The sequence below is a fragment of the Kogia breviceps genome, chromosome 2 (genome assembly GCF_026419965.1).
Source record: "Kogia breviceps isolate mKogBre1 chromosome 2, mKogBre1 haplotype 1, whole genome shotgun sequence".
NCBI lineage: Eukaryota > Metazoa > Chordata > Mammalia > Artiodactyla > Physeteridae > Kogia > Kogia breviceps.
This window is the reverse complement of record NC_081311.1, coordinates 35,308,197-35,452,375: the sequence shown is the minus strand read 5'-3', so window position 1 is coordinate 35,452,375 and position 144,179 is coordinate 35,308,197. Positions and strand designations below refer to the sequence as shown.

At 38.8% G+C, this 144,179-nt stretch overlaps 1 protein-coding gene across 3 annotated transcripts; it reads left to right on the top strand.

The window, feature by feature from the left end:
- The first annotated feature begins 79,993 nt into the window (after positions 1–79,993).
- Positions 79,994–143,907, top strand: TNKS2 (tankyrase 2). Of its 3 annotated transcripts, XM_059055433.2 has the most exons (27): positions 79,994–80,451; positions 93,033–93,257; positions 95,433–95,528; positions 97,431–97,467; positions 97,656–97,731; positions 98,107–98,201; positions 100,258–100,324; positions 102,871–103,057; positions 104,129–104,250; positions 106,588–106,679; positions 106,767–106,845; positions 110,460–110,631; positions 112,670–112,749; positions 116,610–116,755; positions 117,761–117,926; positions 118,697–118,916; positions 121,680–121,789; positions 122,495–122,683; positions 124,563–124,815; positions 126,004–126,086; positions 127,173–127,293; positions 130,222–130,319; positions 131,177–131,251; positions 134,088–134,193; positions 136,381–136,567; positions 139,752–139,908; positions 140,734–143,907. In XM_059055433.2, exons 1-27 carry the CDS (start codon positions 80,253–80,255, stop codon positions 140,794–140,796), a joined length of 3,501 nt encoding a protein of 1,166 aa, XP_058911416.1. In that variant the 5' UTR covers positions 79,994–80,252; the 3' UTR covers positions 140,797–143,907. The 3 variants fall into 3 exon arrangements, with proteins under 3 accessions (XP_058911416.1, XP_058911418.1, XP_058911415.1); XM_059055435.2 differs by lacking the exon at positions 122,495–122,683 and having other exon boundaries at positions 80,101–80,451; XM_059055432.2 differs by lacking the exon at positions 140,734–143,907 and having other exon boundaries at positions 80,101–80,451; positions 139,752–139,980.
- The last annotated feature ends 272 nt before the right edge of the window (positions 143,908–144,179 follow it).

Genomic DNA, 144,179 nt, shown 5'->3' with positions numbered 1-144,179 from the left:
CTAGAGGAAAAAAAATATTTTTTTTCACTGAATTCTTTCTCAATATTCAGAATAAATATTTTAAATGTTGTACTTCAGCGGTAGGAATTTTAAAATTTCAAGGCCAGGCACCCCGCTTGCAGGCCGAGAGAGTTGAATACATTCACCCCTCCATCCACCCTTTGCTCCTCCGCACGTGGTGGGTAATGCACATTGCCCGCTCCAGGCAAAGCACATTAGAAATACGGGGCCTGCAAACGTGCTACTGATGTGGGTAATTTTTCCTGCGGGAAGAGAAACCAGGAAAATAATTGCCCTAGAAATAACTCAGTCAATGGGCATCCCTCACCCATACCCCACCAGATGCCCACTCCTCCTAGGCGCAGGGTAATGGCATGATGGCTAGCAGCTAATGGTGCAAGCCAGCATCCCAGAAGGCTTTGGTAAAAAGTCCGCTCACAGCCATCTGAATGATTTGGAATGTTTAGCTGAAAATAAACCCCTTCCTCTCATTTGCACTTCATGCCTTCAGGCTCCCGAGGTGCCACTTCCCCTGCTGCTGCGGGGAGAGTGGCAAGGATTTTGTAGCCACTCTCCCTGGGAGCGCCGAGCAGCCTCCCCTCACCTCTGCGTGGTGACTGCCACCTCACTGCTGCTAGGCAAGAGATCATTGGGGGTGCTGAAACCTGGCCAAGATTCAGAAAGATGCAGAGCAGGCATCTAAACACAGGGCTTTGGTGTCAGTATTTGAGCCCTGACAGGGGTGGGTTAGGGGCCAAGGTCACCACATAGCTCAGTGTGACCTCAGAGGTCAGAGCACCCTGCCTGTGCCCAGGCCCCCACTCACTCAGCTTCCATGCTACGTGGATGCCACTGTTCCTACATACCAGCCTCTTGCTAGGGTAGCAACAAGAAGGTGTTAGGTGACATTAAAGCCCCTGTGGCACGCAGGTAGTGACTGCACATCAACCTCAAGTTGGATCGTGACAGTCACAGCTATAATTAGGGAAAGGGATCCGCACAGACTTCCGTAGGTACTGCCAGTACTGGCACCGGGGCTCTTTGCGTTGTGCCAGCCAGCTTATTAGTAGTGTAGAACTTATTCTGTGCCAACTGGGAAAACGATCGCTTTAACTTGAGCCAGGGAGAGAACAGCATCTGCTGTTTGAAGAGCCACACCCTTGTGGTCCGACAAACAATTGGCTAATTGAATCCGAAGACCTACGATCTGCGTCTTTTTTTGGAAGTTGCTCCACCGCCCCACCCTCTGTCACTGTGTTGTCATTGCGGAAGCCCAGCCGCAGCCCGAGTCCTGAGACTGGATGTGTGCCACTGGGGACGGGGAGGGAAGGTTTTAAGTGGGGTACCACTCTCAGAAGTAGGGGCAGGCATCCCATTTCACAAGGGGCATCCAGAGACCAGCTAGCCCAGGCCTCTGTTCACAAAGGTCCTTGAACTTAGAATTTTGAAATGACCTGCAAGAGAAATTATATATACAGTCAGTGAGATCCCCTGACAAGAGTGAAAGAAAATAATATTCAAGATGAAGCTTTAAATTAGCTTCCTCTTACTAGATGACACTGCATGGAGTGCAATAAGGTAATAATAATAATAATAATGACTGATATGTATGCAAAGCATACTGTTCTAAGAGTCTAGGTATTTGTATAAGACTTACATTTAATCCTCACAAAAACCCAAAAAGGAGTTAATACAATGTCCCTTTTATAGACTAGAAACTGAGGTATAGAAAGACCAAATAACATGCCCAAGGTCACACAGCTGATGAGATAACAGCTAATAAGTGCAAGGGTTTTTGAACTCAGGCTATCTGAGCTCCAGGGTCCCTATGCTTCACTACTATACTATGATGTAATTGTTTTTATTTTTATTTTTTTTTAATTTTAATTTTATTTTATTTATGGCTGCATTGGGTCTTCGCTGCTGCACGCGGGCTCTCTCTAGTTGCGGCAAGCGGGGGCCACTCCTGGTTATGGTGCGCGGGCTTCTCATTGTGGTGGCTTCTCTTGTTGTGGAGCACGGGCTCTAGGCGCATGGGCTTCAATAGCTGTGGTACACGGGCTCAGTAGTTGTGGCGCACAGGCTTAGCTGCTCCGCGGCATGTGGGATCCTCCCGGACCAGGGCTCGAACTCGTGTCCCCGGCATTGGCAGGCAGATTCCTAACCACTAGGGAAGCCCAATGTAATTGTTTTTAAAAATAAATCCTTGGTAATTACACAATCACATTGCCATTCTGTGGGTTAAAAGCACCCACCTCTTAGCATGGAAACACTTGGCATTTCACCATTTTTTAGTATCCCAAGAGTCTCTAAAAATGGAAGCACCCCAGACTCTTTAAAAGGCCTCAGGTCAGGCCAGCAACAGCCTGTCTTCTTCATGAGGATTGCTCCTACTTGAGAGAAAAGTGACACAAGTTCTGGACAAGGATGTGGAAGTCCCCGTGAGTGGGCCTTTCTCTATGCTACAGAATCGCATTTATGTGGTCATGTCAATTCTTCAACTCAATGCTCTCAAATTAGGGATCAAGAGAAATGCTCTGTACCTAATAACTGGTGATGCCAAGGCCCCTGAGAGCTCCAATTCTGTTCCAGTCTCCCCGATGGAGTGGCAGCATCAGGGGGCCGTGCCAGGCACCCAGCCAAGGGGCTGGGAGGCATTGCCCAATGTGAGCTCTAACTGACCTACCAAATGAAAAGGTAGCAGTTGAATTGGGAAATCCCTCAGCAACAGAGTCCCGAGTCTGCTGGAGGGGACCACTGTGTACAATTAGTATTTGATGAATGGACGTTAGGATTTATTCACTCAAACCCATTACTAGCCCTCCCCGGGAGGGCCCTGTGCTGGGCACTGTAGGAATGGAGATAAATGAGACATGAGAGCCTGGAACAGGGGCCATGAACACACAAACAAATCACTATTACAGTGTGGTTCATGAAGCAGACCACGGCGTGTACGCATGCTGGGCAAACCCAGAAGAGGGCAGTTTTCATTCTACAGAGGGAGTCTGTGGAAGGCTCCATTACAGGAGCTGACATTCTCAGGCAACCTCTAAGGATGACCAGGTGTTGACTTAGCCAAGCAGAGAAAGCTAAGTGAAGGACAAAGGGAGGCAGCGGGGACACAGGAGTAAAGGCAGGGCCCCTAAGTGCCATCCAACCTGTTATCATCTTCCTGCCTTTGAGCAAACTTCCTGTTAATTAGTCGATTTAATGAATATTTACTGAGCTCCTGCAGTGGGACTCATAATGCTTGAAAATTTGGGGGCACTACCTGGAGTTCTTAATCAATGTTTGAAAAAGAACTAGGTGTTTCTGAACTAACTCTGATGCATGTTTATCTTCAGAAACTAAAGTCAGCAAGAGCCATAGGACAAGTGCAGAATTGCACAAGTGCATGTGCACAGACACACGCACACGCACACACACACCCCACACACACCTTCTTGTGAAGATGGAGACTGTGGAGGGGTTTAGAGCATTTTCACCTTCACGCTTGGTTCCCTTCTTACTCTGACTTCTTAGATTATATCTGATGGGTTGACATCCCTTTTTGGGGACTGTTAGCAACAGATCATACTCCCAGCAGGGCCTTGAGACATGCCTGTCCCCCATCAGGGTGGCTATAATCAGAGGCAGAGGCCTGCATGAACAAGCACAGTGAGGCTGTCATGCCTTCTTTAGGGATTTCTGGGGCCAAGCTGACTCTTAGTTCTCTATCCCCTTATTGCCCTCAAATACTGTAGAAAAAAATCTGCTTCCAAGAAGAAGCCAACCGTGCCCTACCCCACACTAAGCTTCCAGGCCTGGCACAGGCTAGAGCTGCCAGAAAGAACTTTGAATGAAATTTTGAGTTTTAACTAACACCTTTGGCTGGATACTTTTATTCTTTTTTTATATTTATTTTATTGAAGTATAGTTGATTTATAATATTGTGTTAATTTCAGCTGTACAGCAAAGTGATTCAGTTATGTGTATATATACATTCTTTTTCATATTCTTTTCCATTATGGTTTATCACAGGATATTGAATATGGTTCCCTGTGCTATACAGTAGGACCTTGTTGTTTATCCATTCTATATATAATAGTTTGCAGCTGCTCATCCCAAACTCCCAATCCCTCCCTCCCCCTTGGCAACCACAAGTCTGTTTTCTATGTCTGTGAGTCTGTTTCTGTTTCATAGGTAAGTTCACTTGTGTCATATTTTAGATTCCACATATAAGTGATATCATATGGTATTTGTCTTTCTGACTCCCTTCACTTAATATGATAATCTCTAGGTCCATCCATGTTGCTGCAAATGGCATTATTTCATTCTTTTTTATGGCTGAGTAGTATTCCATTGTGTATATGTACCACAGCTTCTTTACCCATTCATCTGTCGATGGACATTTAAGTTTCCATGTCTTGGCTGCTGCGAATAGTGCTGCTATGAACATAGGGGTACATGTATCTTTTTGAATTATAATTTTGTCTGGACATAATCCCAAGAGTGGGATTGCTGGATCATATGGCAACTCTATTTTTATGGATACTTTTATTCTTGAAATGTTATCACATTTGTGACAACAAGTAACTGGAAAACATTTCATTATCTACAGATGACCAGAAAAGTCAGGGGACCTGCCATACACATACCCAAGAGCATAAGGGAACTAGCTCCACAGAACAGGTTCAAGCAGGTGGTGGGAAAGAATAAAGTCAGTTTCTCTCTGTACTCTCCAAAATTCTGTTCTTAAAATGTGATGTTTACCTATTTTCACCAAGAATTCTCAATATTCTGCTAGCCCAGCAGGTTGAAAGATGTCATCAACACAGTGGCTGGCTGGGTTCAAATCCCATTTCTACACTTACAGGTTTGCATAAAATTAAGCAGGATTGGTCTTCCCTGGTGGCGCAGTGGTTAAGACTCTGCCTGCCAGTGCAGGGGACACTGGTTCAAGCCCTGGTTCGAGAAGATCCTACATGCAGTGGAGCAACTAAGCCTGGATGCCACAGCTACTGAGCCTGCACTCTAGAGCCCATGTGCCATAACTACTGAAGCCTGCACGCCTAGAGCCCGTGCACCGCAACAAGGAGTAGCCCCCGCTCTCCGCAACTAGAGAAAGCCCGTGCACAGCAAAATGAGGATGCAACACAACCAAAAATAAATTAATTAAGAAAAAAAATTAGGCAGGATGTTTATTCTCTTAATAGCCGCATAGAGCTTAGAACAGGGTCTGGTACATAGCAAATGTTCAGCCAATGAGGGCCAATGTCATCAACTTACTCATCAGAGACCTTGAAATTAATCAAAGTTTTGCTCATTAACCTCTAAAGAGAAAGAGGTTAGTAAACGTTTAGAATCTTGCTCTAGCCGGAACAAGGCTGATGCCACTAGGGGTGTGTCCCTTACAGGACAACAACACCCTTGTTTCCAGATTTCTGCCTCTAGGACCCACCCAGTTCAGTCCCTGTTCATAGTCATTGCCAAGGCTTGTTGAGCAAATGAGTGAAGGAATGCATGCATGCATGCCTACCTACTCTGCCTGTGCTCTGGCCACCGTGATCTGGTTGCTCTGGGGCCAGTTGAGTGGTTAAGATCTCTCATCTTTCCTTACCTTGAATCTACTGGGGCTCTTCAGAAACTCTTCCCAGCATGAGTCCCTCACTCCAACCTCTGATGACTGAAAGGCGATTGTCCTAAGCAGTTGCATATCAAGTTGTAGCAAGTATCAGAATCACTTGGAGTGCTTTTTAAAATACAGATTGCTGGACCCACCCCAGAATTTCTACTTCAGTAGGTCTGGTTAGAAATTTGCATTTCTAATAGTTTAGTGGTTTCTAGGTTGAAATGTGCATTTCTAACAACTTCTAAGTGACAAAGCCGCTGCTCCTGGGACCACACCTTAAGAAACATTATTCTAAACCATGGATTTGATTGCGTCACCCACTGCTTTAAAAAATCTCAGAGAGTTCCCTTTAAAAGTCCACCATCTAAAGCTACTAAATAAGGTCCATACTCCTCAGTCTTGGGCCCTTCCAGTTTAGCCCCAGTCCAACTTTCTGGCCTTGTTTCCTGCCACTCCCCTCATGCTCTAGCCTCACTGAGCTACTGTCTATTTTGTGACCATTCCATGGCGCTGCCTTTGCGCGGTTCTCTCTGCCTGGTATGCCTTTCTCAGTTTTGCTAACAAACTCCTGCTCATCCTTGAAGACCTGATTCAATTGTCAGCCTCTGTGTTACCTTCTGTGATCTCCTGTGGATATACGGTGTGGCTTCAGCACACTGTACATGGCCCTACTCTCGCCCTTGCACATTGTCTTTTAGGTGCCTGTTATGTTACTTGACTGTCTGCCCCTCCAGCCATGACCACGTATTATTCCTATTTGATGCTCAAAGCCCAGCACAATGCTTGCCAAAAGGAGCAGTTTAGTGCCTATGTGATAAAGAAGTGAGTTCCAGGCTACAATTGCCCTAGCTGATATCTAGCCTTCTCCACAGATATTTACTGTATTAATCAGCTATTTGTGTAATAATGCTGCATAACAGACACATATACATACACACAGTCTCCAACGACAACTGTTTTTCTCACTCAGCTAGGGCAGCTCTGCTTCAGGCAGAGATTTGGCTGAGCTGGGCCACAGGCTGCAAGTTGGGTTTAGGCTTGCTGTACACATTTTCTCATTCTGGGACCCAGAGCTCTGCAAGACATGTTCTTCTCATGGTAGATCACATAAGCGCAAGAGGTCTAGCCAAAACATGCAAGCATGTTTCCAGACTCTGCTCACATCACATCTGCTAATATTCTGTTGGCCAAAACAAGTCATAGGGCCAAAACCAACATTAACAGAGTGCCATGGTGCCACTCTGTCTGCCATGGTACCAAAAAAACCACATGGCAAAGTGTATGGAGGTATAATTCTACAAGAAGCCAATTGGGAATTGGGAAGGAAGTATTGGAAGAATAACAATCCAACCTATCAAATATATTTTCCCATCTTAGGGGCCTCAATCATCTTTGTTTTTTCTGTTCAGATGACACAATAGAAACCCAGACACCCAGTGAATCTCCACTGCTAACCCTGGACATTAGCTGGGCTATCTCTGGACTTCAACTACTGCATCCATAAAATGGACAGAGCCAAGCAAAGGCCCAGAAAACCTTGGTGGTATTCAGCCTTTTGATAAGAAATAGAAAAGTTGCCCCTCAGATATTTCCATATTTCTATTCCCTCTCTTCAGAAAAGCATTGCCACCAGTTACACTAGTGTTTCTTTTTCTTCTTTTTTTTTTTATTTGTGTCTATACTACATCATACTTAAGATGTAGCTCGTTACTTCAAAATCTCACTTGAACTTCGGCCGTGCTTGCAGTTGTTCAAGTATTGATACTTAGAAAGTCATCTAAAATAATAGATTATCCTCAAAAATGTGCCATGTTGTGGTTTAAGGACTATGCTCTGGGTGGTCTGGTGGTTTACAGACTGTTGTGTAGGCAAGCCCAGCTGGAAGGGTCCTTTAAGATGGAAGAGAACTAAGAGATCAAAAACTTCAGACAAACGGGTGTTCTTCCCAGAGCCAGGTGGGAAGAAACTCTCCTGTTACTGTACTATATATAGTGCTTGTGCTCTGAAAATAAGAATATTTTTTTATAGAGCTCTGGAGATTTAACTTGGGACAGGTCATTGTGACCCGCTCTCTGCTGTTAAGTCAGGACAGACCTACTGACTTCCCAGGCTGGTAACTGGAGCCAGTCAACTTACTCTTGCCTCACTGCTTCAGCCTTGAACTTCTGTCAACCATAGGCCTGGTCCAGAAACCCCAGAAGGGCTGGACTGAGCCACTGCATTTTTTTTTAGTTACCATATGCAAAGTCATTATAGTCATTAGTGGAAACCGCCATTGTTGGAGAAATACCGCACTAGCCTGCTTGTGTTGAAAGCACAATTTCCATTCTTCTTTTGCAAAATGTTATGGGTTTGAAATTTCTTCGATCTAATTCTTCTTTTCATAATGGTACTTTCCTTGAGCTGAGGCCTCATCCACTATGATTTTACCTAATACTTAATCCAAAGGCTGACAAGCAGCCCTGCCTAAACCAGCGGAAGGAAACCAGTGGAAGGAGACCATAAGGCAGCTCCCAGGGAGATGGGAGAAAAGGCAGCAAGCCCCTACCCCACCCTCTACACACCCACACTCGTGTTCCATTGCTAAGAATTACATCACACTATAGGTCTTCTCCAGGACAGGGCAATGACCTCTAAAAAGGTTTGCTGTGTCCCCTCTGTGAGCTTTTTGGAAACGTGTAGCAGCACGTAGCACACCTCTAGTTCATGACCCCCTCCTCTCCTCACTACTCAGCCTCCCACCTACTTTTAGCAACTAGCCAAGAAATCATCCGATATCCACACAGACGCTAAAGAACAGAAGGCGGATTCTGTGTCAAAGCAGGCAGCACGCGTAGCATAGTCCAAAGATCCAGGAGTTAGGAAATGGGGGCTCTGACCTTGCCACTGACTATATGGTGACCCTGGACAGGTCCCTTTATCTTGCTGTCCCTCAGTTCCCTTTCTGATCTCCTTCTCCATGTAAGTTTACCTCATTCTTCTCCAATTCAACCCACTGTTGGACTCTTTCATAACTAACATAACTTATAGTTATTCTATCTTTTTACTTGCCCTTAGTCTGAAGAAATATTCATTTAATGAATGAATGATATCAAATGATCTAATTTTAATATTCTATGACTTTTCAGCTAGTCAAAGCAAAAACAAAAACAAATAATTATATAAAGAAGCATTAGCTCCCTCTGTAGTTCCCAGGGAAGACATGGGGAGATGGATGATTAAGTGAAAATCCCCTGTTCATCTGCCGCTTCTTCTTAACAACATTTCATTTAGCATCATAGAGGACAATTTATCATTTTATATATTTGTGTTTTTAAAGCACCCTGAGTAATTGTTGTGAGCACAGAAATTGGAAAGTCTTTCTTCTCTTTCTGGCACTTTCTTATCTTTCTAGCATCTCTCGCCTGATCTGATAAATCATTTTAATTAACATTTAGGTATGCAGTCTAGCTTACTAAGCAAGTCTAGGCTAGTCTCCACTTTCATCACACATTTTTATTGAGTTTTTGCATTGTTTCTGCCCAGTCTATCAACCCCAGAGAACTTAAAATCAAATTGAAACCTAAAAGTGTAAAAATAATTAAAGTTGCCCTACAGACTGGTGTTGTTTGTGTTAGCAGAAACCATCTGGGCAAAGCCACTGTAACTGACTGTCGTTAGCCACTGTTTTTCAATATAACATTTAATTAAGATGGTGCTGATGGTTGGCCAGTGGTCCTGGTCTCCATCCTCACCCCACTCCATAGCCCTTCAACTTGCATCAAATTGGGCCAGCCCAAGGCTAATGGGCAAATTACAGAAAACTGCAGCTTAAATCCCTGCCCCCCAGCACACACACTTATCTCTTATTTGGTGACGTGGACTGGAGTTTTTAATCTGCTTTTTACTTATTTGCTTTCCAATAGCTAAAATGATATATCTCATCCTTGCTATTTATGGTTGCTTCTGACACAGGATGGAGAGCCCAGTCTCTCTGAGACATCTCCTCTGGAAAGATAGAGATTTGATCCTCTGTGCTGGCCTCCAGAGAACTTCTGGCCAGAGCACATACAACCATGCAATATCAGATATTCATGGCAAAAATTAAGCTGAATCCTGAGGTTTTTGTTTAGATCTTTGCCCTATGTGGTCAACCTGCCATCTTTCCAGGCTTATTTCCCATTTTCCTTCACGCTAATGAGATCCAAGTTTGCCTTGTTCCTCCAACAAGCTTTGTGTTTTCCGGAATCCTTGCCTCCTGAATACTTATCCTGTAAGGCTCAACTCACCTGCAGCCTCCCTCATGAAACTGTCCTAGATCACCCCAACTGGAAGTAATCTAAACCCCCATGGGACTCATTTCTCTTAAAGGACTTTTCTCTTTCTGTCTTATGGTTATTTATGAAATTTCTTGTCTTCTGTATCAACAGTAAATTATTTGTATGCAGGGACAATCTCTTCATCGTCTTTGTATCTCACAAAGTAGTCACTATCCTTGCCTTGCCTGCGACATGAGACACCTGTTATACATTTGGAGCTTGATACATGTTACTAAAAATAGATAACACTCTGTCATTCCTTTTGGACTCTGAAGTCAATAGGGAGCTGGAAAGCTAATTAATGAACTAGAGCATGACATAGGGAGAGTTTTCTGACTCAGTGTACATTCGGGTGCCTAGTACTTAATCCATATACATCACAGGCCCATGGCAGGAGTTTTAATTTGACACTGAGCTAAGTGATCAACTGTGGCTACATCAGCACCTCCTACTTGGAGATGCGAGGACATATAGGTATTGATAGAGAAGTCTACTCCAACAGGTAAGGGCATAACTCCCTTTTTGTCCCCTTTGGATGACCCTGTTCTTGTATTACCCATAGGTTCAGGACATAATGATGGACATCCATGGCAAAGCATATAAATGGGATGGGTCCAGGGGCCTGGTTAAGTCTAGAAGAGCATGACCCAAGTTAATTCATGAATGTGCAGCCAGATCTGAGAACTGAAAACAAAGTCAAGAGAGTATTCTGCATTGGGATTAGAAAAGATGGGAACTTTCAGAGAACTAGGGGTCTGAGATGATGTCACACTGCTAGTAGGAGGCACGGCTGGAATTTGAACAGAGTCAGCCCATGCTCTTCACTATTGGGCTACACATCCTAGCCGGGGCCCCACCCAGACCCCACTCTCCCAGGCTTCATACTATCTCCTCTTTGCTGGCAGGAATTGTCCTGGGCCACGATACCTGTGCCGCATTTTTCTCAGCTGTAAAATGGAGGATAATAGCGCCTACCTTACTCAAAGTATTAAATCCAGGAAACCCTGCTACAGCACAGAGGAAATGCTTGATACATGTTCACCTGCTTATTAACATTGTTCTCTTTCTGGTTCTGGAGGTTGGGAAGACCCTTCCTCATCAGGCAATGAAATGTGTGGCCATCATGCAGAGGCAGAGAGCACTGCTGGGCTGCCACCAACCTTGTTTTCAAGGTGATTTCCTTGCCTCCAAGCCTCTCAGAGACGCAGATTCTTGAGGCCCAGGGCCTGTATAGAATCAAGCAGGCCCAGGCCGTGGGCCCCAAGCTTCGCCTGAGAGCTTATTAGGGAGTGAATGTTTGTATCCCCCCTCCCAACATTCCTGTGTTGAAATCCTGACCCACCCTCAATGTGGTAGCATTAGGAGGTGGAGCCTTTGGGAGGTAATTAGGTCATGAAGGTGGAGTCCTCTGCAAATGGGATTAGTGCCCCGAGAAGGAGAGACAGGAGAGTCTGCTTCTCCCTGTGCTCTTTACCATGTGAGGACACACCAAGAAGGTGGCCATCTGCAAACCAGGAAGAGGACCCTCACCTTGCCAGCACCTTGATCTTGGACCTCCCAGCCTCCAGAGCTGTGAGAAATAAATGTCTGTTGTTTAAGCCACCCAGTCAGTGGTATAGCAGCCCAAGCTGACTAAGACAGGGCTGCTCAGGGCTCTAGTGGGAGCAGCATTGGTGTGAGAACCTATGAGTAAGTACAGACAGTGGCCAACCTCCTTTGCCAACCAAAGCCCCGGGGTCCAGGCCAGCCCATCCCAGAGAGGCCCTGCCAGGCCTTTATGGAACCAAGCAAGGAGCAGCCTTGCTCCAGGCCAAGTCATCATAGGCCATGGGCCAGGCCCAGCTTCCGTGAAGCAGTCGGATCAGGGAGAGGCCCTGCCCGAGTCTGTACCTCCTCCTGCGCTCTTTGCCAAGGGCAGGCTTTCAGGGGAGCATGTGGGCCAGGAGCCCATCACAGCTTTCACATGTGTGGCTCCCTGTAGGACGGAACAATTGCCAGCCTCTTGGCTCTGTTGACGAGAGCACTAAGGAGGTTTGCTTCCAGTCTCCCCAGGACAATGGTGTCCCAAAGGCCTTCAACATTTCTAGCTCTTGCTGGGATCTAGACACACTGGACTGGGGACTGTATGGGTGGTGAATGCTGTGCTCTTGGCTGTGGCTGTGCTGTGGGAAGGGCAGCGCATGATACAGGACAAGGGTCAGTTCTCCACGAAGCCCCCCTCTGCCCTATCAAGTATCATCTGTCCTCAAGACAACACCTTCTTCAGGCAAAGAGGCGGGACTGACTTGGGTTCTGCTCATTGTCCTCTCCTAGATACTTTGGAACCCCTGGGACCAATCACCTCAAGGCCAGAGAGAAGACAGCACCTCAAAACCTGGGCACAGGGCTGAAACCAGTAGGGCTGCCCAAGGAGAAAATTTGCAAATGGCCAGGCCTGAGAAATAAGATGGCTAAGAAAGGAATCCAAGGAGGCAGGCCATCAACTTAGAGATTTACCTGTGCTCACAAGCAGAAAGCAGAGGCTCCATAACCACAAACAGGGTAGAAGGAAGCAGAAACCTGACAATTTGAGTCAGACATGGAGCAGACAGAGGCAGGCTAGCCCAAGTGGGTAGTGCGGATGGTTCAAGGCAAACCTTACAGAGCCCAGATTCCAGCCCTGAGAGCTCTGTGTGAAATTCTAGAACACTTCCATTGGCTCAGACCAAGGTCCTAAAAGAGCAGCTCCTCTGGAGAAGGACCCCATCAGTCACTCTTGGGAAAACGGCATTCAATTTACAACACTGATGAAGAACCAGTGCATGCTGGGACCTGCGCCAGGCACTGGGGTACAGCAGGAATGAGATGACCTATTCCTGTCCTCACAGAGGAGATAGCAGGAATTGGAGACAGTGCACTAGTGGTTACAGATGCACTGAGCATTGCACAGAAGTCCACTTAGCAAGAAAAAACGTTTTTCATCGCTTCTCTACTCAGTTCTTTAATGAAGAGAATTGAAAATAGATATCAGATAGAAAACAAACTTATGGTTACCAAAGGGGATAGCACAGGGGGTGGAGACAAATTAGGAGCTTGGAATTAACATATACACACTATTATATATAAAATAGATAAACAACAAGGACCTACTGTATAGCACAGGGAACTATATTCAATATCTTGTAATAACGTATAGTGGAAAAGAATCTGATAAAAGCAACTGAATCGCTTTGCTGTATACCTGAAACTAACACAACATTGTAAATTAACTATACTTCAATTTTTTTAATGGTTAAAAAATTTTAAAAACAATTTTTAATTTAAAAAAATAGATGTTAGATATAGAAGCTATCCAACCCTAGTCTCATGAGAATTTTTTTTTTTTTTTTTTTTTTTTTTTTTTCCTGGTACACGGGCCTCTCGCTGCTGTGGCCTCTCCCATTGCGGAGCACAGGCTCCGGACGCGCAGGCTCAGCGGCCATGGCTCACCAGCCCAGCCGCTCCGTGACATGTGGGATCCTCCCGGACCGGGGCACGAACCCGCGTCCCCCGCATCGGCAAGCGGAATCCCAACCACGGCGCCACCAGGGAAGCCCAGAAATTTTTTTTTTTAAGATAATTTAAAGGGGAGCCTTCACGATAGTGACTTCATGGTGGTGATTTACCCTAAACATCCCCAAAGTTGCTCAATAATTGAGGTCAATTTTATCATCCATGAATACCTAAATCCTTCTTGAACTTTACCAATTTACTGCTTGATCCTATTATACCCTTGCGGAGTTAAGTAGTGCTTCTAGGGCTTCCCTGGTGGCGCAGTAGTTGAGAGTCTGCCTGCCAGTGCAGGGGGCACAGGTTCGTGTCCCGGTCCAGAAAGATCCCACATGCTGTGGAGCAGCTGGGCCCGTGAGCCATGGCCGCTGAGCCTGCGCGTCCGGAGCCTGTGCTCCGCAACGGGAGAGGCCACAACAGTGAGAGGCCCGCGTACCGCAAAAAAAAAAAAAAAAAAAAAATAGTGCTTCTTGCCTCTCAGGCTTCATCTCTCTCTGTGGGAGAATCCTTATCTCCTCAGTGTATCTTCCCCCAAAAGTTGCTCCCTTCTTTTCACCACTTAGTTCTCCTCCCCTGAATTTTTTCTAGCCCCATTAGGTCATTCTTGAGAAGGGTGGTCAGAAATGATAGAAAACTCAGTTTTGTTGCCAGTACCCTTTGCCAGAATCTGCCCACGTACTCCTCCGGCCAGGAGCAGTCCCTTCCCTGCTTGCCTCTGCAGGCCCAAGAAAGCCATGGCCAGTGCCTGCCCTGCAGGAAGGAACCCTCATCTATAATGCCTCTCTCATGCTCAGGTGTCTTCGTCTGCAAAGCTCTTTCACAGATGTTTTCTCATTTGATATAACAATCTTGAGAGGTAGGCAAGGTAGATACTAGCATCTGCGTGTTATAGAAAAGAAAACAAAGGTTCAAGAAGTTTAAATTAATCGCCCAACATCATCAAACTATCAGTGGCAGAGGCAGAAATTGAACTTGAGTCTCCAGAGCTGTCCTGCCCCATCCATTCCCATTGTTTAACCCCAAGGCCACTTGCTCCAACTTCTAATATCTGCCTCAGATCTCCTCCTTATTTTGGTGCAAACCTTGCATTCGGAGCCCATGAAGCTCCAGGTGAGAATCTCTTCCTCCAGCAGCCTCGGAGGAAGTGATTATCACAGCTGAGAGACTGACCCTCCCCATGCCTCTTCTGGTCTCCAGCTTCCCAAGAGAAGAGGGAGAAGAGGTCAAGACCATTTCTAATGCTGCTGATGCTCTGAATAGTGACATCTCAGCGCAAGTCCCCATTTCTGCGTGACACCAAGCCGTGCCCACAACAATGCTCAAAAAAAGTTTGGCAAATGGATAGGAATTCTGCTGTTTGCTTGTTTCCTAGCTCACTCCCTTATTTTGCCTTCTGGCTCATATGGTCTTTAAACTTGATTTTAGAAATTTCCAACAAATAATTCCACCCCTTTAAATTTAGAGACCCTGATATGACCTATTTCTTATGACCGTCAGCATTGTTTCCAAAGAGTACTTAGTGTGTGCACAAAATACTAGAGGCTCCTTTTTAAAATTTTTTTATATTTTTTTTTGCGGTACGCGGGCCTCTCACTGTTGTGACCTTTCCCATTGCGGAGCGCAGGCTCAGCGGCCATGGCTCACGGGCCCAGCCGCTCCGCGGCATGTGGGATCTTCCCGGACCAGGGCACGAACCCGTGTCCCCTGCATCGGCAGGCGGACTCTCAACCACTACGCCACCAGGGAAGCCCTAGAGTCCCCTTTTATTCAAGCATATGATCAAGGCTTTTTTTTAATATAAGTTTATTTTTGGCTGCGTTGGGTATTCGTCGCTGTGCACGTGCTTTCTCTAGTTGCGGTGAGCTGGGGCTACTCTTCGTTGTGCATGGGCTTCTTATTGTGGTGACCTCTCCTGCTGCAGAGCGCAGACTCAGCAGTTGTGGCGCATGGGCTCAGCTGCTCCGCGGCACGTGGGATCTTCCCCAACCAGGGAGCGAACCCGTGTTCCCTGCATTGTCAGGCAGATTTCTTATCCACTGCGCCACCAGGGAAGTCCCATGATCAAGACTTTGACAGAACAAAGGGGACCCACAGGTGCTTAACCCAAAAGGGAGAGAGGGTGGAGGAGAAGTGAGATGGGTCAGGGAAGGCTTCTAAGAAAGAAACAGTGGCTGGGCCAGTCTTTAAAAATGAGTAGCCAATATCAGAAATATGTTTTATTTTAGTGTGAGTTACCATTACTGTGTTTATTGTAAAGGTGGACATTTAGCGTTCAGAGCAGTTTTTAATATAAAGTAATAAAAAAATGAGCAGCCAAGAAGGCAGAGAGGAGATGTTCTAGGCAGAGGGCGTGGCATATGCAAAGGCACAGAGTGTGAGAGTTTATGGCACTTTGGGGAACTTTATGAAGTCTGGTGTGACTAGAGGGCAGGCTGGGATGGGACGGTGCTAGAAGATGATGGGTCTGGGCCAGGTAAGGCAGAGCCTTGTGTGCTGTGCTGAGGTGATGAGACTTCATACTGAAGGGGATGGGTAACCACTGAGAAGTTAACATAATATGATCGGATTTGTGGAAACACTCTGGCTGCATAAGGAGGATGGATCAGAGAGGAGCTAAATCTATTGAGAGGCTGCTGCTTTCATCTGGGTGAGAAATAACCAACAGAATTATTGAATGATGCACTGTGTCTTAGAAGATCAACACTGAAAGGGATCTTGCCAATGGATCATCTTGTCCAAATGCTGTTTTATATATATATTTTTTGTTTGTTTGTTTGTTTTGTTTTGTTTTGTTTTGCGGTATGCGGGCCTCTCACTGTTGTGGTCTCTCCCGTTGCTGAGCACAGGCTCCAGACGTGCAGGCCCAGCGGCCATGGCTCACGGGCCCAGCCGCTCCGCGGCATGTGGGATCTTCCCGGACCGGGGCACGAACCCGCGTCCCCTGCATCGGCAGGCAGACTCTCAACCACTGCGCCACCAGGGAAGCCCCCAAATGCTGTTTTAGAGATGAAGTAGGGGTGGCACTGCCTCACCTGACCCATTTATTAGTCCTCTCTTCCATGAGTGTGTTCGTCTGCTAGGCATGCCATAACAAAACACCACACACGGGGTGGCTTAAACAACAGAAATTTATTTTCTCACAATTCTGGAGGATAGAAGTCCAGGATCAAGGGGTCGACAGATTTGCTTCTCCTAATGCCTCTCTTTCTGGCTTGCAGATGGCTACCTTCTCTCTGTGTCCTCATGGCCCTCCCTCTGTCTGTGTGGTCTGCATTCTAATCTCTCCTTCTTATAAAGACATCAGTCATACTGAATTAGGACCCATCCTAACGACCCCATTTTAACTTAATTACTGCTTTAAAAGCCCCATCTCCAAACACAGTCACGTTCTGAGGCTCTGGGGGTTAGGGCTTCAATGTACAAAGTGAGGGGAAGGGACTCAGATCAGCCCTAACAATGAGTAACAAGAAATTGTATTCCTAGATGCACAGGGGATGGATGTTATGACAGGCATCTAGGTGTTAAAGGATGAATTCATGGCAGAAATTGGGAGAAAGGGAAATCCAAGCAGAGTGAATAAATGAGCAGTATCCATCCTGGAATGTCCATCATGACAAAGTCCCTTGAGTCATAGAGCCCACGTCATGAGCAGTGTCGCATCCATGCTGATGATCATCCATCCTGCTCCCACCCAAGTACACAGCACCAGTCGGCCAGACATCTCTTCAGTGGGTCACCTCTAGTTTATTATTTGTACGGCCTACACATTGGTGGAGACCAGAAGTGAGGACCTCTTCCAGATCACTGAGGAGTGTGTTAAGTTGTCTCATCATCTTCGCACTGATCCATAAAGAATCCCAACACCAAATTAATACTCTGCAACTGTCCCCATGGTGGAATACTATGCAGTCATTATATTGTGCTAATCCCAATGACAACGGGGTCAGGCTCACAATATAGTATTAAGTGAAGAGACATGATACGAAGTTGCATTAGAACTTTCATACTGTTAAAAAAAAAAAAAGACTGGAAGACATTTCAAGAAGTTACCAATAACAGTGGTCTCTGAGAATAATGAGACTGACATATCTAGTTTTACAAATTTTCTATAAATTTACATGAAAAATACATTTAACAAAGTTTTAAACTTCTATCCGCAATAGTCACTTTTGCATATGCCCTTTGTTTCCTAGTACAGTGTTACAGAATACTCTGGGTGCTTTAAGTTTCTAATGAAGTTCACTACCAAGATAAAACATGTCCTCTCTTCCATAACAGTTTCCAAAAACTCAATTTCTCAGTTTTTAAAATGAAATTCAAGGCAAGTGTTGTAATATTTCTTTGTGTTCACCTATTCACAAAGTAAACTTATTCTAGAAAATTTGAAAAATAGAGACAAGCACATAGAAAAAAGAAAATCACCTAATCTGACTCCACAAACATTTTGGTGACTTACTTTTCTATGTAAAACTGTTTAATGGGAGCAAACTACTTTATAACTTGCTTTTTTACTTATCAATAAATTATAGACATTGCTTCATACATCCATTATTCCTACACATCATTTTTATGACTGCCTACTATACCATTGCATAGCTATATCTTACTTTAGTTAACCAAGTCACCTCTGATGGAAATGTAGGTGGGTTTTTTTTCTTTCAGTCACAAATTAGACTGTAATGATAAAGCATATGTCCATGATTATTCCCATAGAATAAATTCCTAGCAGTAAAAATGCTGAATCAAACTCATTTGAGACTTAGGATATATATTGCCTAATTACCCTCCAGAAATGGACTCATTTACCCTCTCAGGGTGCCTATTTTTCTCACCAGTATTGCATATCATAATTTTTTAAAATCTTTTTCAATTTGAATAGGGGCAAAATGACATGTTATTACTTTATGTAAAATACTTTTTGAATGTCTAGATAAATTTTGTTCATTGGTTTGCCTATGTACATTCATTTATTTATCCCCTCAAAAAGCAAATTTCTCCAATGTTCTATACTTGTCTGTTTAGTGTCTATTACATGCAAAGCTCTTTACTAAGTACCTTTTCACAGTGGGTTATATTTATTTTATGCTACTAACCCTGTACTTTATCTGTGATTCTACCATATTGCCGAGAATTAGAGTGAGAATGACTTACTAGCCCATAATTCCTATGGTAACCTCTGGAACTTCCTAATAGATGTGTTATGTCGCTAATCCACCAGCTAGCTGGTAACCTTTAGTAATGTTAAGGTTTATATTTTAGCCAATGGTCCCACAGTTTTACCTCCAGAAACACCTGGGTGGATGCCATATGCTCAAGTGAATTATTTACATCTGAATTATCATTTTGTTCTAGAACATTTTGTGCGTGCATCATCATTTGACATGCACCATCTGGCTTGGCAGCTACTGAAATTCATTTAAGTGTCCAGCATCTTGTCTGAGATGCCATTGCTGGAGTGCCTCAGAGACACTAGACAAAATCATGTGTGGAAAAAAATTCCACCAAAGGGAATGGAAGTCAAATTTAAGGTTAAAAAAATTAGTAATCATAATACGGAATCTTCCTAAAATCCAATACTGTCTTCATTTACTAATCTGGAATCAATGGATTTAATTCAGTAATAGGAAAGTCTCTTCAATGCTTAGAGCATATATTAATCAGACTTCTCTCAGTCTTCATAGCAATGAAGACCCAAATGGAGAATGGAGCTCCTGCCAGATGGTTCAATGGAGATAAGTTAATACAGGGAACCAGTTATAAAGGTATTGGGAAAATTGAGCAGCTAAACAAAGGACAATGAGATAACCCAGCAATTCACAACAGCAGGGAGTTGTTATACCATATTATCAAAACCCAGAAGCCAGAGCTACAAAACAGAAACTGGAAACTCAAGACACCCCCTGATGAAATACCCTGGCTTCTCCTTTTCTTTTTTTCTACAGTCTCCCTCCTGGACTCTCCATCTTGTGAAATGCATACAGAAACCAACTGGCAAGGAAGCTTGGGGAAATGAAATCTACAAGGGCAGCCCTGCTGGGATTTAGAGCAGAGCAGAGGAAATAGATATGAGATCTCAGATCAAATAAGCAGTGAGTAGCACAGGGCACCAGCAATGAGCTAGTATTTTGCCATGAAGAGGCTACTTCTCTTCTGCTCATGAAAGATTGCCCAGTGCCTCAGTCTCTCCAGATATTCACATTTATTGCTCTTCAACTCTAGCTTCCCCATGAATAAGTCCCCCACACCAGCCCCAGACCCACTTGTACTTCCCACTCTTAATCTCTGTTTGTACCTTGACCGATGTCACATTTCATCATCTTTGTCCATGGAGGTTGATCTAGACTCTGACCAGCTTTGAGCTCCGTGTGCCTCTGCAAAGGCTCTGGACTTTGAGCCAATATCCAGACTTGTGACCTTTGTCCAATCCCATGGATCTGTCTGTACTTCCCAATTCCAGTTGTTCTTTCCCAAAATCAATGGAGCCATAAATAGAGGTTCAAGTATATTAAAATCATAATGGTAACTAATGTCATGAGTAAAAAATCATCTGTATCTATCAAATATTGGAGGAGCAAGGAGGGAATATGGGACAGGGTGAGCTAAATCTTCATCTGATGCAGGAGGTTAATATGTAATATTTAAAGTTGATAAATGGAGATGGAATTATATGAGCATATAAATTAGACAGCTGGAAGTAACCAACATAATTTAAAACACAGACAACTAAAAAAGAAATAGGATGGTTGCCTTTGGGCAGTGGGGCTGTAGAGGAAGGTGTAAAACAAGGGTTTTGCTTTTCATTATAAATGCTTCTGTATTCTTTGATTTTTTTTTTAACCATCATAGTTTCTGTACTCAGATTTTGCACTTGCTGGAATACTCTTCCCCCAGATATCCACATGGTTGGCTCCCTCAGTTCCTTCGGGCTTTCCCTGAGTACACTATTGAAAATAGTGACGTCCATCTCCCCATTCTGTGTTTTCTTTCCATACCACTTATCACCATTGAACATTCTATATAATTTTCTTATTCATTTTTCTTCTTTTCTGTCTGCCCCAATTACAATGCAGTCTTCATAAGAGTAGGGGCCTTGTTTTGTTCACTGATAAATACCATCACCTAGAACAGTGGCTGGTACTGTTGACTGACTATATGAACAAATTGTGTGTGTGTGTCTGTGTCTGTGTCTGCATGTGTGTGACTACATGAAAAAAAAGTTAACGACCAATAAGTCTTTTAGAAAAATCCTCATTTTTTTTTTGCCTGTTTGTTTTTACTCTGTTATGTTTCACATTGAGATAGTTCTTGGAGGATTAACTATGCCTGAAGTTTTCCAAGTGGGTTACTCTTTTGTACACTTGTCCTTCAAAAGTTCCTCTGAGTTCAACCTAATGAAGCAACAGGGTGGTCCAAGAACAGGGAACTGACATCATTGGGAAATATAAAGGAGATTCGCTGGCAGAACACTTCCTTACCCACGAGGATGAAAGTTTCCCAGGGTGCTACCCAAGACAAGAAACTTTAAAATGAGGGCAAACTCCATTGAGAAAGAATATAACCAAAAGAACAAGCTGTCTTAATGGGTGGTGGGTTTCGTTTGTTTTCTCAAATTTTTCAGTTATTTAAATCTAGGTCTTCCCTGGTGGCGCAGGGGTTAAGAATCCACCTGCCAATGCAGGGAATGTGGCTTTGAACCCTGGTCCGGGAAGATCTCACATGCCACAGAGCAACTAAGCCCACGCGCCACAACTACTGAAGCCTGCGCGCCTAGAGCCTATGCTCCGCAGCAAGAGAAGCCAACGCAATGAGAAGCCCACGCATAGCAATGAAGACCCAAAGCAGCCAAAAATAAATGAAGAAAAATAAATAAATTTTTTTAATAAGTAAATAAATCTAAAAAGCTAAAGAATGAAATGTTAGACAATCTTGTTAAAGTACAGGTCTTTTAGAGAGTCTAAAAACTACACATTTTGAGGACGTTAAATTCACTGTAACCAGTGTACTCTTATCCAATTTCTTCTGAAAAGACAAGTAGTTCCTCACAAAGGAATCCACAGGTATTAACAGCAAAAACACCCACTCTCTTCAGTCCCTCGAAGGAATTCACCTGCAAGTTTGCTGCTGAGTCCTCTCACTGACTCGACTGAATCACTGGCACAGTAGAGTAGATAAGATTCAGAACGCAGAGTAAGAGACCCCAGTCTGGGTTCAAGACCAAGCTCACCACTTACTGTGGTGTAACAGTGGAAACATCTCCCTGCTCTGAGGACTGGCCCCAAGCTCCTCATCTCTGTGGCAGGTGTAATGGAACCTACTTCACAGGGTTGTAAGGGTTAGATGGGGTAAGGGGCGTAAAATGCTTGCCACAGTGCGTACAGAGTAGTAAGTGTCAATAAGAATTGGGTATTTTTATGATTGTTATCATTTTGGGGGTAGCTACAGTCATTTGTGAAGTTAGGACATGTCTCTCAAAAAACAAATAAATGTTGGATTCTAAATTTGATTTCATACCCATCATCTTACCAATACACTCCTCACAAATCGCCAGTCCTTATAACCCTTTAAATACACGTGTTTAGGGCTTCCCTGGTGGCGCAGTGGTTGAGAGTCCTCCTGCCAATGCAGGGAACACGGGTTTGTGCCCCGGACCGGGAGGATCCCACGTGCCGCGGAGCGGCTGGGCCCGTGAGCCATGGCCGCGGAGCTTGCACGTCCGGAGCCTGTGCTCCGCAATGGGAGAGGCCACAGCAGTGAGAGGCCCGCGTACCGCAAAAAAAAAAAAAAAAAAAAAATACACATGTTTAAGCTTTAATTACATGACTCTTCCAGAATAGAAGACATACCCTTACCTTTGACACACACACACAAATTTTGCCCCGTAGTGGTAGACTTGTGTTTTGTTGGAAAAACATGTGTCATAGTCCCATATGCTTTGCTGCTAGTTTTCATGCTGTGCTCCCTAAAATTTTATACTTTAGGATGATTAACAGAACTCTATCTATTGACTAGTATTCTCTGGGTAGTGGTCAGATTTTAAGATGACCAACATCTAGTTTTGGATTTCATCAGGCTGGCCAAACATTACTCAGAAGTTTGACTTGACCAGAAATTTCTAAAAGGAAAAGACTACTACCTCTTGCTTTCTCTTTCCAGGGGAAATGTGAACAGTTCAGTTTACCAACCAAGTCACTGACTAGACAAAGGCCCAGGTGCCCTAGAATTAGAGTTTCCAGATAAAATAAGAATGCCCAATTAAATCTGAATTTCAGATAAACAATAGATAATTTTCAGTATAAGTATGTCCCAAATATTACATCACTATCTGAAACTCAAATTTAATAAGCATCCTATATTTTTATTTGCCAAATCTGGCAACCTACCCAGAGCACAGAGATAACCACTGACCTCACACTTCTCCATCATGGAGTTAACTTCCTTACTAGATTTTGAGTTGCTTGAAGTGGGCCCTGCGTGTTTTGGTCCTTGTGCCTAGCACAGCACAGTTGTTTAATGAATGTGTCAGGAAGGAAGGAAGGAAGGGAGGAAGGAAGGGAGGGACGATGGATCTAGGCTTTGAGGACTCAGCGAGGGTCAGACTGTCAGATAGCAACACCAGTGCTGCTGCCCTGAGTCCAGCAGCAGCTTGACCCCAACTTCGAATCATGTAACTTGTCCTGATTCCCAGCATCCCTATAGACAAGACAAATAAAGGCAGGTGATCTGAACTGTACAACCCATACACTTCAAGGGTGACAACAAACAGCACTGATACTGGGCCGCAATGTTAAACACTCAATAGGGAATAGAAGGGTCCAGATAAAACTGGAGAAGGGGCCAATGCTGCTTAGTTCCAGGTCATTGTTGCCAACCAAAAGTACCCATTCTCAGCATGGCCAGATCATCCAGCTTTTCAAATGAAGCCAGAGATCCATGCGTTTATGTGAAATCTCCCAGTTTTTAATTAAAGACAACTAATTCAAAAATTGTTTTATTAATATTTTATGGCCAAATAAAACACACTTGCAGGCTGAATTTGGCCCCCAGCCCTTGGTTCACATCTCTGGACTTTGTAACTCAAATTTTCTGTCTCTGCAGAGTTGCCGATAAGTTCATAAACTATTTTGATTGAAGTTGCTGCTGTACTAAATAAGTAACTTGAAGGCATCACACCACTTTTGTGGCTATTTATTTCAATTGGTTTTAAAATAGTGTTGAAGAGATTAAGGACAAAAGAGCAACCATCCTATTTTTATAATAACACATTTCACTCTCAGTCTTGACCAGTCCTCCCACCTACTCATGGCATTGGTTACATCAAGCCAAGAAAGGGGAAAAAAAAAAAAAAAAAAAAAAAAAAAATATATATATATATATATATATATATATATATATATATTTCCAGGAATTAGGATGTGTGTGTGTGTGTGTGTGTATATATATATATATATATATATATATATACACATAGCTGGTGCAACATAAATCCATCCTAATTCCTGGAAAGCCAACCCAGAGTATGATCTTTGATCATCCTGAAGTCATCTAAGTTGTTACCCTAAAGACCATAAAGTTTTAAAATATTTAAACTGCTCCAATGAACCATTTTCAGATCTAAAAAAATTTTTTCATATTGTCCTATGCTTTCATCATGGTTTTAATTCCTCTATTGCCTATTTTATAATTTTAAACATACTTTTTATAGTATCTTTCAGCTTGTTGATCTCAAATATAACACCAATTCTCTTGTTTGGTCTGTCGACTCTCCCTCATGGAGTATTTCTTCCTCATGTTTTGTGTTTTCTCCTGTGAGCACATTTTCAGCAGGGATTTTGTGGGGGGATAGAGATGCCTATGGAAATTCCATGTATCCTGTTACAGAAGTGTTGCTACAGGGAAATTTGGTATTTTCTTCTACAGATTTCACTGAGTTACCTTTTTCTTTTTTTCTTTTTTTTTTTTTTTTTTTTTTTGCTGTACGCGGGCCTCTCACTGTTGTGGCCTCTCCCGCTGCGGAGCGCAGGCTCCGGACGCGCAGGCTCAGCCGCTCCGCGGCACATGGGATCTTCCCAGACCTGGGCACGAACCCACGTCCCCTGCATCGGCAGGCGGACTCTCAACCACTGCGCCACCAAGGAAGCCCTGAGTTACCTTTTTAATGTTCTCTCTTGGATCGAAGATTCTGGGACTACTTGGGTAAATGTAAATTTGAACGCCACCTACACAACTCACATGCCTGGGTCTCTGATTTCTCAAAGGCAGAGAAATGTTTTAGATCACTTCCCTAAGTGAGCACATTGTTTCTAGTCCTATTTTACTAAAGGTGCAGACCTGGAAGCGTTCTGTCTCTAAGGAGAGCTCTCAGATTGAGTTTCATCTCTTACAAAAGCCCAAGGCCACACCTCTGTCCTCAAATGAACATAAATATTAAGTCCCCAGTGACTAGTCCCTTTGGTCTATTTCGAGACTAATATCTTTCTGAGCCATTGTAGCACCAGATCTCAAACTCACACATCTGGCTTCACATTTCCTCATTGGTTTTGGCTTCCAGGGAATTCTCTTTATTTTGAGCTCGGGTATTGCATTTAAATTTTTTGTTTCAATATTTTGTCCTGCATTTACTGTGCTTGGAATGAGGAAAGAATATAATATGGGCTATCTCAGTAAACCATATCCCCAGAACCCAGAAAATATATTTTTATAAAGTTTTCTATTAAATGGAAAGCATACATTATCTTGGCAAAATTCTTATCAGAAAATGCTGTTTCCATTTCCCAAATAACTTTGGTTCATTTCCCCAGCTGAAATTTCTTTTTTGAAAGTAAGTAGTGGATCCAGAATTGGCCATACGTTGTATATAAAATTTTATAAACTGCCTTCTTGGTGTATTGTTTTTATCTTAAAACATTAGATAATTACCATTTCCTGTACCGTTAAAAATTCTCAAAAAGCCCTGATTTTTAGGACCTGTGTATTATTTCACTGCATATCATAATTTGTTTAACAATTACTCTGTATTGAATGTGGACATATTTTCCAATGTTTTATATAAATGATACTATGATGATTATCATCATAGTATTTAAATATTTAAATATTTGTTCACATTTTTTATTATTTCCTTAAGATATATTCATAGAAATGTCTTTACTGGGGAGTTGCATTAACTCATTCAAGGCTGTGTACTACATGGGAAATGATTGTTTAAGTTGTATCACTGCCAAGAACCGAACTGGCTAATGTGCTAGCAGGAAGAGAATGATTAGCAACTACCCTCCAGTAAACCACAATTTCATAAGATTATTGTTTGTTTTACGAAAAGTTGTCTATTGATTGCAAGTTGTTAGGAACCAATAAGAAAGAAAACCCTAGATGGATTTCACAAGTGTGTTTAAATTTCACAAGCCTTGCCTATACCACCAGAAAGCCAAATGCAGTTTGCTGCTTTCATGCAATCTCCCGACTTGCTTTTCAAAGACAGCCCTTCATTTCCTGCTCCACGTTTCCAAATGTCATCAGTCCATAAGGATCCAAATCGAATACCATTTCCTTCAGGATCCCACCTTATCAGGAGAAAAAGATGCCTAATATCACCCTCCTCTGCTCTCCCACAGCACTTACTATATTCTCACAACATCAAACATTGTCTACTCTGTCTTACAGTTGCTGTGCTCATCTCCCATACTCAGCTATATGCCTTAAGAACAGGATCTGTTTTTCCCCGTTTTATTGAAAAATAATTGACATATATCAGTGTATAAGTTTAAGGTGTACAGCATGATAATATGATTTACGTGTATTGTGAAATGATTGCCACAAAAGGTTTAGTTAATATCCATCATCCCATAGAGATACAATAAAAAGAAAGGAAAAAAAATTCTCCTTGTAATGAGAACCCTTAGGATCTACTCTTTTAACAACTTTCCTACATATCATACAGCAGTGTAAACTATAGTCGTCATGTTGTACATGACATCACAAGGACTTATTTATCTTGTAACTGTAAGTTTGTACTTTTTGACCACCCTCCTCCAATTCCCCCTCTCCCCCACCCCACCTCTGATAATCACAAATCTGACCTCGTTTTCTATGAGTCTGGTAACTTTTGTTTTGTTTTGTTTTGTTTAGATTTCACATGTAAGTGAGATCATACAGTGTTTGTCTTTCTCTGTCTGACTTATTTCACTTAGTATCATGCCTTCAAGGTCCATCCATGTTGCAAATGGTAGGATTTCCTCGTTTTTTATGGATAAATAATATTCCACTATTCCACTCACAACTTCTTTATCTACTCTACCATCAATGGACACGAAATGTTTCCATGTCTTGGCTATTTTAAATAATGCTGCTATGAGCATGGGGGTGCAGTTGTCTTTTTGAGTTAGTGTTTTCGTTGAGGACAGAATCTTTTTTTATAATTTATTTTATTGAAGTATAGTTGATTTACAATATTATGTTAATTTCTACCGTACAGCAAAGTGATTTAGTTCTACATATATATATTGGGTGGGCCAAAATTTTCGTTCGGTTTTTTCTGTAAGATGGCTCTAGTAGCACTTAGTTGTGTCTGACTTCATTCAAAACAATTTTGTTAGATTGTATGTGACAGCTGTCATATCAGCGTGCATTTTAAAACAAACATCAAAATTGGTGAATTTTTGTGTAGCCATTTTAATATTGACGATGGAAGGAAATAGCAACATTTTTGACATATTATGTTTTATTATTTCAAGAAAGGTAAAAACACAACTGAAACACACAAAATGATTTGTACAGTGTATGGAGAAGGTTGCTGTGACTGATCAAACATGTCAAAAAGTAGTTTGCCAAGTTTCGTGCTGGAGATTTCTCACAGGACACGATGCTCTACTGTTGGGTAGACCAGTTGAGGTTGATAGAGATCAAATTGAAACAATAATTGAGAACAATCAACGTTATACCGCTTGGGAGATAGCTGACATACTCAAAATATCCAAATCAAGCACTGACAGTCATCTGCACCAGCTTGGTTATGTGAATCGCTTTGATGTTTGGGTTCCACATAAGTTAAGTGAAAACAACCTTCTTGACCATATTTCTGTTTGTGATTCTCAACTTAAATGTAATAAAAACATTCCATTTTTAAAAAAAAAATTTGACAGGCAATGAAAAGGGGATACTGTACAACAATGTTGAACAGAAGAGATCATGGGGCAAGTGAAATGAACCACCACCAACCACACCAAAGGCTGGTCTTCACCAAAGAAGTTGATGTTGTGTATATGGTGGGATTGGAAGGGAGTCCTCTATTATGAGCTCCTTCCGGAAAACCAAACGATTAATTCCAGCAAGTACTGCTCCCAATTAGACCAACTGAAAGCAGCACTCGACGAAAAGCATCCAGAATTAGTCAACAGAAATGCATAATCTTCCATCAGGATAACACAAGACCGCATGTTTCTTTGATGACCAGGCAAAACTGTTACAGCTTGGCTGGGAAGTTCTGATTCACCTGCCATATTCACCAGACATTGCACCTTCAGATTTCCGTTTATTTCAGTCTTTACAAAATTCTCCCAATAGCAAAAATTTCAATTCTCTGGAAGACTGTAAAAGGCACCTAGAATGGTTCTTTGCTCAAGAAGATAAAAAGTTTTGGGAAGATGGAATTATGAAATTGACTGAAAAATGGCAGAAGGTAGTGGAACAAAAGGGTGAATACGTTTTTCAATAAAGTTCTTGGTGAAAATGAAAAATGTGTCTTTTCTGTTTACTTAAAAAACTGAAGGCACTTTTTGGCCCACCCAATACATTCTTTTGCATATTCTTTTCCATTATGTTTATCAGGATATTGAGTATAGTTCTCTGTGCTATACAGTAGGACCTGTTGTTTATCCATCCTATATATAATAGTTTGCATTTGCTAATCCCAAACTCCCAATCCACCCCCCACCCTCCTCCCCCTTGGCAACCACAAGTCTGTTCTCTACGTCTGTGAGTCTGTTTCTGTTTCATAGATATGTTCATTTGTGTCATATTTTACATTCCACATATAAGTGATATCATATGGTATTTGGAGGACAGAATCTTCAATTCATCTTCACATCCCCCAAAGTACCTAGAACTCTAACTCTGTCTAAGGCATAGGAAAGAGTCAATAAATAGTGCTTGTAGATTTTAATGCACAAATGGTAATAATCCTAACTATATACAATTTCATTAACAACTTAGCAACAATATATAGTTCTGATATTAAAGAGTGAAAAATTAGTTTTTACTCAACTATTTTGAGGACGTTTTCCTCTCAGAATATAAATACTGCCTTGATAAAAACTACCTAGTAATAGATTTGGAGACATCAAAACTTAAATAAATCAGGGCTTCCCTGGTGGCTCAGTGGTTGAGAATCCGCCTGCCGATGCAGGGGACACGGGTTTGTGCCCCGGTCCGGGAGGATCCCACACACGGCTGGGCCCGTGAGCCATGGCCGCTGAGCCTGCGCATCCGGAGCCTGTAAAAAACAAAAAAACTTAAATAAATCAGTATGATTCAAGCAAAAATAACGTGACATTCAAAAGTTCAGTTAATATGATTTTTTGCATCTAATATTGTAACTAGGTTTATCTACATGATGGCTGAGCGTAAGCCTAATTATAATACAAATAGCAAAGTTAAGTGATTTTTTTCCTTTTTGAATACTTTTTTCTTTTGAAATTTTAGTAATAATGCTTATCTATTTGAAAAATGAATCTGACCACCAAATGACCATTTCATACTTTTTTTTCCTGTTAACAATAAGCTTATAGTGGATGGATGGATAGATGGATGGATACATACATACATACATACATACATACATACATAGATGATAAGCAAATACAGCAACATGTTAACAACTATATTATTTAAATCAGAGCTTGGTAAACTTTTTCTGTAAAGGGTCATATAGTAAGTACTTAGGCTTTGCAATCCCCATTGCACCGACTCAGCTCTGCTGTTATGATACAAAAGCAGCCAGACACAATACAGGAACTAACAGGCATAGCTGTGTTCTGATAAACCTTTATTTACAAAAACAAGCAAGCAACTGGATTTGACCCATGGACTGTAGTTTGCCAACCCCTGATCAAAATGGTGCATATATGGATATTCACTATATAATTCTTTCAACTTTTCTGTATCTTTTAAAGATTTTATAATAAAATATTGTGGGGAAAAATATGTCTATGAATTATCCAAAGGTTTTAACTACTATGCAAATGTTTAAATATTAAAAGCTTATATATTGTCCCCATGTTTTTGTTTTTATATATGTTCTTTGATACAGCCTTCAGATGGTAAACAGTTTAATATCAAATTTTCTGAAATATCCTTAGATTTGGGTATTAAAATCATCCTGAACAGGAATGATTGATCCAAAATGATTGGTCCTTGGTAATAAGAAGAAGAAAAATTGCCTCCCTGCTTTTCTTCCTCCAGTGGCTTTCTGTGTAGCAATGACTTTCCACTTAATTGTGACCTTTCCTTTCCTGTCAGGGAAGGGGAGGTGGATGTTTTTGTGGCACTATTATTTTATATATGGTGTATATGCCTTTTTCCAACCTTTTAAAGACATTCTATTATTTAAAGTTGGCATTATCTAAAGTTGACAGCAGTGACTTTTCACATTATATTATTTCCCTTTGAATATTTCCATCTACATGGTACTTAGTATAATCTGACATATTTTCATTTTCTTCACAATGTGGATTTTTTAAACTACTTTTTCTGGCTGTTGTGACACTGCTTACTTTAATTTTTTTTATTTTTTTTTTATTTTTTTGCGGTACGCGGGCCTCTCACCGCTGTGGCCTCTCCCGTTGCGGAGCACAGGCTCCGGACGCGCAGGCTCAGCGGCCATGGCTCATGGGCCCAGCCGCTCCGCGGCATGTGGGATCTTCCCGGACCGGGGCACGAACCTGCGTCCCCTGCATCTGCAGGCGGACTCTCAACCACTGCGCCACCAGGGAAGCCCCCACTGCTTACTTTAAAACATTAAAAGGAGTCTAAATTTGAGGTGTTTATAGTATTAGCTCTGCTAGACAGAACAAGATGACAATCAGGCCAAGACACCCTTTAGGATCTGTGTAGCCGTTTTTTAAAATTTTATTTATTTATTTATTTTTGGCTGCGTTGGGTCTTTGTTGCCGCGCGCGGGTTTTTCTCTAGTTGCAGTGAGCGGGGGCTACTCTTCGTTGCGGTGCGCGGGCTTCTCATTGCGGTGGCTTCTCTTGTTGTGGAGCATGGGCTCTAGGTGCGCGGGCTTCAGTAGTTGTGGCTCGTGGGCTGTAGAGCGCAGGCTCAGTTGTTGCTGTGTGTGGGCCCAGTAGTCGTGGCGCACAGGCTTAGTTGTTCTGCAGCATGTGGGATCTTCCCGGACCAGGGCTCGAACCCGTGTCCCCTGCATTGGCAGGCGGATTCTTAACCACTGTGCCACCAGGGAAGTCCCCTGTGTAGCCTTCTTGAATTGAAGCAGAAAAAAATTCTGCGTCATAGTCACTGGCTTAATTCATAATCCAAACCAGCGTTAGGAGGCAATCATAGCATCTTTTTCCCTCACAGAATTTTTCTTTAGGCCTATAAAGCAATTCTGGCCTTAGAGACAACCATGCTCCATAGAAGACAAAAAATGGGAGCAGGGAGGAAAACAGTCTCTGTCGCAGGATCATTTCAGCCACCACAATCCCAAGAGCTTTGGAGAAGACCAGACCTCCTGCGTGCACACGCTGCCTGCCTCCCAAAACTGGGGATCCCACCCAGCCTTCTTGCCACTTGGCTCTTTTATGGAGACCCCTGGTGTAAGACCCAGGGGATCCCCCCAGAGGACCTGGCCCTCTCCTGTGTTGCAGTCACCTGCACTAAGCGCCTACAGTCACCCACCTTGTTCTAGAGAGTCACCATTTTAAATGAAGAAACTGACTCTGAGAGAAGTTAGATGCCTACCTACACCCTTCCCTCATACTGGGGTGAATCCCCAGTTCCGAACTCTTCTGTTTCTGTCCCATCACCACCATTTCCTGACAAGGCAGCTATCTTGCAAATGCCTCCTTTTTGAAATAGTGCAGAGTATAAACTCTGAAGTCAAGTATATCAGAGTTCAGCTCTCATAACTGCCACTTACTAAGTATGGATTTTGATCAGGTTACTTAACCCTGCTGTGCTGGGCTGAAAATGGCTCCTAAGATATGTCCGCATTCTGGTACCTGGAACCTGTGAATGTTACCTTATATGTCAAGTTTTTGCAGGTGTGATTAATTAAGGATCTTGAGATGAGGAGATTACCCTGACTCTCCAAGTAGGCCCCGAATGCCATCACAAGTGTCCTTAAAGAGAAAGATAGAGGGAGAGTAGATGCCACACACAGACAAAAAAGTGATGTGAAGGTGGCGGTGGAGATTGGAGTGATGTGGCCACAAACCAAAGGATGCCACGGCAGTTAGAAGCTGGAAGAGACAAGGAACAGATGCTCCCCTGGAGCTTCCAAAAGGAACCAGCCCTGCTAACATCTTGCCTGCAGGCCTCTAGCCTCCAGAACTGTGAGAGAATAAACCTCTGTTGTTTCAAGCAACCTACTTTGTGGTAATTTGTTACAGCAGCCGTGAAAAACTAATATACCCACTAAGCCTCAGTTTCTTCATCTATTAAACAGAAATAATATATACCTTGCGAGGCTGTTTTGATAACAAAAATTAACAAATGCAAAATACTACCTCAATCTCTGGCATATAGTAGGTATACAGTACATAGCAGCTATTGTTTCTATTATAATTATCTTCATTATTTTTTAATATGAGTAAAAGAGTATAGGCAGCTTATCCTAAACCTGACACTGCTGTTTTAAAACTTAGTCAAACCAAATACTCAGTATATCATCTTTGTATGGGAAGAACCGTATATTTATTTATAGTTTTTATCAAAATACTGCCTTTCATCCAAAAGCTGTCTTCTATACTGCTGCTATATTATTATGAAGTGCCAGATCTATTCATGCCAATAATTAAATAAGCCATGTTGCATTTTTCCAAGCATTTAATTGTGAATTTTACCATAAATTACATGTTTAAAATGGAAAATAAACAGTTCCAGCTGTTTTGAGGACAGCACATCTAAATTCAAACTGCTGAATTCTGGAAGAACTACAGATCTTTTAAGTAAGCTATAATTTTAAAAAACCGATGTCAACTCTTGCTTATTCAAAACTTTAACATTCACTGATATGTAAGTAGGGGAAAGTGGGAGTTTTACATTATTAAAGACTGCTTCCCCAAACACAGAAGTGTAGTATGTAGGGAAGTAATCATTCATTTAACTAATGATTGTTAAGGAACTGTGCTAAGCATTGGAGGATACAAAGGTGAAAAAGACAGAGCCTGTACCTTGGAGGGACTCACAGGACAGTGAAGGACATAGAAATTTAAGCCGATAGATTAAAGTTCAGAGTAATAGTGAAGCTAACATTTACCAGGTGTCTCCTATGTGCCAAACACTGTATAACTCTTTACATGAGTTATTTATTCTCACAACAACTCTATGAAGTGAGGTTTTAGCAAGATTAACTCCCTAAAGGTCATACGGCTAGTTTAAGAAGAGTCTAATTCCTGAGACCTCTGTCCTAACCACTACTACAGAGGCATAAACTACATACTATGAGAACACAGAAAAGAAGAAACTTACTGTGTCTGAAGGAAGTGAGGCTTCATCCCAGAAATACATTTAAGCTGGATCAAAACTGAATGAGAGTTAGGAGGACTTTTTTAAGGTGAAGAAAAGATCAAAAGGCACTCCAGAGGGAGAGAAGAACCTGTGCAAAAGTGAAGCATCAAAAAAGAGCTATTTTTTTAGGATGGCTGGAGTGCCAATGAGGTTTGGTGGTCACGAGTAGTATATTGTACACAAATAAGGACATCAAATGATTAAAGTCTTTGGGGAGAGCCAGGATCAGATTTGCATTTTAGAAAGATGCCTGAGGTTCCACGTGGAGGATGGAGTGTACAAAAAGAAGTCAAACCTGGAGGCAGGGCCTTCAAGTTCAAGGTGGTAATCAGAACACCACTCACTTACCAATTCCCATTGGAATAATAAAGCAAGTACCAAAGAAAATACTTTGTATTACTGTTGGAAATCAGAGAAGGATGCCATCCACGTATCAGAAGGCATCGTGGCAGAAGAGGTGCTTGATCTCACTGATTGGTAGACTCATCTAAAAATGTCTGAAAACAGGGGCTTCCCTGGTGGCACAGTGGTTAAGAATCCACCTGACGGGCTTCCCTGGTGGCGCAGTGGTTGAGAGTCCACCTGCGGATGCAGAAGACACAGGTTCGTGCCCCGGTCCAGGAAGATCCCACATGCTGCAGAGCGGCTAGGCCCATGAGGCATGGCCGCTGAGCCTGCGCGTCTGGAGCCTGTGCTTCACAGCGAGAGAGGCCACAACAGTGAGAGGCCCGCGTTCCGCAAAAAAAAAAAAGAATCCACCTGCCAGTGCAGGAGACATGGGTTCGAACCCCAGTCTGGGAAGATCCCACATGCCACAGAGCAGCTAAGCCTTTGCGCCACAGCTAATGAGCCTGTGCTCTAGAGCCCACAGGCCACAACCACTGAGCTGGCGTGCTGCATCTACTGAAGCCCATGCACCTAGATCCCATGCTCCACAATAAGAGAAGCCACCGCAATGAGAATCCCGCGCACCACAACGAAGATTAGCCCCCCACTCACCGCAGCTAGAGAAAGCCGGTGCACAGCAGTTAAGACCCAACACAGCCAAAAATAAATAAATGAATAAATTTATTTTTTTAATGTCTGTAACAAATTTGAAGCTCAATGTGCGTGCACACACACACACACACACACACACACACACACACACACTAAATTTAGACAAAATAGAATTCAATGGAAAATATTTTTTTAAAAAAAGAAAAGGGGTAATGTTAGATGTATAAAAGGAAAAATTCAACCAGGAATACAGTCATGAATGATTATGCACCAAATAAGATAGCATCAAAATAGATAAAACCAAAGCTTCTAGAAGCACAGGGAAAAGTCCAAAGTTATAACCTTAATAGGAGACTTTAACATACTCTCTCTTCTTAATAGATCTAATTAAAAGCAAACACAGTTAAGGTGTAAAAATATAACAGAAAGCTTGAGTTAATAATATATATCATACTTTGTATCCCATAAGTTTTCAATTGTTTCACATCCTAGCCAACAAGAAAGTCTCCATACATTCCAAAAACTAAAAAATTGTACAGGCTACATTTCCTAACCACAATGCAATTAATAAAAGGGAAAACAAACAAAAAAGTAGACCATTGGGAATTATTAAACACTATATTAAATAGTTTGGGCCAAAAAAGAATATTAAATTGCAATTACGGACTTTTTAGAAAAGTCTAAAAGACTAAAGTCTAGTGTTTTCAGAAAGCAGTACATATCTAAACTTGTGGAGAAAAGTACTCAGAGGAAAACATGAAGCCTCAAGCATTTATATTAAACAAACAAACAAAAAATCAAAATAACTTAAATATAGCTCAGTCAAGAAGTTGTAAAAAGCACCAAAAAATAAATTTAAGGAAAATATGAAGAAAGACAGAATGCAGCAGCTCACAGCATAATCAGTTCAAAGTATCAATTATTTTTAAGAAATGGTTCACTTTTACAGACTAAGAAAACTTAGCTCTGGCAATCATAATCAAGGTTAAGAAGAAAAAACACCAATGTACAACATAAGGAATGAGAAAGGAGGCACAAACACAAATAAATTTATTTAATCTCTATTTTCTGAATACATATTATGTATATATATGACAAAATATTTGATGAAAAGGTGATAAACCTAGTAGAATAATAACCAAAGGGGGAAACTTTTCAACATGTCTAAAAATATCCCCCCAAAAGATACCAGGTTGTAGTCCCATGTGGTTTCACAGATTAATTCTTACAAATCACGAAGAGGAATCCATAATTTATATGCTAAAGAATATAGAAAAAAAAGGAATGTTTCCCATTTCATTTTACCAGATGATATAACCTTGATATTTAAACCTGAAAAATATGCAAAAAAATACAGTTATCTAACATATAGAGATTTAAAATCCTAAATAAAATACTGAAAATTATAATCCAGAAGTATATTTTTAGACTATCTTAACTTATAATTCAGTTAATGTAGTTCACCTGTTAACAAACTAAAAATGTAAAAGCTGTTTGATCATCTCAACACACACAGAAAAAGCATTTGACATCTAAATCCCAGCAAACTAGGAATAGAAGGAAATTTTCTCAACACAATAAAAAATATCTATGAAAAATCTACAACTAATATCAAACTCAGTGGTGAAAGTCTAAATGTTTGCCACCTAAGATCAGGAACAAAATGAGAATATCCACTCTCACCACTTCTAGTCACCGTTGTTCTGGAGATTCTAGCCAGTGCAATAGCCAAGAAAAAGAAATAAAAAGCATCCAGATTGGAAAGGAAGAAGTAAAACTGTATTATTCACAGATGGCATGTTTGTCTATGTAAAAATATGATGAAATCTGCAAAAAAAAAATGCTGTTAGAAATAATAAATAAGCCTAGCAATATTGCAGACTTAAGATTAATACATAAAAAGCAATTGTATTTTTATACATACTAGCAATAAACAATTAAAATTGAAAGTTCAAAAATAATGAGAAAAAAATTAACGAAGAACTAAATACATGGAGAGATATACCATGTTCCTGGGTTGGAAAACTCAACACTGTTTAAGATGAAGATTTTTCCCAAACTGGTCTATAGATTCAATGCAATCCCAATCAAAATCTCAGCAGTTTTTTAACTTTACAAGCTAATTCTAAAATTCACATGGAAATGCAAAGGACCTAGAAAGGCAAAACAACTCTGAAAAAGAAAAAAGTTGAAGGACTAACACTAACTGACTTTACGATTTATTAAAGCACTACTTTATTACTGTGGTACAGTGTGGACAGCATGGTATTAGCTTAAAAAGAGATAAATTGATCTATGGAACAGAATAGAGAATCCAGGGAAAAATAAATACATGGACAACCTGTTTTTGCCAAAGGTACAGAGGGGTGAAAAAAAATTCTTCAAAAAATAGTCTTTTCAACGAATGATGCTGGAAAACTTGAATACCTATATGCAAAAAACAGCAAAAACAACTGATCCATACCTTGCACCGTATACAAAGATTAATTCAAAATGGATCATAGACCTAAATGTGAAACATAAAAGTATAAAACTTTTAGAAGAAAACATAGGAGAATATCTTTGTGACCTTAGTTTGGGCAAAGATTTCTTAAATATGCCATAAAAGCACAATCCACAAAAGAAAAAAATTAATAAATTGGACTTCATCAAAATTAAAAACTTTTATTCTTCAAAATACACTGTTAAGAAATGAAAAAGACAAGCCACAGACAGGGAGAAAATATGTGGTTTTTTTGTTTGTTTGTTTGTTTTTTTCGGTATGTGGGCCTCACACTGTTGTGGCCTCTCCCGTTGCGGAGCGCAGGCTCCGGAAGCACAGGCTCAGTGGCCATGGCTCACGGGCCCAGCCACTCCGCGGCATGTGGGATCTTCCCGGACCAGGGCACGAACCCATGTCCCCTGCATTGGCAGGCGAATTCTCAACCACTGCGCCACCAGGGAAGCCCGAGAAAATATTTGTAAAGCATAAACCTGATAAAAGATTTATATCCAGAATATAAAAAGAACTCTCAAAATTCAAGAGTACAAAAACAAAGTACCCAATTTTTTTTTAATGGGCAAAAATATTTAAACAGATACTTCATCAAAAAAGATACATGGATGGCAAATAAACACATAAAAAGATGCTCAATATCACTAGTCATTATGGAAATGTAAATTAAAACCACTATATACCTATTAGAATAACTAAAATTTTAAAGTCTGACTGTACCAAGTGTTGGCAAGGATGTGAAGGAACTGGAACTCTCATATAATTCTGAAGGAAATGTTAAGTGGTACCACCATTTTGGAAAATTGTTTGGCTGTTTCTTGAAAAAATTCAGTTCTCAGTTTTTCCACCATAGATTGTTTTGTCTGTCCTTGAACTTCATCTAAATGGAATCACACGATATTTACCATTTTGTGTAAATCTTCTTTCACTCATCACAATGCCTTTGAAATTTATCTGTATTGTTGTATATATGAGTAGTTTTTTCCTTTTTATAGCTGAGCAGTATTCAGTTGAATGAGTAAACCATACTTTGTTTATCCAGTCTCTTACGGATGAACGCCTGAGCTGTTTCCAGCTTGGGGCTATTATGAGTAAAGCTATGAATGCTCTCATACAAGTCTTTCTGTGAACCACGCTTTCATTTCTCTTGGGCAAATACCTAAGAATTAAATATCTGGCTCATAAAGTAAGCGTATGTTTCCTTTCATAAGGTATGGCCAGAAATTTTCCCAAAGTGGTTGTACTATTTTAGATTCTCACCAGCATTGTATAGACATTCTAGTTTTGGGTGAAGCAGAGCTGGAGATTGACTACGCACAGTCATGAGCAACTTTCTGGGATGCTAGAAACGTTCTATATCTTTATATGGGTTTGGGTTCCACACATGCATTTATTTGTCAAAAACTCAACAAAGGAACAATTTTGTGTACATTTCATTGTATGTAAACTTCATATCATAAGAAAAAGCTGTAAACAAGTATTGAATACTAATGATTTGAATAGCTAATGAACGCTTACTGAAATATTTAGGGTGAATTGTTCTGATGTCTGCAATTTACTTTGTGATACATCAAAAAAAGGTAGATTGATGGGTGGACAGAGAATTGATTGCATTGATAGATATCTGATAAAAAAAGAGCATAAAATGTTAATGATACAATTTTATAGTGTGTAAAGGTGGTCACTTAAAAGTCTTTTCAACTTCACTGTGTGTTTAAAATATTTCAAACCAAAATGCTAAAACTGAGCAAAAGATAAAACATAAATCTACCATAGGAGCCAACTATCCTACTCCACTCCTAGGTATCAACCCAAGAGAAATGAAAGTATATGTCCACACAAAGACCCACACACAAATATTCAAAGCAACTTTATTTGTAATGACAAAAAACTGGAAACAAACCAAATGTCCACTAAGAGGTAAATGGATAAACAAAAGGTAGTATATCCACACAATACACTACTATTCAGCAGTAAAAAGGAATACACTATCAATATGTGCAACTCAAAATAATTTTGCTATGTGAAAGAAGTCAACCCCTGCCGAAAAAATTCCTACTGTATGATTTCATTTATATAAAATTCTAGAGGATGGAAATAATCTATGGTGACAGAAAGCAGAACAGAATTTCCTGGGGATAGGGTGTGGCGGGAGAGTGTGGAAAGGGGTGGGGATGTGGAGAGAGGGGAGGATTACACATGGGAATGAGGAAACTTCGGGGCTTGATTGTGATGATAGTTTCACAGTCATATGCATATGTCAAAACCTATCAGATTTTTTTTTACACAGTTGTATGGCATATGTTATTTTAAAACTCCACCATCAATTAATAAGTTTCCATTTACATTCTTTTTTTTAACATCTTTATTGGAGTATAATTGCTTTACAATGGTGTGTTAGTTTCTGCTTTATAACAAAGTGAATCAGTTATACATATACATATGTTCCCATATCTCTTCCCTCTTGTGTCTCCCTCCCTCCCACCCTCCCTATCCCACCCCTCTAGGTGGTCACAAACCACTGAGCTGATCTCCCTGTGCTATGCGGCTGCTTCCCACTAGCTATCTAGACGTTGAATAGCCAAAGAAATCTTGAGAACAAAAAATGGAGCTGGAGGAATCAGGCTCCCTGGCTTCAGACTATACTACAAAGCTACAGTAATCAAGACAGTATGGTACTGGCACAAAAACAGAAATATAGATCAATGGAACAGGATAGAAAGCCCAGAGATAAACCCACGCACATATGGTCACCTTATCTTTGATAAAGGAGGCAAGAATATACAGTGGAGAAAAGACAGCCTCTTCAATAAGTGGCACTGGGAAAACTGGACAGGTACATGTAAAAGTATGAAATTAGAACACTCCCTAACACCATACACAAAAATAAACTCAAAATGGGTTAAAGACCTAAATGTAAGGCCAGACACTATCAAACTCTTAGAGGAAAACATAGGCAGAACACTCTATGACATAAATCACAGCAAGATACTTTTTGACCCACCTCCTAGAGAAATGGAAATAAAAGCAAAAATAAACAAATGGGATCTAATGAAAATTAAAAGCTTTTGCACAGCAAAGGAAACCATAAACAAGATGAAAAGACAGCCCTCAGAATGGGAGAAAATATTTGCAAATGAAGCAACTGACAAAGGATTAATCTCCAAGATTTACAAGCAGCTCATGCAGCTCAATAACAAAAAAACAAACAACCCAATCCTATCAGATTTTAAACTTTAAATAGGTGCAGTTTAGTATATTTCAATTGTACCTTTAAAAAGCTGTTTTTAAAATCCTAAAGAAAATATTGAAAATTTTAACCCAGCAGTATATTTTAGAATATTTTAATCATGTAAGTTTAATGCAATGAATGCAAAGATTACATAATATTGAAAAAGTATTAATATGATAAATTATATTAATTAGTTAAAATTTAAATTTTTAGCTAACATTTTTAAAGCCTGATATTTTTCATTCTAAGAGAATTTCATAAATATTTCATAAAATGATTTTTAAAGTCTCTCAAGATGATATCCAAAATGTTAGTAGTGATAAAATACTAGAGGGTTTCCTATAAAGCCAAGAATGTCCACTATTACTACCTTCATTGTTTCTTTAATTAATCTGACATTTCTAGGTAGTAGAATTAAATAAGTAAAATGAATAAGAGATATAAATATTGAAAAGGTGATAGAAATGTCATTATTTGTAGATGAACTAGTTTTCCAACAGAATTTACAAAAATAAATCAAATGAAAGACTAGTGGAAGAAATTCCAATAAGTTGGTAGTTGGTTGTAAAACATATCAAAATAATGGTTTTTATATATTGTAGTAACAACAATACAAAGTATTTCAAAATACATTTAAAATAAATATGCAGATCTAATGTAAAGAAAACTACAAGTCTTTACTGAGGGGCATAAAGTAGTCTTGGAAAACTGTAAGAGGTCATGTTTCTGGACTGGGAAGGCTCAGTGGTAAGATGTCAATTCTGTAGAAATTAATCCAAGGCAACACAATGAAAATAAAAATGCCAACAGGATTTTCCTCCAATTTGATATGATTCAAAATTTCATCTGCAAGAATAAGCATACAAGAAAAATAAACAGAACAATAGAAATTTGGGCAATCATAGATCAGTGGAACAGAATATAAAATCAAAAAAAAGACCCAAATATAGCAGTAACGTCTCAAATCAAACCAAATGGTATTCTAAGCACAAATCAAAAGAAGTCAAAATATAAAATATAAAAACTGGCAAAAACCCCACAAAACCTTAAATTTCTTTCTAACAAGAAAAAACAACACAAACAAAAAAGAAAAGGCAAATTGTGGGGAGAAAAATGTAATATATTATGACAGAGAAAGAGTTGCTCAAATATAAAAGAATCTCTAACAAACTAATGTTTCGTTAGAAATACATGCAAAATCATAAACAGTGCATTTTTTATTGAAGGATAGTTGATTTACAATGTTGTGTTAGTTTTAGGTGTACAGCAAAGTGATTCCATTATACATACATATATATTCTTTTTTAAATTTTTACTTTATATTGGAGTATAGTTGATTTATAATGTTATGTTAGTTTCAGGTGTACAGCTAAGTGATTCAGTTATGCATATACATATATCCATTCTTTATCAGATTCTTTTCCCATATAGGTTATTACAGAATATTGAGTAGAGTTCCCTGTGCTATATAGCAAGCAGGTCCTTACTGATTAGCTATTTTATATATAGTAGCTTGTATCTATTAATCCCAAACTCCTAATTTATTGCTTCCCCTCTTTCCCCTTTGATAACCATAAGTTTGTTTTCTGTCTGTGAGCCCATTTCAAACAGTGCATTTTTAAGAAATACAAATGTTGTGTAGACAAAGAACAAACATAACATTACTATTAATCTGAGAAATGCATATTAAAATAATGAGATAAAGATATTTCCACCTGTCAAATGATTAAAGATAGTATCAAAGCATAACAATAGTAAATATTTGCAAAAGTGACTTTTTGTTGCATTTGACCAATGGGAGTCAGCAGCAAGAGACAGGAAGCAGGAGAGAGATTGGAATTTTTATTTCCTGCATTGGGGCTGTGATGTGCCATGCTGTGTTTCTATACCTGAGGCCACAGTACCTGTTCAATGGTCCTTCCCTCAGCTACAGCCCCCACCAGGTTCCAATAACAGCTCCCTCTCCAGACTCTTTCAAACCCCAGAGGCCTAGGGTAGAAAAGGTTTCCTGAGATATCTAGTTTCTAGATGCGCTCTACCTGATGGTTCCTCTAACCCTGGCCTCACACCTCTGTAAATGTTCCCTCTGTTAAACTCTTCAAACCCTTTAATAACCAACTTGAGTGTGGTTTCCTAGCAAGACCCTGACTGATACACAACCCTACAGTATGAATGTATTCTTTAAGTCTCCGTGTGTGTGTGTGTGTGTATGTGTGTGTGTGTGCAGATACAAATGTAGACTTAGACATAGGTAGAGACACTCAGAAAAATATCAGAATGTATATATACCAAAATGTGTCACTTAGAAACACACACATGTATATACACATACATACATTTCTACGTATATAAAATCAATAAATAATAAAGAATGTAGGAAAGATTTAGTAAAAAAAAAATGCCTTTGCTTAGCTTTTTATACAAAAACTTCATTTAGACCTTCACTATACAGACTATATAAAAACTGCATGTAAAAAAATTAAAACTTTGGGCTTCCCTGGTGGCGCAGTGGTTGAGAGTCCGCCTGCTGATGCAGGGGACACGGGCTCGTGCCCCGGTCTGGGAAGATCCCACATGCCAAGGAGCAGCTAGGCCCGTGAGCCATGGCCGCTGAGCCTGTGCATCCGGAGCCTGTGCTCCGCAACGGGAGAGGCCACAACAGTGAGAGGCCCGCGTACCGCTAAAAAAAACACAAACAAAAAAAAGCAAAACAAAAAAAACTTTAAAGAAAAAAAATATAAATTAAAATTTATACAATCTCTGAGGGAAAGGAATTTATAAATTCCATAGGAAGTTTGGGAGGGGAAAGTCTGAAAAAGAGGAACCAATTTAACATTTAAAAATGTAATTTCTACTGACCACAAACAAAACTAAATGAAAATGTATATGAAAAACAAAAATATGTACATAATTACAAGACAAGCAAAAGGTTCATATTATTAATGTATAAAAGACAATAACCCATGAGAAAAGGGCATGAATGGAAAGTCCACGAAAGAGAAGGTGACTTTTTATACCTCCATTTAAAACTTCCAAGCCTCATCTCTTGCAGCACCTCCTTGACCCTATGCCTGTTCCTTTGGCTTAGAATTCTCATCCCTTCCTACCCCAAAATTATCCCAGACCCCCACGTCTTCACCAACTCTCACCCTATCCACTCACCTGCACAGGCAAACATCTCATCTGGAAAACCCCAGCCAGAACCTCACACCTTTGAGCCTGCACCCAAGTAACTGGTACAGCTTGGAATATCACAGAACTGTGCAGACTAATCTCCCTTTAAATTAGTGACCAGCAATCTCACACTGCCCAGAAATCCCAATAACTTCCCTGATAATCTTGCTTTCCTACTTTTAAAGGCAATAATCACATTTGACAGCATTGTCTACCAACAGGATCCACTTCCGTGTCTCTCATTCACTTTTCAACCTTCTCCCATCTTCTGTCGCCACTGACCCACTCTAATAAATTTTTCCTTACTCGGGTTGCCAAATCCCATAGACACTTTTCAATCCTAATCTTACTAAACTTCTCAATTGACCACATCCTCCACACTGAAACACCCTGCTGTTCAAATTCCATGAAACTTCACCTCCTTAGTTTCTTCCTTACCTCTCTGCTTGCTCTGTCTAGGTTTCCTCTTCCAGCCTTCCCTTTTCTTCCCCATCTCAAAAGAGTGCGGAGTTATTCTAGGCCTCTATTCAGGAGTCTTCTCACTCTATACTGGATGATCTCACCCATTTCATTTATTCCAGTATCAATTCTATGCTATCAAATCCCAGATTTTTATCTCCAATCCAGGTTTCTCTCCTGACCTCGACTCATATCACCACCTGGATATCTCATAAGCTGCTCACATCTAATATGTCCAAAACAGAACTCATTCTTTCTACACCCTCCGTCATCCAAGCCTGTTGCTCTAGCTCTCAGTAAAAGACACCTCCGTTAAAACAGCTGCTCCAACCAGTAACCTGGAAGTCATCATTGTTATTTCCCTCTTCCTTACTTCCCAAATCTAATTCACCACAAATTCTTGCTGATTCTACCTCCAAAATATATCTCAAACCCATCCTCTTCTGCTGAGGATTTGGCCCCAACCAAGCCACCTCTGTTTTCCTTCCTGACTACTGTCATAACCTTTTGACTGATCTCACGTCTACTCTTGCCCCTCCCAACTATTCATCACACAAGGGCCAGAAAAACAAAAAAAAATTCTAGAAATATAAACCTGATCCAAACCCTTCAGTGGCTTCCTATTAAAATTCGTGTCAAAATCAAGAACCCTCACCATGACACTACATGACCTGGCTCCTTGTAACTTTTAGGCTTCATCTAATATCCTTTTTGACTTCTCTCTCTCCTCCAGCCACATTGCTCTTCTCTCAGGTCCTCAAATGTATCAAGCTCTTCCCACTTCAGGGAGCTCACCTATGTTTTTCTCTCTGCTGAACCACTTTCCATGGCTCTTTGCCGATCTAACTCTTACTTATCCTCTGGTCTCCGCTGAAATGTCATTCCCTCAGAGGTTTTCCCTGACCACTACCATCCTCAATCTAAATTAGGTCTCTCTAGTATACTATCTTGTACTTTGCCTTTGTATAATTTACCTTGGTTTGTGTTATATACCTATTTGATTATTTCTAGTGTGTTTTCCCACTAAAACTAGATCATACACTGCATGAGAAAGGGTGCCAGGGGATATTTGTTTGGCTCATCACTTTTATACCCAGCACTCTGCCAGCACCTGGCACATGATCTTGGGTTTTTTTTCCAACAATCAGATTAATGAATACATGAAGCTTTGGCTCAAGCCTCACTTCTTCTATAACTCCTTTCTCAACCACCCTCCCTGCTCCCCAACACTGGTAGATTTCAGCATGTGATTCCTTGTTCCCCACTGAGTACCTGTAATCATACATGACAAACAGTCTCACTGAACTTCTTTTTGGTTCTTAAATGAGCCAACACTCCATATAGCTTCTGGGCCTTCACACATGCTAATCACTCCAACTGGAACACTGCTTTCCTCACTTAGCCAAATGATCCAGCTCACATGATTAGGGTCAATTAATGTTAGAGAGTGAATTAAGAACTTGCTCCAACCATTCTCTCCCTCCCTAGGAAGGTGAGAGGAGACCTGCTTCTACCTTCTTAAACCAACACCTTTCAATGTGAAAAACACATTAGGAAGAGGAAATTCTAAAATGACCTACTACTGGCCCCAGAATCACACTTTGCCACTGAAAATACTACAGATTTAACTCCATCTCCCACCAATGGAGTAGAAATAAGTAAACCAGTTTCTCTAAAATGGTTTCAAGGACGGTGTCAATGCCATCTGTGTTAACAAAATTTCAGGCCAAAAAAAAAAAAAAAATCAATGGTTACATAAGGCAAGAATGCCTAATTTTCCACATAGTCGATTGGCTTTTTCAGAAGAACAGCCTTGAAAGTATCCAGAAATCAATTGCTTTGCTAATGTACACTCAGCAACCTCAAAGTTGACATATGGCTTAAATCACCAAGTAGAAACCAGGAGGCCTTAATACACACTGACCAAGTAAAGATATACCCTGAGAACAGAGAGTACCTGAGAAGGGGGTGACTGGCATGCGCTGAAACAAACTCAATCATCAATGGTATCGCATGTGCCATTTTTAAAAAATATTTATTTATTTATTTGGTTACACCAAGTCTTAGTTGCAGCTCGTAGGCTCCTTAGTTGAGGCTCGCAGGTTCCTTAGTTGCAGCAGATGGGCTCCTTAGTTGCGGCTCATCAGCTTCTTAGTTGCAGCACATGAACTCTTAGTTGTGGCATGCATGTGGGCTCTAGTTCCCTGACCAAGGATCAAACCTTGGCACCCTGCTTTGGAGCATGGAGTCTTAACCACTGCACCTCCAGGGAAGTCCCAACATGTGCCATTTTTTATAATAACTAAGTTGCGGGCATCACAGGTTGGCTCACTTGGCATTCATCCCTACTTTTCTTTCTTTGTTTCCTCTAGTATAGAAGTTAGGAAAATGAAACTATTACTTTCTCGGCCTCTTTTGAAACTAGGGATGACTAAATGAACAGTTTTGGCTGAAGAAGCCTTCTCCATTCCCTCAATTGCCTAAGTCAAAAACTTGGAGTCTCTGGGCAGTTGGACTGGCAGTAATGAGTAATAGTCTAATACATTCACAAGGTTTGATTATAATGGGACTGGGAGCTTATCTCAGAAGCCATTAAATGTATGTTTGTTTGCAGACAAAGACAGATCCAAGAAATATTTGAGAGTTGAACACAGCAGCATTTCTTAGGCCTTACCTAACAGTGCCTCTAGCCTTAAGGCTTATCACCATCATCTACAGGATTAACATCTCCCAATCCAGCTGTCCAGCCAGGTAGATCCATTGATTATTTAGGAGTGCATTGTTTAACTTTTGTATGTTTGTGAATTTCTCAAACTTCCTTCTGTTATTGTGATTTTCTAACTTTGTTTCATTGGAGTAGGAGAGCACACTTTGTATGAGTTCAATTCTTTTAAATCTGAGACCTAACATATGATCTCTCCTGGAAAACGTCCCATGTACATTTGAGAAGAATATATATTCTGATGTTGAGGGAGTGTTTTATAGATGTTCTGTGTCTGTTACTATGTTTATAATTTGATCAAGTTTCTATTTCCATGTTGATTTGTCTAGTTGTTATGTCCATCATTGAAAATGGGATATTGAAATGTCCAACAATTGTTGTTGAATTGTCTATTTCTCCCTTCAGTTCTGTCAGTTTTTCTTCATGTGTTTTGAAGCTCTGTTGTTGGGCGCATACATATTATTGTTGTTTTATCTTCTTAATGAATTGACCCTTTTATCATTAAAAAAAAAAAAACTTGGAATCATCCTTGACTCCTCTCTTTCTCCCACACCCCACATCTGATCTGTTAGCAAATTCTGCTTGCTCCACCTCCACAATGTATTCCAAATCTAAATATTTCTCACCACCTCCACCACTACCATCTTCATCTAAGTCAGCATGATCTATTGCCTGGGCCATTGCCATAGTCTCTCTGCCACCATTCTTACCCCCTACAGTCTATTTCCCAAAGAACAGCTCTGAAGTTATCTTTTTAAAAATGCAAACCTCATCATATTACTTCTTTGCTCAAAGCCTTCCAACATCTTTAAACAGAATAAAATAGAACTCCTTATCATAAGCTACAAGGCCTTGTATGATCTGATTTCCAGCCACCTCATCAACATCCACGTCCACCACTCTCCTGCTTGCTCACTCTGCGTCCGCATTGCTGGCCTCCTTACTGTTACTCAAACATGCCAAGTATGTTCCTCATCAGGGTCTTTCTATTTGTTGTTCTCTCTTCCTGGAACACTCTTCCGCCAGATACGTCTCCCCTTCATTTATTCGGGTCTTTACTAAATCATCACCCTATCAGAGACACCTTCTCCAAATATTGTATCTAAAATAGCATTATGGGGCTTCCCTGGTGGCGCAGTGGTTGAGAGTCCGCCTGCCGATGCAGGAGACACGGGTTCGTGCCCTGGACCGGGAAGATCCCACATGCCGCGGAGCGACTAAGCCCGTGAGCCATGGCCGCCAGGCCTGCGCGTCCGGAGCCTGTGCTCCGCAATGGGGGAGGCCACAACAGTGAGAGGCCCGCATACCGCAAAAAAAAAAAAAATAATAAAATAAAATAAAATAAAATAAAATAGCATTATGCACATACTTCTTACTTCATTGTACATATTACAACTTGACTTTATCATTAATATGTATTGGTTTATTTCTATATTGTCCCTCCAACACTTACACATGCACAGGCACACAGACGCTATGTTATCTACAACTGTATCCTCAGCATCTAAAAAAGTGCCTGACATGTAGTAGGAGCTCAATTATTGTATTTGTAGCATTAATAAGCTTCCCATATACCTCTGCCTAAATTTGAGTTATCCTATATTACCATTCTTTACCATTTCTTCTACTTTTTCTAAACTAATAATTTTGACACACATGGTTCATTTTCCACCCATCACTTAAGCTTCATACCCCACTTCTATGACAATAAAACCCTGATTTTTTTCAAGTAACCATAGAGCCACTGATCTATCCCAGTCCCCAACAATGAATCATGATTCACCTAAACCAGTCATGGTAATCCTATTCTACTTTGGCATAGACTGTTATACAGTAAACATGTCATCTGATTTTTTTCAAGGGAAGGGAAAATTACCTAAAATATTTCCCATCTCAAATAAAAAGACCAAGTCTTAGAAGTAACTAATGTTTTGTACCTGTCTCTTCCTTCCTTCTTGGAACATGGCTTTGAAGATATAATGCTCAGAGCTGTGGCAGCTATCTTGCAACAATGAGGTGACATTCATGAAAACTAAAAGTCAACTCAATGAGAATAATACAATGGAAAGACAGGAAGATGTAAATCCTGATGACATCATTGAGCCAGTGAATAAGCCTGGAACTGCCCACTTCCGATGCTCTTATTAAGTAAACAATAGATCTTCTTATGGTTTAGGCTATTGTTAGTTAGGTTTTCCTTTATTAACAACCAAATGAAATCATAGTTCTTTCAATTATTTATTTATGAATGTGTTTGTGAGGACAAATATGTTTTTCTTTTATGTAGAAGAACATTCTGGATAAGAAAATAAAAGGAAAGAGGGAGAGAAGGAAGGGAGAAACAAACTCAGCTAACTTATGGATGAAATAATCCTGGAAGTGGAGTAAATTACAGGAAGGATAAAGAAGCAAATATATACATATTTTTTTCCAATATCTTACCCAGTCTCAACTTCCTCCAATCTATCTTTATCTGAACCTTCCACTAGATCTTCCATAAAGATCATAAAGTAAGCCACTTCTTTGATAAATCTGTTACAGTGATTTCATACCATCACACTGTAAAACCTTTAAAGACTTCTCATAATCTCCCAGATAATGTTCATCTAGTTAGCATTCAAAGATTCTAAAATCCAGTCACACCAATCCATTGAATTTATCTCCTACTCTTTCCTAATCTAAATCTTCCCACTCAAATAAATAAGAACAAACTGTCCTTACTGTTCTCTTATTCTTTATTATATCTAAGCCTTGATCTCCCCATTCCAAGTTGCTGGATTATCTAATAGAGAAAGTAAGTAGGTATTTAAAACACTAGCAAAGCAGAGGGCAGAAAGAGAAAGAGAGAGAGATTCAACTATAATGCATTTATCCAGAATTTTGCAACCAGAAAACTAAAATAAACTGTTTAATTTCATCATGCATGCATGTTTTGTGCTTATAGTTTTAGAATTGTTTTATTTTGAACTGCATATGGTATACACACATCATAAATTTTCTTCCAAAAGTTAAATCAGGCCCTGACCATTTAGAACACATCTTCTCTCCTCCCATCTAAATCTGGCTCCATCCCTTGAAATCAAGTCAAAATCTAACCTTCTCCAAGTAACCTTTCCAAACCACAGTTGGCTCCTTTTTTTTTGATGAATTTTTACAGTTTTTAGATCCAAGTTTTCTCTTAAATACATATAATATATTTCTTTACACTGCAAACTGATCTATGTAAGTTATAGCTTACCTCTCTTATTAGAATCAGAGTTTCCTACTCACAAGTAAATCCTTAGAATACACTGTAATTTTTTTCAGTCTCCTACATCACAGCTAGAACAGCAAGAATGCAATGAACACTTGTTGAATGGGAAGAGTACAGACCCTTGACCTACCAGTTTATGTGACCGAGGTGCATATGACTGAATATAAATTCTTTATGTTTCAAGGGTTATCGGCAATTTATTGGGTCAAAGATAAATCCTGGATTAAGCTAGAAAGTAGTATACTATAATCAGCATCAATAAATGAAGACCCAAATCCTCTTTCGAGAAGTTCTGCAGGACTCTATCAGTTTTAACCATATGCTTCTTGCAAAGTCTTTCCTAACAGGCAAGGGAGGATAACACAAGAACTTGCTGGGTCAGACATTAACCATCGCCACCCTGTCTCACTCCTCCCCTTTCACCCAGCATCACTGCTCTCCCCATCGCCAAATCAAAAATGCATATGCTGGGCTTCCCTGGTGGCGCAGTGGTTGAGAGTCCGCCTGCCAATGAAGGGGACACGGGTTCGTGCCCCGGTCTGGGAAGATCCCACATACCGTGGAGCGGCTGGGCCCGTGAGCCATGGCTGCTGAGCCTGCGCGTCCGGAGCCTGTGCTCCGCAACGGTAGAGGCCACAGCAGTGAGAGGCCCGCGTAACGCAAAAAAAAAAAAAAAAAAAAAAAGCATATGCTTTAAATCAGAATATAGAACGGCAACGAATAGCACTTATGCCATACCAAGATTGATGGCCATCACATGCCTACCTCCTCGCTGCCTATGACAGTCTGCTACCTGCCTCAGTGACAAAAATTGGCAGCCAGCATGCTTCTTCCTCCACTTCAGTGTTAGTGAGCTCTCCTGCTCCCTCCCTGTTTGGAAATCATGGCCAGCCGCCTCCAAAGTTTCAAAGGGAAGGGAGTAGGAACTTTGGCACCCTACTTTTAAAAGGGTGCCAGTCCACGTTACCCCAAATCAATTAAACCAGAATTATTTTAGGGTGGTGGGATCACACACACAAACACACACAAACACACACACACACAGATACTCACAGACACACACACACATGCACACTCTCACTTACTTACTTTCTTAAAGCTTCCCATATAATTTAAGTGAGCAGTCAGTGTTGCAACCAACTGACTCAGGACTTCCGGCTCTGCCTTAGATCACCTGACCAGTGAGATCCAACTCCCTGTCACTTCATTGGTAGATCTTATTTTCTAGCCTCTGCTCTTTAAATAATGAAAATAAAAGGTCCTTTGAAGAGTCATACTTCCCCAAATTTCATCATTCATCAGTAGCTGATCTAAGTACAGAGTAAAGAGGCTCTCAGACCAGGCTCCTAACTTGTTAACTATGAGTCTTGCATGTTTTATACAAGAATACGTCTCTCGGAGTGGGGAGGGGAAGGAGAAAAAAAAAAAAAAAAAAAAGAAAAGAATACGTCTCTCCCTTCAAAGAACTAACACAAAAGATTTGCTTTTTAAGTTCATGCCAGAGAATGTACTTCTCTGATATCTAAATGCACCTTCTCTTATATCAGAAGCCTGGCTAAAAGTGACGCCATAAAGATGGCAACATAAATCATTCCCAACTTCAGTCCTTCTCACAAAACACCATCGGCAACCATCCAAAGACATGGCACCACTGTGAAAATCCCAGAAACTGGGGTTGAGGCTAAAGCATACTCCTGGACCACAGAGACTGAGAAGGACCGCTTTTGAAGTGTCAAGGGGCACTCTGACCATGTCACCCCTCCCCTAGGCCAGCATAGCACTGCACCAAGAGGACTCCCCTAGGACTACAGTTTTTCCAGTGGGAAAAGAGAGCCCAAGGTGGATATCCAGCTCCCCCGGCATTTCAGGATTCTTCCCAGGAGGCTCACTCAGTTCTCATCTTGCAGGGACCACAGGGGGGATCTTCAGGGCTCAACCACTGGGGATGAGATAGAGACGGAGAAGGGGAGCAGGGCTTCCAGCAACCAGTCTCCAATCTTGGCAGACCATGTTCCTGCTTGCAGCAGTGCCAGAGCAGAGATCTCAGCCAGCAGTTCTGACCATCCATCTGCAGAGCCGAGCCAGTGGCTGATCCCAATCTAAAATAATTCTGATTTAATGGATGTGGGTCATCCATTAACATAATACAAGCCATATAGGACAAGCCCACAGCTAACATCATACTCAGTGGTGACAGATTGAAAGCTTCTCCTCTAAGATCAGGAACAAGACAAGGGTGCCCACTTACCAGTCTCACCACTCATGTTCAACAGAGTACTGGAAGTCCTACTCAGAGTAATCAGGCAAGAAAAAGAAATAAAAGGAATCCAAATTAGAAAGGAAGAAGTGGGAATTCCCTGGCAGTCCAGTGGTTAGGACTCCACGCTTCCGCTACAGGTGGCAGGGATTCAATCCCTGGTGGGAGAACTAAGATCCCACATGCGGCTCAGCAGGGCCAAAAAATTAAATAAATACATAAATAAATAAATAAATAAAAGGGTGCCAGTCCATGATGTAAAAGGAAGACTATATTCTCTTCCAAATGTGGACACTCCCTATTTCCTTTATTGTAGTCATTAGCTGATGTTGTTGGCAGTGAACATACCAAGTAAGCTTTTCCAGGATGAGCCTGTAGACTTGGAAATAAATCTTCCAAAACAAAAACTCAAACTTCTAATTGTTTCTGTTTGTACCCACACATCCACCAGCACACTTCATTTTTTTAAATATTTTTTTAACCAAGCAAGTCAAATTCATACTCCTTTCTGTCCCGTTACAAATAGCAAGTCATTTAGATTTCTACTTCTCCTTTTGGCCTATTTTCTTTCTCTTCTCAATTTACAAAAACAAAACAAAACAAAAACAACGTTTTTTGTCACCAGTCATTACTACATTTCCCATTTTCCCTTTTTTGTTCTCTGGCTCGTTTTTCCTGTCCTCTTCCTGAACAACAGAAATTTTTAAAAGTGAACTGTGGGTAATCTATAATTGAAGTTTTAAGGTCAGTATATTAAAACTGGATATGAATAGATCCAATAGATCATTTATTTCTTTATAAATCTGAATACAGATGTATTTAATATTCATTACAAAGTGTTTTAAGGAGAAATGTAAAATTTTTTCTCAGGAAACACTTTGGAAGGCTGCATACTCATTTTATGCCAATATCACATTATGATATGACAATAAATATGAACTACTATAAACTCTTTTCTACTGGATTCATTGACATGAGTTTAACGGGAAATCCAGAGCTCTAACTTCAGTCAATTCCAGTATCAAATGTCTGATTATCATATGCTCTACTTAATGAGTAACTAGCTAGAGAGTAAGATGTCAGCCTGATTGCAGCATGATATGTACAAACCAGACCACTGCATTTTCTACTTTTAACACAGTTAAAGAGTAACAAATATGTTTTAAAAGTCCACAAAAAAATACCACATAGCTAGGAGAATTGAAAAACTAAACGCTTCTAATTACAGGTTAGGTTACTCTCAAGGGTCTGGGCTTGATTTTTCCTTAGGATCTCTCTACCAGTATCTATATTATTTAAGCCACGATTGTCTAGTGTGAGGACAAAGCCAAACAGATTCAAGCATATGCATGATTTTTATTATGCTCTTCCTCAGAATTAATCAAGATTTGAGTCCAAGTTCTAGCACTCAAGAGCTACATGATATTTAGAATGCTTTTCAGTCTCAGTTTTCCTATTTCCTATAAAATAGAGATAATAACCTACTTCACAGGGCTGTTGTAGGAATTAAATGAGAGAATCTATATGAAATATCTATTTCAGAGCCTAGAATCTAGTGAATTTCCTTCGAACCTCTCCCCATCTCTAAACATTCTTACTATTGCAAGCCAGTAGGGAAATATATGGGAGCATCCCTTCCATTCCTTTACAGCAAAGAATTGAATGAGTATCTTTCTAAGTGTTCTTGCAAAATATATTGTTTTGTGTGAAGGTAATTTTCATTTCTATGAATAGTATTATATATCTCATTCTAGTTTTATTCTATTTCCGTTTTGGCTTCGGCTTGGAGGAGCTCTTTAATTCTTGTTATTGTGGTTTGGGAAAAGCATAAAATCTGTTCAATATTAGTCCTTCACAGCTCCTTTTCAAAGGCAAATTCAAAAGCAAGATTTTCTAAGTCAGGTATGCCCAAACTTGATTGGAACAACTTTATCTGAAGAGATGAGATATACATGCAAGGCAAAGACATGATTGTAAGGGTGCAGACGTTTTTTAATCATAGGTCTTTTGGGGTTTTTTTGTGGAGGTGGGAGGGTGGGGTGGATCCCCAGGTACACAGGGTTGAGTTAATCATATTCTCCACTTCATGGCCCATTATCATCATTGGTCTGTGCAAGGCCTCGCCTTATTTTATTTATTTCCTTTAACCCCTATTCCTCATGCGTTTCTCTTTCATCCCTCATAGGCAACCATGCCAATGAGTTGAATAGGTATCTTTTTGGTTGTTAAGTGTGCTTACAAAATATATTATTTTGCGTAAGGATAATTATAATTTACTTAAATAGTATTTGGCTATATATTTCTACTTCTTTTTTTCACTCTACACTATGCTTTTAAGTTCATCTATACTGCCATGTGTAAATCTGCTTAGCTATTTCTGATTATTGCCTTGTTCTATGGTGTGGAACCGCCACACCTAGCCCCTGTCCCAGTAATGGACACTCAAGGAAGCATCCAACCACCTACCACTACAAATAATGCTGAAATTAAAATTCTTAAATGAGTTCCCACATTTACCTATGTGAAATTTCCTCGGCATACATACCTGGGAGCAGAAATATATATTAATGTATATAATATATAATTTTATATATTATACTTGATAAAATTTTAACTTTATCAAGTACTGCTGGATTACACCTGTCTACTGGTACCAGCTGTCCCTGAGAGTTCCTGTAACTCCAAATTTGGCATGATATAGCTTTCTAAGAAATAGAAACTGATATCTCATCGTTTTAATTTGAATTTCTCTGATTATTGATGCATTTAAGCATTTCTTAATTTGCTTATTGGAGTTCCCTGCACTGTAAGTTAGGCAAATTCATGTTCATATCCTTTGCACATTTTCTTATTAGAATTGTTGTCTTAGTCTCCAGAGCATTATCTGTTACGGAAACTTGTCAAATGGTTCATGCCATGGAAACATAAGGGTCTTTTTTTTTTTTTTTTTTTTTGCGGTACGTGGGCCTCTCACTGTTGTAGCCTCTCCCGTTGCAGAGCACAGGCTCCAGACGCGCAGGCTCAGTGGCCATGGCTCACGGGCCCAGCCACTCCGCGGCATGTGGGATCCTCCCGGACCGGGGCACGAACCCGTGTCCCCTGCATCGGCAGACGGACTCTCAACCACTGTGCCACCAGGGAAGCCCCATAAGGGTCATTTTTAATTAAAATACCATGATCCCTCTAGTAAGCCAAATATGCACGAAATAATGCTTCCCGGCTTTAAATTGAGGAATTTGGGTTGCTAAAGGCAAAAAAGAGGACAGAATTAAAGAAACATCATTCAAAATTTCATTCCTCATAGTAAAAACAGCTATAAGTTATGGTATTAGTACGATGTTTGTACTAAGAGCCATATCAATAAAACTGATACTTTCCTCTTAGAAAGAAAGCTTTTAGCAAAATTTATTTATCAGATAACACTATTGAATTCTGAATATCTGGAATATAGCTGTGGAAGGCAATTACTATCACATACCCAGTTTAAAAGATACTTCACTCTACAGTTGCTTAAAAGCACTGAAATTATGAGTCACCTCGTAACTCTATATATCTTATACAGGCAGTAGATACGCACATGATACCTTTATGTATTTAACACTGAAACCTCATGCTAAAGGGGGAGAGTTTATGATTGACAATTATTTTGTGAACCTGTGATGTGAAATGGAAAAGGTGTGGTGGATTTAGTAATGATGGAGTACCAGCTATATTAGAGCAAGGGATGTGCTGCTATGCAAATAAAAGAAACGGTGTCTAAACACAGATCCAGAGCTCAGCGGGTAATCTACATATACCTCTGGGTCTTCACTCAGCATTGAAGAAAATAGTGAATTGTGCCAATGATTAAGGGCAGCTAATAAATACTTTCAGTTTGCAATGAGAAGAAATATTTCATTTATTTATTTATTTTTAACATCTTTATTGGAGTATAATTGCTTTACAATTGTGTGTTAATTTCTACTTTATAACGAAGTGAATCATCTATACATATACATATATCCCCATATCTCTTCCGTCTTGCGTCTCCCTCCCTCCCACCGTCCCTATCCCAGCCCTCTAGGTGGTCATAAAGCACCGAGCTGATTTCCCTGTGCTATGTGGCTGCTTCCCACTAGCTATCGATTTCACCTTTGGTAGTGTATATATGTCCATGCCACTCTCTCACTTTGTCCCAGCTTACCCTTTCCCCTTCCTGTGTCCTCAAGTCCGTTCTCTAGTAGGTCTGCGTCTTTATTCCCGTCCTGCCCCTAGGTTTTCCATGACCTTTTTTTTTTTTTTTTTTTTTTTTTGGCTGCGTTGGGTCTTCGTTGCTGCGCGCAGGCTTTCTCTAGTTTCGGCGAGCAGAGGCTACTCTTCGTTGTGGTGTGCGGGCTTCTCATTGAGGTGGCTTCTCTTGTTGCGGAGCACAGGCTCTAGGCGCGCAGGCTTCAGTAGCTGTGGCACGAAGACTCAGTAGCTGTGGCTCATGGGCTCTAGAGCACAGGCTCAGTAGTCAGTTCAAGTTATCCATGATCAAACCGGTCAGAGATTGTTATTAATAATTTTAATATGCTTTATTTTTTTAATTAATTTATTTATTTTTGGTTGCGCTGGGTCTTCATTGCTGCATGCAGGCTTTCTCTAGTTGGCGGCGAGCGGGGGCTACTCTTGCGGTGCGCGGGCTTCTCATTGCTGTGGGTTCTCTTGCTGCGGAGCACGGGCTCTAGGCACGTGGGCTTCAGTAGTTGTGGCTAGCGGGTTCTAGAGCACAGGCTCAGTAGTTGTGGTACACGGGCTTAGTTGCTCCATGGCATGTGCGATCTTCCCGGACCGGGGAGCAAACCTGTGTCTCCTGCATTGGCAGGCAGATTCTTAACCACTGCACCACCAGGGAAGTCCCTATGCTTTATTTTTTAATGCTAATAGATTTTAAGGCTAAATCTGGTGATTTGCATATGCTCTAAAAATCCATTAAATGGTCTGTGGACATCAAAAGTTAGAGAAACACAGTTTGATGGTAAGCTATGATGAGAGAGTGTTTTACTCTGTGCCTCTGGGTAGCACTGATTTACAACTAGCATCCAAGGTTTCAGACAGGAATCAAAAGGAGAGGCTCTTTCTCTTCCTAGGTATGAGTCACGGAAACTGGTGTTATTACTATACTGTATGGTCTATTTTTTTAAACAAGAAAACTGTAATTTGGGTAAGTAAAATGAGCAGTCATATAGATTGTACACATGAGAAGCAGACCTAACTCAGGTTTTCTCACCCCGACTCTGCCTTACACCATTCCTTCTCAGAATTGGAGCCTTTAGGGTGCATTTGGTATAGCGCAATGCTTTCGTTATTTAAACCATCAACTTAAAGGAATACTCACCTGGAACTCTAACTGGGTTGATGACTACTAACTAACTGAACTTCTGACACCACAACTAGGTGCTAGTTGTTCAGCTTTCATTGCAAAACTTCCTGCTATCCTGCAAAATTTTCTTCTTCCTGCTTCCTTGAAAGAGCATTCGATGCAGCTCAAAGCAGTGCATGTTTGAGTCCAGATCCCTCTCTATTCTAATGGCACCCTATTCCCCAGACTATGTGCAAAGCACCAATTTCTCTCCCTACCCCACAACTTGCCTCCCCTCCCACTTCACTTTCAGACCTGGACATAAGGAAGCAACTGAACGCTTTTTTTATATTTCTTTTTAAGCCTTAAACCAACACTGCACTTTGTAGTTGGGTTGAAGGTTCATATTCATGCTCTTTGCCAGTCTCTAAAAACGAGTAAAGCCATTTCCACTAGGTGGCTGTCTTTACCAAGAACTGTAAGAGCCATGCCAGCTTGTAGCAATTTGCAAACTTTAAAGCCTACATTTTACAGAGAAGTATATATATATGCAGCCATTTAGTAGACTTACTAATGCAAAGTTTTTATCTATGATTCCACTTTTTTTAGACACCACTTTGGAAAAAGTCAATAAATGTTAAAAACGTAATGTACTTTTAAAAAATAGAGAAATTATTTTTGTTTCTGGTTGAATTTTTTCTCCTTTTAATTGAACCTATAGTATTGTGTAAATTTAAGGTGTACAACATATTAATTTGTTATATTTATATATTGTAATATGAGTGGCATTGTAGAAATAATTAGCACCTCTATCACATTACATAAGTATCATTTCTTTTTAGTGGTTGGATCAATTAAGTTCTAGTCTCTTATCAAGTTTGTTGATTATAATACAATATTGTTGTCTATATTCACTAGACTATGCTAATGCACAAATTTCTAGGACTTATTTACTACTCATTGCAAGTTTGTAGCCTTAAACAACATCTGAAAATTTTCTTAAAGAAATAAGGAGTTTTACCCAAAAGAAAGACTGAAAGACATATATAAAAATTATCTCTTCGTAATTGTTCATATTCTCAGATCAAAAAGTACTTGTTGATTATAAAAATTAAGTGTTTGATATTTGGGAGAAAAGATTGGCTACTGCTATTTATAGTTGACATTAGTGTTGTATTTTTTCCCATAAAGATACTTTTCAGTTAAAATATAATCCATTGGGGCTTCCCTGGTGGTGCAGTGGTTGAGAATCCGCCTGCCGATGCAGGGGACACGGGTTCGTGCCCCGGTCCGGGAAGATCCCACATGCCGCGGAGCAGCTGGGCCCGTGAGCCATGGCCGCTGAGCCTGAGCGTCCAGAGCCTGTGCTCCGCAACGGGAGAGGCCACAACAGTGAGAGGCCCGCGTACTGAAAAAAAAAAAAAAAAATATATATATATATATATATATATATATATATAAAATCCATTGAGTAGAATTTATCATATGCTACAATTTCTTCTCTGATCATCAATGAGATTGTTTCTTCCTCCTCACATGCTTGGTTATTTATTAGTAGTTGATAATTTTTTATTTGATTAGTAGAAAAATTGAGCACCTTGAAAACTTCTTATTGAAGTATAACATAACTAAAGAAAAGTGCACAAATTGTAAGCATAAAGCTCAATAAATTTTCACAAAGTGAAATGAATATAAATGTTTTTGTGCAACTGTAGATTTTATCTTTTTAGATTCTATTTTCTATTTGTCTGGTTACACCCAAGTAATCTGCGCCTAGATCAAGACTTAGAGTACTACAGCCACCCAGAAGCCCATTATTCTCCCCATTGGTTACCTGCCCAAGATGGTGACCATAACCCTGACTTCTAATGCTATTAGACTTTTGCCTGTTTTTGAAACTTATATGAATCTTCTCAATTCTTTTGCTTTCTATTGTGTTTGTGGGTCTCATCCATGTTGTTTTCACTGCTGTGAAATACCACAACTTTTTATTCATTCTATTATTAATGGACACATGTGTTTTCTAGTTTGGAACTATCATGAATAGTGCTTCTATGAAGTTCTTGAGCCAAAATGCGTATGCATTTCTTGGGGTGGGGATATACCTAGAAGTGAGATTGCTGGGCCATGGGATTTGCATATGTTCAGCTTTGGTAGACATTGCCAGTTTTCTGAAATGGTTGTAACCATCTACACTCTCACCAGCAGGCTATAAGAGTTCCAATGCTCTAGTTCTTCCCCAGCATTTGGTAGTCAGTCCTTTTATATTGTAGACATTCTGGATAAGTAAGCGTGATATCTCATTGTGGTTTTAAATTGCATTTCCTACTGAAATTGTTTATATGCTTATGGGTTAAGAACATTACAATCTTTTGTTCATTTTTCTATAGTTTTTTATATCCTTTTTAAAATTAATGTGTAGGAGTTCTTTATATATCTGAGGCTTCTCAAATTGGTGGTCAGATATAAATATATTGTAACCATCTCTTCCCACTCTGGGGCTTGACTTTTTACTCTATAGTGGTATCTTTGATGAAAAAAATCCAATTTATCATTTTTTTAAAGATTTATTTATTTATCTTTGGCTGCGTTGGGTCTTTGTTGCGACGTGCGGGCTTCTCATTGTGGTGGCTTCCCTTGTTGCGGAGCACGGGCTCTAGGCACATGGGCTTCACTAGTTGCAGCACGCAGGCTCAGTAGTTGTGGCTCGTGGGCTCTAGAGCGCAGGCTTAGTAGTTGTGGCACACAGGCTTTGTTGCTCAGCAGCACGTGGTATCTTCCCGGACCAGGGATTGAACCCGTGTCCCCTGCATTGGCAGGCGGATTCTTAACCACTGTGCCCCCAGGGAAGTCCCTATCATTTTTTTTCTTTATGGTTAGCACATTCTTTGAGTCCTGTTTTTAAAACTCTTTGCCAGTTCCAAATTCATGAATATATTGCTATATGATTTCTTCTTGGAGATTTATTATTTAACCCTTTATATTTAGATATAATCTATGTGTAATTGCTTTTTGTGTATGGTGTGAGGCAAGGACAAAAACTCATTTTTTCATACAGATATCAAGTTGTCCCAGCACTATTTATTTAAATGACCATCATTTCACTACTGTACTACAGTTTCATCTTTGTCACAAATGAGGTAAATATGTATATAAATATAAATATAAATATAAATATATATATATATATATATATATAGGTTTGTTTCTGGACTTTCTATTCTCTTTCCTTTTTCTATTTTTCTCTCCTTGGGCCCATTATGTTCATTACTGTAACAATATAACATGTCTTGATATCTGGTAGTGTCAGTCCCTAAGCCTTGTTCTTCAAGGTTCTATTAACTGCTCTTGGTCTTTTGCATTTCCAGATAAATCTTAGAATCAACTTGTCAATTTCTACAGGGAGAATAAAAACAACAGCTGGGATTGTTATTGGAATTGGATTAAGTCAATAAGTCAGTTTGGCGGAAAATTGATATCTGTGGTGGCTTTATAATGTGTCAATTTAGGTAAGAAAAACTACATGTCCCAGAATTCCCTTCCCTGATTGCTTTTTGGTTATAGTGAGCCATGGGAGATTTTTTTTTTGCCTGAGATTTGGAGGGCAGAAGTGAAGCAGCAGTCATGATTTTCATGTTCAGAATTCCAGAGCAGGCATCGTTAGAGCTCATGAACAGTGCCACTTATCTTTTGGCTCACTTTGCTGGTATAGGAACAGCAGTCAGGCCTATAATTGCTCCAGCTTCCTCTGAATCCTCTTACAGCTTCTCTGACTCCTTGGTAGTGGGCACTAGTATCTCCTGCAGGACACCCACATCACCAAGATTGGAGGCAGTGAGAGCTAAGCTCACTCATGTGTCCTCATGTGTTCCAGCTTTTCTTTGCTCTACCCACTTTATATCCATCCTCCTTTCTCAGCTGCCCGCCGTACAGATTTCAAGCTCCAGCATGAGACACAAAGACAACAGCTTTACAGGCTCTTTTTTTTTTTAAACTTCACTCATTCTTTGGCAAAGACTAGACCTTTGTTTTATTAATTAATTTATTTATTTTTGCTGTGTTGGGTCTTCGTTTCTGTGCGAGGGCTTTTTCTAGTTGTGGCAAGTGGGGGCCCCTCTTCATCGCGGTTCACAGGCCTCTCACTATCGCGGCCTCTCTTGTTGCGGAGCACAGGCTCCAGATGCACAGGCTCAGTAGTTGTGGTTCACAGGCCTAGTTTCTCCGCAGCATGTGGGATCCTCCCAGACCAGGGCTCGAACCCGTGTCCCCTGCATTAGCAGGCAGATTCTCAACCACTGCGCCACCAGGGAAGCCCTACAGAGACTCTTTGACCAATTCCCACACTGTGTAAGGTCAAATTCTTATCACAAATCTCATATATATATATATTATACATATATATACATGTATGTATATATATTATATGTATATATAATATGTGTGTATTTATTTATTTATCTTGTCTTAGTGATTCTGCTTTTCTGGTTGATCCCTGATTGATACAGCAGTTTTACAAATTGGGTCTTCCAATTCATGAATATGATATAGACTTCTATTAATTTGATCATTTTTAATTTCTTTCAGTAATGATTTGTAGTTTCTTGATATGGTGGTCTTGCCCATATTTCATTATATTTATTGCCAGATAGCTGATGTGTTTTATGCAATTATAGATTTTATCTTTTAAAATTTTATTTGCTATAGTTTGTGACTGGTATATAAAAACACAAATTGATGGGCTTCCCTGATGGAGCAGTGGTTGAGAGTCCGCCTGCCGATGCAGGGGACACGGGTTCGTGCTCTGGTCCGGGAAGATCCCACATGCCGCGGAGCGGCTGGGCCCGTGAGCCATGGCCGCTGAGCCTGCGAGTCCGGAGCCTGTGCTCTGCAACAGGAGAGGCCACAACAGTGAGAGGCCTGCGTACCACAAAAACAAACAAACACACAAATTGACTTTTACATTTTGATCATGTATCCTGCAACCTTGCTTAAATTCAGTTATTTGTTTTAATATTTCATGAACTCTTTTGGATTTTCTACACACATAACCGTATCATCTGAGATTAATGTGTTTCCTTCTTCATTTTCTTGACTCTTTTGGACTGGCTCAGACCTCCAGTACAATGTTGAGTGATAAAAGGTAAGCTTGTCTCATTGCCCATATCAAGGGGGTGTTTTTAAATACTCACTCTTAAGGATTATGTCTTCTCTAGGTTTTTTTGTAGACATTCTTTTTTTTTCTTTTAATATTTACTTATTTATTTGGCTGTGCTGTGTCTTTGTTGCAGCACACAGGATCTTCATTGCTGCATGTGGGATCTTTAGTTGTGGCATGCAGGATCTTGTTCCCTGTCCAGGGATCAAACCCAGGCCCCCTGTATTGGGACCGCCACGTTTTAACCACTGGACCACCAGGGAAGTCCCTTAGATATTCTTTATCAGACAAAATAAATTTCTTCTATTTGCTAAGAGGTTTTTTTTAACTTTTTATTTTATATTGGAGTGTAGCTGATTAACAATGTTGTGATAGTTTCAGGTGCACAGCAAAGAAACTCTATTTGCTAAGAGTTTTTAATCACGAATGATTATTGCATGATCAAATGCTTTTTCTGTATCTACTGACACCATCATGTGAGTTTCCTCTTTTTTCTGTTAATATAGTGATTTACACTGATTAATTTTCATTTAAAGCCAATTTGGTCATGATATATCATCCTTTTTATATATTGATGGGTTCAATGTGCTAATATTTTGTTTAGCATATTTATATATCTGTTCTTGAAAGAGATTGGACTCTAATTTTCATTTCTTAAATGTCCTTTTCAAGCTTCAGTACCAAAAGTTATGCTAGCCTTTTAACATAAGTTGGAAGTGTTCCATCTTTTTCTCTTCTCTGGAGGGATTGTATAAAATTAATATTTCTTCCTTAAATATTTGAAAGAATCACCCATAAGGCCATGTGGGCATGAAGATTTCTTTATTGGAAACTCTTTAAATTACAGAATCAACTTATTTAGATACGAGACTATACAACATGGGTTGTATATATCATTTATTATATTTTTAATGTCTGTAAGATCTGTAGGAGTTTCTTTTTATTCCTGATATTGGAATTTTGTGCTTTCTCTCTTTTTTTCCTTGAGTTATCTTGATAAGTCTGTCAAATTTATTAGTCTGTTCAAAGATCCAATTTTTTGTTCTGTTTGTTTTCTCTATTGTGCATTTGTTATATATTTAATTATTTCTGCTCTTATCTTTATTTACTTTCTACTTTTGTAGATTTACAGATATTTTGCTGTTGTTTTCTACTTTTTCAAGATAAATATTTAGATTTTTTATTTTCAGCCTTCCTTCTTTTCTGATTATGCATTTAAAGCTATATATTTCCCTATAAACAGCATTAGTAGCAGCTATGGGTATTAATATGTTATATTTTCATTATCAGTCAATTCAAAATACTTTCTAGTTTCCATCATGATTTTTTACTTGAGACATGACTTATTTAAAATTATATTGCTGGGCTTCCCTGGTGGCGCAGTGGTTGAGAATCCGCCTGCCGATGCAGGGGACACGGGTTCGTGCCCCGGTCCGGGAAGATCCCACATGCCGCGGAGCGGCTGGGCCCGTGAGCCATGGCCGCTGCGCCTGCGCGTCCGGAGCCTGTGCTCCGCAACGGGAGAGGCCACAACAGTGAGGGGCCCGCGTACCACAAAAAAAAAAAAAAAACCTAAAATTATATTGCTTAATTTCTTTAAAGTTGAGGGTTTTCTAGTTACTAGTTTTTGATTTCTAACTGAATTCACTATGTTCAAGGAACACATTCTGTATCATTGCAAACCTTTGACATTTTTATGACACATGCTTTATGATCCAGCATATGGTCAATTTTGATAAATGTTCCACATGCATTTGAAATGAATGTGTATTATGTTGCTGTGTGTAGTGTTCTGTGTATGTCAGTTGTTTTGTTAATCATGTTGTTCAAATCTTTATACTTACTGATATTTTGTCTGCTTGTTCTAACAGGTGTTGAGAGATCCACGTTAAACTGTCTCACTGTGACTGTGGATTTCCCTATTTCGCCTTTTAGTTCTGTCAAATTTTTGCTTCATGTACTTTGAAGCTATCTTATTGAGTGTATATAAATCTAAAATTGTTATATCTTCCTGAAGGATTCACATCTTTAAAATTATTAAATGTTTCTCTTTACTCCTAGTAATATTTCTTGCTGTAACGTGTTCTTGTCTGATATTGATATAGCTACATCAGTTTTTATTTCATTAATTCTTTTAGACTCACATTTTCTGTGTTCTTATATCAAGGTATGTTTCTTGTAAGCAGCATATAATAGGATTCTGTTTTCTAACCAATATGACAATCTTTTCATTGAAATATTTAGTTCATTTACATTTAATGTAACTAAATGTACACTTAATGTAATGATTAATGCATAATATTAAAATATGTTTACTATCTTATTACTTGTTTTACATCTCACCCAGATGGTTTTTATCTTTCATTTCTTCTTTTGGTTTAGTTAAATAATGCTATATTATTATTATTAAATAATGCTATATTTTCCATCTATTATTTAGTTATACTTTTTAAGCTATTCTTTTAGTGGTTAGCCTAAATACTATAATTTATTACCACATGTACTAATTTCCTAAGGCTGCCATAACTAAGTACTACAAGCTAGATGGCTTAAAACAACAGAAATGTATTCTGTCATAGTTCTGGAGGCTAGAAGTCCAAAACTCAAGTTGTCAGAAGGGTTGGTTCTTTCTGAGGGCTCTGAGGGAGAACTATTCCATGCCCCTCTTCTAGATTCTGGTGATAGCCAGCAATCCTTGGCATTCCTTGGTTTGTAGATGCATCATTCCAATCTCTGACTACATCTTCATATGACATTCTTCCTATGTCTCTGTGTTGTCACGTGGCTGTTTTCTTATAAGAACACCATACTGGAGTATGACCTTATCTCTACTTCACTAATAATTCTCCCATGACCCTATTTTCAAATAAGATCATTCTGAGTATCTGTGGTCAGCATTTCACATATCTTTTTGGAGGAACACAATTTAACCCACCACACAGTCTAAAATTAATTATTACTTTTATTACTTCCCTGACAATGCTAAGACTTTAGAACACTTTAATTCCATTTACCATTTCCTGTCTGCTGTGTTATTGTTATCATGGATTTAATTCCACATGTTTTAAAATTGCAAAGAACATTACTGTTGTTTTATACACTCAGAATCCATTCATGTTTATCTATGTATTTAGCTTTTTCACTACCCTTCACTTTTTTTCCACATTTTCTTTTTCTGTCTTGGAGCATTTGCTTTCCCTTTTTCTCCTAGTCCGCTGGGACTCGAGTTACATATATGTCAGACCTGTTTGATATGTCCTATCTGTCACTGGTGAAATTCTCTTTTTCTTAATCTAGTTCTTCCTTCTTTTTCTCTATTTTCTTGAATATATTTACCATAATTATATTAAAAATTTTACTGATATCTATAATTCTGAATCACCTGTCTGGTTTTTCCCTTATGTTTTTGGTTATTGTGTCCTATTTCTTGGCATGCCTAGTACTCTTTAGTTGACAGTCAGATACTGTGTTGAAAAGTTGTAGAAATTCTGGATGATGAGGGAATCTCTAGAGAGGATTCACCATTTCATCTGCTAGGTAGGTAGAGTTAGGGCTCGTCACCTTAATCCAATCACAGACTGAGCTAACTCAAGGTTATTCTGCAGTTTTACTAAAGCTTTTTCTACCTCTTCATCACTCCCACCCTAGAGCATAGCGTGCAAAGTTCCAACTAAAAGCCTAACTAGTTCCCCAGGGCCCTTCTCCCATGGCTTGTCTTGAACTCTAATCCTTAACTGCCAAGTAGCCTGGGACAGCCAGAAACCCCACTCTGTTTTTCAGAAACTTTCTGCCTCCTATATTTTACAGCTTCAGAATTCAGCAAAATGCTTTAAAAAAAAAGAAAAAAACCTGACCAGTTGAGTTCATTTTTCTACCCCTCCAGGCTCTAATTTGTGTTGCTTTAGACCCACAGGATTACCAGATGCTCTGATGGTTTTTCTGCCTTCCAGCAGCCGCCCTTTGCCCAAGACTTTTATTGCATGTTCAGCCACATTCCTTGAGCCCAGAATTGTGAAATACCCTTTGGAAAAACATATCTGCAGAATGTTAGTTCAGCTCTCCGTGGTTTTCTCCTCTCCAGAATCTTGACCTCTCAAGTTCTAAGTTGTTTATCAGCTTTCCAATACCCATAAAGAGATTTTATGTGTTTTTGTTTTATCCAACTTCTCTCTAGTTATTCTGAAAGGATACATTTTTCTGACATAAGTTACTCTACCATGCTAAAAGTAGAAGTCCCAACCACAGAGTTTTAGAGCTTCCCCTTCAGTGAAGCTATTGATTTTGCTTAAGGAAGTTAGATTGCTGAATAAGAGAGTTTTTCTTTTTTTTTAAAATCAGGTATATGATGATCTTTAAATACTAACTGTATAGTAATTAGTGCACCTTTTGACAAAATGTGAATTTAAATGTATTAAGAGAACTTGCCATTGGACTATTTTGTCAAGAAACAAATGAGAAAAATAAATATACACAATAAAACAAACATGCAATTAATAAAGGACATTGAAAACAAATTTTGTTCAAGATTGAAGCGAAAAGAGAATGTGGTAAGGTTTTCACAGGAATAGAAATGCTCTTATTAAGTAAATATATGCTGCACTAACCTAATAAAGTAATTTGCAATTTTAAAAGATGGAAGCAAAATGTTAATTTTATTTCATTTAATTCATATTGGTATAGATAAACTAAAATAATAAACTAAAATAAAAATAGAATCCTTTCAAAAATTGTTATACTTTAGTAAACTATTAGCAGAGCCTTCTTTTTTACCTCAGGTGTATAGAATTGAATTGATAATATTAATTTCATGGCAAGCTATCATTATCCATTCAACTTAAGACCCATTAACATTTTTTTAAATGTAGTATTTATTGTCTTTTTCCTTTATTTCTGTCCCCAGTCTCCAATTCCATGTTCTTTCTACATCCCATCATAAGGTCTCTTTCTTATGTATTATATAATGTATGTCCTTCCAATCAACCTTTCAATACATGTATTTGTCCTTGAAAATATGTATTATTTTTTGTATTTCTTAATTTACATACATGAAACTATTCTATCAATTGCATTCTTTTTCAATTTTTGTACAATCTTGTTTATGAGGTCTTATTTATGTTGCTGTATGAAAATCCAGTTCACTTCCTCTGATCATTGCATCATATTCAATCATATGCTTATATATTTTCCTTATCCATTCCTTTATGAAGGACATGTAAGTTGTCTCCAACACTTGACTCTACCATAAGCAACTGCAATGAACATCCTGTGTATGTCTACTTGTGCATCAGGTAAAAACTCTTGAGAGGAATTGCTACATCATAGCATATACACATAAACTTTATTAAACATTGACAGACTGCTCTCCAGAATGGCAACACTGTATCATTCAACCATAAATGGTTTCCCAGTATCCCCACCCGCTCCTAATATTATCTAATGATCCAATGAGTATAAGATAGTCTCTCATCTTAATTCACATTGTAAATATGTCAGTCTTTCCCCCAATTAATCAATAAAAGCAATTCTAATAAGAATTCCAGAATTTTTGAGGTAATCAGACTTTTTCTAATATTTATGTAGAAAAATAAATTCCACAAATAGAAAAGTCAATTTTATAAAAGAAGAGCAAAGAGGAAGAAACCTAACCTACAAGATATGAGAGTATATTACAGAGTTATAATAATAAAAACATATGCTTTTATTGTAGGAACAGGCAAATAGACCATTGAAACAGAATTGAAATGCAAAAACAGACCATGGATATATGGGAATTTTTTAAATAATAAGAACAGCAACAATAATAATGTGGAAGACGATATTGTCACAATTCTTCCTTTCTTTTTGGCCCCTGCCATAGTTTCACTATGGACAGATATCCTTACCCCACTGTTTGGGGGCTTGGCCATAGGACTTGTTTTGGTCAATGGAATGTGAGTGAATGTGACATGAGCAGAGGCTTTACATGTTTCGTGGCTTGTCTTCTCTTGCATAACTGCTACCCACCATGAAACACACACACACACACACACACACACACACATGATACACATATCACAGAAAGAGGTAATACAAATAGTAATAGCCAATACTTACTGTAGACTTTTTATCCCAGGTACTATCCTAAGTACTTTAGTTGTAATAACACAGTTAATCTGCCCAGTCACCTCATGGGGTAAGTAATGTTATTATCATCATTTTACAGATGAGGCAACTGAAACATAGAACTTGCACAAGATTATAGAATGAAATAGGAATTCTAGGTAATACCATAATACAATGGGAATAATGGATTATTTAACGGATGCTGTAGGGAAAATAGTTTATCCTACTAATTTTGATAATAATTTCACATCATTTTTTTGTTTTGTTTTGTTTTGGCTGCATTGGGTCTTCATTGCTGCGCGCAGGCTTTCTCTAGTTGCAACGAGTGGGGGCTACTCTTCATTGCGATGCACAGACTTCTCATTGTGGTGGCTTCTCTTGTTGTGGAGCATGGGCTCTAGGCACACGGGCTTCTCATTGCGGTGGCTTCTCTTGTTGCAGCACGCAGGCTCCAGGATGTGTGGGCTTCAGTAGTTGTGGCACGTGGGATCAGTAGTTGTGGCTCGTGGGCTCTAGAGCACAAGCTCAGTAGTTGTGGTGCACGGGCTTAGTTGCTCCGTGGCATGTGGGATCTTCTCAGACCAGAGCTCGAACCCATGTCTCCTGCATTGGCAGACAGACTCTTAACCACTGTGCCACCAGGGAAACCCACACATCAATTTTTAAAAAGGTAAATTTGATATGGATCAAAGGCCTAAGTGTGAAATGCTAAGAGAATGAAGGAGTATATCTCTATGATCTTTGAGAATGGAAAAAACTTGTTTAAAAAGACCCAAAAAGCCCAAAGCTTAAGGTAAAAATTAAAGGATCTGACTACATTAAATTAAAGGATTATTTTTCAACAAAGAAAACCATAGAAAAAGTTAAACAGCCAGGGATTGCATTTGCAGAAGATATTTGTAATTTCGACAGCAACAGGTTTTAATCAACTAGGCCAGTGGTCAGCAAGCTTTTCCTGTGAAAAGCCAGATACTCAGTATTTTAGGCTTTGGGAACCAGACTGTCTGTTGCAACTACTCAATTCTGCTGTTATAGCACAAGAGCAACCATAGACAAGACGTAAATGAGTGGGCATGACTGTGCCCCAGTAAAAACTGACCAAGTCCCATATGTTATCAACAGTGCAAGAGGGTTCTGGTTTCCTCCATATCATCCCCACATCTGACTTCCTATTTTTGTCATTCTGATGGATATAAAATGGTAAGTCTTTGTTGTTTTAAATTTTCTAGTAACGACATTTAAAAAGTAAAAAGGAACAGGGGAAATTAATTTTAATAATAGATGTTCTTTAACCTAATATATTCAAAATATTTTCATTTTAACATGTAATATTAATGAGATATATTTATGTGTGTGTATTTTAGGCTCATGGCACAGAACTAGCTAGGGCAACCTTAGAAGAAACTCATTGGAAAGTCAGAACTTCTGTTACCCTGGATCCCTGAATGACCATGTGGAAAAAACCTTCCCTCCCCACAGCCCAATCACATAGACTTTATGGTGTAAGAAATAAATTTCTATTGTATTAAGCCACCGAAATTTTGGTAGTTTAGTATTACCTTAATTAATACAGAAATTAGAACCTTGAAGTTGAGTGTTGTAAAAGAAAATCTAAATTGTGTGGCATTGGCTTAATGGTGGATAGGCAGTGAGGAAAATATTATGATTTGGGGGAGATAGTGTTGGAAATGGATATAGAAACCCATATATGCAATGGCAAAATATATGGTAAACTGTTGACAGAGATAACTTGAAAGACAGACCAGGTATTTACCAGGTCCATAGCTTAGGGGAAGACATTGGGAAAACAAAAAGTTAACTGTGTGTTATGGTTGTTACTGATTGTATTTAGCAAGATATTAGAAAACAAGATAACTCAGGTAAGAATTAGCTAATTTCAAGCAGAAATGAAAGGGAATAAAGAGAATCCAGAACGTGGGGCCTAGGAGGGTCACAAAAGCTAAACAGAAGGAAATAGCATTGAGAAAACTCTTGTGCAACCAAGGACCATTAAGACTTAGCCAGGTACCAAAGAATAGATTAAGAGGTTGGCCCTCCTTCTCAAGCCTTATGGCCTTAATGTAGCTATCATTATAGTAAGAGAAAGAAGCGTGGCATCAAGGAAGCAAAAATTAAATTAGGATTGAGAATTGTGTCTGTGAAAGAATTTAACTGTGGTTACAGGCACCAGGAATTGACTAGAAGCAAACTGATCAGAAACTTAATAAGTTTTTGAAGGAATTATCTGGCCAAAACCAAAAACAGAGTCAAAAACAGAGTCTACTAAAGAAGCATTGACTCTTCTGGTCTTCAAAATTCAGGTCTTCCAATCTGCATAGCTGCAAGCAGACTGAGAAAACTCTGCAGTCCCCAAGAAGGGTTTACTCCTCAACTACCTCTTCAGCTGTGGCCAGGAAGGAAAATGGACAAGGAAGAATATCCAGGAGGGTTAACTCAAGGACCATGAGAAACAATGGACAAGGGAACTCCTCAACAGGAACAGGATCAGTATCTAATCAAAAATTACCCCACACCCGAGGGTAGGAGGTATTCACAATGCAAGTCCCAGAGGATTTCATAATTACTATGAACCCCTGACTGCTGTCTCCTATCTTTTCCTTTTCCAAATAAGAATTTTTAATTGTAGCTATTCTAGCCCCATCCCATTAATATATTGGGTGTGTGGGAGTAGGGATGAGAAGAGGTACAAATAACTTACCTCTTTAGTTCATAGGTGGCTTGACCGCCTATGATGGAAAGAATTGCATACCAGGAAATTCTGGAACTTGAGTTGCATGCAGTGACTGAATGAGAGTTTAGGTAGTCTCTCTTAAGATGTGGTGTAAACTATGTGGGAAGAAGCATGAAGCAGATATTGGTTGCCAGAAGAGTGAACTATGACAGAGACTGGCCACCCACTCAACAGACCTAATTCCTTTTTCTCCTGGACCCTCAACTACACCATATTTTCCAGCCTCCCTTTTGGTTAGGAACAACTGTGTGACTTTAAGCCCGTGGAATGTGAGTAGAGTGATATATGCCATTTCCAGGCTTGGCCTGTAAAAATCTCCCATGCAGTCCTCTACTCTCTCTCTCTCTTTCCACATATGTTGGCTGGCTATCAACATTTAGAACCACGGCAAAAGATGGCAGAGCCTCCACCAGTCTAGGCGCTGAATGCCTCTATGGAGCACGCCCCACCACCAGCTGGACTTCGTATGTGTGAGAAATTTCCACTATGTAAAGCCACTGAGATTTTAAGGCTTATATATTACAGCAGTTAGCTTTATTTTAATTGATATATGAATCCACCTTGACCCATAAATACCTTTTTTTAAAACTTTTTTACCTAAAGGGAATATGTACAAAAATTGCTTATGGTCGTGAGAGTTGGAATTAACTTGGGTTTTCATCACTAAAAAAGATGGGGAGGTAAAATGAAGCATCTGGAAGCAATGTACCTATGATGAAAATACAGTAACATGTATAAATCTGAAAAACATAATATTGGGAAAAACAGCAAGGAGCACAGCTATAGACAGCAATAGCACAGTATCAGCAATGTAACTGATGGAAAACTGAAAAGAACTACAGCTTAGTACCACTGATATAAATTTAAAACACATAAATACACGAAACATTATTATACATTTTTCAATAATAGTTCATAATCAAGGAATATACACCAAACGTATCAGGGCAGAAGAATGGATCTAGGGATCAGTTGAAAGGGAAAAAAAATAAATAAAAGAGATTGCTGCCCAAACAGATGGTGATAAAGTGCCACCATCTTAGTCAGCTTGGACTACTATAACACCATAGAAGGTGTGGCTTTAACAGCAAACTTTTATTTCTCACAGTTCTGGAGAACTTGCTGCTGTATCCTCACGTGATAGAGAGGGAGATCATCTCTCTTATGTCTCTTCTAAGGGCACTAATCCCATTATGAGGACTCCACTCTCAAGACCTAATTACCTCCCAAAGGCCCCCACATCCAAAAATCCAATAGACTGGAGATTAGGGTTTCAACCTGTGAATTTAGTGGGGACACGAACATTCAGTCCATAGCAGCCATGAATTGCAGAATATGATTAACTCGGTTTTCTATACCTATATGTGGTAGATGCTGCAATGTGCCACCCAGATGCCTCTCAAGAAATGGAAGACTCATTCCCCCAGCCACCGGAAGTACTTCAGGAAGACAGCCCTCTGTTCTCAGCCGTCTTTGGGGATCACTTTGCCTAAATAAAACTGGCCCAAGATCATACCTCCCTAGAAAGGTAGTTCTTATTCAATGATCAGTGTAGGAGGTGTAAGTGTCTGTTCCTCATGCCGAAATCTGGGACAATTTTAAGGGCCATCTGAGATCCAGAGTTTGTCATCAGGTTAGTTGATTGGAACTGTATCTCAATTCAACTTCTCCCTCTACCCAATCCTGCTTCCTTCTCCTCCCTTCCACAAGTATTGATCCCAAGACAATTCCTTAATAAACATCCTGCATGCTAGTCTCCATCTCAGAGTCAGCTTCCCAAAAACGCAAGCTGTGACACGAACGTTAATGTGTGTGTGTGTGTCAACTTTTGTTAGCATATTTTTACTTTTGCTGACCTCTATTTTTCAAACTTTCAACAACAAACATTTTGTGAAAAGAAAAAACAAGTAATTTTTTTTAAAAAAATGAGAATGCATTTCTGTCAGCTTTAGTCATAACAAAACATGCCAAATTTTCTGTCATGAACATAAACTAGCTGAAAGTACCATAGAAACTGAAAAGCCAAAATACTTTCACTATTTATCTAGGGAAATTCAAAGGGCTACGAAAGATGAAGAGTAAATAGGCATATAATTGGTTTCCATCAGGCAGCAAGTTAAATACCAAGGCAAAGCTTTTCCACTAAATCATTTTGCAGTTTCTATCTCCTTCCCAAGCTCCTACAACATAACCCTTGAGGAGAGGTCGGTTGGTAACCCTTTTCATTCCCTCACAACTTGTACATTTAGTCCATTTGCCCACTTTGCCATGCTCTTGTGAGCTTTCAGTCCTTTGAGCACCTATATTTGACAAGCATTTCTCACAAGTATCAGTGGCCCTGTGTATTCATTTCCTAGAGCTGCTGAACTGAGTACTGCAAACTGAGTGGCCTATAATAACAGAAATTTATTCCCTCAAAATTTGCAAGCTGGAAGTCTGAAATCAAGGTGTTGGCAGGGCCATGCTTTCTCTGAAACACTCTATGGAGGATACTTCCTGCCTCCTCTAGCTACTAGTAGTTGCCAGTAATCCTCAAATTACCCTTTTCCATATGTTTCTGTGTCTGTGTGTCTTTGTCTTTTCTTGTAAGGACTCCAGTGATTGTATTTAGAGCCCATCCTAATCCAATATGACCTCAACTTAATTATAATAGCAAAGACCCTATTTCCAAATTAGGTCACATTCTGAGGTTCAAACTGGACATGATTTTAGAGGGGACACTATCAACTCAGTACAGTCTGCCATCTGCTTCCCCCAAAACTCACATCCATCCCATGTGCAAAATACATTCACCCCATCCCGAAGTCCCCCGAAGTCTTAACCCATTGCAGCATTAAATCTAATTCCAAAATATTGTCAACTTAAAAAAAATTCCAAATCTCATCATCTAAATCAGGTATGGGTGAAACTCTGGGTATGGTTCATCATGGGGCAAAATTCTTCTATGTCCACGGACCTGTGAAACTAGAAAACAAACTGTCTGCTTCCAAAATACAATGATGGGACAGCCATGGGATAGACATTGCCATTCCTAAACTGAAAAAAAAAAGAGTAAAGAGATTACCTTTCTAAAACAGTTCACCACCCAGAAAGACAAATTCTGTTAGGCTTCAAGGCTTAAGAGTAATCCTTTGTGGCTTGATGCTCCATCCTCTCAGCCATCCTAGGTGGCAGCGCCACCCTCTCTGGCCTCTGCCTTCATGGCTCTGCCCTCAAGGGTATACTTTCTTCATTTCATCCCATCTCTGTCCCCTTCCATCCGGCTGGCAGTGTTTCTGTTGGTGTAAAATTCTCCAAAACCTTGTCAATCTTCTGTGGATGTCAAGAGAATCCAGACCATCAGACACAAGCATTCCTGGGTAACCTTGTCTATTGCTGGCTGCTGCTGAGATGGTTGATTGGATCCATAAATTACACACACCTGGTCTGTATAGCAAAGAGTTGTCCACTCACACCCTTGACCCTGTTTCCAGAGTGTGCTATCTGGGTAGGCTAAGAATTTTCCAATTCATCATTTGCAGGTTCCATTTTCCTTAACCGTTTATTTCTCAATTTATCTCTTCTCTTATTTTACTTTAAGTGACAAGGAGAAACCAGTCTGCACCTTCCACATGTTGCTTGGAAATCTATCCAAATTCATCTCTTATAAATTCTATTTTCACCCAATAGTAGAACATAATTCAGCCAAGTTTGCTGCTGCTTTATAACAAGGATTACCTTTCCTATAGCGTTCATTAATATGTTCCTCATTTCTATCTGGCACCTCATCAGAAGCATTTTATCATTCATATTTCTAGTAACATTCTGTTAGTGATATTTGTATGCCCTCAGACTACAGAAGCTTTCTCTACAGTTTTCTCTTCCTTCTAGACCCTCACCAGAATTATGTTTAACTTCTATTTCTACCAACCATCTCTTCAAGGCAATCTAGACTTTTTTCTATCATGCACTTCAAAATTCTTCCAGCCTCTACCCACTATCCAATTCCAAAGCCACTTCCAATTTTTAGGTATTTGTCACAGCAGCACCCCACTTTATAGCATCATAATCTGTTATTAGTTTCCCAGGACTACAATAACAAAGTACCTCAAACTGGGTGTCTTGTAATAATAGAAATTTATTCTCTCACAATTCTGGAGGCTAGCTGTCTGAAATCAAGGAATTAGCAGGGCTGTGCTGTCTCTGAAGGCTCTCCAGGGTAAGATCCTTTCTTGCCTTTTCTAGCTTCTGATGGTTGCCTGCAATCCCTGGCATTCCTTGGCTTGTGTATGCATCAAACCAATCTCCGCCTCCATCCTCACATGGTCACTTTCTGAGATTCTGGGTGGATATGAATTTGGGGGGGACACAATTCAACCTGGTATAGTCTTTTTCTGTACCTCCTTATTTCTGTTCTAACTCATTATCTCTAAGTCCAAGCTGTTCACTTCCCTTTTTAAATTAATTAATTAATTAATTTTATTTATTATTTTTAGCTGCGTTGGGTCTTTGTTGCTGCATGAGGGCTTTTTCTAGTTGCGGTGAGCGGGGGCTACTCTTCGTTATGGTGCGTGGGCTTCTTGTTGCAGTGGCTTCTCTTGTTTGGAGCACAGGCTCTAGGCGCGCAGGCTTCAATAGTTGTGGCATGTGGGCTCAGTAGTTGTGGCATGTGGGCTCAGTAGTTGTGGCTTGCGGGCTCTAGAGCGCAGGCTCAGTAGTCATGGCGCACTGGCTTAGTTGCTCTGTGGCATGTGGAATCTTCCTAGACCGGGGATCGAACCCGTGTCCCCTGCACTGGCAGGCAGATTCTTAACCACTGCGCCACCAGGGAAGTCCGTCACTTCCCTTTTAATGAAGGGAAAAATAAAGATAGGCAAGGGAAAGTATCTTGTTTCCAATTAAGAAAAAGACTGTCAGATTCAGTCCCACAGTTGCTTTAGTTATACATATAAACACCTCTGGAGTTATTTTATGTGTGTTGTATTTGTTTTGAGTATTTTTTTTTCAAGCACCAGCTAGTTCTACATCACCTTTTTGGATTTTGTTAGCTTATCGTCTATTTAGAAGTTTTATATCTATGTTCATGATTGAAAGTGGTCTGTAATTTGCCTTTCTTGTCCTTACCTGCTTTGGTATCAGGTTATCAGTGTCATAGAATGAGTTAGGGAGTATTTTGTCTTCCTCTAGTCTCTGGAAAGAGTTTGAACAAGACTGGAATTATTCTGTGAAAGTTTAGTAGAATTTGCCTAAACAACTCTCTGGACTTGATGTTTACTTTGTGGGAAAATTTTAAATTATTGATTGGTTTGACATTAGAAAATCCATAAATATGATTAACTACATGGACAGATTAAAGAAGAAAATATATCTCAATAGGTGTAAGAAAAAAATCATTTGATAAAATTCAACATCCAATTATGATAAAAACTTAACAAAAAAGGAAGCATTTTATAAAGATTCAACATCCATTCATGACAACAATCATTAGCAAAGTGAAAACAGAAGGACACCTCTTTCACCTGAAAAAAGTGTAACTACTAAAACACTATGGAAAACAACATTTTAAAAAACATCGTTCTTTTTTTTTAATCGAAGTGTAGTTGATTTACAATATTAGTTTCAGGTGTACAGCAGTGATTCAGATATCTATAACTCTTTTCCATTATAGGTTATTACAGGATATTGAATATAGTTCCCTGTACTACAGTAAATCCTTTTTGTTTATCTGTTTTATATATAGTAGTTTGTATCTGCTAATCACAAACTCCTAATTTGTCACCCCCTCTCCTTTTCCTTTTGGCAACCATAATTTTGTTTTCTATGTCTGTGAGTCTGTTTCTGTTTTGTAAATAAGTTCATTTGTATTATTTTTTAGATTTCACATATAAGTGATATCTTATAATATTTGTCTTTGTCTGGCTTACTTCACTTAGTATGATAATCTCTAGGTCCATCCATGTTGCTGCAAATGGAAAAATTTCATTCTTTTTATGGCTAAGTAATATTCCAGTGTGTGTGTGTGTGTGTGTGTGTGTGTGTGTGTGTGTGTGTGTGTGTATGCCACATCCTCTTTATCCATTCATCTGTAGAGGGATACGTAGGTTGCTTCCATGTCTTGGCTATTGTAAATAGTGCTGCTATGAATATTGAGGTGCATGTATCTTTTCAAATTAGAGTTTTCATCTTTTCCAGATATATGCCCAGAAGTGGGAATGCAGGATCACATCGTACCTCTATTTTTCATTTTTTGAGGAACCTCCATACTATTTTCCATAGTAGCTCCACCAATTTCTATTCCCACCAACAGTGTGGGAGGGTTCCCTTTTCTCCATATCCTCTCCAACATTTACTATTTATAGACTTTTTGATGATGGCTATTCTGACCAGTGTGAGATGACACCTCATTGTAGTTTTTATTTGCATTTTTCTAATAATTAGCAAAGTTGAGCATCTTTTCATGTGCCTGTTGGCCATCTGTATGTCTTCTTTGGAGAAAAGTCTATTTAGTTCTGCCCATTTTTTGATTGGGTTCTTTTTTTGATATTGAATTATCTGAGCTGTTTGTATATTTTGGAAATTAAGCCCTTTTCAGTCGTATCATTCACAAATATTTTCTCCCAGTCTGTAGGTTGTCTTTTCATTTTGTTTATGGTTTCCTTTGCTATGCAAAAGCTTATAAATTTGATTAGATTCCATTTGTTTGTTTTTGCTTTTATTTCCTTTGCCTTGGGAGACTAAGAAAATATCACTACGGTTTATGTGAGAGAATGTCTTGCCTATGTTCTAGGTGAAAAAACATTTTTTTTTGTTTTTTTAGTGATGGCTTTTATTTTTTGGCTGAGTCAGGTCTTAGTTGCAGCACGTGCGTTCTTCGTTGAGGTGTGCAGGATCTTGCGTTGCAGCGTGCAGGCTTCTCCCTAGTTGTGGCATGTGGGTTTTCTCTCTCTAGTTGCGGTGCGCAGACTCCAGGGCACGTGGGCTCTGTAGTCGTGGTGCACAGGGTCCAGAGTGTGTGGGTTCTGTAGTTTGTGGCACACAGGCTCTCTCGTTGAGGGGCAAGAACTCAGTAGTTGTGGTGCGTGGGCTTAGTTGCCCCACGGCATGTGGGATCTTAGTTCCCCAACCAGGAATCAAACCAGCATCCCCTGCATTGGAAGGCGGATTCTTACCACTGGGCCACGAGGGAAATCCCCCAAACATCATTCTTTACAGTAAAAGGTTAGATGTCCTTTTAAAAACCAGAACAAGGCAAGCATACCCAATATCAATACTTTTACTCAATATTACATTAGCAGTCTTAGCCAACCCAGTAAGGCCTAAGGCCTAGGATGGGAAAAGGAGAAACTTTTTCCAACATGCACATTCACAGATGATTAGACTGTCTAGAGTGACATCCCTTGCAGTCCAGTGGTTAAGACTTCACCTTCCAGGGCTTCCCTGGTGGCACAGGTTAAGAATCCGCCTGCCAATGCAGGCGACTCAGGTTCCAGCCCTGGTCCGGGAAGATCCCACATGCCGTGGAGCAACTAAGACCGTGCACCTCGACTACTGGGCCTGCGCTCTAGAGCCCGCGAGCCACAACTACTGAAGCCCAGGCTCCGCAAGGATAAGTCTGCACACTGCAATGAAGAGTAGCTCCCACTCTCTGCAACTAGAGAAAGCCCGGGCGCAGCAACAAAGACGCAACTCAGCCAAAAATAAATACATAAATAAACAAATAAATTTAAAAAAAAAAAAAAGACTTCACCTTCCAATGCAGGTGGTGTGGGGTCGATCCCAGGTTGGGGAGCTAAGATCCCACATGCCTTCTGGACAAAAAAAATCCCAAAACAGAAGCAATATTGTAACAAGTTCAATAAAAGACTTTAAAAATGGTCCACACCAGGGCTTCCCTGGTAGCACAGTGGTTGAGAGTCCGCCTGCCGATGCAGGGGACATGGGTTCATGCCCTGTTCCTGGAGAATCCCACATGCCGCGGAGCGGCTGGGCCCGTGAGCCATAGCTGCTGAGCAAAATGGTCCACACCAAAAAAAAAAAAAAAAATCTTTAAATAAAGAAACCCAGCTGATCACTACCTTAAGCATGAGAATTAATTATGTGCTTTTCTTGTTTTCATAGCAAAAAAAATAAATTGCAACTCATTGAACTTTGTCACCAGTATATCCACACCTCAGCCAAAGCAGCATAATATGGAGTTACGAGGGGTCCCTCATTTAGCCCTAAACTAATAACTGTGGAAACGGTAATTAATCTAAGCCATGATTCTCAATTATTAATTTAGAATTGGAACAAACTTTCATTGCTTTCCTAATTTTCTTCAAATGATCTTGGGGTAGGTCATCCAAATTTCCCATCAAGCAACTCATTCATTTCCAAGAAGTGGCCCACAAGAAACAGCAAAGTAGCAGTTGCGTGGAAAGGGAAGAGACAGTGGGGATGGGAGGGGGTTACAAACAAACAAGCGAAACAGAAAAGAAACCCCCAGGAGAAAGGGATGGTGGAAGCTGAAAAAATGGAAGTTTTCCACAAAAGAAGTCCAAAATAATATGCAAGATCGGAGAAAAACTTTCAAGAGTTCTTTTCAGTGTAATAATGAAATTCAGATCAGGAAATCCATTCTTTTTTTTTTTTTTTTTTTTTTTTTTTTTTTTTTTTTTTTTTTAGGAAATCCATTCTTTAAGAAAGACGATAAGCAGAGTCGCTCGACTTCAGCAAAACCCACCACAAAGATGGCGGTGTGACGAAGCCCCCTCGCCTCCCAAAGCCGGAGGCTCTCGCCTCACATTTCCCACAAACCCCTCCGCGCCGCCCCGCTCGCCAAAACCTGCCCGGCCGTCTAGACCACTGCGCACGCGCAGCGCGACGTCACGTGCGCTCCCAGGGCTCAGAGAAGCTGGCAGGAGCGGCCTTGCCAGCTTCCGCCTCCGCGTCCCTTCAGGGGTCGAACGGCGGGTTCGCGGTACCTCCGCCGCCGCCGCCGCCGCGGGGTAGCCGGGGTCGCGAGGCCGAGCGAGGGGCGCGCGGCGGCGCGGCCATGGGACTGCGCCGAGCCCGGTGACAGCAGGGATCCGAGCGGCCCGGGCCCTGAGCGCGTCTCCTCCGGGGGGCCTCGCCCTCCTGCTCGCGGGGCCGGGGCTCCTGCTGCCATTGCTGGCGCTGCTGCTGGCGGCGGCGGCTGCCAGGATCATGTCGGGCCGCCGCTGCGCTGGCGGGGGCGCGGCCTGCGCGGGCGCGGCGGCTGAGGCCGTGGAACCGGCCGCCCGAGAGCTGTTCGAGGCGTGCCGCAACGGGGACGTGGAGCGAGTGAAGAGGCTGGTGACGCCAGAGAAGGTGAACAGCCGCGACACCGCGGGGAGGAAGTCCACCCCGCTCCACTTCGCCGCAGGTAACCGGGGCCAGCGCCACCTCGCCTCGCCCCCGCACCCCACCTGCGCACCCCGGCTCGCAGGCCCGAAACCAGACACAGTGCTCCTCTGCCCCCGCCCTTCCCCCCTGGGGCTCCGGTCCTGGTCGTCTCGATGTCGTCGAGTGGGGACTGAGGAGTCCCCTAGGGGACTAGGGGGAGAGTGTGCCGCACTCACTGGAAGCTGTGGGTTTTTTTGTTCGTTTGTTTGGGCTTTTTTGCTTTGTTTTGTGTCGACAGTACCTGTACCAACTTCCGGTCTTACTACCCTAAAAGGCCTCTACATACTAGAAAGAGTAGGGACGTAGTAGACCTTGTGATTTAAAGGCCAGTTATCTCCAAATCTATCGTTCTTGCACATTCCACTATAACTCTTAAAAAGCCTTTGGGTTACGTTCTTAATGCTTTTGTAAAATGCAGCGATGTGATTTAGGAGAAGCAGCTTAATTGATCATTGACACATTAGCGTTAATAGGTTTACCTGGGTAGCAGTCATTAGCAAGTTTCTGGAGACTAGAACTGGAAAGAGTCAAGTTTGGGAGAATTGATATCTGACTTAGGTTGTGTGCGGGCGGGTAATCTCTGCCAGACACGTACAAATTGGGGTGGAAAGTAGTAGAATGCGAGGAAAGATGGTGCAGGTACTCTAGCTTGGATCTAGAATTTAAATTGGGACTAACCTCGCCTCATTCTGAGATTTAGATAGTTTGAATTACTTTTTTAAAAAGACTTACATCTTATTTCTATAAAGCATTTATATTTTTTACTTTGAGGAAGGATCGTGATTATTTCTATCCTCAAGTGAGCCATGCTCAATCTAAAGTGGGAATAGAGTCTCATACTTCCGATAATGCTGGTTTTTCACTTCGTGCGTTACATGATTGTTTAAAATAGTTTTTTGAAAAAGCAGAAGGGTATGTTTTAAAGCACTCTGGCTTTTTTGGAGTAGGAATGATGAGCAGAGGAGCATAAGGAAGATTTCCTTGTTCACAGACATTGCTTTTACACTTTCTACCAATGGGAGATTTGTTTGTTTTAACCTGTACCTGTTTGAAAATGTAAATAGTACTGGGAGGTATGCTTTCTCCATCAATTACAAATTTGTTGGGTTCCCATTGAGGAGCCTTTTAAGGGAGAAGGTTTGGGGGACCGTCGGTGGGAGAACTATAAACAGCCTGTGGGCAGCAGAAAGGGAAGGGTGAAGAATACCAAAGTCTAATCTTCTGTTTAGCCATTTTGCCTAAAATTTTGGTGATCAGTGCTGCCTGTTCTCAGCTAATTTGGATTGGCCTGCATGTCCGTGTAGTAAGCATTTAAATAACTGATTTGGCAAACCGTCATAACCAACGATATGTAATCCAAGGGGTAGTGTTACTTATATTCTGTTCACTTGATCTGTGGGATAAAAATAACCAAAGAAGATCTTAGTTGATACCTTTCAAGAATTTGTTGTATTAATGAGTTCATATCTGAAAATACTAATATTTAGAGGCTTAAAGATTATGGATTAGCTTCTTATTGACCTTATTCCTCCCAACCATCTCACCCTGAGTTCTGTCCCAACATTGCAAAGTACTTTTTACATAGATTTCATGTTGTTTGTTTAGACTGAAATGGAAAACTTATTTTAGGAACCAACTTACCTCTCACAATTTACCCAAATTATCAGGTACAGGTTATAAGCTTAAGAAGTCAAGGTATAAAAGAAAGTAATAAAATGAAAATTACTAATAGTCTACATTAAATCCGAGCTTTAAAGTCCTGCCTTTAAATTCAGGTGTATTGGAAACTTCTTAAAAATTAGCTTGGTAAATTCAATCTAAATTATTATTAGATTAATGAGAGAGAATCTGTTTTCTTAATTTTTAAATAAGTGCATCCAGCTGCATTTTTCTTAGTATGTGGAGAATATATTTTATAAACTCTTTGTAGGTGGTGAGTTTTTCGTTATGTTAATATGCATGTAAGCAGGTTATTGGAAGCGCAGTGTAGGTGGGACTGTGTAACTGCCTGACCAAGCAGTTTCTTGTGTTTGTACATTATAGGGTAAGCTGTGGGAGGGAAAATTTTTTTTAAGCTGATTAAAGCTTGGAGGTTTTATTGGGGGGTAGGGTAGACATGATTTCATATTTTTGTTTGGATTTCCAAGGAACAGGAACGAAAAATAAAATGAATCACGACAGAACAGATTAGAAAAAATTTGGTCTGTCTTTTCATCTAAATATTTAGTTCAATTAAAGGAATAATCAATTGCCAGTCCTAAAGGAGTTAAGTTCTTCTATCAAATGAAAAAAGTAATCAACATAAACAGGAACTTTTCTCCTATTATTGGTCTAGATTACATTTCTTAGATAAGCATCCTTTAAGAAGTCACTTCTTACGAGAAAAATTGTTCCCTCTTCAATCCCTCTGCCACCAGCCCCCTACCTACACCCCCCCCACACACACACAGAGGATATGAATGAGTTTTTTGTGACACATTACAAAACTTGTAGAGGCAGGTTGGTGGTAGGAAGGCTACAGCTCTAATTTTGCTAAAAGCAATCGCATCTGAAATTCTTGACAGTATAATCCCCCAGAAAACAGCAGATCTCAGTAAAGGAGATTGCTTCTCTGAACTTATTTCTGAAAAATGGAGAGGGACAGAATCTTTGGGAGAAAGTCATCTTGTTGTCCATCATAGCCAAAGAAGGAAATACACAGTGTTCTCAAGAATCTTAGAACTCGGGGGACTGAGCTGTGAGGAATAGAATTACCTGGCTTGAGAATCTTAAATATTCTTTGGAGTGTGCAGAGAGGTATCATTCAGTAGGAAAATATGTAAAATAATTTATTAGGTTCAAGGAATTCAGATATAGAGATGGTGGAAAGCAGATGATACATATGTATGTAGCTAGAGAATGACAAGTTTAAAAAGAACTTGCATTGTTAGAGTTCTACTTAAACAAGGTAACATTTGTTTTGTATTTGTACTGTGTTGTTACTGTTCTGTATTTGTAGTATGCTACTCAGCTATATACATTGAACTAGTCAGACTTAAGTTTATTATATTCAGTTATGTGAATTGCATATAAGAGGGGGTTTTTTGTTTGTTTGTTTGTTTGTTTTCCCTGGAAGAGGGAAATGGAACTAGAGCATCTGGAACTTATTATGCAAGCAACTGATATGAAAACTAGAGTTACTTATTCTAGAGATGAAAGAAGACTAAGGTTAAACAGTGTTGCTATCTTCACATATGTGTAAGATAGTCAAGTAGAAAAGTGAGAGGATATGACTCCTCGGGCCTTGGCAGTCAAAACTAGGGGCTAGTAGGTGAAAGGTTACAAGGAGTCAGACTGCCTTTAACAATCCGTCAACTGTGGGATTGGCTGGAAGTCTCCAAACAGTGGTTGGATTGGCATCTTTCAGAGATGCTGTAGAAAGGATTTCTGTATAGGGTAGGCAATTGGACCAGTAAGTCAGAATCTGACTGGTATAAGAAAGTGGAACAATTCCTCCAACTTAAGATTTTAACAACTCAGCTACCAAAGATATAATAGCTTTTGTGATTGCCATTGATATCCTTTCCCAAAATGGTGCTATTGAAGACCTCCAATAATGTTTCAAACGTATTTCCTTCTTTTGGCTGTAGGTCACCATCATAATTATGGGAGATGCACAAAATGTACCCACATTTCTTACCTAGGACTAGAATTATAGACTTTTGTTTCCAGGATTGGTTTTTGCTGTGGGGAATAATTAAATTCTGCATCAGTAGAAAACCCCAGTGTCAAATAAAAACCAGTCTATTTAAGAATTCAGAATTTTTTTTTGACTTACCAGATCTCCCAGTATATTATCAAAACTTGAGTTATACCTTTTTCCTCAGCTCTTGATGGATTTAGAGGTAGGCAGTTGACTTCAGTAACAACCAGTCTGGAGTACTTGTTTCAGTATTTCCGCATTCAGGTTGTTAGAATTTCATCACCCCAGAGGCCATGGCATCCTTTTCCAAGTTTCTTCCACTCTGACCAGATTATTTGTCCCAAGTTGAGCTAGGCAAAACCTTGTCCCTTGTGTTCCTCATTCTCAAGAAATATACATGGGAAGTACTTTTCCTGGATCTTAGTAAACTAAAGTTAATAGTAAATGAGAAGTATAAAATGATATCCCTTAAAAAAAGCTGACAAGAGTTTTGGCTGTGTAAGTCAAGCTGAAGGCTGCTTGATTATACATTGCCATCTCCTAGGCCACAGGAGCCTTCTCTGTTTCATGGCATTTGTTGACATTTTCTGTTTCTGAATGTTTCCTTCTTACAAAGCCCTACATGATACCAGCCTCCCTTTAGGTTGGCAAGACATCACTGTCATTTCATATTGGACCAGCTGATCATCAATGGCCCATTCCACCTTTGGACTGTAAAAAGGGGGAAGTGCTGGCTCTCAATGAAACTTTCTAAGGGTCTAAGTTGGTTTCTCTGGTGACTTCCAGTGCTTCACAGCTTTCTGGAAGCCATTCAGATGAAAGCATGTTTCCAGTAGAGCAGCAAAATATGATACTGTTAACAATAGTCATGGTTGGCAAGACAGTTCCTGAGACTGCTAAAACTGATGGCATCTAGACTATAATGAAACTTGACAAAAGAGAAATTGAATAGACTACTTTTCTTAGTCATCACAAATCATTAACTTCATATTTTCTGTGGAGGTCATTTGCTTACTGTTCCAACAAAGTATTAGCTATGCACCAAACAAATGTTAACAAGTCCACCTATATACCAGTTACTGGCCCTGTCCAGTAAACAGAAGTGAACAGGGGACAATGCCGGCCATTAAGTAACACAGTTTATTGATCAGTAAATCTGCTTTTCAAATAAGCCTGTTTTGTTTCATTGTCAGTGCTTTATAGCGGATTCAAACTCGGTGTATGATTTCATCAGGATTTTCATGTTTGAAGATGAGTGCTATTCCATAATTATAAAATAAACCACAGTGTATCCTGAGCAGCCATGACTGCTAACTGTAGGCTTCTGATTCCTTTATAAGGAGATTCTTAGGATATGAAGATTGGCATTGACTCTAAGGATATGCCTATTCATGTTTTACCTGGCCAGTGAGAGCATGAACAGAATATACCTTGCAAAACTATTTTTTCTTCAAGAAATGAGTACTTAACAGAAGTGCTTTGAACTATTCTTGACACTGTAAGAATGGGGATTTTATCAGGAATTAGCCCTCAGAGTTTGGGAAGCCATTTAAAGCTAAGGTTTCCCCAAACTTCCAAAAGTAGAAGATTTTAAAATTTGAAATAGCTACTTGCTGACCCCCTCTAAATAATTCCTTTCATGTCAAGAAGTGGCTTCAAACATTCAAAATCTCAGACTCTTATCTACTGTCTCAGGATAGCAACATGACCTCTGAACACATATTATATAGTCCTTACACTGTGACTTGGAAAACATGCTGATCTGTCAGTCAGTCTCCAGATGGGTGTCAGACCTCTTAATGGCTAGGAAATCATGTTGATACAGTTATTGAAGTAGAAGTCATCTGTGTCTTGGACTGTTGGTAACTATGTAGATAAAATCACCTTAACCGGTTCTCCCGGCATCTCCTCCCTAGCTAAAACTTCAATTTCAGTGTTTAGTCAGACACATCAGTATCCATTCTCTCTCTTCAGCTCTGGTTTGAGGCAGCTGTCTTCTCTTCTCAATGGTATTTTAACAAAAGCCTACACTTGACCTTTCTTCAGCTTGATCACTGATCCTTTGGAACAGATATCTTCCTAATTGACACTATCTGTTGTAACAACTAGATGTTCTACTACACCTATTGCTGTGCCCACCTCACACTCCTTTTTTGGGAAGTTACTCTGTGAGTCACCATTTTGACTACTTAAGATGTGTTGATTACCACTGAAGAAATAGTGATCCTTCTCAAAGTGCTTGGGCACATCAAGTAACTTTCCAAAGAAAGAGGTACCTTTACTAATTTTTCTTTATTTTGATTCCTTTTTTCTTACTCTCCAACCTAAGTCTTTTTTAAAAGCTTTTCTTCCAGGTGGGTGCTGCGTCACTGGGATAGCAGAGCCATTGACTGGGGCAGCTGTGGGTGGCTCACTTGGGAGGACAGTGTGATCAACGGTACCCAGGCTGTAGTAAGGAAGATTCAGGTCAGAGCATAGTGGCAGCAGATTTGGCCTTACCCCCCTTTAAATTTTCCCTCGTGGCTTCTGCAGTGCCATTCTTTCTTAGTTTTATTTCTCAGTCTCCTTTTCTCATACTGTGATATATTAATTCAGCAAATACCAACAAATTGCTTTGTGCCATGCAGTGTGAAGGACACTGGGGAAGTAATGATGAACTAAGATAGGCATTGATCCTCCTTTTATGGAACTTGAGAGTCCAGGAGATAAGTACTAAACAGTAATTACAAGTTTTAATAAGTGCCAGAGGTTACTGCTGTGAACAACAAAGACAAAAACTCCTGTGTTTTTTTCTGAAGTTTGCATTCTAGTGAAGGAGAGGGGGAAACCAACTGAATTGAATGTGTGGGTGTGCAGAATGGTCTGCTGTAAATAGAATGCTCAGGGATGGCCTTCTTAAGGTGGAGACATTTAAACAGATTAGACAATGAGTAGAAATGAGGGATGCAAAGAGCAAGGGAGGAGTCCAAGCAGGCAGGCAGCATGTACCACTGAAGTAAGGTTGGCATACTTGATGAACTGAAAGAAAGCTGGATCACAGCTCAGAAAGGGAAGAGTGGTATGAAATGAAGTTTGAAGAAAGGCGCTAAGGGCCAGTTCATGCAGCAGACCTTTTAGGCCACAAGAGCGTGATTGAATTTTATTCTAAGCAGCAGTGGGAAGCCAGTGAATTATTTTAAACAGGGGTATGATATGATGGTTGTCTTTAAAAGATCTCTGGGGGCAGAGTAGAAATGAGAGGCCCAATTAAGGAGACTTTTGCAATAGTTCAGGCTGGAGACAGTGGGTTGGGGCAGTGTTGGTGGAATGAAGAGAAGTTAGGGAACATGTTGAGTCTGAGATGCCTTTGAAATACCCAAGTGGAGATATGTCCAGTAAACAGTTTGGAATTCAGGTGAAAAGTCTAGACTGGAGATTTAAATTTGCGGGTTGTGTATCTATGTGGTGCTTAAAGCCATAGGAGAAGATGAGATCATCTAAGAGGGGAAAAGAGGGTAGAGAACTGAGTCTTGAGGAATCCTGGCATTAAAAGTTGGGTGGAATAAGCAAGAAGCCCCCAGGGAAGTAGGATATGTCCAAAACTTGAATTCCTCATCTTTTGCCATGAACCTATTTTGGCTGCAGCCTTCCCCATCTGAGTTGATGCCAACTCCACCACTCCATTTCTTAATCCAAAAACCTTGGAGTCATCCATGACTCCTCTCTCGGCCCCGCCCTCTCTTAACCTCCTCACTCTTACCCCCACCCCACGTCCAGTCTGTGAGCAAACTGTGCAGGCTCTACCTTCAGAGTTCCCAGAATCTGTTACTTAATATTCTGACAAGTTCCACCACATTATGGTCCAAACCACCATAATCTCTCATCTACTTCTATCCTAAACCCCCTTAAATCTAGTCTCAACACAACAGCCAGAGGGTACTTTTCAAATATGAGTCATATCATGTAATTTACCAGCTCAAAACCCTGCAGTGACACTCCCTTTTCCCTCACAGTAAAAAAGCCAAAGTTCTCCTCAAGCCTCTCTAGCTGGTCCTCATTACTTCTAACCTCATCTCCTGCTATGCTACCCCTTTCTCACTTGGCTCCATTTACTCTGGCCTTCTAACTGTTGGTCAGTAGGGCTAACACTCTTTCAGGTCTTTCATCAAATATCACCATCTCAGTAAGGCCTATGGTGACTTCCCTGTTCCATTTTATGACCCACTGCATACACACACCCTGATCACTTCTTATTCTACTCTTTCTCTAATTACCTTTTTTAAAAAAATATTTATTTATTTATGTATTTGGCTATGCCAGATCTTCATTGCAGCACACGGTATCTTTGGTTGTAGCATGTAGGCTCTTAGTTGCAGCATGCATGTGGGATCTAGTTCCCTGACCAGGGGTCGAACCTGGGCCCCCTGCATTGGGAGTGTGGCGTCTTAACCACTGGACCACCAGGGAAGTCTCCCTCTAATTACCTTCTAATGTACTCATTTTGTGCATTTGTTTTTCATCTCCCCCACCTCCATAGAAGTTCCTCAAAGGCAGAGATTGGGTCTGTTTTGTACACTAGTATGTCCCAGGCACCCAGAAAAGTGTCCATTACATGGTTGATATTGCCTGATCATTTGTTAAATGAACAGATGAGACAAGGAAAACCCAGGAGTGTGTGATGTCATGGAAACTCGGAGAGATGTTTCACAAGGGAGGGAGTAGTCAGTTGTTGAATGTTGCTGAGAGATCTGGTCAGATGAGGACAGACGTGTCTTTTGGGTTTGGCAACATTGTAAGTGGCCTTGATGAAAGCAGTTGTAAGGAAGAAGCCAGACTGGATTTGGGAGAAAAGTAAATAAGAGAATTGGTGACAATCCTTAGAGGTTTGAATATACAGGGGAGCAGAGAAATGGAAAAGTAAATTCAGGGAGAATGTTTTTAATAAGATGGGAGATACAGAACATGTTTACATACTGCTGGGAATGATCTGGTGGAGAGGGAGAGACTGATATTAGTGCGAAGACCTTGAGAAGGTGAGCAAGGGCAACAGTGTAGAAGGGATTGATCTTTGATAGAAAATACACTTTCTTCAACAACACAGAAAACTTGTAGTGCTCTCTAGTCAATTTCATTCATTTTCTTGCGTGGCTTCAAACACCATCTTTATGGTCAGGACTTCAAAATGTCAGTTGCTAGCTCATACTAATTTCCTTAGTTGAAAATCCACAGAACCTTCTACTTACTGGGCATTTGTTCCTCAAACTAAGCATTTCCAAAAACAAATAATCTTGTCTCACAAAACATCCTGTTTTACTTTGTGTCTCAGATATCTGATAGTCATCTCTTTTCCCCAAATTAAAGAAGTTGCCAGATACTGTCAGTTTTCTCTTCTGTCTTTAGTTACTCCTGGCAACATTGTGTGCAGTAGCAAAAGATTAGACTCAACCTAACTATTCATGAGAAAGGAACTTGTTAAATTTTGGTACTTGCAGTCAATAAAATGTGTGCTGATAGGAGTTGATTTCTAGCATGTTATTAGTTTTTTGGGTTTTTTTAAGGAAGATGCAAAACGGGTTTAAAATATACAATATGTTAGTAGGTATTTGCTTGTCCTTCAGTGACAATTGATGTGTTACATAGCAGTATTTTTCATACTGTTTCTACAAGATGCCTCTGGAATTGGGGGATAATTTCCTTTGGGTCTTTGTGAAGGAGAAGGCAACAGATTGAACCTGAATAGTATTGTTTTAAATTGAATTCAGTTAATTTGCAACTTTATGAGTGCCAGCTATGTACCAGGCATTGGGTATTTTTGCAGTGAACGAGACACATTGGAATTTTATATAGGATTTCATTAGAAAATGCTGACTCAAAAAGGCTTGTGTGCCCCCATGTTCACTGCAGCATTATTTTTCTTTCTTTTTTAAAAAATTGAAGTATAGGGCTTCCCTGGTGGCGCAGTGGTTGAGAGTCCGCCTGCCGATGCAGGGGACATGGGTTCGTGCCCCGGTCCGGGAAGATCCCACATGCCGCAGAGCGGCTGGGCCCGTGAGCCATGGCCGCTGAGCCTGCGCGTCCAGAGCCTGCGCAGTGAGAGGCCCGCGTACCACACAAAAAATAAATAAATTAATTTTAAAAAAAAAATTGAAGTATAGTTAATTTATAATGTGTTAGTTTCTGGTTACTGCAAAGTGATTCCATTTTATATATGTGTGTGTATATGTATATATATTCTTTTTCATATTCTTTTCCATTATACTTTATTACAACATATTGAATAAAGTTCCCTGTGCTATACAGTAGGACCTTGTTATTTATGTTTTATATGTAGTAGTTTGTATCTGCTAATCACAAACTCCTAATTTGTCTCTCTCTCTCACACACACACACACACACACACACACACACACACACACACACACACACACCCGTTTCCCCTTTAGTAACCGTAAGCTTGTTTTCTATGTCTGTGAGTTTGTTTCTGTTTTATAAATAAAGTTCATTTGTCTCATATTTTAGATTCCACATATAAGCGATATCATATGATATTTGTCTTATCCATTCATCTGTCCATGGACGTTTAGGTTGCTTCCATGTCTTGGCTGTTGTAAATAGTGCCACTGCATGGGGCTTACTTGGTGGCGCAGTGGTTAAGAATCCACCTGCCAATGCAGGGGACACGGGTTCGAGCCCTGGTCCGGGAAGATCCCACATGCTACAGAGCAACTATGCCTGTGCGCCCCAACTAATGAGCCCATGTGCCACAGCTACTGAAGCCTGCGCGCCTAGAGCCCATGCTCCACAACAAGAGAAGCCACTGCGCTGAGAAGCCCGCACACCGCAACAAAGAGAAGCGGCGCCGCCGCCGCTCACTGCAACTAGAGATCCGACACAGCCATAAAGGAAGGGAGGGAGGGAAGGCAGGGAGGGAGGGAGGGAGGGCCACTGCAGCGTTATTTACAATAGCCAAGACATGGGAAAAAACTTAAGTGTCTATCAAGGGATGAGTGGATAAAGAAACTGAGGTGTATATACACAATGGAATATAATTCAGCTGTAAAAAAAAAATGAATGAAATCTTCCATTTGCAACAATATGAATGGACTTTGAGGACATTATGTTATGTGAAATTAAGTCCTGGGGATGAAATGTACAGCATGATGACTATAGTTAATAATGCTGTATTATATATTTGAAAGTTGCTAAGAGAATAGATCTTAAAAGTTCTCATCACAAGAAAAAATATTTTAACTATGCGTGGTGATAGATGTTAACTAGATGTATTGTGGTGTCCATTTTGCACTGTATACAAGTATCAAATCATTATGTTGTACACCTGAAACTAATACAACCTTATATGTCAATTATATCTCAGTTTTTTTAAAGGCAAAAAAATTTTCATTAAATCTATTGCCTGAAAGCAGCTTGAAAAACACTAGTCTATAGGACAAAATCCATACACCACCTTAGTGTGGCTTGTAATGTTCTTCCTCATCTGGCTTCTGCCTACTTGGGCATTCTGTGTCCTGGCTACTATGAATGATTAGCTCTTTCACACTTCAGTGCCTGTGTACATTTTATTTCTTCTGCTTCAACTGCAGTGCTCTTTCCTTGCTTAGCTTTTTCCCACTCCCTATCTCTTTTCTCCTCACCTCACTTCTCTCCTCTCATTTTCCTAATGATCCCTTCATTTTTCTGTAAGCCTTCAGCTCACATGTCATCACTGGACTCTCCTTTGGGATAGTCCTTCCTGTTCTCGGCTTTCCCCCAATTAGGTATTCTCTTCTTTGAGTTCTAGTAGCATTTTCTATATACCTCTTTTATGACAGTTACAGTATTACTGTTTCTCCACATCCTAAATTGTAAACCTTTGAGGGTAGGGAGAATCAAAGATCAAGAATAGGGAGTATCAAAGACACCCACCTCTGTGACATAGAGCTTAGAATATTTAGACAAAACAAAACAGTTAATCTCTTCAGTTATCTAACTCTTCCCTCAGTTGCAGTCAGGCCTGCCTCAGACATACCGTTGCTTTCTCATTCAATTCCACTCTAGTCTTCTTAGAAGGACTACATTCAGGCTTGGTGGTCTTAAGAATATTCTGATAAAATTTCAGATGAATGTAAAGGTCTTTTCTCTCTCTCCCAATACACAGGTATGTCTCCCCATCTGCTTTAACATATGCCTGAAATCCCTTTCTTTTTACTATTAACTGTAAAAAGATTTTAGGTGCTGTTACGTGGGAATGGTAAAAGATCGAAACTCGGTACTAAATCTATTAACCAGTATAAATGAGTTGTCAGACTTTTTTGGTTTTTTCCTTATGGGGGCAGTTGCAGCAGAACTGTGGGACATGGGTTTCTAAAGAAGGCCTCTTGCCTGGGCAGAAGTTGCTTGTGTTGTGCAAGTGGCAAAGTAGGGGCTCCTTTGAAGATACCTCATATCACACTTCTGCCTAGTATCACCTCTCTCTATCTTCACTACATAGACAAATACAAACATTTTTGTTGCTGTCTCTTAGTCCCCCAGTTCAAAGGGATTCTAGCAAGAGTTGGTTAGTGTATACTTTGAATACCTGAAAATGTCTACACACAAAATATGCAGAACTTGTTATTTGCAATTAGGAATGCTATTGTAGAGTGGGAAATGTTTGAACTTTGGGCTTTCAGTCACTAATTTCATAACCTTCCTCTGAAGTTAGTAGTAGTACTACCTAATGCATTGGAGAGACCCTTTGACTTTCTAATAAAGATTAGTTTAGTGATACATTTCATCAATGAATTCTTGAATCTGCTACTGTTTTGCATCCAAAAATATTTTAGCATGGCTTGTACTTACTGATTCTAATTTGATATATTTTCTTTGGAGAACTTAAATGTGTATCATTTGTTTTCTTCTAGGTTTTGGACGGAAAGATGTAGTTGAATATTTGCTTCAGAATGGTGCAAATGTCCAAGCACGTGATGATGGGGGGCTTATTCCTCTTCATAACGCGTGCTCTTTTGGTCATGCTGAAGTAGTCAATCTCCTCTTGCGACATGGTGCAGACCCAAATGCTCGTGATAATTGGAATTATACTCCTCTCCATGAAGCTGCAATTAAAGGAAAGATTGATGTTTGCATTGGTAAGACTGTTTACATTCCAGAATTTTTCTGAAATAGTTTGTAACTATTCTCGATCTTAATTGAATTCATTTGTTAATGTGATCAAATTCTGCCAGGCTGAATTTAAGTATTTAAGAACACTTCATGATTAATCCAACCACTGTTTAGTGAGTGTCTTTTTGTATGTGGTACTGAGCTTAAATATTTTAGAGAATAGAGTAGTACAGAATTTCTCTTCTCTAGAAATATGGATTCTCTTGGGAATGACACACACAAAGAACCAGATGAAGGCGTGGTGGAAGTGAACAGTGTTAGAGGATAATGAGTGCAGTGACTGGGCTGGAGTTGAGTCACTCCTTCCTGAGTCTTCCCAGGAAGTACTGGGGAGAAAGGTCAAAAAGGTAGGTAGTGACTTCTTTATAAGAAGCTTCGGATTCCAGGGTAAAGAGCTTGATATTGTTATGTAGATGGTTTAGAATCATTGATAACTTTTAAGGAGGGGACAGTGTGGTGAGATCAGTATATTTTAGAAAGAGTGATCTGGTAGAGGGCTGAGTAGAAAGGATGGCATTAGGGAGACTAGCTAGGAAGCTATAGAATAATGCAGATGAGAAATGATGAAGGCATGAACTAGGGTGGTTGTAGGAGAGTAGAAATGGCAGGATAAGTAAAGAAGCATTTGAAGGAAAAACTGTCAGTCATTTAGGATACTTTAATGAATGAAATAGGATTTGCTTAACAGATTGGTCACTGACAGAAAATTATACGTGAGAAGGCTGCTTTTTTGAGAATTGTCATTAACCCGGTATTAACTTTTCTGAGCTTAAGAGAGTCAGAGATTTTGGACTGCTACCTTACCTCTATTTCCTGATGCAAAACAGGGACACTTGAAATCCTTGAGACAGATAGAAAACCAGTTCTGTGCACTAGGAAAAGTCTAGGGGCTCTATGCTAGACTTAAATTGTTCTTTCTCTCTCTCCCAGCCCCCCACCAACCCAAATTACTTTATACTGAAGTCATGAGCTTAGTTTAAATTAGGTTAGGTAATTTATAAAGATTAGAAAAGGATTACCTAGTAACATCTGTACAGTTCTCCTTTCCTGTGTGTTATCTTTTTTTGGTTGTTTTTGTCCTTTGTGTTATCTGCCCTCTGCTCAGAATCCTTTTCTGGTACCTGAGTTTCAGGCATATAAATAATTAGCTTTAATAATGTAGGGTTTTCCAAATATAGTTATAGATCTGCACTGTCCAGTATGGTAGTTGAAGACTTGTAATGTGGCTAGTTCAAATTGAGATGTACTGTAAGGGGAAAATACATACCAGATTTCAAAGATTAGTACAAAGAAAAGGAATGCAAAATATCTCAATTTTATATTGCTTACAATATAAATGTAAATATTGAAATGACAATATTTGGAGTATATTGGATTAAATAAAATATGTTAAAATTAACCTGCTTTTTGTTTTTATAATCTGGCTGCTAGAAAATTTTAAATTACATATGTGGCTCACATTTTATTTCTATTGGACATCACTGTTAGAGATAGGAGTACAGTGGAATGAACATTAACCCTATAAAGGAACAGGAGCTGAGCTTCCCTCTTTGCATGTATTTGCCTGTCTTTCCCCAGCTGCTTATTATAGAGTGTGATGGAATATCTTTATATAACCAAATAACAATATGTACAGAGTATAGCACAAGTCTTTTTATGCTTTTTGGGTTGTAATGTAGCAGTTTTGATTGGGAGTTTGTTAACTCTATAAAGTTTTTTTCTTTTTCTTTCTTTCTTTTTTTTAATCCCGCAGATCCCTATTCCTGGGCTATTCACAGCTTTAGAAATTTAATTTTTGCTATTATAGAGTAATCTTTCTAGGCAGTGTTCATTTGGTATGAGAAAACAGAAAACAAGCTTTCAAGTAAACTTTCCTTTTAGTTCTTTATCTGTCCTTAGTCACTTGTTTAGCAAAGGAAAATCTGACATTGAGCTTAGGGGAGATAAATTAAATGTGTCTAATACATTAAATAATGGAATATTTTATATATTCTTATCTTTAAAATATAACATTTACCATACTATCAGGATATAAAAAGTCTTTACTTTGAGACTTCTGGACCAGAATTTTTGAGAAAATGATTTATTAAAATCAGATTGTTACAATTACCATTTTGAAAGGTAGTGTTGCTGTTTTGCAGTGCTCTTACAGCATGGAGCTGAGCCAACCATTCGAAATACAGATGGAAGGACAGCACTGGATTTAGCAGACCCGTCTGCCAAAGCAGTGCTGACTGGTAAGTCTACATACTCTCTTTGGGTATTCTGGGAAGAATATAAAGAATGAGCTTGCTAGGTAGACAGTCAGTTAATGACGTCAATGAGATTTTTTTAATAGTATCAGTTCAGTTGCTATTCTATTTTGCATCTGAACAGTTGACATTTGATTCTTGTCTAAGGAAGGTAAAGTTTTGTTTTGTTTTGTTTTGTTTAATTAGCTTTTAAATTTGTGATTCCTGCCTTATTTTGGGGGCAGGGGTGGTAGATAATTGTGTGTTAGTAATCATTCTCTTGCTTTTCTAAACAGCGGATTCTGGGCACATCAATTTCAGTACCATGAAGAGTGAGAATTATTGTGTTCTACTGGAACATATTCATGTGCTTGGAACATATTAAGATATATAAGGCTGTGGTCCCTAGGTTTAGGTTTATTTTACACTGTCAGGCTTCTTTGAGTGGTAGTATCTACTTCACATATTTTCTCCTTTATCAGAGTATTTCCTCTGAAGCAACTCTCTGCCATATTATTTTTTGGATTCTTATCTACTGTGTGATCACCATTAGAATTATGTCTAATAGTCAAGAGCTTGAGGGGCTCTGCTGTGAGCTTTTGTGCTTGGGCTTTGTGATATTTCTTCTGGTATTACTGAGAAAATTTAGACTAGTCCCCTAAAAGATTTCTAGAAAAGTGAGCTATTGTAACCAACAATTCAGTGTTCATTTCCTCCTTCCCTATTCCATGCTATTCCCTACTTTTACCTTTTGTAAAAATCAAGGCTCAAAAGAAGCCTTGCACAGCAATCAGTATACAATTCATATTGTGGACACCAGTTAGGATTTCGTTTAAGCAAATAAATAAACACTTTATTATGTTAATTTAAATTGTATCGATTTTAAAGTTTTTGCTAATATTCATTTGTAAATATAAAGGCTATAGGCATAAGTTTATTTAGTCCTGTTTTTTTGTGTGTATATATATATATTTTTAAAATTTATTTTATTTATTTATTTTTGGCTGTGTTGGGTCTTCATTGCTGCATGTGGGCTTTTCTTTGGTTACAGCGAGCAGTGGCTACTCTTCGTTGCAGTTCGCGGGCTTCTCATTGTGGTGGCTTCTCTTGTAGCAGAGCATGGGCTCTAGGCATGCGGGCTTCAGTAGTTGTGGCTCGCAGGCTCTAGAGAGCAGGCTCAGAAGTTGTGACGCACGGGCTTAGTTGCTCCGTGGCATGTGGGATCTTCCCGGACCAGGGCTCGAACCTGTGTTCCCTGCATTGGCAGACAGATTCTTAACCACTGCGCTACCAGGGAAGCCCTATTTGTATATATTTAAAGCAGCATTGTAATAAAACAATTTTAGTGTAGAAAAATCTTCTGGATTCATAAAAATGTTAATGATTATGTTCCATTGGTGATGCTATAGAGTATCTTTTGTAATTTCTGTGGTATCATTTTATTTTTATATTGGATTTTGTTTTCTGATTTTGAATGAAGTTGTGAATGCATTTTGTCTGTTAAACAAATAACATTGGTTTTATGAAATTTGAGGAGTAAAAAAGAAATGGAAAAGGTTACCCATAACCTACCCCCTAAGACAAACTTTGTTAAAATTTTGATTTATTTCCTTCTTGGTTTTCCTCTTTCTGTGCATATTGTTTTCATATAGTTGTGGTAATGTTTCATTATATAACATTGAATCTCTTTTTTTCACTTTCATAACAAAGGTATTCTGTCTGTCTTCATATAAATACTTTTAAACTGCACAGTATTCTGTTGATTAACTGTTTTCCATTTATTGGAAATTTATTTCCAATTTTTTCTCCTTTAATATAGTTCACTGAGCATCTTTATGCATAAAACTGACATTACTTTTGTAATTAATTTTTTTTAAATTTCTGCTTTTTTTTTCCCCTAATTCACAGGTGAATATAAGAAAGATGAACTTTTGGAGAGTGCCAGGTGTGTACTAGTGTTATAAATATGTATCATAAATATTTCACATTTTAATTTTTTTATTAATTTATTTATTTATTACAATAAGTAAACTCTCTAAAAGAGAATGAATTTTTTTTTAATGGTCACATACATGTCTCCAGATAGGATCTGATAAAGAATACAAATTGCTAATACATTTTTTTGTGTGCTAGGAGTGGCAATGAGGAAAAAATGATGGCTCTCCTTACACCATTAAATGTCAACTGCCATGCAAGTGATGGCAGAAAGGTACTTCCTTTTGCAACTAACTTTGTGTGCATCTCCTGGTAACATGAAATTATGCTTTTCTTTTAACTTAAAACATTTGACAAAAATGCTGATATTTTCTTTTAAGCAATAATTTGGATTAAGTCTTAACCTTAGTAAAACTTTGTTAATAATAAACATTTAGGTAGCTTCCTATTTGCAATAGTGAACTTATAAACTATTATACTATGCCTTCGGTATATATGTTGGATTTTGTAAAACCAGATTATTACTATTATTTAGGCAATGAAGTTATAAAGGTTTTTTTGGATTTCTGATTTTATATTTGGATTTTTACCTTTTCATGCATATTTTTTAGCTATTGAATTTCATTAATTTGTCTGTTTAACATTTCAGTCAACTCCATTGCATTTGGCGGCAGGTTACAACAGAGTAAAGATAGTACAGCTGTTGTTGCAACATGGAGCTGATGTTCATGCTAAAGATAAAGGGTAAGTAAGCATTTAAACAAAAATGAGGATTTCTTAAATGTTACTGTCCTTGTGATTATCTCTGTAATCTTGTAAAAATCATATTTTTTACTAAACAGCATAAAACATTTATTGAGCTTTTATAATATGCAGATTGCTCTGAGAGCACAGGGAATTATAAAACCTTAAGGCCACCACCATAGCTCTTAACGCTGTACTCTAGGAGGCATGTACTCTAGGAACTTATACCTAACAGTATAAGTTCTCTACTAAATGTGAAGTGATAAATAGAAAGGGATAGCACTTACAGGAGTTCTCAGGAGGTAATGCTCAGTGCTGGCTGTAGTGGTTGAGAAAACCTTCAGGAGGAGGTGATACTTGACCTGGACTTAGTTCAAGAAAGCAGAGATTTTAGGAAACATCACTCTGTGCAAGAGAATTGATGTGAGAGAAGGTGCTAAAACAGATACTGCAGCATATCTTAAGAAACAATGACTAGACCAATGTGGCTGAAGCCTATGATTAATATAGGGGAGAAGTAAAGGTTAGGGTTGGAGAAATAGGTAAGAACCACCTTTTAAAGAACTTGGCATTCTAGCCTAAGGAATTCAAGCTTGATTCTGTGAGCCACAATAGCTGTTGCAGGATCTTAAGCAAGGGGAATGATTCTTGGAAAAGAGGAGTTTTAGGAAACACACTCTGGCAGCAATATGTAGGGTAGATTGAAGAAGGAGACTAGAGGCAAAAAGAGCAGTTAGGAGAGTGAGCATTGTAGGGGTTCAGGCGTAATAATATCTGCAACAGTAGTGGCAGAGGAAGTGGAAATAAAAAGAAAGCACAGATGCAAGAGATATTACAGTGTAAGAATGGTTAAGTTTTGTTGAATATCTGGATGTGATGAGGGAGAATAGTAGAGATTATTACATTTCATATTCTGAAGCTGAATGAGTGAGACCCAACGATACACATACTGAAATCCAGTAGAGAAAATTAATTATCCTGGAGGGGGGAAACATTGCATTCACTTTTAGAAGTCTTGGTTTTATGAGATGATGATGGGAACTCGGGTGGAGGTAGCTAGTAGATAGTTGGGAATGAAATTGGTGCTCAGGTAAGTAAGAAATCATAATCAAAATGGTAAGGAAAGCCATGAGCCTCTACAGAGAGGACTGATAGAACCAAAGACTAAGCCATGGGTGGCCATCCCTCAGCAGCGGCCATCATGATGATGTCTGTGGTGATTAGTGAGTGATTCCCAAGGAGGAACAACTTACAGATAAAATATAATTAATATATAATTATAATATATAATTAATATATAGTTATATATAATTAATATATATATTATATATATAATTATAATATAATTCAGGATTTTAAGGTTCTGCTGTACCTTCCTATATAGAAAGTTCTTCCTCCATTGCCGTCATGAAGGAATTGGGTTTTATATTAAGGAATATAGCAATTTACCTTACAGAATCTTTTAAAAAATAAAGTTTTAAAGAAGAGCCAGTGTTTGAGCTCTGAGTTTGGAAAAGATGTGTCGAAGTCAGAAGGGAGGGAAATCTATCCCATTACACCCAGGGGATACTATGGAGTTCAGGGAACTTTAAGTGGTTTAGCATACTGTTATCAAAGGATAAGGCTGGAGAGTCAGATCGTTGTATGCCAGGCTAACCAGTTGGAGCCATCATTTGAAAGCAAGGAAGTAGCAATGAAGGACATGAAAACGAGAACTAACCATATCAGATTTACCTTTTAGAAAAATCTGGCTATAGCTTGGAGGATAAATTGAAGTGGGGCCTGTTTCAGTAGTACAGGGAGAAATAAACAAGGCCCAAACTAAGGGGATGGCAGTGACAGTGGGGGCAGGGGTGGGGGGGTGGATTTTAAAGAGACTCAGGCGTTAGAATTATTAGGACTTAGGGTTCAAATACATATTATTAGGTTTTATACACTTTTGTTAGAAGGTCACATAAGCTATTTGCTAGTTAAATTTGCGTAAATTTAATTAAAATTAAATTAAAGCCTAGGGAATCTGTAATAACACAGAGTTTTCCCCCTTCTCATACTGTAGTGACCTGGTGCCCCTGCACAATGCCTGTTCCTATGGTCATTATGAAGTAACTGAACTTCTGGTCAAGGTTAGTTCTTGTATACTTTTCTTATATAAAATTACTTGAAATACATAGTATATATGTCTTCTTTGTGTTTTTAATGCTTGGTGGATATAGAAGGAGTATTTATAATCATTACAAAATGTGGATGATTGATAGATCAGCATCTGACTGCTTTGAGATTTTTGAGATACCATAAGATTTTTTATATAAAGTAGCTTTCCCATTTTGTGAATATCAGAATAAAGTTTTGAAGTTTCAAAACTCTTGAAAATATCAGAAGTAATTTTTAGTGGACCATATGTTATTAAAACCACCAGTTAGATTTTCAAGATCTGCCCAGTTGTACTTTGGGTTGGAACAGGCTTACTTGGTAAGCTTCACTTCTTCCGTTATGCTGGGCAGCTGTTGTTTAACAAGCAGGTTCCAGGGACTGGCAAGAAACTTCTTGTTTTGCTTCCTGTTGGATGAGAATAGAAGCTATATATTCTCTTTGAGAGCGGATTCAAGGATGTTACCCACACCCATTTCTTTTGGTCCCCCAGTCTCTACATATGTATTTGATATTCTTTAGACTTCTCTCACTCTGCTTTCATTCCGCCCTTGAAACTTTTCCTCATTCTGTCAGCAGCTGTCATGAGAAGGGAAAGAGAGCATTTGTTTCCAATGCCTCTCTGCTTCCTTCTGGGCAAGTGCTACCACTGAATATATTTTCCCACAGAAATAACTTTACTATAATGATTAGATACTCTGAGTAGCCCATAAGCCTTTTAAAATGTATAATGTTACTATAATATTACACATTTAACAGTAATGCTTTTGCTTATTGTAAAACTGAATCTTGAATTTAACAGAATATTTGGAATGTTAATCGTGGATGAGAGTGAAACATGAGATAGGTTGCATTGGGACTTACAGACAACTGAATGGTGTTTTCCTAAGACCTAGTGTTCACTAAATAAGAGTGGGAGAAGGTCATATATAGAGAGGACGCTAAGTGAGGTGAGGGTGCAGTTACCAGAGCAGTCAAGCTCAGGAGAGTCAGGAGTTATCTAATAGTTATAAAACACTGTTCGTTGAGAATTAGTTTCCCATCATTGAAAGACTAAAAGAGTAAGTAGATGGTTTGCCTTCTGCAGAAATGCTATGGAAGGGATTTTGTGTTTCATGAGAGGTTGAGCTAGAATGACCTCTGTGGTTTATCCAAATCCATTACTTGGAAACGTCTAAAATTAAAAAGACTAACAATAACAAATATTAGCAAGGATATGGAGCCCTGGAACTCAAAACGTTGACAATGGCAATACAAAAATAATACAACCACTTCAGAAAACTGTTTGGCAGTTCTACTAAAAGAAAACATACATTTTCCACGGGACCCAACAATTCCACCCCTAGGGATTTATCCAAGAGAAATCATAGCATATATCCACATTCATAGTTGTTATGAATGTTCATAACAACTTATTCGTAATAGTCAAAAACTAGAAACAGTCCAAATGCCCATCAACAGGATGATGGATAAGTGAATTGTGGTATATCTATACAGTGGAATGTTACTCAGCAATAAAAACAAACTTTTTTAAAAAAAATTTTATTTATTTTTGGCTATGTTGGATCTTCGTTACTGTGCGGGGCTTTCTCCAGTTGTGGCCAGCGGGGGCTACTCTTCATTGTGGTGTGTGGGCTTCTCATTGCGGAGGCTTGTCTTGTTATGGAGAGCAGGCTCTAGGTGCACGGGCTTCAGTAGTTGTGGCACATGGGCTCAGTAGCTGTGGCTCGTGGGCTCTAGAACACAGGCTCAGTAGTTATGGCACATGGGCTCAGTTGCTCTGCAGCATGTGGGATCTTCCCAGACCAGGGCTCGAACCCGTGTCCCCTGCATGGGCAAGCAGATTCTTAACCACAGCACCACCAGGGAAGCCCCAGCAGGCAGATTCTTAACTGCTGCGCCACCAGGGAAGTCCCCAATAAAAACAAACTTGATACAACAACACGAATGAATCTCAGACACATTGTGTGAAAGAAGCTAGACACAAAAGTACATACTGTGCTATCCTACTTTAATGAAATTCAGAAACAGGTAATTCTAATACATAGTGCTAACAGTCAGAATGGGGGCAGGAACTGTCTATAAAAGGAGCATGAGGGACATTCTGGGGTGATGAAAGCCTCCTCTATCTTGAATTGGGTGATGGTCTCACAGATATATACATTTGTCAAAACTCATCAAACTGTATACTTAAGAACTGTGCATTTTACCATATGTACATTATATCTCAGGAAAGGAAAAAATAGTTCTTGGAAAGGATGCAGGTTAAATGTAAAGCTTCATTTTTAAATATTTTTAACAATAAAAGTTAAATAGGCACTTGTGGGTAGGCCTAGCAACCACTGACTTTTTCTGCAGGAAAAAAATTACTCTTTCTGAAGTAATTGGTTCGAAAAGTGACCTTTGGGAACATAACCTTTTTAAGATTGCATGCTGTTAAATTACACACTACTGATAATTCTAAATTCTCTTAAAAATTGAGGGCTAAATATGTGTTTTACCCACCCTACCCCACGCCCAGCATGGTGCTTGCGTAAATGCAATGGACTTGTGGCAGTTCACTCCTCTTCATGAGGCAGCTTCCAAGAACAGAGTTGAAGTGTGTTCTCTTCTCCTAAGTTACGGCGCAGATCCAACACTGCTGAATTGTCACAATAAAAGTGCTATAGACTTGGCTCCCACACCACAGTTAAAAGAAAGATTAGCATGTAAGTATAAAATGATGAATGTTCATTCAGCTTAGCTCTTATATCAGTAAAATAACATTTTTTCTTTCTTGTTTGTTTTTTGGAAATTTTTGAATAATAAGGTATTTTCCTTAGCCATGGGTATCTATTATTGTTCACACTAACATATTTAATCATTTGAAAGTTTTCTACTCATTTTGCTCTTAAGATGCTATGAAAAGAAAGTATATTTGTATTTGCTTTTTTCAAGTCAAGTTAAATGCTTTTTGTATGTGTTACTCTTATTGATGGTGTGCTTTTGGAAAGAAAAAATTTGAGTTTTATTCCTATCTTTGATGTGACTTTCTTATTAGCTGCTATGAAGTTTTGAAGTGTTATTTGTAGGATTGCTGTCTTGTAAACATAGTCCCTGGATCTTACCATCTAACATTCTTTGGTATCTGGGCAATTCTGTGCTTTTCTGTCTATAACTGAAATAGATGTAGTGGTGAGAAATAGCCACGTATTTCAGATATAGCATTACTATACATAAATAGGAAACTTGTGTTAAGCTTGTATTATTCTGGAATAGTAAAATATAATGGGTGGTTTCACAAGTCCGATGAATAATAGCGAGGAATCTTGAGAAAATGCCCTCTTTCATTTATTGATCACTAGGTGGCTCTTAGAAATATCCCGCTAGTCTAGTCCCCAATTCTCTGATGTGTGAGCAGAACCATCTGCTGCTGCTATAATGTTAATATGGGGACTATGATCACCTTTTATTTCTTTACTGAGAAAAGTTCTGTGCTTTGGAAAATTCTCAGAACTCTCTGGTCTGGGAATATATAGCAATAATCCATATATCAGACCAAAATAGACCTTGAATAGGCCATGTTGTATACACACATGGGAATGAATTGGGTCATAACTGAGGGGAGCTGGCATACCACTGTCTCCCTTTCCAAGGGTTATATTTGGAGAATATCTTTAGAGCTTCACTGGCTACTGGGTAGATAATTTTGAAAATAAGTTCAAGAAAAATACTGCATCTGGCAAGTCCCATAAATTTTATAGTTCTCATGCAGATTTAAATGATTTTTCTTCATCTAGATGAATTTAAAGGCCACTCGTTGCTTCAAGCTGCACGGGAAGCTGATGTTACACGAATCAAAAAACATCTGTCTCTAGAAATGGTGAATTTTAAGCATCCTCAAACACATGAAACAGCATTGGTAATGTTTCAGATTTAAGTTTTTAAAATGAAATAACCAAAAACATGCTAAATTAATCATAATGTCTTACTTCTTTTGGTGATGCAGGATGACTAACATAATGTCTTACTTTTAATAATAGTATTGTATTAAAAATATGTGCTTTTTAAGAATTAATGCCTGTAGGTATATAAAGAAAAAATTTCAAACAATACAGAAAAATAGACAACCACGTCTGCTCAGAATGCAGTACTGTTGTTCATTTGCACATCCTTCCAGACAAAAATTTTATTCACATACTGGCATGTATTATGTGTGACTTTTCTGTTATCATAAATCATATATATCATTTGCTTTTTTTAATTATAAAGAGCATAAATGTTTATGATTGAAAATTTGGAACCCACTGAAGAAGAAAATCTTGCCATCAAGATGAAAGCCACTTGATTTTCCTTTTGGTATTGTAATTTTTTCAGAATTAGATCTAAAGTCTGTATATATCCCCTTTATACTGTGTGAGTAAAGTATCTGTGTGAGTAGAGGCAGCTTCCCTGATAGAGGTGATGTCAGCTCTGTGATGCTGTAACAAAGTAGATGAAAATTGGGCAGTCTATGGAAAAGCAGTAAGAAAACAATGGAAGCTAGTAGAGGTAAGTGGTGGAAGATAGGAAAGGGAATGTTGTGATCAGAGGCTACCTTAGAAGTAGAAATTTAAAGGAACAAAGCTGTATGAGTTGCAGAATGTGCTTTTGGTGAAGGAAGATGACACTAAGTAAATTAATGTCTTTAAGGGAAGATTTAAGTTGTAGTAGCCTTACTTACCCAATATGTTTTATGGTTAATTTTCTTCCTTATGCCATGATATAAACTCTGAAGTTTTATGTAGAAACCTATCTATAAAACATTGTAGAACTTTTTGCTACTTAAAAAAAAAATCCGTGTTAAAAAAAAATAACAAAGTTGCAGACTAATAAGAAATGCCACTGCAAAATTTAAATCATAACAGTATCAAGAGGGTACAGGGAAACTTGGAAAAACTGACTTGGAAAATCTTCCAGTCTGAAAAGTTAATTCTACATGTTGTTTTCCTCTGAGTATTCTACTATTAAACAACTCATTTTTTTAATTAACCTTAAAATACAGGGAATTAACTGTTGGTAGATAGCTGTGTTACAGAGGCATTGTCTTCCAGGTTTCCAGAGATTACAGGGCCTGCCTGTAGCAGGATGGGGCAGAAGAGTAAGGGTGCAATTTGAAATGGATGAGCTCAAGAATTCTTGGATATAAACTATTTTCCATTCTCTATGCCATCCTGATAGATGTCCTGGGATGATTATTCAAAACATACCAAAAGAGCTGTGTTCACCAATTAGAAATGATTTTATTGAGGGCAAAGGAATGATTTTGGTGACAGCAACAACATCAAAGAATGAATCTGAAGCAAAGTCATAAAGATCAGATAAGCTTTATAATTAACAATAGGTTAAAATCAGACACATATCATATGTACTGTGTTTAGATGTGTGCACAAGTTAGCTTGACAGTTATCCAGAACTTTTATTCCATGAAATGTCAGGTTTCAGTTTTAACTTAACTTTCATGCATTAATTTAGTCGTTCACTCATTCTGACATTTATTGAACACCTGTTGTGTATGGGTATAATCCTGGATGTTGGGGAGACAAAGATCTGGGACATGACCATGAGATATTTATTGGGTTTATAACTGGCAAATCCCTACCTCCTATCTCCTTTTCTCCTTGATACATCATAGACATAGATCCTGCAGCCTCCAACTCAGAGTGTATAATTTTCTACCACTGATTTTACCAAACAAGTAATTCAAGGTCCTTATCCTGCTGGAGCAACTCATTGAGGAAGATATAAATACCACCCAGTTTGTCGGCTATTCCATCAGTGTTTTTCTAAGCAGAATCCAGAGCTGACAAGTGCTGTGTTATTTCTTCATGTAAAGAAATCCCAACCTTTGGGGAGTTTTATTAACCTTTAAAAAATAACATAAACACCATGCTCTTTGGGAACAGTTTTGAAAGGACTGTTGGTCACAATTTAAGTTTTTCATTACAGCAGTAGTAGCTTTTTCAGAGATGTAGGACAACTATGAAGCTTAATCAAAATTAATAACATATCACTTGCTAAATAGGGTTTTCAGGCACTGTCAGAATTTGGTAATCATTGCACATTCTATCCAAAAGAAAGTCTTTGAAGAGCAAAGTTCAGTCAAAAATGAAACAAAGACATGAAATAACTTCTTAATTGTTCTTGATTGGAAACACGAAAGTTCTTAAAAATCAGTTCTGTATAGTCCTTGATTAATGCTGCAATTTAAATTATCTAGCATTGTGCTGCCGCATCTCCATATCCCAAAAGAAAGCAAATATGTGAACTGTTGCTAAGAAAAGGAGCAAACATCAATGAAAAGACTAAAGAGTAAGTATGCTTTTAATAATTAAAAATTATTGACACTTTTATTTTTGGAAAATACATTCATTGTCCGGCTGACTTTTTCTCTTTAAGATTCTTGACTCCTCTACACGTTGCATCTGAGAAAGCTCATAACGATGTTGTCGAAGTAGTGGTGAAACATGAAGCAAAGGTATACTTCATTTTTGGTAATCTTTGGTAATCCAGGGAGTTGTTTTCTATTTAGCAGATGAAATGCCTGACTTCCTAAGCTATTTACTCTTTCATAGGTATTTTTCCCTCAGCGTAGTCCTGCAGATACTTTTCTATATCTCTCTGCTAGAAATTCTGTGGATTTACTCAAGAAACATTATTCCTATGTATCCTTTCTTCTGCCTTCCTTTTAACCACACCCCACTGGTCAAGTTATCCTTTTTTTTTTTTTTTTTTGTGGTATGCGGGCCTCTCACTGTTGTGGCCTCTCCCTTTGTGGAGCACAGGCTCCAGACGCACAGGCTCAGTGGCCATGGCTCACGGGCCCAGCTGCTCCGCGGCACATGGGATCTTCCCAGACCGGGACACGAACCCGTGTACCCTGCATCGGCAGGCAGATTCTCAACCACTGCGCCACCAGGGAAGCCCTATCCTTTTTCTAACAATACACTCTTAATAATATCCCCAGCCAGACATATTTATTCTGACCTATCTTTTCCGGGATTCTCTTCTGTTATCTTCTGTTGCTTGGTTACCATGATAACCCCTGTTATTTACCCCAACCACAGTCTCTCTTACCCTCTGTTATTTCGTAACTAAGCCAGAGATCATGGAACAGAAGGAAATAAATTAAGTAACTTGACTAAAAACATAGCTCCTCAAATTGCAAAGTTCTGTAGTTGGCATTTGTACACAAAGCATTTTTTTAAATCAGTCACAAAAGTCATTCATTCCAGAGCATTCAATAGAGAAATGTATTCTAAAATGTGGCATGTAAGATGGTTTTAGGGAATATCCCAAATGAACATTTTTATAAGAGTTATAATTTTTATTAGGAGAATATTGGTTTCCTATTTGTAGAAACGGTATACTTAAGTTTAAAAGTCAAGGTGATTTCACTCTGTTGGACACCTGAAGCTTATATAATATATGTCAACTATACCTCAAAAAAAAGTCAAGTGGATTGAAAGAAAACAAAGCATTTTATTCATGGAATAATCAGGTTTTCATCAAGGCTAAAAGTCATTATTTCTTACCCAGGAACTTAAAAAAATTACTTAGTAAACAATACACATAGCATCTCAGATTGGAAGAGGTAACAGTCACCTAATTCAACAGTTTTCAGTTTATAGCCATTGATCATTGCTTTCTTCAAACAAAATCTGTGGTAGAAATTCATTATATAATAGAATTGAGCTGCTGTGATGAAGGGAGAAGAAAGAAATAGAGATCCCTTTACCCCTTGGGGACCCCTGAGGCTCTTCTTTAAATGAACTTTGCAGAATGATTTTCTAATCTGTCCTTCCTTGGGTTTTCACTCAAGGAACCACTTAGAATTCTACAGTTTCTTTTTATGTTGCCTCTCAGTGTCCTAATTTCTCTTTTATTTGGGGGAATTCTTGATAATGTATAATCTCAATCTTTCCTATTGTAAAGTATTGAAAAAATAAAGTTTATTTCTGCTTGACTGCTTGGCATATCTCATTTGTCTGTCCTGTAACTTTTGTTGATTGCACTTTTTTTTTTACATGTGGTGCATTACTTGAGGAATATCTGGATGCATATTAAATTTGAGTTGTGAAGCTCAGTGAAGCAATCTTATCTAGGGTGACCAACCATCCAGGTTTGTCCCAAGACTAAGGGATTTAACACGGGACTTTCAGTGCCAAAACCGGAAAAGTCCCAGGCAAACCAGGACAAGTTCGTCACCCTAACCCTAACACAGAGTGGCACCCAAATAAAGTTTTCAAGTGGATATATAGTTCACATTGCAGTGAGTTTTGGTACATGAATAAACAGATTAATTGCTCTGGGCATTTTACGTTGATTTTTCTGATTCTGTAAGCGTGGAGGATATCTCTTTATAGGCTACTTTTAGATTCATTGAGAAAGTCTTACTATGTAATCCTGTTCAGGTCTTCTCCGATTCCATGAATATGAATTGGCGTCTCAAAACACTAGTGGTCACATGATTGATTACTGAGGAATTTGATTTCTCAGTTGGGTTTTGGAGAATTATTTTCCTGGGTGGGAGGGTAGGGATGAGATAAGAGGAATCTTAAAGGTGACTTTTCTTTTTAAATTATGAAAATTTTCAAAAATACAACCAAGCTGAAAGAATTTTACAGAGTATAACTGCATACTTACCACCTAAATTCTACCGCTAGCATTTCACCGTATTGTTTTCTTACATATCCATCAATTTCGCTCTCTATCCATCAGTGTCTTATTTTTTGACACACTTCAAAGTAATTCACAAGTTACTACACACTTCTCCCTAAATTCTTTTAATAGGCATCAGCTAGAGGTCAATATTTGCTTACAGTCTTTCTTTGGATGTGAAATTTACATGCAATGAAGTGTACAAATCTTAAATGTACATTTACTGAATTTTGCCTAATGCATACAACTGTGTAACCAAAACTCTTGAAGATAGAGAACATTATCTCTTGGCAGAGGCAGTGTCTCATCCAAGGCAGTCTCCATGCCTAGAGGCAACAACCATTTTGATTTTTTCTAACATAGATTAGATTTGCCTGTTCTGGGCCTTCATGTCCATGGGATCATACAATATATACTCTTTTGTGTAAGACTTTTTCCACTTAGGATAATGTTTTGGAGATTGAACCACGTATCAATAGTTCTTTTTATTGCTGAGAAGTATTCCATTGTGTGAATATACCATAGTGTCCTTATCCATACAGATTATATTTTACATGATAAATAAGATAGAAGATTAAGCCAATAGAAATGTTTTTTTTCCTTTTTTTTTTTTTTTTTTTTTTTTTGCGGTACGTGGGCCTCTCACTGTTGTGGCCTCTCCCGTTGCGGAGCACAGGCTCCGAACGCGCAAGCTCAGTGGCCATGGCTCACGGGCCTAGCCGCTCTGAGGCATGTGGGATCTTCCCAGACCAGGGCACGAACCCGTGTCCCCTGCATCGGCAGGCGGACTCTCAACCACTGTGCCACCAGGGAAGCCTGAAATAAGTATTTTAATGCTAATTTAGTCTCTGGCTTTGTTACCAACTGTTATCTTGGGGTTAGTCTCCACATTTCTGCACCTCAGAGATCCATAAAAGTACATGAATTAGACTTTCTTAGGCAAGTGTCTCACTCTAAATGTGGTGAATCTGTTGAGTACTTCAATGCTAAACAACTGTTATTCAATATTTTTAATCAAAAATTGGACCTTCATGGGGCTTCCCTGGTGGCGCAGTGGTTGGGAGTCCGCCTGCCTATGCAGGGGACGCGGGTTCATGCCCCGGTCTGGGAGGATCCCACATGCCGCGGAGCGGCTGGGCCCGTGGGCCATGGCCACTGAGCCTGTGCGTCCGGAGCCTGTGCTCCGCGGCAGGAGAGGCCACAACACTGAGAGGCCCGCATACTGGAAAAAAAAAAAAAAAAAAATTGGACCTTCATGAATTGGTGAATTTATACTCTAGATTTGAGCAAAAATACTTTCTTTGGCACTGGATAACGGGCTTCATAAGAGATTAATTGAGAGTTTTTAATTAGTAACAAGTGCCGGATACATGGTTAGATCATTTTAAAGTTTGTACCGCAGGCTAATTTCACCTTTTTCTGATTGTTAAGGTTAATGCTCTGGATAATCTCGGTCAGACTTCTCTGCACAGAGCTGCGCATTGTGGTCATCTACAAACCTGTCGCCTACTCCTAAGCTATGGGTGTGATCCTAACATTATATCCCTTCAGGGCTTTACTGCCTTACAGATGGGAAATGAAAACGTGCAGCAACTTCTTCAAGGTATTGAGTACTTCCATGAAATTATTATTTTTTAAATTAACCTTTAAGTTTTTTTCACATATCATGTAGGAGTTGGTAGTAAAAAGGAAATTTTTCAGAATTGTTGGCTATTATTTCTTCTTAATCAACTCATTGTACTCAATGCCCAAATGTTGTCTTATATGAGTTTGTTCCAGTAGCATTTGCTGCCCAGCTTCTGTGAGTATATAGCTGTCTCTTAATTTTTTATCTAGAAAGGTTTTAAAATTGAGACACAGCAGTTGCTATTTCTTTTTAAAGAAAGGAAAACTGAAAAGGGTAGATGATGTCTCTTAGAAGAGCAACCATAGTGATAAATAGTACTCTAAAGACTGGCCCTACCTCTTCACTCTTTTTTAGATCGTTCATGTAAAGCATATAGAATTTGTACAAGGTAACCAACTATTTGACTTACATGTAACTGTTGAATGGACTGATACTTACTACATTTTAAAATCAAATCAGTTTAGACCAGTATCTACACATTTGGCATAGGTTAAACATTTCAGCCTAGAAATCTGGTCCCATAAATTTTAGTGTCTTTGCCTGTATCTCCATATTTTACTAGAATTTAATGGAGTGTCTGACATCTCAAAGCTCAAATGAGAAGAAATGTAACAGATCAAGCCTTTTGTACCTTTTATAGTCACCCTTGATGATCCTTATGCCTATGGTCTGGAAACTACATTTTGAGAAAAACACTGCTTGACTAGAAGAAGGCAGATTAATAAGATCTCCTGTGAACTTCTAAAATTGTGAACTAGCTACAAGACTGCTCTCAAAATTGCCTTTACTTCCTCGTATACCATGCATTTATTTTGGTGTGAGTTTGGGGGGTAGTAACATTAGTCCTATTCAGTTACCTAGTGATGGACATTTACAGTCTTCCTAGTTTTATACTAAGTGCTATTACTTACCTTTCCAACCAGTTTCTTACAGTCAGTTATCAAAGTGGAATTTCCAAGTCAAGGTTAACATAATTGTTAAATCATTTCTAGAAAAGCTGTTATGTACCATTTTACATTCCTACCAGTAGGATGTGACAGGACTTGTTTTCCTTGTCAGCCCCAGGTATTATGATTCTTAATCATTTCCTTGGGTGACGTGTGTCTATGTGCGTGTATGTGAATCACAGAAGTAATGGACGCATTTTAAAATGCAAATTTTAGAAATATTGACAGTGTAACTCCCCATTTGCTCTTCGCCCACTAATGGATGAAAAAAAAAAGCCCAGTATTTCATTATTTTAATTTGCATTTCTTAGATTTATGTTGCAGTATTTTTTCCATTTTGTTCTTTGCCTATGATTTTGTTTAATGCTGTGTTATTGCCTGACAGATATTTTTCCAAATTAGTTTTGTTTCTGCCTTTGATATACTGCTTTAAGATGCTTTTCTGCTCCAAGACAAAAAATATTCACCTATATTTTCTTTTAGTATTTTTAAGGTTTAATTTTTTTTATACTTAGCGTCTTTAATCCATCTGAAGTTTATTTGTTCTGAGAACAAGGTACATGTTTTCTTCCTTTCCTATGATATTTTAAATGAACTATAAAACATAGAGTTTCAGACCTGAAAATAACTTCAGATGTTTCTAGTCCAACTTCTCTCTTTTTAGAACTGGAAAAATCAGAGGCCCAGAAAGTTCAAGTGACTTGCTCCAATTCAGGTAGCTAGTCAATGGCAGACCATGGTTAGATATCTAGCTGTTGCTCTCCTAATTTAATACTTTACCACCAGTCAACTGACTTGGTTATAGAGCAAGCCATCTTTCATTATATTACATTCCTTTATATTGCTTGAATCTCATTTTATAATTATTATTCACATCTACATACATTTGACATATATAATGTTTCAAAAAAGTTTTTATTGCTTTTCCCCTACTACCATGGAGCTTGCCTATGTAATTATCACCAAACTATAAAAAGAACTTTACCCTCAGATAAGATGCCTTCCTTAAAACTTGGTCCCACCTTCCAAATGGGAGTTAATCACTCTTTACTTCTCTTTCTTTTTAGAGGGTATCCCATTAGGTAATTCGGAGGCAGACAGACAATTGCTGGAGGCTGCAAAGGCTGGAGATGTAGAAACTGTAAAAGTAAGACATAATCTTATGGTTTTGTTAACTTTGTGTTTTTATTTTGACAGTGTTTAATGAATCTGTACTGTAAAAATGAAAAATCTAGTTATTTATATGTGCATTGTTTTAAAAGGTAAAAAATGCTAATCTAGTTCTGCAAATAAGGATCATTGGGTAATGAAAGAAACTTTTTAGTTTCATATGCATCTCAATAAATACATCATAGTCACAAATTTAAATAAACTACATGTTTATGGGAATGCATTTTGTTTAAAGAACCTATTCATTTGTCCCTTTAAAAGAATAAGGTATATGAAATTATTGTCCATTATTGTTTACATATGACACATAAAGCAGGAAGGGAAGAAAACTAAACAATGTATCCCTCTGTATATATATTTTTTCTGGTTTCTTCATTTTTTTGCCCCCTCTACCTCTGTGAGGACCCAGTGTTTAAATATAGTAATAATATAGTGTCACCACCTTTCAGAGCCACTGTCTCCTAATAATCTTCAATTTATCTGGACTGAAATATTTTTTTTCTTTCTCAGAAGAGCCAACTTGAGCCTGTCTACAGCCCCCATCTCCTATAACAGTGTTCCCTAGAAAAACCTTTTCTCAAATTTTGCTTTTACTGTAGAATCATATGTAACGTCTTAGTGCCTATACCACATATTTCTGTTACCTACAGAAACTGAATATCCAGCTAAATAACTCAGAAGATTAAAATTTTGAAAGAGCAAGACTGCTTTTAGGTCAACTAATATAAATTAAAATTAACTCGGCATGTTTCATGATTAAATAATTCTTATTTTTTTTAACAATATTTTTTATTTTTGGCTGCATTGGATCTTCATTGCTGCGTGCAGGCTTTCTCTAGTTGCAGCGAGCGGGGGCTACTCTTCGTTGTGGTGTGGTGGCTTCTCTTGTTGCGGAGCACGGGCTCTAGGCGCACGGGCTTCAGTAGTTGCGGCACGCGGGCTCAGTAGTTGTGGCTTGTGGGCTCTAGAGCGTGGCCTCAGTGGTTGTGGCGCACGGGCTCAGTTGCTCCGTGGCATGTGGGATCTTCCCAGACCAGGGATTGAACCTGTGTCCCCTGCATTGGCAGGTGAATTCTTAATCACTGCACCACCAGGGAAGTCCAGATAATTCTTTAGTAATACAATAATGTTAATTTTAATTTCCAAAGCTAGGAGTGGGGAGAAAGCCCGGTTGTGTCCTCCCTCCCCACCAACACCTCCCCCACAGACTTTCAAAACACTGCTAGGTTCTATTTGAGGGGGCATTGATAGGTAATAAGAAATTTTATAAAAAGCTAAAATTATTTATTTGATTCATGGCAGAAGTCTCTATTTCAACCAATTTCACTATATTTCTGTATGGTGTTGTTAATCCTGAACAGACCCACCCCACAAAGCCAGTTTTACATTTCCTGAGAACAAAGTGTGAATGTTGGCCTCATCAGAACTTGAGCTCTGAGGACATTTATTCACTGTCCTTTTAAATAAAGAGATTTCTGGAAGTTGATTTAAAAGTCCATGTGCTCTTTTCCAACTGCTTTATGTGTGTAGGTAGTACAGTCATCTCCAAATAACTTGAGGGCTTTTTTTAATAGTTTAATTTTTTGAAAGAAAAATGCTATTATGCAATTTTATTGTTTGACTTGTTATAGTTACGTTCTCATGCCCTTAATTAGAACGTTAACGTGATATTGAATGGGGGATTTTGTTTCTCTTACTGACTAATGACTTGTGGAAAAACAAATCACTTGAGTTAAGGGTAGTGAGCTGAGTTTTTTCCTGGAGGAGTGATAAGTTGGGCAGGTGGAGTTAGAGTCAACTAGCTGATTTTTGTGTGTGTGGGTTGGAGGTGGTGATAAAAAATTGTAATGCTCATCTACTTACGTATGTTAAAGAGCATAAAACTACATTCAGTTCATCTAATATTAAAGACCAGGCTTTGTTCTCATAGAGATAGAAGCAGACTAGAGGAAGAAATAGATAAAGAGAGGATGAGACTGGGGGCAGGAATTGGACTTAGAGAATAACATAATGCCATTGAATTGAGGAAGACCTTCCTCTATCCCATTAGGCTGTCTTCCCTTACCTCTGCTTTTAAAGTCACTTAGAGAAGGGACTTCCCTGCTGGCACAGTGGTTAAGAATCCACCTGCCAATGCAGGGGACACAAGTTTGAGCCCTGGTCCAGGACGATCCCACATTCCGTGGAGCAACTAAGCCCATGTGCCACAACTACTGAGCCTGTGCTCTAGAGCCCACGAGCCACAACTACTGAGCCCACGTACCACAACTACTGAAGCCCACATGCTGAGAGCCCATGCTCTGCAGCAAGGGAAGCCACTGCAATAAGTCTGTGCACCACAATGAAGAGTAGCCCCTGCTCACCACAACTAGAAAAGGCCCATGCACAACAATGAAAACACAGCCAAATAAATAAATTTAATTAATTAATTTAAAAAATAATAAAGTCACTTAGAGGAAATTTATCTCCAACAACTTTCGATTCCTTGTATATCTCTAGACAGCTGGCTTGGTGTGAATCACTGGGACATATTACCCAGTGTGCACTTAATTATGTGCTTGGTTGTGTTTGTTTACTGGTGAGCTATCAGGCTAGATACTTTTTGGACACCTACTATTAGAAAACTGGTCTGAGTGGACAAAATTAAACTTGAGAGCTAGGGAGTTAGAGTGGCCAGTGATAACTACCAAACCTAGCAGCACTTGACACGTGTTAAAAATACTCATTCCTAGAGCCTGGCTTCAGACCCATGAAACACTGTTTCTCAGTGGTGGGACCCTGAATGTATATATCTTGTTTGGGAAGCACTGAAGAGGTTTATCATACCTGTTACTAAACCTTTGAGATAAATCCACTGATAGCTGGCTCCTTTGGTTTATTAGGCTTAAAGTTATCCCTGCTTTTTTAGGGTAGGGTAGTTTAAAAGGGGGCGGGAGGGAAGGGCTTTTACTAATATTCTTTACTAAAATACTCTTTTGACTTCTTTTTGAACACCATGATTTATTATCTATGTTGCTTTCCTTCCCCAAGTGTTCATACTTGTCATGCAAAATACTCTTGAGAATTTTGAGTGTTAACTCTGACAGCCTTTCTCAGCTAGACTTCCTCATCTGAACCAACAAAATACAAAAAAATTCTTTGAGTGACTTTTTTTTAATTCTCCCAAGGATGGTACCTAACCAATAGCATTCTGTTAGTTAAGTCATTCCGTATAGTACAGTATAATTCTCTAAGTGTAATTCCTCGACTGCCAGCATCAGCATCACCTGCGAGCTTGTTAGAAATGCAACTTCTCAGGCCCCATCTCAGACATACTGGATTAGGAAATCTGGAGGTTGGACCTACTGCACATGAAAATTTAAGAACTACTGTTCTAGAACAGTACTTCTCAAACGTTAATGTGCTTACAGATCACCTAGAGATCATGTCAGAATGCAGATTCTGATTCAGTAGGTGGGACTCTGAGAATCTGAGTATTTAACAAGTTCCTAGGTGATGCCATCATGCTTCTATGATTCAGTGTATCTCTACATATATTTGTCACAAAATGAAAGCTATGATTGCTTTCAGGTACTTGTGTTACCTTTATGTATATAGCAGTAATGGTAATAATAAAATTTACCTACTAGCTTTAGCAAAGGTAGATGATAGATAAGAGGACCAGAGGGATTCCCAATAAATGACAAGATGAAATAAGAAGAATAAATAGCCAAGAGTTTCTGAAAATACTGATATGATGAAATAAGAAAATAAATCAGACATTTGAAATTTCTACTAAATGAATGAAAACAAGTCGGAATATGTAACATCATGTGTATACTGTGTTGCGTCCTATAGAAGTTGTGTACTGTTCAGAGTGTCAACTGCAGAGACATTGAAGGGCGTCAGTCTACACCACTCCATTTTGCAGCTGGCTATAATCGAGTGTCTGTCGTGGAATATCTGCTGCAACACGGAGCTGATGTGCACGCTAAAGATAAAGGGCAAGTACCAACAATTGCCATGGCCTCTCTGTTCCTTTATCTGACCTTTTTAGGAAAATCTGAAAACATATTTATGATAGATGGTAGTTCTTTTATTTTCAGAGAAGTCTGTTTCCTAACTGGCTTAAATGTAGCTTCTTAATTTCAGTTAAGATTTTATGATGAGTAGCATTTATATAAAGACTTAGTTGCATAATGCCTTGTAATTTTATAATGGCCAAGGAGATTACAACAATAGTGTGATGCTGATTTTTAATGCTGTAAATTTTTCAGTTTGCATTGAGGATACTTGAGTTCTTCCAGTTTATCTTAAAATTGTTTTTCTTTAAAAATATGTAATTCTTGGGACAAAGAGAGTGGCACGGACATATATATACTACCAAATGTAAAACTGATAGCTAGTGGGAAGCAGCCGCAGAGCACAGGGAGATCAGCTTAGTGCTTTGTGACCACCTAGAGGGGTAGGATAGGGAGGGTGGGAGGGAAAGAGATGCAAGAGGGAAGAGATATGAGGATATATGTATATGTATAACTGATTCACTTTGTTATAAAGCAGAAACTAACAAACCATTGTAAAGCAGTTATACTCCAATAAAGATGTAAAATAAAAAGAAAGAAAAAAAATGTATATAATTCTTGGGAATTCCCTGGCAGTTGAGTGGTTAGGACTCAGTGCTCTCACTGCTGTGGCGCCCCGGGTTTGACCCCTGGTCAGGGAACTAAAATCCCATAAGCTGCGCTGCATAGCCGTAGAATAGAATAGAATATTCTTAATTCTAGATATTGCAAAATAGATGTTTGTCATGTTCTCTGCAATTTTAAATATTTTTAAAATGTCCTCTCTGCCCACCACCCCACCCCAAAGTAATTCCATTTCTGCTTTCAATAAATTTAGGTTCTATAAATTGGTAAAATTTCTTATGCAGGTCAAGAAATTTATCAGCTGTATGTAATTATTTAAATTAAAATATATCTTTGTGTTGTGTTGCTTATTTAACTTTTCAGAGGCCTTGTACCTTTGCACAATGCATGTTCTTATGGACATTATGAAGTTGCAGAACTTCTTGTTAAGCATGGAGCAGTAGTTAATGTAGCAGACTTATGGAAATTTACACCTTTACATGAAGCTGCAGCAAAAGGAAAATATGAAATTTGCAAACTTCTGCTCCAGGTATATTTAAGTACTTATGGACAGGGTATTATATTACATAGAATATGTTTATGATAGTTCTAATAATTCTAATATAAACCTAAACTAGTTAGGGGGTAGGAAGCAAAAATCTAATTCTGTACCTAGATTTCAGAATAAACGTCATGAACAGTGTAAGCCAGGTTTATTTAGTACTAATGAAATTGATAGTACTGGTTTATCTATACTGGTACCAGTGTAGATATTTTACAGTAAAAACGAGTACAGTTAAATTTATACTTTATATGAACATTGAAATATGTTTGTGAAAACTAAAAATAGCATATGTGAAAGGTAATTTTTAGTGAAATACTACCTTGTTTTGAATGTAGTTTAAAATTTTGACTATATTATTGCATTGTTAAAGCCCAGTAATATTTAAGTGCCTCTGTATTTTAATTTTTTATGTATTAAATTAAGCATTATTAATAGTCATGTTAACCTTTAAGGTAGAGTCTCTGTATAAAATAGTTTTCTTTAGCTCAGTGCTTTGTGACCACCTAGAGGGGTGGGATAGGGAGGAAGGGTGGGAGGGAGACGCAAGAGGGAGGAGATACGGGGATATATGTATATGTATAGCTGATTCACTTTGTTATAAAGCAGAAACTAACACACTATTATAAAGCATTTATACTCCAATAAAGATGTTTAAAAAAAAATAGTTTTCTTTGGTATCGTTACATTGAATATTTTCTCATTGACCAAGGGCAAATTTAAGCTAATTCCTCCCTTTCTGTTTTTCACATGCCCAGCATGGTGCAGACCCCACAAAGAAAAATAGAGATGGAAATACTCCCTTGGATCTTGTTAAAGACGGAGATACAGATATTCAAGATCTACTTAGGGGAGATGCAGCTTTGTTGGATGCTGCCAAGAAGGGTTGTTTAGCCAGAGTAAAGAAGTTGTCTTCACCAGATAATGTGAATTGCCGTGATACCCAAGGCCGACATTCAACACCTTTACATTTAGCAGGTAAGTGAATGAAGTGTCACAGATTTAGGCTGGTGACATCTAAGATTCATTTTACCTGAGTAAAATATTTCCTGTAAGTAAATTTAAAAGATTCAAATCAAGTATCTTCTAATACAACAATTATACTCTAGTGTATTTGTACAGGGCCATGTTCACTTTAGCATTAGCATGTTACATTCATTAAGAACAATCGAAAGAGGCTCTGCCAGTCACCATGTGCTTTGGAACCTTTATTCCAGGTCATCATATTGTTTAAATCATCTTTGGTGAGTGTGTTTTGGCTACAGAAACTTTAAAAATAGGCCTGCTGAGCTGGCCGTCCTCATGGAACGCTAAATCTTTCCATTCTTCTGATGATAGCTGTTAAACATAAGCAGAAAAAATCTTTAAGGACTTCCAGAAGTTACATAAACTTCTTGTTATTTGTCATATTAGTTTGTAAGGCCTGCCTTAACAAATTACCACAGACTAGGTGGCTTAAACAACAAATGTATTTTCTCAGTTCTGGAAATGTTGGCAGGATTGGTTTCTCCTGAGGCCTCTCCTTGGCTTGCAGATGGCTACCTTCACTCTGGGGCTTCACATGGCCTTTTCTCTGTGTATGTGCATCACTGGTGTCTCTGTGTCCTAATCTCCTCCTCTTATAAGGACAAGAGTTACATTAAATTAGGGTTGAACCTAACAGCCTTGTTTTAACTTAATTATGTCTTGAAAGGCCTTATCTCCAAATACAGTCACATTCTAAGGTACTAGTGGTTAGGGCTTCAACACAGGATATTTGGGGAATACAGTTGAGTACAAAACATTTGTTCTAAGTTTTCACTCATAAAATTGGCGCAGTGTTATCTTTGCCTTCACTGCATGTAATGCAGCATTGTGATTTCAGCACAGCTTTTTGAGCTGCATAGAAGATGCTAGGGGGACTTCCCTGGCAGTCCAGTGGTTAAGACTCCATGCTTCCACTGCAGGAGGCACGGGTTCAATACCTGGTCAGGGAACTAAGATCCTGCATGCCACTTGGCCAAAAAAATTTAATAAAATAAAAACAATAAAGTTATAAATGCATATTCCTTTTTTTTTTAAAAAAAAAAGAAGATGCTAGGGAATGGGCCATTAAAATCACTGAGCTACAACTAATACTTTAGTGGAGTTGCATCATAGGCACATTTGACTCATACAAGTTTTATCTAAATACACGTGGTTTGAAAAGAGAAAAAAAAGGAATGCAGGTGTTTCTGCCACTTTGTGTAATGTAGGAGGTGTAAGTTTACTCTTCTCTCAGTTCCTTTCAGTCTCACAGTGTGAGCAACTATGTTCCTAGGTTTTTGTTGTTTTGGGGTTTTTTTGTTGTTGTGTTTTTTGGCCACGCCTTGTGCAGCATGTAGGATCTTAGTTCCCCAACCAGGTGTTGAACCCGGGCCCCCTGCAATGAAAGTATGGAGTCCCAACCACTGGACTGCCAGGGAAGTCCCTTAAGAGATAATTTTAGTGTATGTAGTTTTTACCTTTAAATTATCTCCATGTAAGTTGGAACCCCACTGGCAAAGGAAAAGAATTAACTCCATCTATGTGTCTTTTAGAGCATTAAAAGTGCACTAAAAGTGATAAGCCACAAATGCTAACAAAGCGAGGTAAAGCTTTTCTTCTTCCACTGGCAATCAGGAGTTTCTAGTCCATGTAAGACAAAATATAGCCTGACCTCTGATTTGAATTGTGCTGTGCATAATTACATATATTAGCTTTGTATCTTTATGGTAGCTTACCTAGAACATTTAATATTACTATTTAAGTCTGTGTTCTTTGTAAGTGGCAAATACTTTGTATACACAAAATGTTTCTTACTTATGTGGTATTATACCTTGAGATCTGGAAGGACTTTGGGATTTGGTGTAGTATTTAGCTTATGGTAGTTTTGTAGTTTTGTTTTTCTTTACTTGATCTTACTAAATTTTTTTTTTTTTTTTTGCTTTAGATCTTTCAGCAAAAGGCTGAAAACTACAGTAAAAATGAATGAGTTAAATACTTTGAACTATTTTAAAGTTTAAAGTGATACCTGATTCTATGTTGACAAAATTAAGTTCCAGATTTGCTTTCAAACTATTGATTATGTGTCAAATAAAATATACACACTTTACCGTGAGCATGCATTTACTAAGATAGCTGACAGTTCCCAAAATGACAGCTGGGAGGTTACAGTACATTTATAAAATACTAAGTTTTATTACTTCATGGTTTTAGCAGCAATAGATTCTGCTGCTTCTAGAGATATGCACCCTTACATTCTCTCTAGCAAAAAGCATGTCCTTGTGGCCTTCTGGAGAAATGGGGCCCTGAGACCCACACTGGTGTTTTGTCTTCTGCTCTGCCAGCCACTTGTGTTCCTAACTTGGCTTTTATATGATTGGATGCCTTTTGCTTGCAGCCTTGAGACCATGTACCTGAGTTCAGGAAGTTGTGTATACAACAACCATGAAGGCAGGGACTTTGGTAAGAAGGTTTTAAAAGGAAAGATTTAAATATATCAGTCAATATAACTTTAGAGTCTCCAAAACAAATGGGTATCATTACTGAAAGCTTCCAACTTGAGGCCAGTGGGCAATTTTTTTTCATAAGATAAATCTTTAATTGACTCCATTGAAGAATTTCAGATTTCTATAAAAATCTCTTATTTTTAAAATCCTATCTATTCTTTCTATATAGATATATACATATATGTAGCTACTTTTAATATTAACAAGTAATTTTACTTTTTTTCTAAATTAGCTGGTTATAATAATTTAGAAGTTGCAGAGTATCTGCTACAACATGGAGCTGATGTGAATGCTCAAGACAAAGGAGGACTTATTCCTTTACACAATGCAGCATCTTATGGGGTAAGTTCTTTCGTGTTACCTTTAAAAATGTCTGAAATTTTCAAAGTGAAAATCAGTATTACAATTCAAAAGGAATTTAGTTTGACTTTCTCATTTTACAGAGAAGTAAATATGAGAGCTAAAGAGGTTAAATAACTTCAGAGTTTCAATTCCAAATCTGTTGTAGCTTGCCATGTGACATGCAGCACGTTTTGTCTTTTGTTGTATTACCTTCCTTAGCACATATCTCATTGTCAGTGAGATGTTGGTGATTTCGTTTATTTGTTGGTGCCCAGAAACTCCATTGGGATTCATACGAATCTGTAGAGAGGACATGCGTTGTTCCTGACTTACAATATCCTTGAATGTTAACAGTCAGTATTGACCATCTTCAATTGATTAATTAAGGAAGGCTACTGGTTTATAAATTGATGTTTAGCAGTTATAACACTTAAATAAATTAGAAACTGTTAAAGTCCTGTTAATTTAGTTCCTTCCTGTGTAGAATTCTTAACTATTTTCTAGATATTTTCTCAAGTTAGGTAAATGTCTACTACTGTAATTTTTAATTAGCTACCCATAAATTATGATGATGGGGGGAAAACAGTTTTTCATTCTAGCGTAAGTTTGAAACTGGAAAAATAGGTATATAGCTGGTTTCTTTTTAAGAACTAAAATACGATAAAATAATATTTCTGACTGTAACAGGAGTATTTTCTTTTACAGCATGTAGATGTAGCAGCTTTACTAATAAAGTATAATGCATGTGTCAATGCTACGGACAAATGGGCTTTCACACCTTTGCACGAAGCAGCCCAAAAGGGACGAACACAGCTTTGTGCTTTATTGTTGGCCCATGGAGCTGATCCAACTCTTAAAAATCAGGAAGGACAAACACCTTTAGATTTAGTTTCAGTAAGTGATGGGCTCTTTGAAAAATCTCAGTGCTTTCCTGACTTTTAAAAATTCACTTGGTATATATAAAATGTCTTTATTGGTGAATGTGGCAAAATCTGGCTTTTAGCCCAATTTAAATTATAGGCCTCTTTTATATTAAAATATAATGAGTAAATAATAGAATTATCAGTTACCATAAGCTGAGTACTTTTAGAAATGGGAAAAAGAAGTATAAGGTATAGCTGCTTACATTAGTTAGGAAACAAGCAGGCAAGGCCCTCAGTGGATGCTGTTACAGTGCATAGGGCACAAGATGCTACAGGCCCATGGGTCTTTATGAACTTCCCCAGCTGGGAACATGGCCTTCAGGGTGCAGCTGCAAAGCCTGCCTTTATAGAGATTTTCTTCCCTCCCAGCACTGCCTTATCCCAAAGATTTTATTGCTTACCCCACCAAAACTTCATGAAACAAGTTTGTTCCTCCACTTCTCCATGGGAAGTCTTTTTTTCTTTCCACTCCCAAGGAAACTCCTGTAGGTGTCTCCATTGTGGCCTCCAACCTCTGCTTTGGCCACTGTGATGCAGGTGCTTCTCTTGCCTCTGCCACTGAGGACATTGACCCAGAGCAGTGGAGGGAAAAGGGGAAGAAATTCTTCTTGAGGTGGAGAGGAAGGGGAGTCTCTTCTGCGCACTGCTTTCTACTGAGATTCCACTGTTTCAAGTTGCATTGAGAAGCTGATTTAGTTCAGCTGCATTAGGGGTTGGATAGAATTTTCTCAGCAGGCTGACAACCCAACCATATTTGTAACATTATTTCTTAAGGGAAATATCCTTCCAGTTCCAAACTACCTTAGAGGTGAACTTTTCTAATTCAGTCTGCACATATATTAGTTCACTAGATATAATTAAGTGACATTGAAACAGGGTGCCCTAAGAACATGCATGGGTTTTAGAGTCAAACAGACCTGCCTTAGAATTCCAGCTCTACCACTTACAGTTGTACAGTCTTGCAAGTTGCCTAACCTCAAAGCCTCAGTTACCTAATCTCCAAATGCAGGTAAAATATATCTGGTTAATATGAGAATTAAATGAGGTGATGTATTTAAAGTCCTCGGCGTGGTATCAAGTACATAAAAAGCACCCAATAAATTGTGCTAATGTTACTTTTAAGTGTTAGATACCAACTACGAGTGTCATGGGAGTCCTCAGATTCAGGGGAAGAAAAAGGTGAGGATTGAAAAGGCAGTATAAATGAAAAGCCATGAAAACAAGTACTGTTTACTTCTTGCTGAATGTTAATTACTTAGTGTCTTAATTGAGCTTTGTTAAAGAATAGTTATTTGTTACTTATTAAACAAATTAATATACCAGTAAAGTTGGGATTTTTTTTTCCATTCTAGCAGATTTGGTTAAAATGATTATCTTTTTTCCTACCCTTCCAAATGTTCAATTTTGAGAAACAAATATATTACTGAATATTTTCAAAAAAAAAACAAAAACCTCATTCTGTTTGCTAAAGTTCTATGTAGATTGAATTACGTCTTCCGAATGCCTTTAAAAGGTTTTAAATCATTTTAAAATTTATATTTCTAAAATTCATTTCAGTGCTTTTCAATCATATCAGGATTTTTTTCTTGCTTTGCCACATTTAACAGTTTTATTTTGTATGTCTCAGTAGATGTGTTCTGTATTATGTTTTATGTTTAATAGCTGAATATCACTTATTTAGCTGAATATTACTTATTTGGTTCACTTTTTATAATAATTTTTGTATAATAAGCAATTGTAGTGCAGATCTGCTGCGTTTTTGTCATATTTTTTAATGCGTTCTATTGGGTGTAGTATAGAATTTTAAAACTTGCTTATTGCAGATTTCATCTCTCTGACATATACCCTAGGCAGATGATGTCAGTGCTCTCCTGACAGCAGCCATGCCCCCTTCTGCTCTGCCTTCATGTTATAAATCTCAAGTGCTCAATGGCGTGAGAAGCCCAGGAACCACTGCAGATGCTCTGTCTTCAGGTCCATCCAGCCCATCAAGCCTTTCTGCAGCCAGCAGTCTTGACAACTTATCTGGCAGTTTTTCTGAACTGTCTTCAGTAGTTAGTTCCAGTGGAACAGAGGGTGCTTCCAGTTTGGAGAAAAAGGAAGGTAAGACATTCAGCCAAAATAACTGGTATTGTAGCCACATATTTGTCATTTGGATTACTAAAAAGCCATTTTTTTTAACCTTAGATACAACTGTTAGTATCAGATTAACATAGCATAAAAGTTTTAGCCTTTTATTGTTTTCTTTACATTAGTATTAGAATTCCTAATGAAACGTTCTCCCTCCGTGATGAGACTTGATGAGTGTTCTGCTGCTAACCTACTCTTTAGATGTAAACATACTTTTTGAAAGGTATAGAAGTCCTTTTGGTTGAGTACTTATGCCTTTATTTATATCTTTCAGTGTATTATTACAGAATTATGAAATACTTTTAACCCCACATCAAAATACCTAATTTTGAATACCTTTTTTTTGTGGTACGCAGGCCTCTCACTGCTGTGGGCCTCTCACATTACGGAGCGCAGGCTCAGCAGCCATGGCTCACAAGCCCAGCCGCTCCGCGACATGCGGGATCCTCCCGGACCGGGGCACGAACCCGCGTCCTCTGCATTGACAGGCAGACTCTCAACCACTGCGCCACCAGGGAAGCCCTTGAATATCATTTTTTAAAAAGATAAGAAAGGGAATTAATTCCCTGGCGGTCCAGTGGTTAGGTAGGACTCAGCGCTGTCACGGCTGTGGGCCTAGGTTCAGTCCTTGGTTGGGGAACTAAGATCCCGCAAGCCATGTGGCACAGCCAAAAAAAGAAAAAAGAAAAAAAAGACACATACCTCCAGTCTCTTTACCTTTTACCTGTCAAAACTGATCTCACCTTATGCAACACTGGAACTTGTTTTCATAAACTTTTTTTGTAAAATAGCTTACCTCTTCAAAGATAGGGAGACTTTGCTTTTTTAATTGAGATATAATTGACATATAACATTTTATTAGTTTAAGCTGTATGGAAACATTTTAAAGATACAATTAAAAATACAATTTCTTGAAAAGATTTTCGTAACATGAGAGTGCCCCATTGCTTAATCCTTTTCTTCTGATAATGTTGGAATTTTATAGCTTTCTCCTTGCAATTTTTGATGTTAAGTTTAATATATCCCAAACAGCTGTTAATATTTTGCTTCATCTTTACATTCTTCATGCATGTAATAATGTCACAAAACTTTGCTGTTATAATGTTGAAATACATTATTCTGTTATGAAATGTTGTGTACTGTGATTTTTTATTTTTCTAGTTCCAGGAGTAGATTTTAGCATAACTCAGTTTGTAAGGAATCTTGGACTTGAACACCTAATGGATATATTTGAGAGAGAACAGGTAAGTACATGAGTTGTTTTGCTTGGTTTGGTGTTTGGGGGAACCTCAAGGGAAGAATAGAACATACTTGAAATGCCCTGAACCATTCAGCCTGTTGAGGGGTGAAAAGGATGTTTTTTTAAGAGACTGGAAATCAGTCAGTCTTCTAATTTGACTTGTTCTTGGAATATCCATTTAGTTTATTAGCACATAAAAATTGTTTCTTGTGTAGTAACAGTAAAATAGCTTTCTTGAGTAAGTTTAGTAAGTTTAGCATATTCATTTCTTAAAAGTAAGTTATTCTTGAGCTCAGTTTGTTCAATTCTGTTGTGTCAGTCACTACCCACTCTAAGCCTGACACTTTGCTAGCCACTATGCAGAGATACATAGGCACACAAACTATATATCTGGGCGTTTCTAGAACAGTCCTAATTTAAAGTATTCTGTCAATACATTTACTGGTTTTTTGAGTCCAGAAAATATAATTATTATAGACTTGCACCCCTAAGGAACTTTCAATCTAGTTAGGGAGCTATACCAAGAACATATGAAGAGTCAAGTTTTTGGCATAGAAATTATAAGAAAAAAAGAGTTACTACAAGCTGGACTGTTCAGGGAAAGTTCATGGAAGATTTGTGAAAAAAAAAACAAACAGGATTTTCAAGAATGTCTTCAGTTTCACAAAATGGGAATAATATATTTGAGGTAAAAGGCTTAGTTTGAACAGTGATGCTCAGGTTATCAGCATAGTCCAGAGTCTGTAGGAACATTACATTAAGACACTGTGTAAATAGGTTGGATGCAGAGTGGTGGTAAAATAGTGTGCCTAAATGTGGCTAATTTGAAAATGCATTTTTGTTTTGCAGTTTAGTTCTGCTCAGGTTCTTATATTAAATGAAAATAATGATATTTTTGGTAGTTCATGACTCAACTTTCTGTTTAATTAGCTGCAGCTTTTCAGTTTCAGTTTAACAGCTGGTGCGCTTTCATTTCTAATCTGTTCAGAATAATTTGAAATAAATGTATAAGTCTAATACATTGTGAGAACACCAATATATGAATGTCTTCCAAACAAGTCTTCTAAACAGTTTCATTCTCTTTTGTAAGATCACTTTGGATGTATTAGTTGAGATGGGGCACAAGGAGCTGAAGGAGATTGGAATCAATGCTTATGGACATAGACACAAACTAATTAAAGGAGTTGAGAGACTTATCTCTGGGCAACAAGGTATTTCATTTTAAGTCATTGCTATCATCAGTTTAACAGCTTGCACAAAGGCAGCCCTCAACTTAGTAAATGATAATTTTAAAATCTGTAACAGAGAGTCCACTTAATAAGCGTACTGAGTAGGATTCCAGAAACCTGGGATTGAATCTTAAATCTGCCACTGTTAAGCTTTCTGAGCTGCTACCTTTAACTCTGTGAACCTAAGTGATGTGTCTGGGCCATTCAGAAATGTGGGTGTTGCTTTATCTATGAAGTTTTTTCTGTTATTTCCATTCACTTGTTTCTGAAGTTATTGTAGCTCAAAAATTGTATGGTTCTAAAAGATCTGAAAGTTGGATATCTAATATCTTATGATAATATAATAGGTAATGACTAGGTGTTCAGGCCTGCCCATAAAATAATGTTGTGTATCTCTTTTGTTGTAAATAGTTAAATTCTAAATACTTTCAGTAAAAATATTGGGGAATAGTAATGTTGCAACTAAAGAAACTTAGCGAAACAAAGTTGAATAATATTTTATTTCTCTTGAATGTTGATATGTTAGGAAAATGCAAATTGCATTTGATCAGCAGGTATTCACACTTCCTGTGTATCAGGTCTTGGGTGTAAAAGATGAATTATTTTAGGTGTCAGAACCATATTTTAAGTTCATTGTTAAACTGAGGGAGTGATATACCCCAGGGTCAGAAACATCCTGTAATTGAAGACCTGGCTGTACAAACCCCCATTAGCAAAAATGAGAGAATTCTTAGGGAAGGATGTATGCTAGCCAGGATGGGTCCATCTCTTGAAGAAGAAAAAAGAGAGCTTTGAAAATCAGGTGATTCAAGCTAAAGAATGTTTTAAACTGGAATTCTGGAATAGAATTGATTAAAGGTAGATGCACTTTACTTGCCTGATAGGAACTGGGGCAAAACATTTAAAATGCGAGATAGTCTTGGATATTTCTAGTATAGAAGACAAAATTTTATGAGATAAAATAAAGAAGAGGGAAGACTCATGGCTCCTTGGAATGTTAGTATGAAGAGGAGATAGAACCCTCAGTTGTGGACTGCCATCATGACTCTACTAGAGAACACTGGATCTGGTAGGATAGCAGTTAATATTGTTGAAAGTCTCAGGAAACAATGATGGAAAGAGATACACCTCCTTCAAGTGTCAGAGGTACATACCTCCATGCTGCCTCTGGTCATTCTGATAACATCCAGCTACAATTTAGTAGGAACATTCATTCCTAAATGGAGGAGAAACATCATGACACAGAATGACTGTGTCTGATCTAGCACATCAGGGTCACTTTCCTATATAAAGTTACCACCTTCCTCATTTTCATTTGAAGCCAGGATTCTATACCTGTATTATACACAATTTGCAAAATGGAACCAGTGGCAAGCTCTCATCTCGCTCTCATCTCGCTGACTTAACAGCCTTAGCTATCATTCAGTGCATCAAGTTAATAGATTACTTTTTCTGGGACTTCCCTGGTGGTGCAGTGGTTAAGAATCCGCCTGCCAATGCAGGGGACACAGGTTCGAGCCCTGGTCCGGGAAGATCCCACATGCCACAGAGCAGCTAAGCCCGTGCACCACAACTACTGAGCCTGCGCTCTAGAGCCCACAAGCCACATACTGAGCCCATGCGCAGCAACTGCCGAAGCCCACGCGTCTAGAGTCCATGCTCTGCAACAAGAGAAGCCACCACAATGAGAAGCCCACGCACTGCAACAAAGAGCAACCCCCACTCGCTGCAACTAGCGAAAGCCTGCGCGCAGCAGGAAAGACCCAACGCAGCCAAAAATAAATAAAGAAAGAAATTTATTTTTTTAAAAAATAGATTACTTGTTCTGATCTTTCAGCACTGATAAATGTCTTCTTGAGGCCATTAGAAGATGGCTTAGTCAGGTGTTTCTCACAGACTTTATTCTGTTAAGTGTAGTCTCCATACTTCCTGTAGACATTGTAATTCAGCCATATCTATACATCTTTATCAGAGTTTGGCATGTTGGTGGTAGTACTGTTACTCAGACCATAACAGTGCTCTTAGTCTCCAGAGGCAAACTGCCATGCATTAACCCAGCAAGAAAGGATTTGAGCCCTAACTGAGAAAACAGTGGAGCTCTGGACATCTTGTAGAGATTAAAGCAGAGTTGTGTTACAGATGTAACAAAGAAATTAGAAAATTCTGTTTTAAGATTCCATTTAAAAAGCTTTTGTGAGAGTAAAGATACAAAAATATATATGATTATCTTGACTGTTGACATTCAGAAAATACGACAAATTCATTGCTGAATTAAAGAATCTATCATGGGTTAGAATAAGCATTCCATCGTTAGTAAACTTTATGACTTCTCATTCTTGGATGATTTAAAATTACCTAAGGCCGTGCAAGTTTCTTCCTCAGTTTTACAAAAAATAAAAGGACCAAATGCTGAAAGGGCTGCCTAGTTAATAAAGGAAATAATTTGAAGAAGAAAACATGTGACAAATAGGAAATAAAGAATAGAAAGATTTTCTGAACTATTCTCACAAAACCCTGATGACTTGTAAGATAAAAGAAAAGTCATCTAAATGCAGTGTGATATTCTGGTTTGGATCCTGGAAAAGTAAAAGGATATTAGTGGGGAAAACTGGTGAAATCCAAATAAAGTCTGTAATTTACTTAATTTTTGACAGGTGTACTATGATTGTGTAAAATGGTATAACATTAAGGAAACATTAATGTTCCTGATGGTAACATTAGGAAGTGGAGTGAGAGTATACAGGAACTCTCAGTGCTCTCAGCCTTCCTGTAAATCTAAATTATCCCAAAATAAAAAGTTTTTTAAAATTGGTAGTAAGCATCAGATAAATTAGGTGATTGTTTTGGGTTGATGTTTTATTGAGGCAGGGGGTTGGCAAATGTTTTTTACCTTTAAATTTCATTTGATAGGTCTTAACCCATACTTAACTCTGAACACCTCTGGAAGTGGAACAATTCTCATAGATCTGTCTCCTGATGATAAAGAGTTTCAGTCTGTGGAGGAAGAGGTATGTTCATATACCTTAAATAAATGTTGGTTCAGTAGCTAAATTTCCCAGAAGTTTCCAGACCTACTTGAACATGTATGTAGCAGGGGTTTTTAATGTCCCTAACTCTTTACCACCTGGAAAACTTCTGAAATCAGCATTTAAAGTACACTATCTCAGTAAACCTTAATTCTAATAACTTGGTTCAGCACTACAATTAATACACAGAATTCTGTTGAAGAAGAGGTTGCTAATATTTCGTTCCTTCATGAAGGCAATTGCAAAGCCCAGTATCTTAGACAAGACCCAGAACATGTGAATGCTACTTATCTAGGAAATTTTTTTCTAGCTTTCTTTCCACAAAACTCTTGGATCCACCAAAATCTTAGAATACTGCCTTGCACCTTGAAGAACATCATACCCTAAATGTGTGAGCTGAGCACAGAGATACAAAGTTGAGTGAGACTTAGTTCTAAAGCTCAGGAAACTCCAACTCTCAATGAAATACAAATTGTGCTTTATTAGAGCAAAACAAATGGGAACAAATAAATCATTGGGGGTTTTTTTGGTATATGAAGTGGTTGGCTATGTATGTTTAGCTCACCTATGCATCTGCTTGTTTCTTTTTCTTCCTGTAGTTTGCATTATATAATTTTCACCTATATGTATTTTTAGATTCATTATTAGCTATCTGCTATCTCTCAAAAATAGTACGTGTGAACTTATAGAACTCATTCCTTAAACCACAAAAATATTAAAAACCCATTTTGTATTCTCAAAAATAGAATCATATGGGTCAAGAACCATGTTCCCTAAATCAAAAAAAAAAAAAAAACACAAAAGCTAATGCATGTATATTTGAAATATTTTTCCATCAGATGCAGAGTACAGTCCGAGAGCACAGAGATGGAGGTCATGCAGGTGGAATCTTCAACAGATACAATATTCTCAAGGTAATAAGTTAGTGAAAATAAAGTTTGCTGAGACCATAGTTTTTCAAAGCCTGAAGCCATGGTTAACTTTCACAAGAATGTAATCTGTCCAGCCCAGTAAGTCTGTCATCAGGGGATATTTTGGGAAAGAATATGTGCTTGTAAGGTTAAGATCCTCAAATCTCTGTACTAAACACTAGTTCAGCCTCAGTTGAACATATTTAAGTTTAGGGATTATGCTTTATCTTGGGGTAAAGGTAAATCCTGCAGGTTTAGCACTTTAAATATGTAAACTAGTATTAAGGTACTCTGTTGTAACAAAGTTGAATTTTTTTGTGACTCATGGAAGGACTCCCGTCTTTATAATTACACCATGGTTGGTTTGTCCTAACTGTGACTACTACAGGTTTCTGTGAATCCCCACATATACCAATTTTTGGTAATTTTAGTAGTACTCCTTCTATAACTTCCATCTTTCCAAAAATAGTCTTTTAAAAAAAATGTTTTAAAGAGAGTCCTGACTGTTATTTATATCAGTTACTCTTCTCAGGACCTTTTTCAGCATTGCTAGTCTGTGTTATTGTTGTTTAAGCTATACAGCAACCAAACTGCATACTCTACTTGAGATGCATAATGATTTTCTATTAACTACATTGATATATTCTTAATCATTATAAGACTTAGAGTTATAATTAAAATGTGGCAAGTATCTTTCTAATACCTAAATTTTAAACTCAAAGGTGAACAGTATCAAATATTTCAGCTGTGTTGTATTACTGTTTCACAATAATATACTATTATGAGTATACTAATAGGTGTCATATTTTAGAATTAGTGAATACTAAAATTATTCATTGAGATTGCTATGTTCATACTATTTAGAAATAAGATGATATAAAACAAGCACACATTATTTAGGTGAAAGGGTTATTCTTCTGGGAGCTATATTTTATTAGTTCATATCATAGTATGACCTGAGTGTCTTGAGATTTCTATTCATGGATATATATATATATAGTAATTTTTAATAAGATAAATAATTTTTCCTACTACAGGCAAATTTCAGTCAAGTCCTTTTGTGTGCAAGCAGTAACAGAATGTGTAGAGGTTTGTTAAGGTTGAAGGCAGGGAAGAGAATAGGTATTTGATTTCCAAAGTTACTGAATTTGGGAGGTATGCTGTTTTCTTCCTTTATAAAGGTATTTTAATGTAGTATCTAATAAAAGTATTTTCATTGACAAAACTTTGTTCCCTTTTATTTTTAAACATTAATGAGCTCTGTTTATGCCAGTTGTGTGCCTTGATTATGTCTGTGATGGTATTTTGAGTTAATTTGAACCAAGACTAAAACCACCAGCTCCCAGATGTGTTCTAGGACCAGCAGGGGGTTGTAGGACCCTTAAATATAGCTAAGAAACAGCACTAGGATTGTGAATTTTGACAGTACTCCTAATGAAACCAGTATCCATCTTTAACTCTTCTCCAGACAAATTTTAGGAATTGGAGGGATAGGGAAGGATGGAGTACTTGGTAGGGTGTGTGTGTGTGTGTGTGTGTGTGTGTGTGTGTGTGTGTGTGTGTGTGTGTGTGTGTGTTTGGTGTGGCTATTTCAGGTTTTTTTTTTAACATCTTTATTGGAGTATAATTGCTTTACAATGGTGGGTTAGTTTTTGCTTTATAACAAAGTAAATCAGCTATACGTATACATATATCCCCATATCCCCTCCCTCTTGCGTCTCTGTCCCACCCTCCCTATCCCACCCCTCTAGGTGGTCACAAAGCCCCGAGCTGATCTCTCTGTGCTATGCAGCTGCTTCCCACTAGCTATCTGTTTTACATTTGGTAGTGTATATATGTCCATACCACTCTCTCACTTCGTCCCAGCTTACCCTTCCCCCTCCCCATGTCCTCAGTCCATTCTCTACGTCTGCATCTTTATTTCTGTCCTGCTCCTAGGTTCTTCATAACCTTTTTTTTTTTTTTTGATTCTATATATATGTGTTAGCATATGGTATTTGGTTTTCTCTTTCTGACTTGCTTCACTCTGTATGACAGACTCCAGCTCCATCCACCTCACTACAACTAACTCAATTGCGTTTCTTTTTATGGCTGAGTAATATGTGCCACATCTTCTTTATCCATTCTTCTGTTGATGGACTTAGGTTGCTTCCACGTCCTGGCTATTGTAAATAGAGCTGCAGTGAACATTTTGGTACATGACTCTTTTTGAATTATGGTTTTCTCAGGGTATGTGCCCAGTAGTGGTATTGCTGGGTCATATGGTAGTTCTACTTTTAGTTTTCTAAGGAACCTCCATACTGTTCTCCACAGTGGCTGTATCAATTTACATTACCACCAACAGTGCAAGAGGGTTCCCTTTTCTCCACACCCTCTCCAGCATTTATTGTTTGTAGATTTTCTGATGATGGCCATTCTGACTTGTGTATTTCAAATATTTTTAATTAAAAACAGACAAAGATGGTACTTTGAGCCAGATAAAGCAGGGGGGAAAAGATAGTATTCTCTTTCTTATACTTACATACAGAATTCAGCATGTCTGATTTGGAGATGTTTTAGTAATAATTCTAAAGTAATGAGAATGGAAGTATTTTAATCAATTAACAGTACTCTTGACCTTTACATATAGCTTTTTTCCCCTTTGTAGTTTTTTGATTTCCAAAATGTACCTATATTTCCATTTTTATGGTTGAGTTAAAGTTTTTTAGTTGACTAAAAATAACACATAATTTATATTTCAGAGAAAAGTTTTGCCTCTCTTCTGGCCCTATGTGGCCCATTTTGGATAAGATTAATTCTTATGATCTAGAGATTTTATTTTTCTGGTTTCTTTTTAAAGATTCAGAAAGTTTGTAACAAGAAACTATGGGAAAGATATACTCACAGGAGGAAAGAAGTTTCTGAAGAAAACCACAACCATGCAAATGAAAGAATGCTATTTCATGGTAAGATTCCTCTCCCCCAATCCTACCACCATCCTCCACATTTTTTGTCAGGTTTGAAATAATAATGAATCTGTATAAACAGTATTTCTGTAAATCTTTACATTTATTTTTTTTTGTTTGTTTTTTTGGCTGTGTTGGGTCTACGTTGCTGTGCATGGGCTTTCTCTAGTTGCGGCGAGCAGGGGCTACTCTTCGTTGCAGTGTGCAGGCTTCTCATTGCAGTGGCTTCTCTTGTTGAGAAGCATGGGCTCTAGGCATGTGAGCTTCAGTAGTTGTGGCGCATGGGCTCAGTAGTTGTGGAGCACGGGCTTTGTTGCTCTGTGGCATATTGGATCTTCCAGACCAGGGATCCAACCTATGTCCCCTGCATTTGCAGGCAGATTCTTAACCACTGCGCCACCAAGGAAGTCCCTGTATTTTTAACGTCTTTTGATTTTGTATGTTTTACAATTGGTAGTGTATAAATAGGATTACCATAACAGAAAAAGTGTAGAAATGAGAATGTTGACTATTCATATTTTCCCTTTTATTTTAATATAGTTGATTTTGTGTGATGATTACTCTGAAAAATGGTGTGTTTTACTTTTAACTGGTTGGGTGCATTAAAGTTAAAATAAGATCTGAAAATTGCCTTAGAAGAATATATACATCCTGTTCTGACTGATTCTAAGGGTCAAGGCTACATTTAAGTTCAGGGAAAAGAGCCACTGTCACTGAATCTCTGGAGTTTTCTGAGAACTTTTGTTGAATTGCGAGCACCATAACTTGTCATTGTTGAAATTTCCTGTTTATGTTGCAAGTTGGCAGGTGTTGATTGGTGTTTCATGTTTATAGCAAATTTTTAAGCACATTACCCATGATCGGTCCAGTCTGTTCCTTCAGTTGGCTTTGATTGCAGAAAATTTTTATAGAGACTGGTAAAGTTCTATAAAACACAGCATTTAAATTTCACAGTCCCCTGGAAGAATGGCTATAGCAGACTGAATTGGTATATAATATCTAAATGGTACTTCTCATTCCAAAACCCTAAAAAGCATCATGATAATTTCTTGGCACTGAGCATATTTATTTATGTATTGACTTGATGGTTGTAATGAATAATTTTTTCTGTTTTATAATAGAAATGGTTTTGGTTTTTCCAAATTCAAATAAGGTATTGTATTCTTCAGTATTTCTGTAAAGTGGAATTCAGTGTATTTTCCTGTCACTTTATGAACAGGGACACTGATCTTGATGGATCAGTTAGTTCTGTTACACTGGCTTTTCCCAACCCCCAACCTCACTCCACTCCCTGGCCTGGTCCCCATGCTTAGTACCTCCTCTCCTTTGGCTAAGCTCCTTCTTGGCACACATGCAAGGAAGGAGGAGAAAGAAGTCAATATGTAGGGAATGAAGGAACATACCACATTTACAGTTGAAATCTGGTACTAGCAAGTGATAAAAGGCAGAGAAGTGGAAGGGTAGGAGAGAAGAGGTGTAAAGAAGAAAATGAACGTGAAAAGCTCACTTTGGCCACTTTTTTTTTTTTTTTTTTTTTTTTTTTTTTTTTTTTGCGGTACGCGGGTCTCTCACTGCCGTGGCCTCTCCCGTTGCAGAGCACAGGCTCTGGACGCGCAGGCTCAGCCGCCATGGCTCACAGGCCCAGCCACTCCGCGGCATGTGGGATCTTCCCGGACCGGGGCACGAACTCGTGTCACCTGCATCGGCAGGCAGACTCTCAACCACTGTGCCACCAGGCAAGCCCTGGCCACTTTTGATATCTAGAAAAAGTACACAGATGTGGTCATCATTGCATGACCTAATTGCATTCAGCCTTGCCATAAGAGGTGGATTATGAGACTCTTGGTTCTGGATATGTATGAATTTGGGGCCTGGAATTTGATAACTCTGGCATTGATATTTCAGGTGATCTGTTTGTTTTTCTAGTTGAATCTGTATGTGTCCTTACTTTGGCATCTGAACCACCACCCTATTAGAAACATTCATTCACATTAGCAATTCTTCTAAAATAACTTAGCTGACAGTTAAGCTAGCTGACAGTTAACTTGTTAACCCTTGGGTTTTGATTTTGCTTTATTGTGGTGGTGGTGTATATATGTTTAAGAATTTAACTTCTAAGAGGCTTTAGCTTTTGTTCTTTTTCTTCTAAGATAATTTTAAAATGTTATGTATTTATATGTATTTTAGGATCTCCCTTTGTGAATGCAATTATTCATAAAGGCTTTGACGAAAGGCATGCTTACATAGGTGGCATGTTTGGAGCTGGGATCTATTTTGCTGAAAACTCTTCCAAAAGCAATCAGTATGTGTATGGAATCGGAGGAGGTACTGGGTGTCCAGTACACAAAGACAGATCTTGTTACATTTGCCACAGGTAAGAGATCACTTGTTCTCATTTATTTTGATAAGAATCAGTTAAGAACTGGTTTCAAATTTGAGAAATTCGGGGGGCAAAACATTATCTCGGACAACTTTAGGAATCCAAGCTAGTCATATTTCACGTTGCTTTTGGTCCTCTCACCAGTTCTAGTAATGGCTAATATTTATTAAATGATCTGTATGGGCCAAGCATAGGTCTATGCACTTGACCTGTTCAACTCATTCAGTCATTAGAGCACATGGTGCTTTCAGAATATGGAATAGAAAATATCACTGGGCATGAAAGAGATTTTATTGTGGACTGTTTAAAAATCTAGTATTCAAAGGCTAAAATGGCATTACTTGTTAACACCGAATCATTTCATGGCAATGTGTGAGGGAGTCTCTCTTCCACTGTGATAATGATCTTAATCCTCAATCTGTGATGTTACTACTCAAAAAGTTATAATAAAATACATCAGTCCCTTTAGAAAGCACATTATCAAAGAACTACTTTGTACTTTTTTCCTACTTTTGGTTACCCTGGTCTAACTCAGTTGTTAAAATCATTCAAATGACTTGGGTCTAATTGATAAAATCCTCATAGGTAAATAAATTATCTTTCACTGTTGGAAAAATCAAGTAAGATTAATTACTGAGGTTTATTCTATAGTTAGGACACTGCTTATAAAGACCTAGAACAGTAGCTATCAAACATGAGCAAGCTCAGAATCACCTAGAGGGCTAGTAAAAACAGATTCCGGTGCCATGCATCCTGAGTTGTTGATTTAGTAGGTGGGGCCCTAGAACTTGAGTTTCTACCGATTTCTACCAAGTTCCTAGCTGATGCTAAAGCTTCTGATCACTGATGTAGAAACCCTAGAGCAGTAGTTCTCAGCTTTGGCAGTACATTGGAGTTACCTAAGGGGCTTTAAAAACTAATGCCTGTGTCCCACCCTCAAGAGATTCTCACTTAACTGGTCTGGGGTCTGGTCTGTGCATGGGATTTTTAAAAGCTTCCCAGCTGACTTTGAAAGGTTACCAAGGGTAAGGGACTGTAGTCCTGAAGGGAAACAAAGACTGTTTATGTTTTGTTCTTGCTGTTATCCCCCTAAATTTAGACTCACGTAGGTATCTAAAGTCAGTCCTCCTGGGTATAACCTCCCACCCATTTCTATTTTAGATCATAAGTTGGAATGGTTAGGAGGCTTGTAATTTCTTGAGATTCTGTAAGTTGAACATTGCTACTTTTACTTGTCATATATTATCTGGAGGCTAAATAGTTCTGATTATTAGTATTAGTAGTAAGCATTGCTCGAGTACCTCTTTTCAGCTGTCTTTGGAGTAGAATGCTTATATGTCTGGAAATAAGTTTATTTATTAACTTAAGATTTATGTATGCTGGATTATCATGGGACTGATTGTGACTATAATAGAAAATCGATTAGAAACACTAAGAAGGACTTCCCTGGTGGTGCAATGGTTAAGAATCCATGTCTGCCAATGCAGAGGACACGGGTTTGAGCCCTGGTCTAGGAAGATCCCACACGCCGTGGAGCATCTAAGCCTGTGCACCACAACTACTGAGCCTGCTCTCTAGAGCCTGCAAGCCACAACTACCGAAGCCCACGCACCTAGAGCCCGTGCTCCACAACAAGAGAAGCCACCTTAATGAGAGGCCTGCGCACCACAACGAAGAGTAGCCCCCACTCCCTGCAACTAAAAAGAAAGCCCACGTGCAGCAATGAAGACCCAAAGCAGCCATAAATAAATAAATAAATAAATAAATAAATAAATATATATATATATATATATATATATATACACATATATATATATATATATATATATATACACACACACACACACACACACTAAGAAGGTTTCCAAAGGGCATATTTAGAATAAAAAGTACATAGCCCATCTTCTTTGGAGACAGAATCATTAGGTAGTCCACCAAATCTCCTCTTCGCCTATATAGAGAAAAGGAAATTAGAGAGAGAAGCAATGAAGTAATAAAAAGTTCATTGGACCTAAGGAAGGCCAATCATATGCCTGTGGGGAGTGGAAAAGTAATACTTAAAACTTCTGGTGAGGGAAGACCTATTTGAAGACATGACATTTCAGCTGAAACTTGAAAAATGAATATTAGCCAGTAGAAGAGTGGTAGAATACATATCATTCTAGATGATAGATGAAACAGTATGTCTGATGGCCATAGGGCAAGAAAGTTTGGCCTGTGGGAAGAAAAACTAATGCGCCTGGGCATAATGAACACAGAGTAAAGTTCAAGAATTTAGAGCCATTAAAAGGAATTTGGGGGCTTCCCTGGTGGCGCAGTGGTTGAGAGTCCGCCTGCCGATGCAGGGGACGCGGGTTTGTGCCCCGGTCCGGGAAGATCCCGCATGCCGCGGAGCAGCTAGGCCCGTGAGCCATGGCTGCTGAGCCTGTGTGTCCGGAGCCTGTGCTCCGCAACGGGAGAGGCCACGACAGTGAGAGGCCCGCGTATTGCAAAAAAAAGAAACAAAAAAATTTGGATTTTCTTCTAGGCACAGTGAGTAGCCTCTAAAAGGTTTTAAGCAGAAAAGTGATGCGATCTGATTTATGGTTTTTGTTGTTTGTTGTTTTTTTCCCTAAATCACTGGTTGCTTGGATGGAAAATAATTTAGACAGGAATTAGAGTAGAAACAGAAAGACTAGTTCAAAGGCCATTGTTACAGTCCAGGTGAAAATTTTGGTGATTTGGACTCACTAGTGACAGTAGAATTAAGAGAAGAGAATAGGATTTCAATACATTTTGAAAGTGGAATCAACAGGACTTAACCTGAGTAAATGTTCAACTTTGTAAGGCACTTCATGGAAGCCCCTTAAGACCTCCTCTTCCTTCCCACTTGGGCTATGATTTGTGCTTTTGCTGGGATACAAACAGGATGGCAGAGTCTATATCACTTTAAGATTATTACAGTCGCTATAAGATACCATTTTATAGTTAAAATAAGGATTAATTAAAGTGACAAATTCTTTCATTAGTGAGAGTAGTAGAAGACATTCTTACAAAGTTCTTTAAAGGGTAAAATGATAGGAACAATCAAAAGTGTTCATGTATAAATGCATTAAAAAGCTTATATAGTGTACATAAATAAAATTGTCATGTATACGACTTGTCTTCAGGGAGATCTTTTCCTTTTCACATGTTATAGGCAGCTGCTCTTTTGCCGGGTAACCTTGGGAAAGTCTTTCCTGCAGTTCAGTGCAATGAAAATGGCACATTCTCCTCCAGGACATCACTCAGTCACTGGTCGACCTAGTGTAAATGGACTAGCATTAGCTGAATATGTTATTTACAGAGGAGAACAGGTAATTCAGTTTTATTTGCTCATCTTCAAAAATGCTTTAGAGCCATACTTTAACCTCTTACTAATCTTTTAAATTAACAAGGCATATTGCCTTAAGAGCTGGATTTCTTTTTAACTCATATTTGGAAATTATTTCAGACTTAAAGAAAAATTGCAAAAATAATAAAGAGAATTCCCTTATACCCTTTACCCAGGTCTTCCAAATGTTAACATTTTAGCATTCTCTCTTTCTCCTTTATCATGCTCTCCCTACTGTATGTGTGTATACTTTTTTTTTTTCCTGAGCTGCTTGGAAGTAGGTAATAGGCATCTTTCTTTACCCTTAAATTCTTCAATGTGTATTTCCTAAAAACAAGAACATTCTCTTAAAATTGTTAAGATCCGGAAAATACCATTAATGTAATATATCTAACCTACAGACCTTATTCAGATTTTGTCAACCATACTTTTTTTTAGCTTCTCTAAAATATAATTAATTAGAATCCTGTATTTAATAGTTAACCTCTCTGTAGCAAAGAAATGTATAATTCCCCCTTGCTCTTAGTGACATACATCCAGTCAAAAGCATCTCTAGAGCGTTGTGTACTGGGGATATGTATCAGCATCACTTCAGTTATTAAAAACAAACACATGCTTAATACTCATCCTAGACCTGCTGATTCAGAATCTAAGGGATTGGAGTCAAGATAAGGCTGTTTTGGGAAAATGCCCTATGATGATTCTGATCCACAGCACTAATTTAGAACCTCTTCCCTAGGAATCCTTATAATGAGTCTCCTTTCAAAAAATGTGTTTACCAATATTTGAATTAATCTTTCTCTTCTAGGCTTATCCTGAATATTTAATTACTTACCAGATTGTAAGGCCTGAAGGTATGGTTGATGGATAAACAGTTGTTTTAGGAAACTAGCAACACTGAACCTAAAATCATCTAAACAGCTGGTGGCCTCGTAAGTTTTACTCCTTTGCTGAGAAAAATCATCTTGTCCACAAGCCTGTGGCAAAAGGTTAAAAATGTGAAAGGATTTTAACATTCTGACTTGATAAAGCTTTAATAATGTACAGTGTTTTCTAAATATTTCCTGTTTTTCAGCACTTTAACAGATGCCATTCCAGGTTAAACTGGGTTTGTCTGTACTAAATTATAAACAGAGTTAACTTGAATCTTTTATACGTTATACATTGATTCTAACAGAAACTGTAATTCCCCTCAACAGAACTCATTTTACTAATATAGTACTGTGTTCTTTAAAACACAGCATTTACACTGAATACAGTTTCATTTGTAAAACTGTAAATAAGAGCTTTTGTACTAGCCCCATATTTATTTACATTGCTTTGTAATATAAATCTACTGTTTTAGAACTGCAGCAGTTTACAGATTTTTTTCATATGTACTGCTCATCTGTACTTCATCTTGCATCATCATGATTGAATGATCTTTTACCTTTGATTCCAGAGGCTATGTTGAGTCGTTAGCAGAGACCTTGTCACTTGGGAAGGATTGATTCATCAGATTTAATTTGCTGATGGAAGCATTTATGTCTCATTACAAGTCTTTCCCATTTAAGAGCTTGTTTCATAAATACTCTGGGAGTTTAATTTGTGATAACTTTGTATGTATAACACACATTCCAAAGAGCTCTAACTGTGATGGTCCTGATTATTAAAGATACTTCTTCACTAGCCTCAAACTCTGGGTTTCACATTGGAAAATTTTCTCATGTCTTTTTGTGAAAATTAGAGCAAGAGCTTCTATTTTTTAGAGAGGCTAAATCCTGCCACTGAACAATTATAGTGTTCTTTTCATGGAATGTAAATAGGAAGTTGAATTTTCAGATGTGGGAAGGGTAATCCTGAAATGTTTCCAGTCTGTTCTAATTACCTTAAATCTAAAGGGAAAAAAATAGCAGATGGGAGTGGGTAGTATTTTCTCCTAAGTATTTTTCTCCTGTTCTTTTTCTTTGGCCTTACTGTTTTACTTACAGCCAATCTATACACCATAGGTAAGCTCAACCCAAAACCATGAAATGTAGGTGTCCCAGTTCTCTCCTGGCCTCCTCAATAGGCAGGTGCAGTGAAATGCGTGCTTCCGCTCCTGGGTTGCCTCATCATGACATGGTACACCCACTTGGAAATAACGCTTTGTTTATGCACCACCTGGTGACCAGGCTTGCTTGGCAGCTGTGGAGGGGAATGCTATCCATAAAATGCCATTCCTATTTTTTAACATAAAACTATCTTTTCCATGAACTATGCTAAAGCATCTTGGTACAGAGACATGAGTTACAGCTTGGCAGTCTGTTTGTTGACTGTAGTTCTCTCAGAAGTCAAGGCATGATTGTTACCCATTAAATCTTTGTTAATGAGGCTGTTCCCCTTCACTTTCTGTACCAGTTCACATTTGTTTTACATTTTATTCGGTCTCTAAATTAGCTGTGCTTTTGCAGTAACTTGTACATAAAGTGCTAGAAAATCATGTTTCTTGTCTTGAGTTAAGAGTTAATCACAGTAAATGCATTGCATATCTGGAGTTGTGTTTCTATGATGTAAATTGTGATCATTTAAGAGGTCAATTCCTGACCATGAAGTGCTTTTATACAGCTCTCTAATAATGGTAAATATGATCCTAACGTCATTCTTGGAACACAAATGGAGTGTGCCAAATTTTATGTAATTTTTCAGGTTCTGGAAGCTTCTAGGTTTTATAATTAGAAGATAATGAGATGAGTTAATGGAGTTTATATTTACATACCTTATCTCTCAACATTTAGCCCATATTCCTCACCCTATGAGTGACTCTGGAATTGCTTATCATGTAAAGTCATCGTTGTCTATGAGTTTACGATATTGCAGCCTGTGTTGTTTCATCTAATCCATTGCTTAATTAGTGTGTTGCTTTTCTATGAATGATTATATTGTGGTTAATATGTTAGCATGGCAATATTTCAGATAGCTTTTTGATAGGAGCTTGGGGGGGTTTGGGGGTGACTTGGGATTTCTTTGAAGTTTTTGCATGAAATACCTTACTTTATGATGATGGAATTGCTTTTTCTTTTGTCTTGTGATTTTTTTTAAGAGATTTAACTTTTTGTGTGACGTAGTACTATTATATCCATCTTGAGTGTCTTACTTGTATCACATTCCATACCCTCATTTAATTCTTAATAAACTGTTCACTTGTTTTTCTGGGTAGCATGGTAATTACTGGAATAGTATAAATGTGTTGAGTGGTCTTTGAGAAAATGTATTAAGATTACAATAAACCACAATTGCAGGAAAATAACGTAGTTCTGAGTCTAATAGTGATAAAGACTGCAGTTTAAAATTTGAAATACTGAATGTCATGAACACACCTGCTCAGATGCTTTAAGATGAAAGTAGCTGTCAGACGCTTTTAGACATTTAGTTCCTCCTACACAAGTTTTGGCATACCTTAAAGCTATTTCCTGGGAAATCTATCTTTTTTTTTTTTTTTTTTTTTTGGCCACACCACACAATTTGCAGGGTTTTAGATCCCCAACCAGGGATCAAACCCAGGCCCTCCACAGTGAGAGCTTGGAGTCCTGACCGCTGGACCGCCAGGGAATTCCCCTGGAAAATCTATCTTAACTTCCGAAGAGGAATAGGAATATATTTTTGTATTCTGTGTCATAGAAAATTTCTTTATAACTTTACAGATCTTAAAGTTAGTAGTATTTATTATTCTTAAAAGAAAGTATAGTAAGATAAATGTATTTTTTTAGGGTTCAATATGCTAAGTGTCTGTGTGTGTGATCAGGTCCCTGCTTTCCATAATAGGAGAATAATGGTGCAAATAATCTATAAGTCATTTGGCTTTGAAATATTTTTCAGCAGCTTTATCTTACTGCTTGAGTTGGTATAATATTAAAGTGTTCGCTTGCTAGTTCCTAAGCATGCATGCCATTGTATGATGTGATCCAGTTGTTTGCAGGATGATGAGGAAAGAAAACTTGCAAATAAATTTCCCTAAGCTTTTGTGATTAGTATTCCTGACTGGCCCTTTACCTACTGTCCTGTCCTATTAGAGGACTAGAGTAACAGAGGAAGCAAGTGGTGGTATACATTCTTCACCAGGAGAACTGCCAGATTTGTATAGAGTTAGGCTGTAATGTGGCCTTTTCACTATCTGCTGAATCTCTACCGGCTGCCTCCTTTTCATGCTTACTAGCTGAGGAAGACTGACATAAAATACTTAATGATACCTTAGAAGGTTCTTGCTCTCCACATACAAGCCACCATTGTCAGAAG

What these genes read in the sequence shown, in the direction of transcription:
- TNKS2 (XM_059055432.2), top strand. Translation starts at nt 80,253, where the DNA reads ATGTCGGGCCGCCGCTGCGCTGGCGGGGGCGCGGCCTGCGCGGGCGCG. An exon ending in CGTGCAGCAACTTCTTCAAG is followed by an intron (nt 110,632 to 112,669) that starts GTATTGAGTACT and finishes CTTTCTTTTTAG; the next exon opens with AGGGTATCCCATTAGGTAAT. An exon ending in GTGCACGCTAAAGATAAAGG is followed by an intron (nt 116,756 to 117,760) that starts GCAAGTACCAAC and finishes TTAACTTTTCAG; the next exon opens with AGGCCTTGTACCTTTGCACA.